This window comes from Convolutriloba macropyga, chromosome 2, assembly GCF_964194025.1.
Source record: "Convolutriloba macropyga chromosome 2, txConMacr16.3, whole genome shotgun sequence".
NCBI lineage: Eukaryota > Metazoa > Xenacoelomorpha > Acoela > Convolutidae > Convolutriloba > Convolutriloba macropyga.
In genome coordinates, this window is record NC_134469.1 from 60981301 (window position 1) to 61103683 (window position 122383).

The following is a 122383-nucleotide window of genomic DNA, read 5'->3' on the forward strand; positions in this document are numbered from 1 at the left end:
AACAGTTTAAGACAAATTAAGCGATAGTTAAACAACAGACCAAATTAGAGAGCGAGAGTGCGAGAAAAAATGTACGAAACAAACGCTCAAATCTGCTATTGGTTAGGTTATTTTGTATCTTCAATTAGATTTATGTTTTGACATTTTTATTGATACGTCATTACTGACATTTCTCCTGACTGATAATTTTTGTATGAGAATATATGTTCTGGTCATTGTGACTTAATTGTATTGCTTCGTTAATTTTACCAAACTAATTCCACATTTCAGCCTTCAAAAAGATTTGCGCGAAAAAAACCTGAAACACATTTCAAAGAAATAACAGAGATCAGGCATGAACCCAGAACCCAGCTGAAAAAAAAATGAAAAATGTCAAATGCAAATGAATAAAAAATTGAAAATCTGTAGAAGGATTTTATACCTATGTCTTCAGAGCTAATTCGTTTCAGGCAATTTCAAGCGAGCAACTGACTTTCAGGCTATTATAAACATGGTAGGTCAAAGAAGAAAGAGCCAAACAGAGGCACAAACAACAACAAAATTCAAAATTTTAAAAGGGCAAAAGTTCGAAAAAGTTGCCGAAGTTCTTGAAACTGGCCCCCAAAGAAATTTAATTTCTGCTGCTAAACTCACTAATTCAGGCTGAAGTTGTAGTAAATCAAATAGCACTTTTCACTAAAATTTTTGTTTAAGTTGATTTCACCAAATATGCAAAATGGAAGGCAATTACATAAGGCCGCTTCTTAAGTCAATTAATTATGCATTTAATAAAAAAAAGTCGCAAAAATGAAAATTTGCTTACTTCAGGACAAAGAAAAACATCATAAGGTGACATTTCGCAAAAAATTTATGTCCAACACATTCAACAACACCTTCAATTTTTCCCCACCTTCAACACATAAAACACCGAAAAAGAATAATTTAGCGACTAAGTAAACTTAATGCCCACTAGGCTATACAAGTTTATCTCGTTTTGGAAACGCAAAGTCTGGGAAAATTACTGGAACACATCATACATAGCAGCCCCGAAAAAACACATGCAATTGAAAAGAAGCATTGAATATTGTTTAACGCACCAACAAACCAACTGCACATATGTAACCCAAAAGATTTCAAAAAAATTAATTTAACAAAAATTAGAGAAAAAAAATCAGAAACTAAAGCATTACAGCTGTTGATACTTTCGTGTTAAGGTATCGTGAACACCAGTTTTTTATATTATAGAACACACTCAGAGTCCTCAATCACAATCGCAAGAAATTGATTTATCAAAATACCTGATAATTGTTATTCGGATCTTTTCCATTTGTGACCCATCTTAGTGGGTGCATAACATTTGCACCCCCAGACGCACGGGCCAAATATTTACAAAATTCATTATTAAGTAAACGCACGTGTTCTTTAACGGCGAGTTGCATAACGTACCGGCGGGTACACAAGGAAAAGATCCTATTATTTTTTACAGATACTTCAAACAAAGACAGTCAACAAAGCCCATAACATATGCGCAAAAATGAACAAAGATCTCTAAAAATTAGAAAATGTCTTTATGCAAGATCTAAAAATCACTAGAAAGTGTTTCAGAAATCACTAGAAATAACAACTTTCATAATACAATTCTGTGAGAATTAGAAATAAGAAGCAATAAGAGGCAGAAATTAATGATGTATGGTAACAATCACAATATCTTTGAGTTAGTGGCGTCAGGTTGAAAACAACATCAGAACTACATACCAAAATCTTAGCCCTTATAGCAAAAAGACATTAAATACTTTTCAGCAGTTCTAATGGCTGAAAAAGGGACAATAAAACAACAATGAAGAAAAGATTCACAAATTCAATTGATTATTTCGAAAACAAACGTCATCTACGCCACAAAAGGCCAGTAAAAATTGTGCCTTTGAGACTAAGCGATGAGACCACAAAAAGAACAGCGAAACATGCAATAAAAAACCCACATTCAAAATTTGAAAAATTACTTCAATACCATAATCATAGCTGGCAGATTGCACGAAAGTAGCCGCAATAGCTTTGTAGATCTGCAGTCTCAAAAAAAAGAAATCTGTTCTTTTCGTACAGGGCTGAGATTTAATCTTTTGATTTAAAATCTGTATAAATTATTGCTGCCTCTATTGGCTGATCCCAAATAACGTTCAATTAGAGCGACACACATTCGCTTGACCTTATTTCTTTGAATTAAAGTAAACAAAAGTCAGTTTCAAAGGCAATTTCGAGCGTGAGGTAAGGCAACTGTGACTAAAAACTTAATCACGCAAACGAACACAAAACTCGCTCCGAAAAATGACGTCACGCACGCAATTCAGTTGAAATTGCACGAATGAATGAACAAAAAGCTTATTTGAAGTGATTGTTACGTTATATGATCGTAACAAAAATCTTCACGACAAAATAGAAAACATAGCCCTGAAAACAATTTAAAAAAATGTATTAATTTATGACCTGACAACCTTTTAATCCGCTTCGAAAGGCAAATGAGAGCTGTTACTAATAAGATTAAGCAATAAAACAACACAAGAACAACAAAAACAAGCAAGACTAAAAATTAACGTTTATTTTTTGAGAAGACAGGATCAGCATCAAAAACAACTGCTGTGAACTCAAACTACCAAGTATATTCCTCTATTTTTCATTAGCAACCTGTAATTAAATTTCGATTAGTCCTCTCACTCAAAATATTAATTGGTAAGACAAAAATAAACAAAACTCGCTGAAACCTTTCGAAAACACTTAGTATTAAAGTCACAGAACGCAACAGCTACTGAAGGATACAATTACATCAATTAATTGAGTCCGAAACGATCACCGTTGATACCTGTCATCAATGAGATTAAGTGACAAGACGGGATTAAGTACAAATTCTAGCAAAACTTGAGTCCTTTAAAAAACAAATAAGCGTATATGTCACAAAAAAACAATAGCCATGAACTGAAATAATTTGCTTTAATTGAAGCCTTTTTAGCAAGCAATGAGACCTGTTAGTATTAAGACTAAGAGTTAGGACGACAAAGTTGAAAAGAAAAACTCGCAACCCTAAAAAATTGATAATTTTTCTTGAAGACAATTAGTGTCAAAGTCATAGAAAGCACTATCTTTGAACAAAAACTATTAAATCGATAAACATAACTCCTACTAGCAGCATCAATGACCTGTCCCCAATGGGATTAAATAATAAGACATCAAAAATTACAATAAATACTTGCAGAACTCAACAATTCACTCAAAATTTTTGAGAAAAAAGTTGTTTCAAAGTTATGGAAACAACTAGCTATTAACTCGAATCATTAATTAGGTTCATTCATGCCTCATTGACAACCAATCAGACCTGCCATTGATGATACTAAGTGATAAGAAAACAGATAATTTTGAAGAAGGCTCATCTAAAATTCACTAATATTTTAGGACAACAAAGAGGCAAAGTCACAAAAAGCTTCAGCTGCCCCTTAACGAATTCAAGCAAAGGCAAATAGGCAGAATTAGAACACATATGTACAGTCTTAAAAGCACCGAAAGAGAGGAAACTCTAAAAAGAGAAGTCAAATTGACGCACTTGAAAAAAAATCCATCTCAAAAACCGCCAAATTGTTCAAGCGCCAATTTCTCACTCCACTTTAAAGGTATTTTGATAAGTCACGACTCAAACCTACTTGATTTTTCGCTCACTTTACTTTTTCAGTGCGACCAAATTACACCACTCTAATTTGACTTCTCACTGGCGTGAAAAAGCCGTAAAAATTTTAAATAGATCTTAAAAAAAAGACAGCGCACCAACACAATTCAATTATTTGAATTGTAAGAAAACCTTGAGAAGGCCAATAGTAGCTTCAGCTATCGCTTCGCGGCTATTAAAAAAAAAGACTGATATTAACTCCATCGTCCAGTCGAACTCCCATAATCTTCATTTTTCACTGATGAAATTTGTTTTTAATGAGACTAATTTGTTTTTAATGAGAAATTTGTTTTTAATGAGACTAAGAAATACGGCAGCAATAAGCTTAACAGCTGCTAGGAAAATCACTAATTTTTTTTTGAACCAATCATCGGATAAATCATAGGAAACACTAGCTATGAACTGAACCAATTAATTCGATCCACTTAGGCAAGTTTAGCACAACCAGAGATGAGACCTGTCTTTAAGGAGACTAAGAGATAAGGCAGCAAATTTACTATGAATACACAAAGATCAAGAAAATGATAGTATTTTTTAAAACATTGGTGTCAAATTTATAGGAAGCAAAACCTTGAAATGAAACAATCAAGTTGATAAAATTAGTCTCTATTGGCAATTTATGAGACTTGGCCTCATTGAGATTAACTGAAAGAAATTGTGTCACCAAATAGTGTCAAAGAAAACCACCAGCCCATAACTCAAACTGTTGATTATGTACATTTACGCCTCTCTAGCAACCAATGAGATCTGTCATTGAAGATACTAAGTGATGGGACAATAGAAATAAATGGCGTCAAAAATTGCAACTCAATTACTTGACTATATCAACAAAAAGTCGAAGTCAAAAAAGCGTTAGCAGCACTTTAGTGATCTCAAGCAATGGTAAATAGGCGCAGTTAGAACACAAATGTATCACAAAAACCAAAATTTGTTCAAATACTAATTTCTGTCTCTACTTTAAAAGTATCTTCTCAAAAATCATTTTTCAAATCCGCTCACAACTTCGCTCTCTGCACCACTCCAGAGTGACTGAAAATCACCACTGAAATTCAATTTAATTTTTGGTGTTAAAGAGGCAGCAATAACAGATATGCAACACATAATAATATTACGTCTCAGAGACCGTTTGAACCAATAATCTATTATTGAATACAAAACTTAATAGAAATTCAACCTTGAATTCTGTTCTTGCTATCAACTTCAATTAAACCCACATCGTAATTAAAACCTACTAAAGCCAGCTTAGGTGATCTACAGAAAAATAATGCCCAGCGACCGAGTTTCAACTGTTTTTCGCTATTCCCAAGCGAAAACTCATCCCAAAAGAAAAGATCACGTTCTATAAATATATCGCAGCTCCAGTTCAATCCCATAGACAAAAAATTAACTAAACAAAAGACCGGATTCCAAAGATTCTATAAAAGAATTTTATTCTAGTTTCCTTTTGAAAAAGTGTACTTAAAGTTATCGGGACCAAGCACGCGATCCTCAAACAACCAAATCCAACTTCGGGCAACCTTCAACTTTTGGGGAAAACAAAAATTCTTTTAATGGGTTAGTTTTCGGCTGATCTTTTCAAATAAAATTTAAGTATATAGAGCTGCAGGCTACATTCTTTCAATACAGAGCTGCTAATGTATCATTTAATTTATTCGTATCTCTTTCATGTATCCGCTCGCTGGAGAGTTTTTGAGAGAACTTTTTGCATTGGTTTCAAAATCTTACAATTATTCGTAGATTTGCTGTGTCTGTTTTGACGTAAAAATAAAATAAGCTTTGCCAGTACTCAGATTGGTTAATTGAGACACTATTGAGATTGGTCGTTAATTGCAAACAACGCTTGCAGGATGAGAGGTTTCCAAGCCTTTTTGTTGTTTTAGTTTTTTAAAATTTGAATAAAAATGTGCTCAATGAAAAGGTCTGATTTTACAAGAACCATTTCTCATTTTTGGATCGTTTCGTTTTGTACCCCCCCCCCCCCCCAGATAAAGAGCACGTTCCATTACATAGTAAATCATTGTAAAAAAACGGCCCGTGCGTCAGGGGGGTGCATATAATATGCACCCACTAAGCCGCGGGGAGGGGGGGTTGGCACAAACGGAAAAGATCCTATTATTAACTAATAAATATGGCTCTGAGGACACTTTGTTTTACGGACAAAGATAAAGCCACCCTTATTTCTGAAGGTCTCTCATATGTGTTGTTTCAATTGTCTGTTTTTGTATTTTCAGCAGACTTCGTTGAATCTCGTATCAGAAACTACTCTTCCTATTCATTATCTCGCATTACATCTTGTTATCTCATATCGCTATCTTTATCATCATTTTTATTCGCCAGACGGATCTAATTAAACAAATTATTTCAAGTCACTCTAATTCCACGCCTTCAACACTAACCGTCCGGTATCTGTTTAAAATATGATGAAGCAGCTGCCAACTTCAGAGGCATAATTGCATCAATGATTTGAAAATTTGGGGAATGACTTTGGAAATCTCTCCCCCCAGCATAGTGCGTGCTATATAACAATAAAAATTTGTAAACACGGAGGGAGGAGCGCGAACAAGATAGATCTCCTAAATTAATCTTTTTGAATATGAAAGTCAACAAGGCGGCTCGTTAATGTGCGTGCGCACATGATGTTCCGACCCGAGCTCATCTACATACTGACTTAATTTTCAACCAAATGCAGAAATAACAAAAATAGAAGTTTGAGTTCAAAACAACCGTTACACAACCTATCTACTAATTGAATTACATAATGCCATGCCTTACTACAGCGCCAATGAGATCTGACCTTAGAGAGACTACGAGACACAAAACAACCAAAAATTTCACGGCAAAAACTGAATATCTAAATTTAAAAGCACATAGTAACAACGTCCAAATGCAGTCCGATAAAACCTTAACTACTCAAATTTAATTTCTCCTAACTATACAGCGGATGGAAAATTTTCTTAAGGAGACTATGTTAAAAGTCAACAAAGAGAACTATCAATGAGGCGAAATTCAAAAATTAATAAACATTTTTTAAACCAAGAAATTTCAAAAATCTCAAAAATCATTAGCTTTTAACTAAAATCTTTGATAAATAACTAAAAAGTTGTTGCAAAACAAAAAAAAAACCCTTGTCTTTGGGTAGACTAAGCCTTAGAAACGAACTAAAGAAAAACTTAGAAACGATTTGCGAAAATAAACTATTGCTGCCATTAAAATCATTAGCTATTATCTGTATATTATGCATTTTTAATTTAATTCTTATTTCTACTAATTCAGCTGCGGGAATTATACTGAAAGATTAAATAAGTTTATTTGGGCCAGATTTGTAAACTATTTGGAGCTGTTACTACGCGATTGTTCTGAAAGAAGTTTGGAAACGCAAAAAATGACTACTCAAAAAACGTTTATAAAAACGCATATTGTCCAACAAACAAAGCATCGGTGACAATTATTATCAGTAGATATTTTATTGTATGAAATTCGAGAAACTGGATGTGACCTCTTATTGATGAAAATAAGTTACAATTTGACGAAAAGAACAACGAAAATTGAAAAGTTTGAAAATGTATATCATAAACTTTAAGACTAAGGGCTATAAACTGACCAACTGATTCGGGTAACGTCAATAATTCAATCCTCAACTTCATGCTTAAGACTAAGACACTTGTCAGCAATTTACAGCTACCTAAAGAACAAAAACAGGCAAAAACAGCAATTCAACGAAAAAAATTGAGCGAGAAAGGTGTCGAAGGCATTAAAAAATGAACTTTTCACTAAAAACTTTTCTATGTTCAATTAATTTTTAACAGCAATGGGATTTCTCTTTTTTATCAAAATAATTTCAAGAAATCAAACATGAACAATTACATTAGAAACACGAAATTTTTCAGAAAACTCGTAGTATAAACGCCATTAATTTCATTAGCTTCCAACGGAACCACTTAACACGCTAAGCGAAGCCTCCATTGGACAACAAATTTGTTTGATATTCATATTTTGTCAATAAAGCCATACAACAAGTTATTGACGACTAAGAGTGACTAACAGTCCACGATAAAAAGCTTAGGATCGGTTAATGTTCAAAAAAAATTTTCGAAAAAAACTTTTAAAGTCTTAAGAGCCATTAAACTTAAAAGCTTTTAATGGAGGTCAAAAACTACGCTAAAAAAACACGCTGGCAGGAAAAAGATGTTTGTCATGCATAGATAATCAATAAGAGATCACAATAAGTCTTAAGACTATCAAAACAACAACAAAGACATGCAACAACCAAAAATTCAGTAGAAAAGTGCCAGAAGAAAGTGTCGAAGCAATTTAAATCATGACTTCTTCTCTGGAAACTTTATATATGATCCGATGAACGTCTTCCTTAACCAACAAGAACTATCAGTATTAGGACCATGTGATAAGATTTCAAAAGGATCCAAAAATAAGAAAAATACCCAAAAATTTTATAAACAATATGAAAGTTAGCGGCATTGAAGTTTTAAAACTAATAGGAAGAAGATAAAACCGCTAAGCAGATTATTCTTGGCTCCACTAGAAACAAAAGGGGATCCTGTAAGTACTAAGAATCACCAACAGTCCACGAAAAAAAGTTTAGGATCGGTTACTGTTCAAAAAAATTTTTCGAAAAACTTTTTTTTTGAAGTCTAACATCCATTAACCTCAAAGCTTTTAACGGAGGTCAAAAACTACGCTTAAAAATAACACGATGGCCGAAAATATGATTTTCAAGCATAGATAATCAATAAGAGATCACAATAAGGCAATGAAAACAACAATAAAAACACGCGAAAACCAAAATTCAGTAGAAAAGTGCGAGAACAAAATTTCGAAGCCATTTAAAACATTAGCTTTTCTCTGAAAACTTTATCTGTTGTCGACTGAATGTCTTTTCCAAGCAAATGGGATTAGATTAAAGTTTGGATAATGTGTATAATAATTGGATGATGTGATAAGAGTTCAAAAGTAACCAATAACAAGCAAATATACAATTTTTTTTTTAATTTTGAATTCTTGTGTCATTGAAGTCATATAATCATTAGTTAGAAGATAAAACCGCCAACGAAGTTTATGTTAGTTTCAGTAGAAAGCAAAAGGGTTCTGTCCATACTGAGACTGACTGACAGTCCACGAAAACTTTACGATTGATTAATGTTCAAATAAATTTCGAAAAATTATTTTTGAATTCTTAACAGCCATTAAAATCAAGAAATTTCAACGGAAGTTAATAAGTACGCTCAAATATACTTCAATAGGAGATTGGGGATGTTTGTCACGCATAGGTGATCAATAAGATATCACAACACGTCTTATGACTATGAAAACAACAACAAAAACAGGCGAAAACCAAAAATCAGTAGAAAAGTGCAAAACAGTCATTACTAATAGTTAGAAGATAAAACCGCCAGCTGGATCAAATTTGGTTACAGTAGGACGGAAGAGGGTGTTGTCATCACAGAGACCGACTTACAGTTCACGATAATAAGTTTATGATTGGTTAATGTTCAAAAAAATTTCGAAAAATTATTTTTAAAATTTCAACAGCCATTAGCTGTCCACTCAAAGCACTAGATATGCTCACTTAAATCTCTTTAGGGAAGTATATCACTGTTAGTCAATGATTCCATGCCATAACACTCCAAAAAATTAGTAAAACCTCAAAAAGAAATTCAAAATTTCATTTAAAATGACGAAAACTCGAGTCTGACGAGTCGAATTTAAAAAACTTGAGGAATTCCCTGCAAACGATTTTTTTTGTTCATTGGGCTTCATTTGACTGTAAAGCAGGTTTGTAATTAACGGAACACCCATATGAAAAGTGACTTGTATCTAGTTGATTGAAAAAAGCAAAAAAAAAGTAGAAAAGTTTTTATAAAAAAAGAGCTCTCAAATAGATTTTGATTTTTTTTAAATGGAAGCTCCCTATGAGACCAGAACTAGTCTTTTTTATCGCCTTTAGTCTATTAGGAACACAAAATTGGTTCATTTTTTGGGCAAGAAATTCAAGTTTAAAATACTATTTACATAGAAAACGTCTTAATTTGAAGAAAAATCAGACTAAAAGTGAAGAAATATCCCGTGTTCACACAAAACTTCAATCCCCGATAACTCCTTGAAAAAAGTGAAAGTCAAAAAAATCTTTTTAATTATGAATTCTACGCTGGACCAGCTTTTTAATGATACCACTCACATTTCTCTGCGATGAATATATTGATCGGCCAAAATTGACTGAACAAAAAAAACCCATTTGAGTATATAGTTCCTCCCCCCCCCCACAAGTGGGGTCGGAACAAAAACGAAGATGCAGTATGATTTTTAATTCTCCAATAGCAGCCATTCATTACCTAAATACAGCCAATTGCTGCAAAAACATTTAAATTAGTGACAACCTTGCTAAAATTGACCAACATTTGATTTAAAAAACATAGCTAATTAGATGAAAACTAAGCTGAGAGCATTCATTTTTCAGGAGATATAGCGTAAGCAAGCGAAGATCAATTGATAACAAGATCCCTTAAAGAAGGCAGTTTGTTGTAGCGCCTCCGGACAATAAAACTGAAGAGAATCAATTAGCGAAGAGATGTCCGAACAGTTTCCTTTTCCAGTTGCATATTAGCATCTATAATTGCTGTTATATGGGTACATGCTAATTGTAATTGCCAGTTTTACTGACATTAGGTGGCGGCAGAAAAGATCTCATTCGGCCACAGGACTACAGGAACCATCCTAATTGTCGAGACACATGTCCAGATAGGCTTATATAAGCCATTTTCTTCAAAGAAAAGGGAACAATTCAGACGTCACTGTTGGTTTCATTGGGATGGATTATGTAAAAGTTTGCGTGGATGCAGCTGGTATGGAAGGTTTCTTTGTCATGATTCTGTGTTCGAGGTCTTCGAACGCCTTCTTGTTGATTTCGTCAACCTCGTCCAGAACCTCCTCAACTCCAATCACTTCTGGGATATAGAACTGCAACATGTTCTGTACTCCCGCCTAAATATCACAACTTCCCTTTCCAATTTCACTTTTCTAGATAAAGTCAGAATACAAGCATGAACAATCACTATAGCAAGAAAACACATGTGAGAAATGATTGCGAACAATGGCAGATGTAGTGCACAAATTCTTCACACAACCCACCAGAGCCCTTTTAGAAGCCACTGCATCCTCTTGTTGTTAAGCAGACAGTAAGGAGACTAACAAAACGTTTATTGTGGTATGTAAATTGATTACAGGTATGTAAATTGATTGATGACATTGTTGTCATCACAGAGACCGACTTACAGTTCACGATAATAAGTTTATGATTGGTTAATGTTCAAAAAAATTTCGAAAAATTATTTTTAAAATTTCAACAGCCATTAGCTGTCCACTCAAAGCACTAGATATGCTCACTTAAATCTCTTTAGGGAAGTATATCACTGTTAGTCAATGATTCCATGCCATAACACTCCAAAAAATTAGTAAAACCTCAAAAAGAAATTCAAAATTTCATTTAAAATGACGAAAACTCGAGTCTGACGAGTCGAATTTAAAAAACTTGAGGAATTCCCTGCAAACGATTTTTTTTGTTCATTGGGCTTCATTTGACTGTAAAGCAGGTTTGTAATTAACGGAACACCCATATGAAAAGTGACTTGTATCTAGTTGATTGAAAAAAGCAAAAAAAAAGTAGAAAAGTTTTTATAAAAAAAGAGCTCTCAAATAGATTTTGATTTTTTTTAAATGGAAGCTCCCTATGAGACCAGAACTAGTCTTTTTTATCGCCTTTAGTCTATTAGGAACACAAAATTGGTTCATTTTTTGGGCAAGAAATTCAAGTTTAAAATACTATTTACATAGAAAACGTCTTAATTTGAAGAAAAATCAGACTAAAAGTGAAGAAATATCCCGTGTTCACACAAAACTTCAATCCCCGATAACTCCTTGAAAAAAGTGAAAGTCAAAAAAATCTTTTTAATTATGAATTCTACGCTGGACCAGCTTTTTAATGATACCACTCACATTTCTCTGCGATGAATATATTGATCGGCCAAAATTGACTGAACAAAAAAAACCCATTTGAGTATATAGTTCCTCCCCCCCCCCCCACAAGTGGGGTCGGAACAAAAACGAAGATGCAGTATGATTTTTAATTCTCCAATAGCAGCCATTCATTACCTAAATACAGCCAATTGCTGCAAAAACATTTAAATTAGTGACAACCTTGCTAAAATTGACCAACATTTGATTTAAAAAACATAGCTAATTAGATGAAAACTAAGCTGAGAGCATTCATTTTTCAGGAGATATAGCGTAAGCAAGCGAAGATCAATTGATAACAAGATCCCTTAAAGAAGGCAGTTTGTTGTAGCGCCTCCGGACAATAAAACTGAAGAGAATCAATTAGCGAAGAGATGTCCGAACAGTTTCCTTTTCCAGTTGCATATTAGCATCTATAATTGCTGTTATATGGGTACATGCTAATTGTAATTGCCAGTTTTACTGACATTAGGTGGCGGCAGAAAAGATCTCATTCGGCCACAGGACTACAGGAACCATCCTAATTGTCGAGACACATGTCCAGATAGGCTTATATAAGCCATTTTCTTCAAAGAAAAGGGAACAATTCAGACGTCACTGTTGGTTTCATTGGGATGGATTATGTAAAAGTTTGCGTGGATGCAGCTGGTATGGAAGGTTTCTTTGTCATGATTCTGTGTTCGAGGTCTTCGAACGCCTTCTTGTTGATTTCGTCAACCTCGTCCAGAACCTCCTCAACTCCAATCACTTCTGGGATATAGAACTGCAACATGTTCTGTACTCCCGCCTAAATATCACAACTTCCCTTTCCAATTTCACTTTTCTAGATAAAGTCAGAATACAAGCATGAACAATCACTATAGCAAGAAAACACATGTGAGAAATGATTGCGAACAATGGCAGATGTAGTGCACAAATTCTTCACACAACCCACCAGAGCCCTTTTAGAAGCCACTGCATCCTCTTGTTGTTAAGCAGACAGTAAGGAGACTAACAAAACGTTTATTGTGGTATGTAAATTGATTACAGTAAGTAGGTAACAAAAAATTTAACCCCTTTGAAAACTTTTCAAATCTGAAAAAATAGATTAATGCTTTTTGATTGTCCAATGTAGGCGAAATAACTACCACTTATTACAGTTATTTTGCAACAATTGGAGGCACAATCGCTACTATAAATTCGACTTTTTCAAGCAAAATTGCTCCATTGTGTTGGCAAACCTTTTAGATATAAAATCATACGCCTGCCTAATTTCCTGTATGTACTCTGCTTTGTTTGATTAATTTCTTGCAGTAGGAATTTTAGAAGGGATCAAAATAAGTGAGCCAACAGACGCAAAACACGGATCTTAATTAAGTAATATAGCGAGCGAAATCACCACGATCGCTTACAAAATCAGAACAGCAATGAAATTTCATTGATAGTTATCTCAAAAACTGAAGTTTGATTCACATTTCTTTTGTCATGATATGCCCGCAATTTATAAAAATAAGATGTTCAAATAAAATTTTACAAACTTTATAGAAAATAAAGCTCATTCATTAAAATAAATCGGCATTTTTCTTTCCTAAAGGGCTTTAAATAACCTCATAACTGTCAGTCGTATATCGGTCGTATTTTCCTCCATAATACATCAGAGGAATATTCTGATTTGCCTTCTAATGCTCAAAAGCTGCAAATATTAGAGCAAGATATATCCGATTTGAAATGTTCTCTCTCCACTACATTTTAAGATTCTAAAACGGATTTCAATTACTAATCCAAGTAAAAAAATACTCGCCCCATTAATTATATATGCGAATTGATACCTGTCAGCAAGTGTTTCCGTTCTGGACGCTGTTCAACTATTTCTATGGAAGTTCACTTTAAAATGCCCCATAAACAAACCCAGTACCAACTAAAAGACACCAAAAAAAGTTGTGCGGAAGAGATCAACAATTGCTTAAAGCTGAAAAGTGATCAAGAAAAATGCATAGGGCTTAATTCAGCCTTTCAACAGTAGTCCATAAACCCTTGCCACATGAGAAGACAAAGAACAACCAAAGTAAAAAGTGGCGACCCTCAATACACGATTGGCGCCCATTTTCAAAAAAGGCCTGCCCAAAAAACTTTATGAAAGATCTCAACAATGATTAATCGCGAGCACTTTATTATCCACTATTGCACTTTGTGTTCCACTACTGTTATTAAAAAAAGCAGTAGCTGAGCGGCCTTCTCTACCATTTTAGAAACCAAAAAAAAATATTGTATGATGCTTTGTCTCTTTTTTGTTACAATTTTATTCACACTTTTAGTTCACACTTTTATTCGATAACTTCAAAACACGCTTTTAAAACATAGCAAAAAATATAACAAAACATAACTTTCAGGGTGGTTATAGCCAATGCCCAAAACTGTCTTTACTATTATTTCAATGTCATAGTGTACTGAAATTGTCGGGAAGGCCTAACTGCAAGGTCAATATTACATTTTGTAAAGTTTTTTATCCCGCATTTAAGCAATTTCCATATATTCCCGCCATTTTCAAGAGAATTTAAATATATTAGTCTTAACACAAAGCTGGCCAAATTTCATAGTCTTTTGTGTAAACAAGGACTTTCTTCTTGTCTGTTTTTTGAGGATATATATTGCTGATGCCAAGTTAAAAAAATATTAGTGAATTTAAAAATGTTCAATTTTTGAACACTTTTTTGACTATTTCAAAGTGGGGTAACCCTTTGAAGTCAGGGGCCTCGTTAAATAGTTAGATTCAAGAAAAACAAAATTAGTTTCAATGACATTATAAAAGTTTGTGTCCAACTTTTAAATTCTCCAATCTTTTTTCACGTTTTTGCAACTGGAAATCTCCGATAGCTCTAAACAGGTTTATGCTAGCCTGTAAGGTAGTTGTCCTGTAAATTTTGGTGAGAAACACATGGATTTGATCATTTAGATGTCACATCAATTGAACTATTAGCAATGACTTCACTAAGTGCCTATCTACTTCTCATTAATATGTCACTCTGATGCTAAATTGCAAGTTCTTCCTTTCGTGCAATTTTGATGCTTAACCTTCGAATTCAGTACCCCAATAGCAAAAAAGCAACAGATTACACGCGATTAATATATTTTTTTATTTTTGTGAAAAAATATTTGTTTTGTCTGTTTTGCTAGCCAATTCGTCCGCTGGTCAGGTCAAGGAGTTTTTTTTTTAGTTTTTTAAAAGTTTTTATCCACTTCTTAGGATTGAATTTCAGGACTTGTCCAGTTAGTTTCTCTATTTCGTCGTCAAGATTTTTATTTTGACCATATGACGTCAGGCTCGTTTCAATTCCGTTTTTTTTTCATAATTTTTTTGTCTGAATTGCCAGGAAGGCTTGATTTTCCCACTTATTGGATCATCTTTAATATGTTTTCTGTGAATGATAGTTTTAGGTCAAAGGTAACTGAAGTCATTTTCGAAATGACCGTTTATCTCCCTCAAATTGTTTTTGCTAACTTTAATTGGAATTTAGGTCATTTCAGTATGCCTCAATCTTATTAAATGTTATTTGAGGGCAACTTTACAGAATTAAGTTTGAATCAGCTATAGACATCACAACAGTTTATAAAATTTTAATGAACAATATAAAAAAATCGAATTTACTCAGGTTTCTTTTTTTCATTTGTATTTTGAGACTATAGGTATTTGGAGCTATCATAGCATTTTATTGCAACCTCCCAGCAACATTTATTTATTTGTTTTATTTTATGTTATTTACTTCATTTAGTGAAAAGAGAAGGTTTAGCAAATCAATCGGCAGCAGACGAAAGCGTCCTGTTGTTTTGAAATTAGACCACCGCTATCATTCTGTAAACCAGCAAACCATCAAATAGGTATAGAGCAAGTCGTCAAAAATCCTATGAACTGAATTCGATTTTTTGAACTTAGCGGAGATTAATATGGAACTCACATTACCCATTCTCCTTGTTTCCTTTGAGCGCAACTAAAATCTTCGAAGGAATACATGCTGTTACAAAAACAGTTAATATAAAAAATTCTAAATTCTGAAAACTGGCGCAAATTACATAGCAATCGAAACTACTAAGAAGTCAATGCCCAGTGAAGGTCTCTTTCTCTGCGATAAATTAGGTATATTTATAATATCAGTTGAGTTAGCTAGTTGAGTTAATTTGTTCAATGGTACCGCCTTCTGTCAATTCAAGTTACATGCCAATAAGAAAGCATCATTACATTCAATTTTCGCATTCACAGCATCACATTCTATATTTAGTGCTTGTTCAACAAAAACATTTCAGCTCCCAGGAGGTCACATTCTACGAAGCAATTATGCCTACAGTAGTGTATCAAAAGAGTCACTCAAGTGAAATAATTTCTGCTGGAAGTTGGGTCATTGTTTCAGAATTATATGCTTCCCTGTAGGAAATGCAGCAAATTACTCTTGGTTGCAATAAGGAGTATGAATGACATTTCTTTAAACTCCCTTAACCTGGCAACGCATTGGCCAGTGCAAAGTTAGTAAATGATTTTATAGTCAAACAGAGCTTTCGTAGGGTTCCGCTGCATTTAAAATAGTGAGCAATAATGAAAATTTAATATGAGCTCCACGCAAATAACTTCTTTTTTAATCGCGTTCTCAAAACCAAAATTGAGCAACAAAACTGCCAAAAAACAGCTGCCTTGGACCCCACTGCCCGACGTTGAGATTGAAACAATGAGAAAAATGCGAAAAATTGGCGACAGCCTTTTTTCTAAGTATTAAAAAGTGCTCTAACTTGGTCCGCAGTTTCATTAAAGTCAATAAAATGGCGAAATCAGCCTCTAAATTGTAGGACCGTAGTAACCATAACAGTAAAACTAATTAGCGTGACCTAAAGAACTTCGACAACTTAATGCACTCTCTTCAAGCATTAGAATTTATCGCCGGGTGTTATTGCTTTACCCCAATTCTATTGATTTTGACTTTTTTTTACCTTAAATGTATTCGCGTAAAGTTGCTGAATCAATTCCAAAATACAGTCAGTTGAAACAGAGAGTGAGGTAAGTTAGACGAGAAAGTGGTGACGTAAAACCAAAAATGAAATAAGAAAAACATAGCAGGACATAGCTGAAATACAATCCAAAGAATTGACTGAACCAAAAAAAAACTAAAAATTGCAGTACCTGACCAAAAAATCGACTGAACACTGACAGCAAAACAGACAGTCTCATAAATATAGAGAAAAATATAGCATTGCTAAAATTCTTGAGAACTGTATCCTGAAGGTCAAATTTTGGACAAAACCCCTCCAGATGGACAAAAACCCCTCAAAAACTAATGGACATCTTTAAAAGTGACACATTTATTGAAAAGATGGTAAAATTTGTGACACTAAAATCTTTATAATCATTTCTTTGTCTCTGGAAGTTGTCCAGAAAATTATGAAGATTGCAACATTTTTTTAAAAGGCGCAAAATTTCAATGTCTCTAGAAATTATCCAGTAACCAATTTTTGAGCCCCAGGTTTCATTGGCCCCTAAGGGACCTGTAATGCAAAAAAACCCAAAATCTTCAAAAAAATCGGAAAACCAGCAAATTTAAATGAAAAGGGCTAAATTTCAAGTTATAATCTCATTCGAAGTCATTTCTTTCTCCAGAGACTATCCAACAACCCATCGTCAAATTAAATTTGCATAACCAAAACATAGTAAAAAAACTACATCAGAAAAATTAAATAACCTTTATGAGATTTGGTCAACCTCAACTTAATCCCCAACTGACAAAAACTAACAAAATAGAACAACTGAACACTTTTGGGATCAAACAGAACTGACCTTAAGAACTGACCTCCTTTTACTTAGGCCTTTTTAGCAAGTTCAGCACCCTAAGCATTTAAAAGACCACCAAAGCCAGCATAGCTCCCCAAATTTTTCTTCATGGAACAATGTTGAGGAACATCTTATAAAAAAACAGCCAGTATAATACCAGAAACGACTTGAGGAGTCGTACAATATAATCTCTTAATTTATCTAATCAATGTCATAAAAATGAAAGAAATGAATGAAAAATAATAAAATGACCACCGATTAAAACCAAAAAAAAAATGTTTTTAAAAAACAGCTCCCTCAATTTCCAGTTCAGGGTTTCATGTCAGGCCGGGGGTAGGTAGGTTCTGCAAAAGGTAGGTTTGGGGGTAGGTAGGGGGTAGCTAGCTTTGGAGGTACGTAGCTTGGGGGGAGGGGATAGTAGGTGGGGATGAATATCGCACCAGAAACTTATCCTTACTAATTATTAAACTTATCTGGCAGATGGCAAAAAAACGACTGCAATAGCTTCGCAGATCTGCAGTCCCGAAAATTCGGGAGGAAAACGAAGAAAAGAACAGCGAAAACAGAAGTCAAAATGCCGCGCGTGAAAAAAAATAATGCTATCAAAAATCAATCGTTTAAACACCAGTTTCTGAATTCACTTGAAAGCAGTTTGGAAAATTCCACGCCCTACAACTACTCGCTGTTTGCTCCTCTAACTACCCCAGCCTGATTGGAACCAAAACTTGAGGTTTAATTGTTTTATCCTGTTTATCTTGATTTCGCTTTATTGATATTGACCGAACTCACGACACTGCTTAATCCATTGACTGAAAGAAATTGACATCCATTCAGTTACAACAGTGAGTGAGGTAAGTCATGAGTGGAACGTGAAAATCGTGATTTATGTAAAAGGAAAAGTGATCAAAAGGTAAAGAAAATTGAAAAAACGAGACCTCGAGGAAACAAAAAAGGACACCCAGAATGAATAGATTTGGAAAACTATTTAGAAAAAAACATTGAGAAAAAACAAAAAAGTAAAAACCAATGTCAAAATGCCGCATGTGAACAACAACACAATTTTCTCGCTCTACTTCAAAATTCGAGCCGAAAAATTCACGACGCAAAACTCCTTGTTTTTTTCGTTCCACTTCCCGTTTCGGCGTAACCAAAAACAACACTTCAATTTGAATTCAAAATTATGAAAATATGTACAAAGATCTTAAAAAAGACAGCGCCCCAATACAATTCAGATTCTTTGAAATTTAAAAAGGAGAGCACTATATAATAGCCGTTGAGAGGCTGACGGCGGATAAAAAATATGGAAATTGACCAACACCACACTTATAAAACAACAAGGATTTTCGATAATTCGATTTTACACATAACGCTCCCACCTTATTCATTCACATTTAACTGTCTACCAAAGAAGTGATAGGAAACAAAAATTCTGAACAGTTCGAAAAAAATATAGTTTGAGTTTTAAAAAATCACTTAAAAAGGAACTAATAAACGAACTAAAAATGCTTTGCCACAGTAGATGGCTAATTAGACCTATCCCTAATAAAAAACGACAAACAAAAAAACATAACCGACAAACGTCAGGTGAAATGCTCCAAAATGACCGGCGATAGGTTGGCAGAGCAAAGTGGGCCAGCGTTTGCGGGGGGGGGGGGTACGATTAGGGTTGAGAGTCCTGGACGACAGGGCGTCCAAAGAGCCAGTTGTTGGAGGAGGCTGGGCGGAGAGGGGGAGGTACTGAGGTGCTCAGGCTTTTGGGAAAAAATTTGTTGAACCACATACATAGAGACTAATAAAGTGCAAGGCGCCAAGAGAGCTGCTCAGCCTACTTAATGCCCTTCTGCTTTACCTATTCATCCCGTTTTAGAGGAGGAAAAGTAAAAGCGTCAGAGCAAATATCAGTAAACTGAAAAATCGCATAGAACAGACAACCGGATTAAAACTATTTCTAAAAACTTCCTTTGAGTGCAATTAACAAAAACAAACAACACTAGTTACGGCAAAAACTCAAATCTATTTGCAAAAATACTTAGGAGCAAAGCAAATACCATCAGGTAAAATCTACTACAGAAATTCACTCGTTATTCATTAGAAAGCAAATGGGATTTTCTCTAATGGGGTCGTGTAACATGTCGGCAAAAAGAAGAAAAAAGGGCGCAACATGCAAAAAGCATCTGAACATTTTGAAAGCAAATAATATTTAAAAGGTCTTAGCAAAGCGTAAGCGTAACAGAGTCATATATCGGAGTCAAATATCGGTGCAGTTGTAGGATCGCAAAAAAAACAAACACAAGCAAATACAGCGAAAATTATACAATTTACGAAATCACGAAGAATTGAAGCCATTAAAATTATTAGCTATGAAAGGATTATATAAAATCAAGCGGGTCTCAAGTGAACATCAGTAGGAACCGTCATTAACGGGGAATATATTCAAAAGACAATAGGACCTCAAATATTGAATATCAACTAACTAACGTCGGATGAAGTTCTCTCGGAAGACAGGCGGGGGCAATTTAATTAGAGAGGCTGTGGCTTAGGTTTTTAGTTGCAAAGATTCAACCCCCCCCTCTCTCCACGATACCAGTCCACAATCTTAGCCGCTAAGCTAATGGCTTTGCTTCTCATTCGCTCACAATTGATTTTATGTTAGCAAAATTATATTTCAGAATGAAGGCGACTTAAATCAATCAAAAATCAAGAACCGAAGCGTGAAAAATTCCCTTGAGAAGTCAGAGAATGTTTTTAAACAAAAACGCTAAAACAGTCAAGGAAAATTTTTGCATAAAAACGACAAATACATTTGCAATAATTGGTTCATACTTCGTTCGAGAGCAATTATTGAACCAAACATTTTGTGAAAACACAGAACACAAGATCCAAGTGAAATAAATATCTAAATATCAGTTGAAACGTAAAACCGATACTGATTTTAACGTTTGTTTTACATGATATCGCATTGAAACTGTTATCGAAGAGACTCAGTTACATGAGCGATAAATTTTTGAAGCCACAAAAAAAATATTCACTCAAGATTTTCCATAAGTTGGATTCTAAATCTCTTCAGCAACAATTGGGCCTGTCATTATTGAGATAATAAGACAAGTTTTCAAAAAGAATCGCCAATGTATGCAAAAACTCAATAATCAAAAATTTATGAAAACTAGTGTTATCGAAATAATTAAACGCCCTAACCAATCAACTCAAGGCCATAAATAATTTCTTTCACATCTCAATGGGAAGGGAATGGTACCTGTTGAAAATCAGGAAAACCAAGAGAAACAAATACAGGCAAAAAGTAAACATTCAATAAAAAGTGCGAGTGTCGAAGCTATTAAAACCATTTGCTATACACTAAAATTGGTAGATATTCTGAATTGGGAATATTTGCAACGCCAATGAGAACTGTCATTATTGTGATAAGTTCCCAAGACTTCAAAAGAGCCACATATAGAAAAAAATATGCAAAAATCAACTTTCTTTAAAAAAATCCTGCTGCCAAAGTAACAAAACCATTAGTTAAAACAAACAGTTTCGACTTTTTTCACCTTAAATGTATTCGCGTAAAGTTGCTGAATCAATTCCAAAATACAGTCAGTTGAAACAGAGAGTGAGGTAAGTTAGACGAGAAAGTGGTGACGTTAAACCAAGAATGAATTAAGAAAAACATAGCAGGACATAGCTGAAATACAATCCAAAGAATTGACTGAACCAAAAAAACTAAAAATTGCTGTACCTGACCAGAAAATCGACTGAACACTGACAGCAAAACAGACAGTCTCATAAATATAGAGAAAAATATAGCATTGCTAAAATTCTTGAGAACTGTATCCTGAAGGTCAAATTTTGGACAAAACCCCTCCAGATGGACAAAAACCCCTCAAAAACTAACGGACGCTTTAAAAGTGACACATTTATTGAAAAGATGGTAAAATTTGTGACACTAATATCTTTATAATAATTTCTTTGTCTCTGGAAGTTGTCCAGAAAATTATGAAGATTGCAACATTTTTTTAAAGGGCGCAAAATTTCAATGTCTCTAGAAATTATCCAGTAACCAATTTTTGAGCCCCAGGTTTCATTGGCCCCTAAGGGACCTGTAATGCAAAAAAAACAAAATCTTCAAAAAATCGGAAAACCAGCAAATTTAAATGAAAAGGGCTAAATTTCGTGGTTATAATCTCATTCGAAGTCATTTCTTTCTCCAGAGACTATCCAACAACCCATCGTCAAATTAAATTTGCATAACCAAAACATATAGTAAAAAAACTACATCAGAAAAATTAAATAACCTTTATGAGATTTGGTCAACCTCAACTTAATCCCCAACTGACAAAAACTAACAAAATAGAACAACTGAACACTTTTGGGATCAAACAGAACTGACCTTAAGAACTGACCTCCTTTTACTTAGGCCTTTTTAGCAAGTTCAGCACCCTAAGCATTTAAAAGACCACCAAAGCCAGCATAGCTCCCCAAATTTTTCTTCATGGAACAATGTTGAGGAACATCTTATAAAAAACAGCCAGTATAATACCAGAAACGACTTGAGGAGTCGTGCAATATAATCTCTTAATTTATCTAATCAATGTCATAAAAATGAAAGAAATGAATGAAAAATAATAAAATGACCACCGATTAAAACCAAAAAAATGTTTTTAAAAAACAGCTCCCTCAATTTCCAGTTCAGGGTTTCATGTCAGGCCGGGGGTAGGTAGGTTCTGCAAAAGGTAGGTTTGGGGGTAGGTAGGGGGTAGCTAGCTTTGGAGGTACGTAGCTTGGGGGGAGGGGATAGTAGGTGGGGATGAATATCGCACCAGAAACTTATCCTTACTAATTATTAAACTTATCTGGCAGATGGCAAAAAAACGACTGCAATAGCTTCGCAGATCTGCAGTCCCAAAAATTCGGGAGGAAAACGAAGAAAAGAACAGCGAAAACAGAAGTCAAAATGCCGCGCGTGAAAAAAAATAATGCTATCAAAAATCAATCGTTTAAACACCAGTTTCTGAATTCACTTGAAAGCAGTTTGGAAAATTCCACGCCCTACAACTACTCGCTGTTTGCTCCTCTAACTACCCCAGCCTGATTGGAACCAAAACTTGAGGTTTAATTGTTTTATCCTGTTTATCTTGCTTTCGCTTTATTGATATTGACCGAACTCACGACACTGCTTAATCAACTGACTGAAAGAAATTGACATCCATTCAGTTACAACAGTGAGTGAGGTAAGTCATGAGTGGAACGTGAAAATCGTGACTTATGTAAAAGGAAAAGTGATCAAAAGGTAAAGAAAATTGAAAAAACAAGACCTCAAGGAAACAAAAAAGGAGACCCAGAATGAATAGATTTGGAAAACTATTTAGAAAAAAACATTGAGAAAAAACAAAAAAGTAAAAACCAATGTCAAAATGCCGCATGTGAACAACAACACAATTTTCTCGCTCTACTTCAAAATTCGAGCCAAAAAATTCACGACGCAAAACTCATTGTTTTTTTCGTTCCACTTCCCGTTTCGGCGTAACCAAAAACAACACTTCAATTTGAATTCAAAATTATGAAAATATGTACAAAGATCTTAAAAAAGACAGCGCCCCAATACAATTCAGATTCTTTGAAATTTAAAAAGGAGAGCACTATATAATAGCCGTTGAGAGGCTGACGGCGGATAAAAAATATGGAAATTGACCAACACCACACTTATAAAACAAGAAGGATTTTCGATAATTCGATTTTACACATAACGCTCCCACCTTATTCATTCACATTTAACTGTCTACCAAAGAAGTGATAGGAAACAAAAATTCTGAACAGTTCGAAAAAAATATAGTTTGAGTTTTAAAAAATCACTTAAAAAGGAACTAATAAACGAACTAAAAATGCTTTGCCACAGTAGATGGCTAATTAGACCTATCCCTAAAAAAACGACAAACAAAAAAACATAACCGACAAACGTCAGGTGAAATGCTCAAAAATGACCGGCGATAGGTTGGCAGAGCAAAGTGGGCCAGCGTTTGCGGGGGGGGGGGGGTACGATTAGGGTTGAGAGTCCTGGACGAGAGGGGGTCCAAAGAGCGAGTTGTTGGAGGAGGCTGGGCGGAGAGGGGGAGGTACTGAGGTGCTCAGGCTTTTGGGAAAAGTTTTGTTGAAACACATACATAGAGACTAAAAAAGTACAAGGCGCCAAGAGAGCTGCTCAGCCTACTTAATGCCCTTCTGCTTTACCTATTCATCCCGTTTTAGAGGAGGAAAAGTAAAAGCGTCAGAGCAAATATCAGTAAACTGAAAAATCGCATAGAACAGACAACCGGATTAAAACTATTTCTAAAAACTTCCTTTGAGTGCAATTAACAAACAAAAACAAACAACACTAGTTACGGCAAAAACTCAAATCTATTTGCAAAAATACTTAGGAGCAAAGCGAATACCATCAGGTAAAATCTACTACAGAAATTCACTCGTTATTCATTAGAAAGCAAATGGGATTTTCTCTAATGGGGTCATGTAACATGTCGGCAAAAAGAAAAGGGCGCAACGTGCAAAAAGCTTCTGAACATTTTGAAAGCAAATAATATTTAAAAGGTCTTAGCAAAGCGTAAGCGTAACAGAGTCACATATCGGAGTCAAATATCGGTGCAGTTGTAGGATCGCAAAAAAAAACAAACACAAGCAAATACAGCGAAAATTATACAATTTACGAAATCACGAAGAATTGAAGCCATTAAAAATTATTAGCTATGAAAGGATTATATAAACTCAAGCGGGTCTCAAGTGAACATCAGTAGGAACTGTAATTTACGGGGAATATATTCAAAAGACAATAGGACCTCAAACATTGAATATCAACTAACTAACGTCGGATGAAGTTCTCTCGGAAGACAGGCGGGGGCAATTTAATTAGAGAGGCTGTGGCTTAGGTTTTTAGTTGCAAAGATTCAACCCCCTCTCTCCACGATACCAGTCCACAATCTTAGCCGCTAAGCTAATGGCTTTGCTTCTCATTCGCTCACAATTGCTTTTATGTTAGCAAAATTATATTTCAGAATGAAGGCGACTTGAATCAATCAAAAATCAAGAACAGAAGCGTGAAAAATTCCCTTAAGAAGTCAGAGAATGTTTTTAAACAAAAACGCTAAAACAGTGAAGGAAAATTTTTGCATAAAAACGACAAATACATTTGCAATAATTGGTTCATACTTCGTTCGAGAGCAATTATTGAACCAAACATTTTGTGAAAACACAGAATACAAGATCCAAGTGAAATAAATATCTAAATATCAGTTGAAACGTAAAACCGATACTGATTTTAACGTTTGTTTTACATGATATCGCATTGAAACTGTTATCGAAGAGACTCAGTTACATGAGCGATAAATTTTTGAAGCCACAAAAAATAAATATTCACTCAAGATTTTCCATAAGTTGGATTCTAACTCTTTTCAGCAACAATTGGGCCTGTCATTATTGAGATAATAAGACAAGTTTTCAAAAAGAATCGCCAATGTAAGCAAAAATTCAATAATCACAAAAATTTATGAAAACTAGTGTTATCAAAATAATTAAACGCCCTTACCAATCAACTCAAGGCCATAAATAATTTCTTTCACATCTCAATGGGAAGGGAATGGTACCTGTTGAAAATCAGGAAAACCAAGAGAAACAAATACAGGCAAAAAGTAAACATTCAATAAAAAGTGCGAGTGTCGAAGCTATTAAAACCATTTGCTATACACTACAATTGGTAGATATTCTGAATTGGGAATATTTGCAACGCCAATGAGAACTGTCATTATTGTGATAAGTTGCCAAGACTTAAAAAGAGCCACATATAGAAAAAAAATATGCAAAAATAAACTTTCTTTAAAAAAAATCCTGCTGCCAAAGTAACAAAACCATTAGTTAAAACAAACAGCCGATCAACAGATCAGTTTTTGTTTCACTAGAGAGAAGCGGGTTCCTGTAATTAGAGAGTCCGAGCCACAACTTAAGTACCAAATAGGCACCAACTCAAAGCATCAGATAAGTTCACTTATTCCTCTTCAAGAAACCAATGTGATTTTTGTTCATTGTACTTTGTCTCAAAACTAAAATAAGTGCAACAAAAGCAGGCAACACTCGAAAATCAGTAAAGGTTTGCGAAAACACAATGTCAAAGCCATAAAAAAGCATGAGCTATTCTCTGAAAAAAATATGTTCATTGCGCCTCGTTCTAATGTGAATCAGACATGTTATCAATAGAGACTCGATATGAAAAATGACTTGTCTGTATTTGACATGAAAAAAGTATGAATAACTTTTCAAATAGACCGCGACCGGACACAATCCGAAACTTATTGTTTGTTAAAATCCAAGATGAGACCAAAACCAGTCTTTCTATTGCTACGCATCAACCAAAATCAAGTAACTGGTTTAAATATTAGCGTAATACGTAATCATATACAACAACTTTGAACACAGAAAAACTTGAATTGGACAAAATGACGCTAAAAGTGAACAAAATCACTTTGTCAAACCACATCAATACTCACAAAAACCATCAAACCACATCAATGTTTAGAAAAATTGAAGCCTCAACAACTCGAAAAAAAAATTGTTTTATTTCAAAATTCTGTGCTTTGGCTTTCTAATGATACTCTCTATAATTAATAAATCGACCGACAAAAATTGACAGAACAGAAAAAAGTTCAGCATTTAGTGCATGAAAGCAAGGTGAACAGCAATCAAGAGAATCCGGAATTGTCAATGATATTGACAGCTGCACGAAACGACAATTCTATGAGATCCCCATTTTCAGATCTCCATACTCAATTCTCCAATTTTGAGTACAAAAAGGGGCGGATCAAATAATACTTTGAAGGGAAATGTAAATATGCCAGGCCGGCATTCTCCTCATCGAATTTTTCACTTTTCGATTACGCAGCACAGTGAAAAAAAGAGCAGCTTAGAGAAACATCATTTTGTAGCTCGTAGAAGCTACTTTTGATTTTTAATATACTCCAAATTTTACTCCAGGTTGAAAAAGGAGAAGAGTTTGAAAATCTGAAGGAAAGAAAGAAAAGACCGGTTTGGTGAGGGCGTGTGTTGGGGCGGTCTTTGCTATTAAATTTCTTCACAAATTGGGATTTCGGCACAAAAATTAGCGAAAAAATTCTTTAAAATTTCATTTAAAACGAATCAAAAAATGAAACGGACGCAAAACTCCGATAAAAGAAAACTATAGAAAACCGTTTAAGTTTTTCGATTTTTTCTTTCAACTTCCAAGTTAATTTAAAACTTATTTCATAACTTCCATTTGAATATTCTGTTTTGATTCTCCAGAAAAGGTGAACAAACGAACGAAAGTAAAAAACACGATTTTAATAAATAGTTGTAATTTGGCTACAGCCACTGGTCTCTTGAACAACGCCAAAAAATCGAAACAAATAGCCTCTACATAATAGAACGTCTTTCAACGAAAACTCTATAAAAGAAAAAGAAAAACAATTAGCAAAAATGACGAAAATCAAAAGGTGAAAACAATTTTTTTCATATTTCTTTGAGCACTTACATAAAGCCTGAGACCCAAGTCTCATAATTACATCAAGACGTGATTTTTTGAACACGTATAAAAATGATCTTTAACAATTAAAACTGACAAAAAAATTAATAAAAAGTCCTGAAAGTTTTTCACCTCTCTCATCTGTCAATCTTCTGTTCTACTGATAAAACCAACTGTTACGCACTGATTTTAGTAGTGTTCCTCGTGGTGTTATTGAGGTTTATATGAGGAGTAATTAACTTGAATAGTTGTCATTTTACAAGGACTTATTTTGATGTTTCACAGTACGATTTTTAGCAGATATATTTTGAATAGAATTAGCCAGTAATAGCCTTTTATTGAGCGGTTCGGATGCGTGATATATCCACTAGTTTGCCTTGCATTTTAGTGTTAAGTTAGTCGCTATTTCTTCTGTAACTAAGTTTACCAAGCTTGGAGGTTTTCAAGAGAATTTCCAGTTCAATCTTTAATTAATTTTAGCAAGAATTATTTAATAATTTAACAAGAAGTTTCTCAAGTTTATCAAGTTTTATAAGATGATAGGCTACTGATTTTTAGGCTGGTTCTCCGGTGTTCTGCTGATAGTGGGTTCCGCAGGACTGTGCCTTGAGTTGTATTGGTCCTTCGCAAATATTTACTGGCTTTTAAGTAGGGCGATTTCCGGCTTTTGTACGTCTCTTGGTGTTTGTTCAGTACATATACAATTCCGTATTAGCACCTACTTTATCAGAATAATTACTTCACCAAGTACATAATCTCTCATGAAGTTATTTACTGATTATGTGAATTTATCATCAAGAAACTCAAAAAAGTAAATATTGAGGCTTTTAGGCACTTGAAGTGTTTGCTAGTAAAACTGTCAATCTGCGGTTGTTTCTCGTAAACATAAACAAATTAGGGGTTACAGGCCTAGATGGAAATACTGGCTATATATGGCCTTGAAACTAACTGAATATGAACTAATTTATAGCACTTATTTATGGATATTTAAGGAATATCATCACGAAAATATAAGGAACGAAATAGGGGCGTGACACCAACGAATTTGCATTTTATGTTCTCTATTCTCAAACGATTGATTAGAAGCTTAGGCTAACGAAAGCAGTAAAGGGTAAAGTCAATTTCAAATAAGAAAAGCGATTAATGTCAGAGAAATTACTAACGAAAGGCGGGGTAATTCAATTCAGAGGGGCCGGACCGTAGCATAAACTTTTCTTCATGGGTGCAAAAATCTGACTATGGAGGGATTCAAACCGAACACCTCCAGAGCTTCAGACTAAAGCACTCACCACTCAGCCATCATGCCCTTATGACTTCATAGAACAAACCATTTATTTTTGCAAAGCAGACTTGATTTCTCAATAAAAACAAATTAGGCCAAGAGAAAAATCAAGAACACAAACGTGAAAAGCAAGTGAAATTGAAAGAATGTTCTGAAAGAGAGCAGATAAGCAGAAATTTGGCATAGAAAAGACACAAATGTTTTCAAGAATTGCTTAAAACTCAGTTCCTGAATAATTAATATGAAAAATTTATTACAAACGTAAACATTTTCTTGAAGATTTTAATTCAAAATTAAACAATATATAAATTTTGTATGAATGCCTTTTAACAAATAGCAATTTTTTAACAGAAAAAGAATTTTAAAAAGTTCAGAGTTATTGTTATCGGTTTCAGTAGATTAAAAATTTGCAAGGGCCTGGGCATGCTTCTTTAAACCGACAAATATTTGCAAATGATTGCAGTTCTTGAACATCAAGTCTTTGTAAAAAGCTGCTTTATCTCTCAAAATAAATGAGAGTTCAAATGGTTTTACATTTGGTAACAACATATCAGTTTGGCAAATCAAAAATTGTGCCGAGTCTGGAAACAAAGATTAGGTGAAAAAGAATTTATTCAAGGTTGCTCCGGAAAAGTTGGCAAAATTGATAATGAAAAAAGCTTTTCCTCTCAGAACAAAAAGTTTTGATAATTTTGAGAGTATGTTGGAACATTATGTTATAAGCACAGTTTGGCACAAGCCGTCTTGTTAAGATGCATAGACGGTAGCTACGACAACAACAATTGTTATTTTTGTTAATGATAAAATGAAAAAATCACAAATTTTCTGCACCAACTAAAACGACAGCGCTTAAAAAAATTCCGTCTTTTAATTTTACGGAAAACTTATTTGACTTGCATAGTAATTGGCAAGTGTTACAGTTTGCATTTCAATGAAAGTGAAGTCTTCCAATCCATATTTACTTTCGTTTCCTGTTAACAGCCCTCTTAAACTTGTTGTGACTTGTTGTTCGTTTGTTTGTCAAGTCGGCGGTAAAACTTCCAGCTGAACTTCCGTTCTCTTATTTATTTGTTCCGCAAACAAAGCGCAATCTCAAACATAAACCGACTAACGTCGGAAAAATTGCTTTTGAACGGCAGACAGGGGCGATTTAATTTGCGGGGTTAAACTAAATTTTTTATGGGTGCAAAAATTCGGACGTCATAGGGATTCTAACCAGGACAGCAGTCACACATATTAACCACTAATCTAAAACGGCTTTGATAATTGATCGTTTTTATATTAGCAACAAACTTTATTTCGGACTGAGAACAATTGAGATCACTCAACAATGAAGTAAAGCGTGAAAAAGGCAGTTGAGAAGTCACCGAATGTTCTAGAACAAACGCGGAAAAATAGTCAAGCAAACAATTTGCGTAAAAAAGACACACACATTTACAATAATTGCTCCACACTTCGGTCGTATGTGACTACTTCACATCAATAGTGTACATTTGATGTAATTGCTCAATTGGGCGCACTTTGATCAACTTTTAGTAGTAATATATGAAAACCACTTGCGTTCAGCTGCTCAAATTTGCCAATAAGAGAGCAAATAAGATCATGCAAAACTCATAAAATCAAGGACGCACTTGAATATTCAAATACGCTCAGGGGAAACTTTTGTAAAAAAAAAGACATACAACTTCGTTTGAAAGCAATTAACGAAAGCCGAAGAAAGAACCTTAGCAGCTATTAAAAACGTGCTTCACCTTCAAAGTCACTGTGGAAGAGGGACATGAAGAGCATGCACCCTGCATACGTAGCTTCACAATGCCATCTCTGAACGCCTTCAGTTCGAGATCTCCTCCGTCTTCTTGCACTGTTGGTCTAATGCGACTGTCCAACAACTCCACAATCTGTTCCACAATAGCCTCATCTGCTGGGCTACAAACAGATATCACTGCTATAAAAATACTGATCTATTTAGACCCCGCCTTAGTGGGCATGTATCTTTAAAGCCCGATGGGGCGCATGGCGCATGTGCTATTTTTTTCAACTTAATGTATTATTTAACATAATTTTTAACGTCTTAGAAACGCAGGGGAGGGGGAGGGGTGAGGAGAGACAATAGATCCAGCAATGCTGTTCCTATTAAGTACGCAAAAGGTCATCTCAAAATAGCAAGAGCGCAGTCTTAATATATAAAACTTCGACGGAAAACAATGCATCCATGACTCATGGTTATAGTGGAATTGGTTGGGGTTGGCGCCATTTAATCACCAGGACAAACAATTATCAAAAGCTTTTTCGATAAAAATAGTTTAAGTGGATGTATGATGAACAGAGACTAAACTAAATCGAGGCATCTTTACAGCCATTAATAGTAAGCCCTGTAAATCCTCCTAGCATCCCATTTCCATAATTATTTCACTATAAGCCAGTCACTGTCCGAATATTTACGGGAAAGCTTAAGTAGAGAGCTTCATCAGAATGAACAAACTTAGGCAGTTATGTTTATGAGAGACACGTGTCAGCTTGTGGGCCTAAACCATTTATATCGCTTGGCTTACTATTGTCAGGTCCCATCCAATGCCTTCAACCGTGTTGCGAAGAAAATCAGATAGCTCATATCAAAATTTGATGTAAGAGATGAAAATGCAGAGTAACAACTGCACCCAAAGACAAGCATAGCTGGCAGATCACCAGAAAGCAGCCGCAAAAGCTTCGTAGATCTGCAGTCTCAAAAAGGTAATAAACGAAAACTGTTTTTTATTAAAAGCTGATTCTTAATATTTTGATAAATGATCTGTTTAGCTTATTTCTACTTCTATTAAACGCTCTCAAATAACATTCAACAAGAGTGACAATCACTAACTTGACCTTTTCGTTGAATTAAAGAAAAGTCATTCTCAGGGTGAGGAATAATTTTTGAGAGTGAGGTAAGTCACGTGTGACCAAAAACTTAATCACGCAAAGGAAAAAAACCAGCTTCACTAAGAGTTAAAATGACGTCACGCACACTAAACGAATGAACAAAAAGCAAATATGAAGTGATTGTGACGTCATATGGTCGTAACAAAAATCTTGACGACAAAATTAAAATAAAAACAAGAGAAGGCCAATAGTAGCCCCAGCTATCAGTGTGCGGCCATTAACAAGACCTATAATGGACTATGAATGGATTGCAAAGTGTTTAGAAAAAAATCAGATAATAATAACTTGAAAAAAGCAGTAAAAATCAATGTCAAAATGCCGCATGTGAACAAAAAACCATTTGCGAGAAAGCGAACTTTTGTTCAAACACCATTTTCTCACTCCACTTTAAAAATAGTGCCAAAACCATTTGACGCCGCAAAACCAACAGCTTTTTAGGCCCATTTCCTGCTTCAGCATGACCGAAATCATCACTTCAATTTGACGAGTAGTTGGATATTAGGCAAAAACTCGATTAGGCTAAAGTAATTTTTGTAGCCGTTAGGCGAAACTTCTGAACTAAAATTTTGTGGGAATTATGCGAATATCAATTAATACACTTGAAAAATGTATTGCAATATGCGCTTCATAGTATACTATAACTACGTGACTAACGATTTCTTTCGTAGAAAAAAGCTTTGAACAAAAATTGACCATAATTTTCAAATTTTCAACGATGTAGTTTAACCCGAACTCGTTTTTCAAACGGGTAGTTCTAAATTACCTACATTTAAGCTATTAGCAATTTAAAAATTCACCACTTTTTCCACGTTACTTTTTTAAAAATCAAAAACATTGGTCGTGACGACACAGAAAATAAAAGAGATGCAAAACCTTGAAATACTTTTTTACAGTGATACAATTCAATTTCTTTCAATTGTAAAAAGTCCAAGAGAAGGCCAATAATAGCCCAAGCTATTGCTTTGCGGCTTTTAATAAATGAACTTTAATAATTTGTTGTGCATATGACTGAATCACGAAATTGAAAACCCAAAAGTAAACATCGAGATTAAAAGCAACAACGCTTTAAAATAAAACAAAATTTGCAACAAAATTGAAGTCAATTAGAGGTTACGCAAAATGAGAAATAACGAAACAAGGAGTTTCAGGTCTGTGCGTTCGCATCTAATATTCCCACCCTCTCAGTCACAAACATTTAAAACCAATAAGCTTTAACGTCTGAATATTAAAGATTGATAGACTTTTCAAGGTGACACAAATTTCAGAAGCACAGAATTAGTTTCAAAATAATCGTCTTGAAAAAGTTCATACTCAACTCTTTAAGCAAAAATTTCAAAATTTGTCGAAACTAATAGATTGGGAAGTGAAAATTTTACATTGATTTAAAATATCAACAGTTAGAGAGTTTTTAAATTTGTGAGAAACTCATTCAATAGCTACTATCTAAAGCCTACAGATGAAACAGCCGAAACTTAAAAATTCGCTGGCTTCGGTGCCTAAGGTGAATTGAAAACAAATCCGACCATACATCAAACAAACCCGTTCAAACAATCTTTTGCTCTTTTTTCAAATAATTCGTTGTTAGTTTATCCAATGGTCACAACCACCGTTTTGAAATTCAATGGGACACCAAGCAAACGAAGCCCACAAAACTAATAACATAACCGACTAACGTCGGGCGAATTGCTCTCAAACGACCGGCGAGCGGTTGGCTTGGTCAGTAGCTAGCCACGGGGGGGGGGGGTGAGCCAATAGTGGGTGGGGGGGGTCAACAAAGGGGGGGGGGTGTCAACCTCTAAGAACCGCCCCTCACACCATAAGTATAAGTATAAGTCTCCAAGACAGTTTGAGCTGAAACAGACCTGAAAGGCTCTAAGAGCACATAATGCCCGCTGGGCGCTACCTGTTTATCCCGTTTTTGAGGACGAAAAGTCAAAAGCGTCAGACGAAAAATTGGTCAAGCGAAAAATCGCATAAAAAAAGACCGACAGGACTAATATAATTGCTACAAACTTCGTTTGAGAGCAATTAAAAATGGTTATTTCATCCAGAAGAAAAATAAAAATTTGAGCAAAACACGAGGTTTTTATCGCGAAATATTACGGAATCGCACAGAAGTACTTTCTAATAGCTAAAGATTTTATTTGAAACTCGCATAAAGTCAAAATGCATTTTTGGCTCTCAGAGCATCTGGGACTGTCACGACAAACTGCTACAATACAACTTGTTTGTTTCCAGTTTTAGTTATAATACTTTCCAAATAATATGCAGCTACATTACAATTTGTCGAATCAAACGCCTGCCTTTTAGTAGGAATCCTGTTTTGATCTTAAATAGAAAATAATGGCTGAGAACCAAAAACTGTTGAATTTTGAATCATTTTTGAGTGAATACGTGTGAGTGAAATGCGAATTAAAAAAACAGTCACCTTTTCTACATTGATTTTTCAAAATCAATAGCTATTTTCTTAAACCTAATCAAAAAATAATCTGCAGGCAAGATAAAGCCAATTTTTATCGATGAGACGTGTGGAGAGAAATACAAAATTTCTGTAAAGAAAATTAGCACCAAATGGCAAAAAAACGTTGCTTATCTCGGTTGAAACGATACACTTTCCACGAAATTGCAATTCAATGAAAACGTATGAAATGGCAACACTTCCCAAAAAGAGAACACAAATTGATAACAATTTTGAAAAACGCACATTAATGCATTTAAAATCACTTAAGAAAGTTCTGCATTAAAGCAAAAAGCAATTATTTGACTGAAAAAAAGCTGGCTTTCCATGTATATTCCCAATTTTGAAAAGATGATGGGTTTATAAACAGTAGCCGTTGAAACGGGTTTATAAACAGTAGCCGTTGAAACAAACAGCGATGCTGGTTCGGTTCGTTAGATATAATTCGATGAAAATGAAGGGCAGAAATTTCCACCTTGTTTTAAGGTGTTTAATATGACAGTAAGATGAAAAAAATTGGTCTTTAAGGGACACATTCATAACCATTACAAAAAGGACTACCACTTGAGGAAAGAACTTAAAAAAATTGAGAAAATTTAAGCCCAACAGACTTCGGACTTAAACTGACATCGATGCTTGTGCTGTTTAAACAGTCTAATGTAGAAAGCAGCCTCATGTCACGAAATTTCTATAGGAGTCATTAATGTTATTACCCGCACAAAAACAACAGTTAATAGTTTTTGTGAGGCAGAAGTTTTTTTTTGCTGCAAAATACCAACCAAAACCGCTTTTTACGGGTTCTGTTTGAGTAAAATTGACTGAATTGGACACATGAGTGCAGGTTTTCATTTTAAAGAAAAAAAATTTGTAAGTAAAAACACAATTGAAGTGCGAACTTTCTTCATTTTGTAGCTAGACAAACTCCTGTTACTTAGTGAGAAGACACAGAGGCGTGTTCCAATATTAAAAAGCATTAGAGATTGTACACAAAACATTTTTAAATTAAAAACACCACAGGAACACTCCTGAATTGAACTGGAAAAAATTGAGCAAATCTAAGACGACACTAACGGTATGCTTAAAAAAGAGTCTCAGATAATAGACAAGATTTGCCAAGAAAACCAAGATTTCCACGAATTAAAACAGAACACACAAAAAAATCTTAAAACAAATTTATTTCACTTCCCTTATCGAAAGAGAGTTTACTAAATGACCAAGAACGCCACTATGAAACGAACTTTACACATCGGTAGTTAAAGCAGCAGACACTAACTTTGTAGGTAACCACTGAGAGGGAAAGTATACAGACAACTAACAACATTTTGCAGAACGTGTCTTTACGATGTCATTAAGTCAAATAAGTTGCATCAAAGTCATTGAAACACACACCAAAAAAATATCTCCTCATAGATATCCTATTACCATAGATAGGAACCATCATAAAGAAAATACCTTGGGAAGCACGTAACAAAAGCAACAGATACGGACAACAAAGGTTTATATTTCGAAAACCACTGAAGTTAAAGTCAATAAAAATTTGTGTCATTAAACTGAAAACCTCAAGTGCAGTCAATTATGGGTAGGTCGAGAACAAATGAGAACTATAATTATTGACTAACCGACAAAACAAAAACCCATTACAAAAACGGCCAAAATCCAAAAATTCTCCCCAACATATTCTGAAAGCATGTCGTCTCAAAGTCGTGAAAACTGTTTGTTATGCAAATAATTAGATAGATTCAACATCACTCATTAATTAACTTGGAGACAATTAGTTAATCTCAAAACGTTCTTAGAAAAGGACCAATGAGATGTATGATCAATAAGACTAAGTGACAAAACACCAAAATAACGACAAAAAACGTTAAAAAAAGCAAGTCGTGTCAAAAATTTGAAAACCGTTCGATATCAATCAAACTATTGAATTGGTCAAAGTGTTAATCATAACAAAGCAACAATGAACTGGCTATCCACAATGACACAAAAATTAAGAAAAAAAACAACGAGAAAAGATGAAAATATTAAAAGGATTAAATATTTATTGAAAAGGGGTGTCAAATTCAATAATACGCATAGAATTCAAATGAAGTCAGTATATTCCCTTTAAGACTTCTCAATAGAGAGCCTTTCAGACCTATCATTTATTATACTAAATAACAAAACCAAAAAAAACGACAAGAACAGGCAAAATTCAAAACTTGCCTGGATTTCATTAATACAGATAGCGTCCACGTCTTGAAAAACCATCAAAACCATCCAAAAAACGCAGCTAGGTATCATGCTATGTGAACACACATATCACATTTTAAATAAATTATTAAAAAAATCAGGAGGAAAACAGCGAAGACAGCGATTAAAAAAATTGTTCTCGAAAACCAAAAATCTGTTTAAACAACTTGACTTTAAAGCAGTTTGAGAAAATGTCGAAACTTACAATACTCGCTCTTCGCTCCTCTTACAACTCCAATGGGATTAAAATCACTACTACAATTTGACGCTTTATTGACAAGAAAAGAAGGGAGAGCGCACCAATACAGAAGCTCTATAATATAATAGCCGGCTGAGATGAAACAGCTTTTAAAAAGTTGTACTCAACGTTGCTCCAGAAAAATTGCTTCATTTGAGCTTCGCAAATCTGGTTAGACAAAAGAGCTTCTCTCATAATAAAGAAAAGTCTCGCAAAAACAATCTTGTTGGTATAAACAATGTGATCTATAAAATTCAGATGCTAGAAAGGGTTGATTCGATAAGTATTTTTTAAAGTTATATTTAGTTGGTTTGACTATAAAAGCAATCAAAACACTGTTGATTAGAAGTTGCGTGATTGATTTAATGGTTGATCTTTTTTTAGCTGATGTAAAAGATTTTCCAGGATCTTCGGCCCCTAATGAGATTTCTAAAGCACGGCGAAAACTACTTACACGCAAATTGTGATTTCGCAGCCCTCAATCATCATAAACTGGACTTTTGGTTGCCAGGAGTTGCGCTCTGATAATTTTCAAAAAAATCTTCCAATTATACAATGGGCAGAAATAAACAAGTATACACTAAAATTTTACTCAATTTGAACTGCAAAATTCAATATTTTGTTTATAGATAAGTAATCCAGATTCCTTTTGAATTATGTTTCCTTTTCAATCAAGTTGATGAAAAAAGATTATTTTATTTAAGTTAAAAAACCCAACAGATCTGATATCGAGCAAACAATGGCTATATTTGACCGTTAGTGAATTTTAATTCAAGTTAATTTCTGAAAATTTCAGAAGTTTGAGTTCCACAATTAGCAGTGGGGTGAAACATTGTTCGCATAAATGGATGTACTTATTTGCAATAAGTTATAATTTTTGAGGTATTATAAAAAATTCGCCAAGAAGTGCCTATCCTACATCTATAGAAACGAAAACATAAATACATAAACAATAAGCGACCCATACTTCTTTCTTTCCTTATAGCGACGCTTGCTATTCAAATAAAAATTACTTCAAAATCTGCAAAAATCCTTACTCAAAATCAATTTCTCCTGTTGAGTCTTTCGTTGAAGTCCCAGCGTCCGTTTGATCCATGTTTTCCTTCACAACTGGTAAATTGCTGGCAAAGAAGTCGGTAATGACAGCAAAAAGATCCGGTTTGATCAAAGCCCAGTCCATGTCTGGTAATTTTGTGATTGTGATGAAGTCTGAGCCCAACAAAACACCTTTCACACCTTCAACTCTGAACAGATGTCGAGCAAGGGGTGATTTGGCAGATTCATTTATTGATGGAATGTCAAGAGTCGGTTGGGGATAAGAAGATCCTTCTAGAACGTTTGTACCGGGGGTGAATTTGAGACTGTTAGGGTTTGGAGTGTGGTGGACTTGAATGAACATATTGCGGATAAATGTAAAAGCAGCTGGACTTGTCTTTAAATTTGAGGTCGGACATCGTGTAGCACTGTTGATTAATTTTTTCAAGAAGACTGCCATAGCATTTATCTGAAACCTAAATTAATCTAAAAAATGACTCTAGAAACAATAAAAGAGAAATCAAACTCTCATGCTTGTCGTTACTTTCCAGTATTAGCGAGAATCGTAATATTCTTCCATTACAATTTTAACAGAACAGTGTTACAATTCTCCGTAATATAGGAAAGTAACAACAAATATTACACCTTGGTCAATTAAGTAAATAATAATAACCTGCTAAAGCCGGGCAAATTGCTCTCAAACGACTGCCGAGCGGTTGGCTTCGGCAGTAGCTAGCTACGATTTTGGGGGGTTAGCTTAGCTTATTTGAAATAGCCTAGGGTGGGCGCAGCGAAGTGGGGAGGGGGGGGGGGGCAGGGCTACGGGTGGAACAATGTGCAGGGGTGGGGGTAATGTCGAGTTGGGGAAGAAGTGACAATTCATACCAATCATATATAAAACCTAGTATAACTAATAAGAGTTATGTAAGACGAACAAACCGGGATTTCGTAACACACTGCTTTCAGTCCGCAAGCATGACTGATTGGTTATCATGACCACAGAGCCTACATTAATACGCCTGCAAAAACACAATTTTTAAGAAAATAGCTAAACGATAAGATGATTATAATCTTTAACCTCAGAAACACAGAGCTCAAGGATGTAATCGTCACATAAGCATGCCCACTCACCCGAATCGCACCCCCCCCCCCCCCCCCAATGAAAATGGTCATAATCTATACTCACAATCAGAGAAAGGAGAACAATCTTAAAATAGCTAGAAGACGGGAAGTAGGAACAAGACGCGAGAGGGTTTGTAAACCTCAACACCCGGATTTAATAATACTTGTGGCTAAAAAAATAGATAACCAATCTTCTCCACACACCTTTTTCATATTCCAAAAACTTCTGTAACGTCCTTTTAAGTTTAAGAGGCATTGGATTCCCGCCAGACTGCATTTCGGGAATCAATGGAGCGTTCAATTGACTATCAATCTATCCCGAAAAAGAATCCGAGTACAATCTTACACCTCCTAAAAAAGAAGAGACGCATTCAGTTGGAAAATTACACTCGAAGTTAGATCTCCTTTTATTATTGTGCTGGGCTGTTGAGGGCGAATGATTGTACGTAAAAGGCAGAAGGGGTTGTATTATTACCAACATCTCTTTTGTTTTGTCTAAGGTATATCGTTGATAATACCCAAGTAGTGTAATAATCTCATGCTGTCATTGGATAAGAATTACCTTCTTTTTATGCAGAAGGAAAACATCAATGCCGTGTAAATGGAAAGATATTACCAGTTTTTGGGATAATCATTTTTGCTCGAGCCCATTGAAGAGAAGTTCTCCAACCGCATAATTTGTTCAGACTTCTTCAATCAATACACAATCGATTTTTCTTTGAAAAATTAAATTGAAAAAAAAAACCTTTACATCTGCTACACATCCTTGCCCAATTCTTAAAACGGATTTTTAACTATTTGCTTTTAAATTTTGTGACGTGGCATTTAAGATGCTTGACTAATAGAAAAGTCTACAACTAGCGAGTAAAAAATTTAACCTTTATAAAATCAATATATTTGAGAGCTGAAAATTTTCATTGAGTTTATAATCCATTTCATTGTAAGATTATTGCAAAAGTGTTCTTTCGATTCAACTAACTACCTTCTACTTTCAACCATTATATTTGTCCAACATGACCGAATTCATTTCATTATTTCCGTGCAGTTATACACGCAATTAAATTACTTCTAATTGTAGTAGGATGGCGGTGAACTTACAAACAGCCCTGCGAGCAATGGCGTTAGTGGCCATCTGCTCTGCTATAGTGAGCTGTGTGACGTTCCTAGTGCACAGTCGGCTACTAACCCACACCAACTTTGTTCGCTATTGCATCGTGCTTGCACTCTCAGACCTCTCTATCTCCCTATGCTTTGTCAGCAACTACTCGGGACTCGGAGCCACTTTTGACAGTGACCTATATCAACAAGCGTAAGCAACCACCTGCAAACCACACACGCGCGCACAGGCACACGCATACTCGCAGGCACACGCATGTTGCCTTAAAATTAACGTGAAGTTGGGGTACAGAGAGTTGGAAAATGTCCAAAAATAAAAAAAAGTTATGAAAACACTTATTTAAATATTAAAATGGCATTTTAGACTATATTGTAACCCAGTTGAAAGAAAACGCCACCTCTCTCTTTCCTGAGACTAAGCTAGAATGGTACAGAAATAAGATAAAAATTGGCACATCTCAAAAAGCGATTAACTATTTTTTGAAAACATTTTTGTTTTAAAAACATCAGTCATAACAACTATAGGCTTTCAACAGAAAAATAAAAAGTAGATTAATTGTTTACTTGCTACTGTCTAGGAAGTCAATTGGACATGTCATTACTCAGACTAAAGCAAAAAATTGAAATAACAACGAAGATAGGCATAACTTTTCACTGAAAATTTAAGGTATGCCCGTGGCCTTCATTTGCACGTAAAATTGGTTTGTCAATAACTGAGTTTCGATTTGCAATCTTTCTGGTCTGTAATTAAAATAAGAACAAAAAACATTCTAAACAAATAAACAAATAATAAACAAAAAACAAATCAATTTATATTATCGAACAACCATTAGATACCGACTGAAAGCATTAGATAGTTTCTTTAATAGCGCCTAAGATAGCGAACACAGCCTATAAAAAAAGACTCAGTCATAAGACTAAAAAGACCAAAATATAGGCGAAACTCAAGAACTCATTAAAAATTCACAAAATATTTTGTCGGAGCCATGAGAGCTATGAATTTTTTCAGAAAGCACGAAGTTCATTGATTAGGCCTCGTTTGAATAAGCCCAAATTAAATCAGAATTACTTGTTATTGGGACCAAAAAATTCGAAAAAAATATTAAAAGACGACACCGAAAACAAAAACCCAATCCTTATTGCTTGCAAAAACTCAACGATGAGACCCAAACTCGCCTTTAAATAGCTGCGCGGCTATTACAAAACTTCATTAATCCAAGCAATTAAGTAGTATATAGATATTTTGACAAACAACAATTTTAATACTTGAAATTATGCAATCTTGATTTTAAATAAATCTTATTAAATTAGCGCAAGGTCGCCAAATTGTTAGTACCGGAGCAATTTCTTAGGAACCGGAAGTAAACATAGCCCTAGTCAGAGAAAACGAAGATCGTTTTAGCAGTTAGTACGTCTGCACTACCAGTCAATTTGAACAAAAAAGGCTAAAAAAGCTTATTTGGTGCATTTTTTAAATGAAAAACAGAATGCAGAGGTTTCAAAAACTGAGCCAAAAGAGTTGGTTTCGAAATTCAGCAACTTTGTTTTATCTTTAAACGTAAAAGCAATGAAACTTTCGCTAACAATTTTCTCATTTTCCAAAATGATCAAAATTTCAGCATCTTTTCTCCAAAACAACAAATCATAATCAAAAACAATTAAAGATTAATTAACAGTTCCAAGAGAACCTTGTCCGCCAGGTAAAAGGGATTTTTAACTTAACTCAATTTATTTTTCTAACCAATTTTAAGTTTTCTTTTAGGAGCTGCAAAACAATATGATTCTCAATTCACCAGTTGAATAGTTAAATCAGAGAATATTTGCGCTGTAGTTTGATAATGTTTAAGTCCGGAGATAACTGATTTTCTGATTCATAAAATTTGCGCCTGATGCGAAATACTTGATATGATACATTGACTCATAATTTATTTATCAAAAACCAATGATCAAGCTGATTTAAACCATTCACTTCTGCAAAACAATGGACGTTTGGCTTACAAAAGAAATGTTATCTGCACCTAAATGGAAGTCTGCTAATAAAGCAGTCTACTTAACAGTAATCGGCAAATTAAATACATGTTTAAGAAAACAGTGGATAACTTTGACAAGTATTTGCGGTACTCCTGTTTTTATAAATTACTATCAATGGTATACTGAGAGCACGCAGCATAAAAACCAGGATACAGACAGGATAAAACCCGATAACCCCGCCAAGTTTTACCAATTTTCAGGAGTAAAAACTCTAATTTTTTGGCATTTGAGGCACGCTTCAGTTAATCAGAATATGTTGTGATCAAGCTTTTGCGAGTGCTTTTCATAAGTCAAACCACTCCAAAGAACTACAATTTTTTAAATATTGTTCCTCTTCGGGGTATTCAACAATATCACTAATTACGTGGATAAAATTTTCATCTCTGAATCCAAAAATAAGGACTTACAAAGCGGATTAAAGTTGATAGCATATGGTTAAATAATTAACAAAACCAAAAACATTTCTCCGATAAAAACAGGCCTAATTCTCTGTTAATGCTCTCTGGGATTTCTCAATCTGAAATAACAGTAAGAAATGGAGACCTTTTAATGAAAGGCTTGGAGAAAGTTTAAGAGTCCCGTCAGAAGAATATTGTTCCTTTCTCAAAAAAATAGCAGGTGTTTGTAAATATAACTCCTCGTTCCTATATGAGGATAAAAACCCGACTACCCCGAAAATTTTTACCAACTTTCACGAGTAAAAATTTTCTAATTTTTTGGCATTTGAGGCACGCTTCAATTATTCAGGAATATGTTGTGATCGAGTTTTTTCGAGTACTTTTCATTAGTTTCATTAGTCAAAACACACTAGAGAAATTATTTTTTAAAAAAATAATGCTCCTCTTCAGAATATTCAATATTATGACTAAATACGTGGATAAAATACGTGGAAAAGTTCCAACAATTTTCAGGAGTAAAAACTTTCTCCTAATTTTTTGGTATTTGAGGCACGCTTCAATCGAGTGCTTTTCATTAGTTACAGTAGTAAAAAGCCCGATTATCCTACTAATATTCGATAGTAAAAACTCTCTCCTAATTATTTTGGCATTTGAGGCAAACGTTGCTTGCTTAGCAAAGATCATCCTGAATCGTATAAATATTCTGGAAAAAATGCACGAGGTGTCCTTTCTCGAATTAGCCAAAATGTTTGTCGTATATATTCCAAACGTTTTTTCAGGAATCATTTTCAGTTACACACGAAATTTGTTGCCTAACTTTTTCGTTCGCAAAGTATATATCCAAAGTTAAGATTTGAACATAGTTTCGCGTTTTCTAAATTCATTGTAAATCGACTACGGCAGCCATTTTTAGACACTGTAGTAAGCACCGATGAAAACATGAAACTTCTGCTTAAAAATCTATCACACAGTACAGAAGTCGTTGCTGTCAACCTCGTTTCCAGATCTGCCAATCACCCAATCTCATAAAAATTCAAAGATAACAAAAAAAATTGAAACTTGAAATTAACGTAGCTAAAGTAAACCTAAAATTGTCAGGTTCCAATCTGCGACGAGGTAGCTGCATGGGATTTACAAAATCTTTGAGGGTTGCGCTTAGCTTTTTAATGGAAATTAATTTTTTCAATATTAAGAATTGGGGCCAAGTTTGCGTACAATAAATTACAAAGAATATAGGCCTAATTTGCCAAAATTAAACTTATCGTAATTAATTGGGTAGCATCAACAATTTTCATTAAATTTTAACACTAGGGCGTCAAGAATAATTGAGCCAATTTCACTTCCATGAAGACCAGCGAGATAAACGGTAAACGAGGCGAGCAACTTTCTGACAATCTTCTGAGGCCCAGTCTTCAGAACTTTTATTCTCAGTATGAGCATCAAAAACAAAATTACATTTTCTTAGAAAAAGTTGATAGGAGATGTCAGTATGTGGCAGATCTCGAACTCAAGATCTATTGACCTTGTCTCTGACATTTCATTCATTTGGAAAGAAAAAACAGCATCACTAGTTTGAAAGCGTTATTACAGGGAACCAATATCACTTTTAACATTGCACGCTTATAATCACGCACCTTTAAATTTGCAAAACACCTGTTTCGAAAGTACAATTAAGAAAAAGTTTAAAAAACTTGTTCCTTTGCGCGATTGCATAATATGCTAAGGTTTAAACCAAAATTGTTGAGCACCGATTGGTTTCAAAGTAGCTGAGTTTCAAAATAAATTGCTGGATAGATATTAGGGCTCAGCTCTAAGATCGATCCAGCAATTCTTTTCTGTATCAGCATAAACAATCAAGTATCAGAACATAACAAATCTACGTCCGAAAAACTGCTCTCAAACAAGGCTCAATTCTATTGTTGCCTGGTTCAATCGGGGACTAGGGCAATAAGTTCAAAAAGAGGATTCAAATGATGTTAAACGAAGTTATAGATCATTATACATTCGAGATTTAAATACAAACAAGGAGGATCCTTAATGTGCGTTTGCAAATGAAGTTCCGACCCGAGCTGATCTATATTTTTGACTTAAATGTCAACCAAATGAAGAGATAATCAAAAATAGATGTTTGAGATTTAAAAAATCCACACCAAAACTACCAATTGAATTACATAATGTCATGCCTCATTACAGCGCTCACTAGATCTGTCAATAAGAAGACTACGACAAAAAAACAAACAAAAACAAGAAAAACAAAAAATTAACGGCAAAAACACAATATCTAAATGTAGAAGAACCTAGTAAACAACGTCAAATGCAATCAGATAAAAATTTAACTGCGCAAATTTTCATCTGACTTAAGTATACTGCAAACTGGACTTTTCCTTAAAAAACAAGTGAACAGAAAAAATAATGAGGCGAAATTCAAAAATCTATCAACATTTTTTAAACCAAATAATATCAAACGTCTTAAAAATCCTTAGCTTTTAACAAAATAATTCCCGATAAACTTACTATAAGGTCATTGGGAAACTGAAATGACCTGTCTTTCGTTAGAAGAAACCACAGAAACGGACTAAAGATACAGAAAAGCTCCAGAAATTACAAATAATCTGCGAAAACATAAATAATTGAGGCCATTAAAATCATTAGCTATCATCTATATATTATTTTTTTAATTCAATTGTTGTCTATACCAATTGGGCGAAAATTATACAGAACGATTAAATAAAATCACTTGGGCCTCATTTGAAAATAATTGGGCTCTGTTTTTAAGCGAATTTGGTAAAAGAAGAGATAAAGAAACAGAAATATTGACCACTCAAAAAACATTTATGAAAACGCATATTTTCCCAGAAACAAAACATCAGTTACGACATAATATCAGCACAAATTTTAATTTTTGAATTACAATGAGTCGGATGGGTTCTCTCAATGATGAGCATTAGTTACAAGTTGACGAAAAGAACAACAAAAACAAAAAAGAAAAAATTGAAAACGAATAAAGCATAATTATTCAGACTATTCGCTATGCACTAACTGCATAGAGTAATATCATTCATTCAATCCTCAATTAGAAACTTGTGAGATCTCTCAGAACTTTAAGAATACATACAAAAGAAAACAGCAAAAACAGCGAATTAAAAAAAACCAGACAAGTGTCGAAGCCAATAAAAAAATAAATTTTTCTGTAGAAACAATTCTATCTTCAATTATTTTTTAAACAACAATTGGACCTCTCTTCCTTTAGCTATAAGGCTTCAAAAAATCAACAAATATGAACAAATATTTTAAAATCACCAAATCTTTGAGAAAACCCGTAGCATCAACGACATTAAATTCAATAGCTTTCAACGGAAGTCAAAAACACGCTACGTCATGCCTCGATGAGAAAAATATGATGTTTGTTGTTGACGAGTCAGCAAAAAGACATCAGAAGAAGTCTTATGACTATGGAAACAATAACAAATACAGACAAAAACCAAAAAATTCATTCGAGAAGTACGAGAAGAAAAATCTCAATGTCGAAGCCATTTAATCCAAAAGCATTTCTCTGAAAACTTCATCCATGATTCTTTGGATGTCTTCTATGAGCCCATGAGAACTATCAATATTAGGATAATGCGTTAAGATTCCAAAAGGAAACAAAATTACGAAAAAAGATCGTCCAAAAGTTTTTAAAAAATAAGGAAACTCGTCGCACTGAAGTCATAAAGCCAATAATTGAAGATAAAACAACCAGCCAGATTAATTTTGGTTGCAGTACCAAATACGGGGGTCCTGTCATTACTGAGACAGACTTACAGTTCGCGAAAATAAGTTTAACATCGGCTAACGTACAAAAAAACTTAAAAACCATTAGCTGTTCACTCAAATCACTAGATAGGTTCACTTAGAGCTCATAAGGAAGAAAAATGCACTTTTAGTAAAAGTGTTTATGGCATTAGGACTTCAAAAATTCATTAGGACAGCTATTTTTCTGTTCATTGGCCATCATTGGAATGTAAATGAGTTTTGTCTTTAACAGAACCTCGATATGAAGGGTGGCTATTCTCTTAGTGACTTGAGAGCTGTTCTATTTGAGAGCTGTTCTTTCTAAAAAAACAGCTCTCAAAGAGAATTCGAATTTTTTTTATAGTATTTCACTATGAGACCAGAACTAGTCTTTTTAATAGCCTATCGTCTATTAGGAACATCAAATTGATGCATTTTGTAGCGTGAAAGGTAATTTTGAATTAAGTTTTTTTACGGAAAAAATGTTAATTCGAACAAAAATTGAACCAAATATCCCGTGTTCACATGAAACTATAAACTTCGATAACTCCTCGAAAAAAGCGAAATCCAAAAACATCTTTTTAATTTCGAATTCTACGCTGGACGAGCTTTTATATGATACCACTCACCTTCCTCTACCATGAATATAAAGATCGGCCAAAATTATCTGAACAAAAAAAACCCATTTGAGTATATAATCCCCCCCAAGAAGTGGGTTCGGAACAAAAATTAAACCACTTCGCGCACATATTTGATTTGACTTTTAGTCGTAAACTGCTCCCAAATGTGGCTCAGCTACGTAAAAATGAAAATTCAAGAACCAAAATATTGCGTAAATAAGACACACGCGTCCCCCATAGTTGCTTGGAAATTCGTTCGACCGCAATTAAAAACAAACATACTTGTTTATAAGTTAAAAGTGAATAAATTCATTTCGAGAACTATATTTCAAAATATAATTGATTGATTGACTACTTAGAAGGTTCCAAAAATTGTTGAAAGGCAGCAATAGCGAGTGATAAGAATTTTCGAAACAGAAAATTCTTAGAACATCACAAGGACAGTAATTCTTTGTTACTGAAAAATGTAATCAAGAAGCAGTGCACAAAAATTATTTAAAGTCATTTATCTGATGTGATAGTGTAATGGCTGTTTTAGGGTTGCTACCTACATAATGGTGTTCGGTCTCTTCTCTCTCAATATACAGGCTCTCATAGCCGTCGAGAGATTCTTCTCGGCCAGGATTCGAGCCGTTGCACGTACGTCCACAATATCACAACACTTTAATGTAATAAAAGCCTTCCAACGTAAGACCAATGATTTCAGGCCGTCCGTACAAACTCAAGAAGTTCATAGCAACTATTGTCTGCGGCGCTCTGTTGCCCGCTGCCTTCAATACGGGCATGATGATAGCCGTAATGTATCCTGAGAAAACGTTCGAATTGGACTCCACCACTCTCCACTTCGGCATCAACTGGGACCCGACCTCTGTCAGAGGCATATCAATGATTGTGATGCTGCTGCTATTACAGTATCTTCTCCCATTCATAGTGATTGCGGGCTGCTACGGAACAATCATTTTTCTGCACAATAGACGTGCTGTCATGTATGGATCACCAGTCATGGCAAAGAAGTAGGTTCTACTACAACTTTTTCCCTTTTTTCATTCAAGCCTGCATGAAGTCAGGGATAGAACTATAAGCAAGGCCGTCTGTTTGTCCACACAATTGATCAATATCACCACTCCAATTTCACTTCAAAAACCATCAAAACGTGCGAACAGATAACCGGTAGAAAACTGGAAACGAACGGAAGAATATCCAACATGAAACTCTAAACCAACCTAACACAAATCAAACTGCATATAACACCAAACAACCAAAAGCTAATTGCCTAAAAATACTATAGACGGTGTTTTCTATAAAATACTGTAAAGACAAAAGTTTTAGGTGTAGGGAGTTGGCAGGTAAGGGTCGGTGGGGGTAGGTGTAGAGTATGAGTGGGAGGAGAGTAGTCGTTTGGATGTAGAGGAAGAACTGTTGTCGGATCACCCTGAATATTACCAGAGGTTACTATCGACTGAATATTAGAAACATATTGAATACTATAAATCTTAAAGCCCGACTTTCAAAAACAGTTCAAGTCATTAAAAACCTCAACTTACATAGCACAACGGGTTCTGAAAAATGATCAAAGAAATGAAAAAAGTAATGACCGACCAAAAAATATTTTCCCGCAACAACAAACGTTGGTTGTGAACAATGCATATCACCATAAATAGAAAAACAACAAAAATCAGAAAAACTGTTTTTTGAAAGATAGTCAAATCAAATCATCAATGAATACGCAACATTTGCGGAGAAAAATGAGAAAGAGTAACAAAACGGACAAAAACTATAAATTTGTAAACAAACTTTTCGAAAAAACTGAATCTGTTTTAAAAATTAGAGGCAGCAATGCAATAAAACACTTGAGCATATATATCAAAAATGCAAAGACATGGTAGCATTCAAAGCTGAAAAGCATAAAATATCTTTTCTTATCTGTCAGGTGAAAACGTGCCATACAATAAGAAAAATGATGGCAAGAACTAAACATTCACCAAAATCGTTCAAAAACAAAGGGAGTCAAAACAATCATTAGCTAAAAACTAAAGCCTCTGAATGCATTAAAATATGCCGCAATAAAAGACCCATGAGAACTGTTATTGAGACCAAGAGACCAAACAAAAAACAAAAACAGGTAAAAAAACTCCAAAATCTACATTTTTTAAATCAAGTTTGTGAGCGTCACAGAACCCCTTAGCTACAAATTGAAAACGTCAAACTGATTTACCTATGTCTCTTCCCACAAGCGCATGAGATCTGTCGTTAATGAGCCCAAGTGAGAAGGCAGCCAACAGACCAAGAAAAATGAGACAAAATCGAAAATCCACCAACATTTTTTGAAGACAAATAGTTTTAAAGTCACAACGATACATTTTTTTGTCAAAGATGCATTTTTATCGGATCATCAAAGTCAGTCAGGTCAAACTGAAATGAGATGAATTCTTTGTTTTGAGGTACTTTTCGCAGATATTTGCTTTGGAAACAGCCTGAACAATGTCTACGTCAATCTACCTCACAGATATCTCAATGTTCGTTGATTGAGCATAGTTCAAACAAGTTTGTGATTTTGGTTATTTCCGCGAGACACGTTCTTGTTTTCTGCAGAGTTCGAAGAATCAACATCATGTGTCTGGTTTCTTCTCTTGCATTTGTGTTGGCATGGACACCTTATGCCGCCTGTGGATTTATCGACCTTCTGCAAGTGACAGAAATTGGCAAGTATTGAGCATTTCAAATTGAGTTCAATGCATTTCACATTCAAAATTTTACATTTTTCTAAACATTGATTGAGGATATTTTTGAAAGGCAAAAAAACAGCACAAAAAATTATTTCAAATGGTCGATCAAACGTTTCCATTTTACTACGAGCAAAAGGTTTTTCAAAGGCGCTATCATTCCGCCTACTTCAGTTAAGAGAGTTCGTTAAAGACAAAATGCGTACGATGTATATAGTATTTAAGGTATATATATCAACACGACATCAATAGTTCATCAATAGTTTTTCATTGTCTTAAACCAATGGATTGCGTGTGTTTGGTTTTCAAATTTGGAGATAGTTGAAATTAGACAGTTAAAAGTGGAGGTCTGCCTTCTAGTTTTGATAGCGAGAGTTTAAAACTCTGAATTGAGTTTCTATTCAGTTTCTATTCAGAGTTTAAAACTCTGAATAGAAAACGGCCAAGATTTCAAAAACTGCTGATAACAAAGCCCGAGCTTTGAGACACGAGTTAAGAACGGTGGCTTTGCGTAGGAACTGACTCATGAATTTCAAGTCTTGGTCAACTTTTGAGACTTAAATAAAGACGTGGCGAGTCCTAAATTAACATGGCTGGCTCGGAAAATGTAGAATTTCAAGGCTGCCAATTTTTCTGATTGGTTGTTTGAACTTGTCTGGTTGGTTTTGTGTTCCAGCTCTATCAATTAACCTTATTGTTCCGACCCTCTTGAGGGGGGAGGAACTATAAACTCAAATGGGTTTTTCGTTCAGACAATTTTGACCGATCGATATATTCATCGTACAGAGTTGTGAGTGGTATCATTAAAAAGCCCCTCCAGCCTAGAATATGGAATTAAAAAGATTTTTTTGAATTTCGCATTTTACAGGAAGTTATCGATAGTTGAAGTTTTGTGAATAATTGACGGATTTCCGATGTTTTTTCACATTTTCCGGAATTTCGCCTAAAATTTCATCAATTTTTCTAAAAATTGTAAAAAATGTTGACAATAGTACTGTAATTTTATTTTAAGAGACAGAAAAAGCAGTGTTGACAATTTTCATTTAATTTTTCTCGCTAAAACTTTGGTTAAATATTTCAAAATTCAGCCTTTTTCATCAAAAATTGGCCCAAATAAGCTTCTTTAGTCCACTTTGATTAAATTTGCCCAAAGTTCACACCCCAAGAACAACAAACACAATCCTTGTAAACTACAAAGGCAGCTAGTTCTATTTGCACTTCCACTGAGGGTAGTCTATAATCAAATTTTTGCCGTTTTTTACTAATTTTACTCTATGATAATAAAAAACACAGCATTTATTTTTTGATCTTTTAACTAAAAATTTATCTAGATATAAAGCATTCGAAATAATTAGGTGCTCTAGATGGACAAACAGCAGTAGCGGGGTTGGTTTTGGTGCAACCGTGGACTGTTACAATCGATAAATAATGCGGATTGTAATCAGTCGGTCATTTTTTAAAAAAAATTTAAGAGCTTTTTATGTTAATTTAAAGAACAGAACAATTCACATCAAAGCTCACTGTTGATAGGTCCAAATTATTGTATTTATTATCTTTACTCAAAAGATTTTGGTCCTTTTGACTTTTTAAAATGTTTGTTTTAAGAACAATTGCTTATTGAACTTTGCCACAATTTTTCTCTTAATTTGGTGAACTTATAGCTTAGTGTCAGCAAAATAAATAATGGTTATTCATCCCCTTCTTTCCACTGAATTAAATTTTAATTTTTTTTGCGGTTTTACGCATTAAGTTATGGTTTTCCGGCTCTGAGACTACTCGATATCACAACTTTTTATTTTTAGGTATTGACCAATTTTTCACGTTTTTTTTCTCGTTTTTTCACATTACCACATTATTGACAGATCACACATTGCAATATTGGCGTTCAAAATAGGGCACAATTGAACATATAAAAGTCTTGAAAGGCATATCATATGGTCTTAATGGCTTCGACACCCTTTCTCGAAGAATTTAAAACAATTTTTCACAATTGTCGTTTTTACTTTGTCTTCTTAGTCGTATGAAACGGCCTGAATAATGACATATCTCTTTGGCATTTCATGAAGGCAAAATGGGCCTTTCTGATTTGAGTAGATAGCTGATGGACTTCGTCACTTTGAAAACAATTGTTTTCAAAAATAAAAAACTCTTTAACGTTCTTTAACTTCTCATTTTTGTTGTTTTCTGTCTATTTGTTACCTAGTCTCGTTAAATACATGTCGAATATTATTGTTGTCGAGGTAAAGTGCAAGTGTACAAAATTTAAATTTTTGATAAAGAATAAAGAAGTCGCTATGATTTTACTGGAATCGGCACCGGTTTTTCGCACAAAAAGTAAACTAATTTTTGATTTTTGTCTATTTTTAGCGCTCTTTTTGTAGATGTAAGACATCTTGTCACTCAAGACAGTTCTCAAGCACTTCCTTTGGACGAATAGGCGGCCCTACATAATTGTTTCATTTTGTAGCTAATGGCTTTCATGACTTTGAAATAATTGTTTTCGAAAAAAAACAAGTGCTAATTAATTTTGCCCTTTGAAATATTTCATATTTTGAGGAGCTAAATATGACTCTACGTCTTCGACAGAGTTTTCTCGCAATTTTTTATTGAATTTCTTTGTTGTCTCTTTTTGTTGTTCTTTTTGTAAGCGCTTAAAAAATTGATTATTGACAGGTCTTGATGCCCTCCTATGAAGGCGTGTTTGATCATAAAAATATTGGATGTTTTCAATTGACATCTAATGGTTTTCTTACTTCGAAATTAATAGTTTTCAAAAAAATATATATAAGCCTATTTGTTTTTTATCTTTTTTGTATAATTGTTACCGAGCCCTTTTATTGAGTGGTCCCATATCTTTTCCAGTGAAATACAAGTTATTTTGTTTAGTTTCATCTTTATCCGACGCTATTTTGAGCTTGTTAGTAAGTTTTTTTGAACTGGACATAAAGTTTGGAATGTAATTAATGTTTGTTGTTATTGTTGTTCGATTTTGTTGTTCGTCTTGACTTGCTTTCTTAATAATGACTGATGTCATGAATCTAATGCAGCATTTTTTTTACTCCACTGAGTCATTTGCGTTGGAGGCTATCTTTGTTCATACACATTTGTTTGAGAAATTCTTGAATTTTTGGGGTTTTCTATCTGTTCCTCCTTTGGTAGAGATTTATGCCAAAAATGTGGATGAGCGGGGTCGGAACTTCAAGTGCGAACGCAAATAACCGAGCATCCTTGTAAATAGTTTACTTTCACAGATACCTATATCAGGCTCCTCAAAGGTTCTTAATAAAGCTCTGATAGAGCTGCAGTGAGACTCAGTACGTTAGAACTTTACCAGTTTAATCCTTTTCTGAAGACGGAAAGTCAACTTATATCGCTAAGCGAGCAAAAGAATGTTCTAGCTAAAATGTCAAAACAATCAAGCATAAATTTTTACATAATTAAAAAGGACACAAACGTTTGCAATAACTACTTCAAATTTTGTTTGAGAGCAACAAAACGTCGTAAGATTGGAAGCTTTAACTTAAGCATAACACAAAAAATATTGATTTGGTGTCAGGACAATTTACCTAATTCCATTTTATCCAACCTGCCATTTTACCTAATAACAACTTACCCAATTTACCCTATTGCTAAATTTACCAGAATGACTATTTAGCCGACTATATAATAAAATGGCCCATGGGAATTGATATGAAACTATCAAAACCGAACATGGGATTATATTGTCCCAATAAATATTTTAAATCATCCTTGTAATAGCGACTGCTGATTTGTAATCTGATAATTGGACGAAAAGATCGAAGAGCATTGGGTAAGTTGGCATTGGGTAAAATGGCAGGTTGGGTAAACGTTGGAATTCGATGTAAGAGAAATTTCAATAACCACTACAAACGGGCCCTCAGATCTTAGAATATAATATGATCTTACATCGTTTCAAAATCTTGACCTGCACAGTTGGACTCTATAAAGTGACATGAGGAGAACCCCGCTAAAATTATGTTCCAATTAAAGCAAACTACCAGAACAGCAAAACGCTAGACTCCTATTTCCAATTTTAAAGAAACCATATTTACGTCTCTAAAAGAACAAAATGAAAATCAAAACAAAAAATGTAAGCATCAATTGACGAAGTAGCCACAATACAATTTTTTCATTGCTCGTCAAATATTATTGCAGACATTGCAGCCACATAAAAGTTCCACAGGGCACTTGATTATGATAGAACTGCCAATATCAATCCCTTTCGAAAATTGGTAAGCTGTGAGCATATGCACTTATGTCTTAGATTCAGTTTCAGAGAACTCACTGATCACAGAATGAAAACCACTGATCACTTCCTTTAACATTGACAGATCTTAATTAACTTCAGGCAAAATCTGGTGGTTGGTTGCAAACACATGTGGGAAGACGTGCACAGTGTACAATGCAGTGCTATTTTGGGTATCGACTCGGCAACTTGAAGCAAATGCAACGCCCACTATCACAACCAACCATCCAGGACCAACCTCAGTCGCCCCATCCAATTTTGTAAGAATCTTCTTAACTAACTCTCTGCAGCCTTCTTTATTAAGGAGAGTAAACCGGAACCATACCTACTAAGTCAGCGCCAAATCACAGTATTCCATTGTCTGCGTTCTTAGCAATTCTCATATTTGGCAAGTATCAAATTTGTCCATTCTCTTTTGTCCATTATTTTTCTACTATACTCCGACCAAAAATTTTAAAAGGAAGTATCTGAAAACACACTGAAGGAATCATTCACTAAAAATAGTCACTAAAAAAATGCAGACTTAGTACATCCTGTTTAATCAAATGTTAATGGAACGATAGTTGCAAGTCTCTGCCTGGCATAGAAAGTTCCAATACACTCCACGACAGGAAAAATAAAATTAGTAGACGGCAAACTTTATCGATTTGCCTAATAATTGAAGAGAAAACTTTATTCTGGGTTTCTTTGATGGTTTGCCTGGCAGACTTACAAAAATTAAAGTTTGAGTACTGCACTCAACTACAACGAGACGCCTCCTCACGCTAACTACTTAACAATTTCAGAAACATATAAATTCAGCTTATTCAGGGATGTCTGTCGCGTGAATATTTTTACATTTTTTATTACCACTTCATTTAACGAGGGAATGAACTCTGTTAGCCCCGACTTTTCTTGTTCTCTTATTTTTGAACCCCAAAAAATTGACCGGAGAAAGATATGAGTGATGTCATTTAAAAACTTGCAATGCAGAATATTTTAGCAAAGTCTTTAAGTTTTTGTTGTTGAAATATATGAGGTTTTGAAAAGAAAATTAGGGAACAGTTTGTCAAATTGCTTATACTCATATTTCTCTGCTCGAATGGAAAGAAGTAATTACCACAGATGTTCTCGCAGCTTTCTTTCACTGCAATAAAATTCATTCCGAATTCCAATCTTTATTGCTGAGACCCCACCTAATGCTCAACTAAGTATTTTGGCCGCTCAACATGCTTATAGTACAGAGTAGTGATTGGTATTATCAAGAAGCCTGAAGAAAGTAAAACCATAATTTAACTAGGCCATCTACGGATTTTTATGACTTTGACACTTTTCAAAATGTGAATAATTGTATTTTGCTAGTATTTTTCCGTTTCTGTTGTTTTATCGAAAGATCTCCTAATCGACAGGTTGCCTTGGCGTTTTAAAGAAGATAAGTTTGCCTTAGGAAGTCTATTTAATCTTTTCAGATAAAGGCTTATAATTTTATGGCTATAAACCTGATTATCCATAAAATTTAGAGTTATGGTGGTTGTTCTTTGTCTTGTTTTCTCTTTTAATCTCATCACTGACAGGTCTCATTGGCTTTCTAAAGATGCATGCATTAATATATTCAATGTCATCAGTTGATATTTAATTGTTTAGATGACTTAATTTGAATTTAAAAATGAATTTTCGAGTTCTGCCCCTATTTGTCATTCTTTTAGGCGACTTGTTACTTATTTTTTTTGAAGAGGGGTCGCATCTGCCTCATAGTCAAGCAAAAGAATCTCATGAGTGACAAAAAACAGTTTTTGACTTTGAGACTTTGTTTTTTTAATATTTGTTGGTTTCTTGTTGACTAGAAGTTTGAATTTGAAAAGTAACAGACCTCAGCCGCTCTCTAACGGGGCAACTGTTGATCCAATATTTTTTTTCCGCGAACAGACCCCAATGGCTCTCTAATTAAGCAACTGTTGGTTACATTTAAGCGAACAAGTGTTTTTAGCGATTTACAACGAATAATACTTTGTACAGAACCAATTTTGAACCTCCCGTTTTTTATTTTTATATGGCTTGATTTTTGCCTAGTTAATGCCTTTTGGATTTAATAAACTACGTTAGCTCCATTTCAGCAATGAATAAAGTTCACAAGCTAAGCATTTTTATATATGGTTACGTATTCTATTAAATTTTACGCCACTAAATTGCTAAAACATTTAAGCTTTATATTTGTTAATTTTTATCGTCTTCGTTTTTATTTTGAAAGTTGTGATTGGACAACATGTAATTGGTTAAATTCACCAACATGTGATTGGTTTTCGATCACTTTAACACCATTAGTTTTTGAGGGAACAAGAAATTTTTTTAGATTTCCTGTTTTCCTTGTATTTTTTGTGTAAGAAGGGGGCACTTGCTCTGTTGACAATAAAATGCTGCTATGATAAGAAAAAACTTTAGTAAGCTGACAACCAATTGATTTTTTTGAGTTCAATTGGATTGAGATTGAATTAGAAAAGCTCCTCTTTTGTTCTATGCCAAAATTAGGTCTCTACTGGATACAATTGCTTTTTTCTGGTGGAGAAAGTGTATTAGCTTGCTCCGTTTTGCCCCTTTCGATGTTCTGCGCATGCCAGTGAAATGAAAAACCTCACAGGTATAAACTTCTGTCCATATTTGAGATCTATCGCGTATCCTTGAGAATCATTTTATCCGTTTTACATTGACAACATTTTCTATCTTCAAGTCTTTTGGAGATAATTAGGCCGAGAATGCGGATGGGCGGGATCGGAACATTATGTGCAACCGCACAATACCTAGAACTCCAGGTGTTTCCGAGCTTGGCGGGCGGTCAAAGCGAGTCAGGTGTTGGCCGCTTACAGTAGTTCGCGCTTGAAAATCAAGGCGCTCCTGATAAAAAAATTTTCGTGCAAATTGCGCAATAATCTAGATTAAAATCAAAGCTTTTGTTAAAAAGTTAATGTCTAGCTGAGCAGTTCCGTCTCGTTGAGCAGAAGCAATGCGAAATATTCGACAATGGTTATATCTGATAGCGGGACCGTATTACCAGGGAAAGCCCCCTAGCAGTCCCAATTTCGCCCTATATCAACAGCTTAACATAGAAAACATCACAAGTTACAAAATTAAATTTAAAAAAAAACTTTCAAAAAAACAGGAGAAAACCTAACCCAATAGTTTGTCTGGCCCCGACTTTACAATTCTGGCATCAAAATCAAATTTTAAGTCAATGTATTTTGGTCTTAAGTACAATCTGTGCTTTAATATTCATTTAAATAGAGACAAAAAATTATTTCCGGGAACATTTTATGAATGAAGCATTTCATAGACGAAATTCTTCGCTCAAAAAGTGCTCCTCTTAGGCTTTTCTTTTTCAAATTAGCTTTTTTGATTATTCCGAACCTACTGATGGGGGTGGAACTATATACTCAACGGATTTTTTTCGTTCAGTCAATTTTGGCCGACCGATAAAGTTTTATTTATCGAGGAGTTATCAAGGTTTAAAGTTTGCGTGAATATTTAAATTTTCACACTGAACTTGTTAACTTATTTGAGCATTTTTCGCATTACGCCATATGTAGGCTTTTAAGTAGATTTTGATTTGAATCTAGATTTTTTATTTTTATAGCCTTTTTTGCCGCGATCCGCTTCCTTTTCCGTTTCTTCTGGAAAAATTATAGCGAGGTAGATTAATTGCTAAGCATTTGAGTCAAGGATGAATATATGCTGTTAATTGACTTGGTTTGTGAGCAATTACAGATTTTGTTGTCAATTAAATCTGTCCATTTTTGTGTTATTCATTTTGTTTTGTTACTGATTACAAAAACTGAGGTCTCATTGAATTTAAAAAGAGTTCTAAATCAACCTAAAATTTTTCGTTTTTGTTTATGTATTGATTATTTCGAGAATATTTTTTTCATTAAAAAATTTAGTATATCATTGAAAGTCAAAAACAGACGTTCTTTTCTGTATTCTTATCCCCGTCGGAGTAATGAAAGATCACTCTGATTTTATTGATTGGAAAGAAGGAAGCTCATCAATGGATTGAGTTCATAGCTAATGATTTGATGACTGGACACAAAATTTATTTAAAAAACATAATTGACATCTGAGTTCTGACCATTTTTGTTGATTTTTATCTTGCACGTCAATCTCATTTGCTAAAGACTTCATATGTCAATTTGAGTTTGTACTTATGTACTTTTGAGTTTTGTGTGTATTTGGTTCTTCACTCATTTAGAATTTTGCTTAAATTGTCCACTTTACAATTGAACTTCTCAATTATTTCGATCGCTGACAAGTACAGTTGGTTTTCTGAAGAGACGCAATTGAAACTCCAATTGACAACGAATAGTTTTTAAGATTTGTTTCGAAAAAGTTTTATAAGTTTGTGCAGAGGTCATTTTTTTTTCTTCTGCACTCAATTTTAGGTCTAAATGAAGAATTTAAAATCGAAATTAAATAAAGATCACTTTCTATTTAGACGCTTTATTTAGAAGACATTAGTTTTTTTTTCTTTTTTCTGCTTAAGAAATTGTAATAGAGTACATTTATGTTCACGTCTGTTCAGAGTTCAAATTACATCAGAGTTCATGTCTGCCGTTTCACTTTTACATTCCAATGAAATAAAAACAGTTGATCTCACCGGTATGAACCTTTTTTTTGTAAAAGCGTCTGTCCTTTTTAAAGAACCGATCAAAGTTTAAATGACAAAATTTGAACTGCTTCTTTAAAGGCACAGTCTTTCTCTCTTTCTGCTCAATTGGAAGACAATTGAGACAAGATTGTGGATCAGCGAGGTCGGGACATTATGTGCCATCGCACATTAGCCAGCTTTCTTGTTTCATATAAATATGGTAAAAGTACTTTGAAAAAAATTCAGAGCAGAATGTTTCTCCTAAAGAAACTGGGATAAATGAAATTTCGCGCGGCACAGTTGACAAAACACCTCGTGAACTAATCTTTAAAATTTTAAGCTTTAGAGCCAACAGCAACTACAGTTCAAAATTTCTTGGGAGTCATTTGTTTGCAATTACCAGCGCCACCATTCATTCGTTGAATCTACCATGAGAACATTTTTTTTCTAAACTAAGTGACCGCATTGAGTGCAGGAGATTGATACCATTTTTCTTTACAAGGTGTTTGAGCTGAAATCATAGCCAAAATGCTGTAACTTTAAGAAAAGTTTTATGGGTCAAAAATGAAATCATTAAAATTAATAAAGATAAAACTTTTCTAAAAGTTACAGAATTTTGGCTATGATTTCAGCTCAAACACCTTGTAAAGAAAAATGGTATCAATTTCATGCACTCAATGCGGTCACTTAGTTTAGAAAAAAAATGTTCTCATGGTAAGCTTCCCGGAAGCAGCTAAAATAAGTCTAAAAATGAAATGGGAAAAACTGATTAACATTTTTTTCAATAAGCTTTTCTTCTTTCGTTGAATCTACTTAAAATTTATTCGAGAAGAAACAATAGAAAAATAGCTTTATCTAAAATTTTTAATAATGAGTTAAGTAGATGCACACAGATGGTTGAAGGTAATAGCAACCTATTGTTTGTTTTTGAAAGAGCGAATTGAAAAACGAGTTTAATTGAAGAGCGAGTTTAAATTTTAGTTTCCTGTTGCTCTTCGCCGCGTAAGTTGTCACAACAATTAGATCCTGCAGTCTTGCCAGCTTGAGGCAGGAGTTAACTGTCCAAAAGTAGACGCGCGAGCTTCTGCCATATGATTTTGCCACTTTTTTCAATAAGGCATTAACAGGCCATAATTACACGCTAATAACGTACCAATTCTATTCACGAAAAAACTAAATTTTGAGAGTTAAATTTCAATCCCCATAATAATCATAATCACCAAAAACATTAACCACTTATGTACTACTTTCTCTAAATAGAGGCAAAATGCGTTCTGAAAACACAAGCATCCACCGTAATATGATTTCAACACTTGTTTGAAAATAGAAGATGAACCAATACTGCATTTTAGAACATACTACCATGACATACGGGCAACATTAAGCCTAATTGACAGGTTTCATTTTAAATTCGGGCTGCGTGCTTTTATTTTAGGCCGTAAATCTTAGATTAAAATGAAGACACGAATCCTGGAGACATATTGTTCTGTCTGCATTTGATTTTCACCCGATTTGGCATGTAACGGTAGTAGACAAAATTCAGACGGGTTAAATTAGGGTAACAATTCATCTTTTTGTTTACTTTTCCATTTACTACGATACCGGTATTTGTAAAAATTTCAAAGTTCAGCAATTGATAAGAACTTTACGTCTACGCCTCTCACCCCATGCAACCATAATGGGGAAGAGAATGAGTTTTCACTGAGATAGAGACAGACAAGCTACTATCCCTACTGCTTAAATCACAGGGCCACGTAAATTAGACAAATCCTTCCGTATTCACATGAAGGTAAATTAAATTCATTTGCCTCACGCACTGCGGTAACTTCAACCGCCCTTGCCTTAACCTCAATCAACCTTGAATCAATTTGATTAGCCTTTTGATCATAGCTTGTTAGAGCTAAGGTCTGATAGTGAGAACAGAGCATGTTTGAGATCTATAAAAACCATCAACTCAAGGAACTTAGATCAGAAACATCGCAAAACGAGCTCATCGATTACTTTACATAAACAATAGACTAAGTGTTATTTTAAAAATAGTGTGGTCAATTATCGAACACTAGAGCCGCATCTTTGAAAGATATTTAAAAAGACATACAAAATAACTGCTCATGACGTATTCAAATTCAAGATAGAGCATTCAACATAATGAGGACATCATTAACAACGGCACAGCACAACCAAGCCCTATTCTTCAATTATGGCTTGGAGTCTCAAGTTGCCCCGCCGTATGTTCAAATGAGGAACTGCTCTGCTGCAGTACAGACATTTATGTCTTTCCCCAAATTAGCAATGATCATTTTACCCAGATATAAGTTCACAACAACCCAATTTAAAACAAGATTATCTAACAAACACACCAACTATGCTAATTGCTCTCGTGTCCATAGACAGTGAAAAAAATCAAAAATAGTTTTTGTTCCCATCATTCAATTTAATTTGGGGGTTCTGGCATACCAACATTTTTTGTAGGGTTAAAAATAGTTTTAGCAACAGCTATCATCTGCAAGAGCTATCATCTTGAAAAACAGATCTTCGAAGTAAGATCGTGGAAAAATTTAATCGATGCTTGGACAGACTTTTTCAAAACTTTCATTTCACGAAAGAAGAATTGAGACTAAAAGTAACCGAACTGTTTTCGCTTTTAGATTTCCACGTTTCGTTTAGAATAGATACAATTTGTATGCGTAAAATAATCTTCAACACGCCTTCAAATATTTAAATTACAAACTTGAATGAAAATCATACAATGATTTCCCCTCGAACTGGAAGCGGGCTCAATTGCTCTTCAAAGGCCGGCCAGATCATAACAAAGTTTGGGTTCAAAAAGAGCCAAATCTATGTCTTATTTTTTGTTCAAAACGCATATTCATCACTGCATTGCAAGTGCATCTGACTGCTATAAAGAACAAACGCTCATACTATCTGAAAAAACACATTCAACTACGTGCATTAATGTAGCAATAAGTTAAATTCAATTGAGCTTTCTTCGAAGAAACACAATAGTAATATCTTTGAAAAATTGCTTATGTTTTTCACAAAAAATTTCAGACGTTTTCACGCATTGGTTTGAAGAAATATGCTGTATGCGCTTAGAAGATATATGGCCATAACGAAACAAGGAGGCTCGGTTATGTGCGATTGCACATAAAGTTCCGACCCCGCCCATCCACATTTTTGGCATAAATGTCTACTAAATGAGGAACAGATAGAAAACTCAAAATTAGTGTATGAACAAAAAAATAGCCTCGAAAGCAAATAATTCACTGCAGTAAAAAATGATGCAGTAGATTGATGAGATATGCCAATATTAAGAAAGCGAGTTAAGACGAACAGCAAAATCAAACAAGAACAACAAACATTAATAATTACATCAAAAACTTTATGTCCGTTTTAAAAAAATAAAACTTAAAGAAAGTCAACATAGCGTCAGATAAATCTGAAACTTAACAAAATAACTTTTAACTCACCAGACAAGATATGCGACCAGTCCAAAAAAAGACTTGGTGACAATTAGACAAAAAAGAACAAAAACAGCAAAGTTAAAAAATTCGTTTATTGTTATTTAAAAACAATTAATTTAAAAGTAATGAGAACCATTAGAAATCAACTAAAATACCCCATAGGTTTACGATTACCAATGCTTCTATAAAAGGGCATTAAGAACTGTCCTTATTCAACTTTTTATGCGGTTAAAAAAGAACAGCAATTAATACTTGTCAGAAAACGTGGTCGAAGCGGTAACGCCATATTTCTCGCACTCAAATTATGTTCTATTGCGCCTTCTTCGAAAACAAATAATGTATTATGAAGCTAATGTAGTAATAATGATATAAGATAACAAGTAGACAAAAAGAAAAAAAAAACAAACTTAATTAATACTTTTTTTTCGAAACAAAATTAATTCCAAAGTTATGAAAGCCATTAATTACAAAATGAAATAATTATATGGTTTCATTTACTCTTCCAGAGGAAGGCCTTCAAAAGAATTGTAATTATCCAGAATATGTCTAAAGTCTACAAAAAGAACGTCAAATTTTACAAAAAAATAATTCATTTTTTTTGTGAAAAACCAGTGTCGAAGCCAGTAAATTCAAATCAAAATCCTTAAAAACATCAGTTTTTGCACAATTACACCTTCATTCGACAACAAAAATATCACATGTGATTTGTAATAAATGAGAATAGGTAAAAAATGGACAAAAAAAGAACTCAAAAATGTATTTTTTAATTTTTGAAAACAGTTGTTTTCAAAGTCATGAAACCAATCAGCTACCGAAAACACCTAGAGCGGTTCGTTTATTCGTGAAAACAAAGGACTTAAAAAGACCCTCAATTACCCAGAATATGTGTGACGTCTACAAAGAAACGTGGAATAGGAAAAAAAAACAATTAAATTACTCTTGTGAAAAACCTGTGTCGAAGCCAGTAAAGTCATAACGAATTCTTTCAAAAACGTAAGATTTTGTGACACCAATCCTTTTTCACATCCTCCCTTGGCACCAATAATGTCTTATTTGACCTGTAATTAAAAAAATTAGATAAAAAGTACATAATTAAAGGAACAAAATTGCGAAGTTCAAAAGACCTTTTTTTTATTTTGGAAAACAATTGTTTTCAAGGTCATGAAAGCAATCAGCTATCTACTAATATCAGAATATCGCCTCATTTTTTCTTTCATGAAAAGCCATTGAAACCTGTCGTTATACAGGAAATTTCATACGACAAAAACGACAAAAAAAAACTACAGTTAAAGACAAAATAAAAAATTCAATTAATTTCTTGAAGCATGTAATGTCGAAGCCGTAAAATCCATAATCTATGTCTTTCAGGATTTTAATATTTCAAATTGTGCCTGAATTTGAACACCAATAAGGTGATATGTGAACTGTCAATAATGTGATAATGTGACAAAGCTAGAAAACGTGAAAAATTGGCAAATATCTAAAATTAAAAAAAAAATGTGAAACCTAGTAGTATCAAAGCCAGAAAACCATAACCTAAGGCGTAAAACCGCAACAGAGATTACATTTGAAATCAGTAGAAAGGTGAAGCATTCTTTCTTTGCTGACATTAAAGAACAAGTTGACCAAATTAAAAAAAGAGAGGCAAAGTTCAATAAGCCATTATTTATTTTAAAATCAAAAATTTGAAATCAAAAATTAAAAGTTAAAACGACCATAAGCTTTGAAGTAAAAAATTAAATTTATTGAGCTATGATTTCAATTGTTCTGCTCTTAAATTAATATAAAAGGTCAAAAATATTAAAAAAAAAAAAGACCGACTGATTGCAATCCGAATTCTTTTTGGATTGTAACAGTCCAAGGTTGTTCCTAAACCAGCCCTGCTAATGCTGTTTGTCCATTAGGGAGACTTTTTTTTGAATGTTATAGATATAGATAATTTGTTAAAAAATCAAAAATAAATGCTGCGTTTTTGATAAACAATGAGTAAAGTAAGCAAAAAAGGCCAAGTTTTAATTACAGAGCACTCTCAACGGAAGTTGAAGAAAGAATAGCCCCCTTTGGAGTCTACAAAGAGTGTATTATTGGTGTTTGGTGGTGTTTTTCCGGCAAATTTAATCAAAGTAGACCAAAGAAGCTTATTTCGTGCTGTTTTTGATGAAAAAGTCGGAATTTTGAAATAATTAGCCAATTTTTGACAAAATTTAAAAAAAATAGCCATAGCAAACAATATCTTTATAATTAAAATAACAACACTATTCTTCAAAATTTTAACAAAATTTAGCAAAACTGACGAAATTTTAGGCCAAAATTCCGGAAAAAGTGAATCAAAAACATCTAAATTCATTCTAAATTCTCTGAAGTTTAAACATCGATAACTCCCTGTAAAAAACGAAAAAAAATCTTTTAAATTCCATATTCTACGCTGGGCGAGCTTTCTAATGATACTAGTATCAGCTCTCAACGCTGAAAACATCGATCGACGAAAATTGTCTGAACAAAAAAAAACTTGATTGTCTCAACAAAAACCATTTGAGTATATAGTTCCTCCCCCTCAAGAGGGGGTCGGAACAATTAAAGTTTAAAATTCAATTTGCACGTTCCCTGAAAAGCCGGCTAAGTAGTTTCTCAATTTCAGATTAAAATATGCGGAATTTTGAGTTCAAAAGAAGTATTTGTAAAACTTTTCATTCATTGCAAAAGTTAAAACATTAGATCTATCGACACCTTTAGCCGAGTAATTTACACTATATAAAAACTGTTTCAATTATTTTTCAAACAAAAGGTTTCTATTTGAAAATGAAAGGTGAACTGCCTTCTCAATTCCATAATTTAAAATGAAGCAGCATTGATAAAAGAAGAAACATTATTACACATAAAAGGAAAAATTCTCAAATTTTGATTTGCAAAATGAGGATAAATTCGTCACAGAAAACTATTCAAAATCAACCAGGTTAATTGGCTCTATTTTGTAACATTTAATTAGGATACCACAAGTTGTTGGTTCACACTTTAGTGGGGGAAGAACTATATACTCAAATCGGTTTTTTTGTTCAGTCAATTTTGACCGATCGAAATAATCATCGTAGAGAGTTGTGAGTAGTATCAATAGGAAGCTTATCCAGTACAGAATATGGAAATAAAAAGATGTTTGTGATTTTCGCTTTTTACAGGGAGTTATTGAGGTTTAAAGTTTTGAATAGTAGACGATATTCGGTTTGAGATTAGTTACGAATGTTAAAATTAGACGAAATATGTTGAAATTGTTAACGGTTTTGAGATTCATTTTACCTTTAAAGAGAGAGGAGGGATTGCTGAACTGTTGGATTCGAGTTTTTTTGTCTAGAACTTTTTTGTCTAGAAGTTGCTAAATTTCAAAAATTGACTTTTTTCGTCAAAAATGGGATCAAATATGTTCCTTAGCCCACTTTCTTTAAACTTGCCGGAAGTAGACACCTTAATTCTGTGGTAAAGTTCTTCGAAAACTGGAAAAGAGAGCTAATTGTACTCTCACTGGCTTTAAAAGTCTTCTGGAATTATAATTCTGCCATTTTTTCGCACATTTAAACTCGATAATTATACAAAATGCATTATTTAATTTTGATATACTGAAAAAATTTGTTCAAATTATTTGGCCACAATTTGAACAATTGAGTGATTTCTCAAATGACGGTCAGCAGTATAGTGGCTGATCTTGATCTCACCATGGATAGGTACATTAAAAAAATTTTAGTTTTAAATGGGACGCGGCCTTTTCTTCAAAATATTTCTGTATTTAAAGATTTTACGTAAACTACTGACACAATATTCATATCAGGACTAAAATATTAACAAACAATATTTGAAAAAAAAGAGGCACAGCAAACAGATATTATGGTATCAGAGTTAGGCTCATGGTTTTTATGGCTTTGACCAATTGTTTTCTTGGACTTCTTTGGACTTCTTATGTTTTGCTTTAATAATTTGTAATGCTTTTTGTAGTTTAATGACTTAGTCTCCCCATTCAACGATCCAGTTGGCTCTTTATTAGGTATAAATGATCATAGACATTGCTTTCAGTTCTTTTCTAATGTCTCTTAGTATGTCTCTATTTCAAAATTTTAAATATATTTGTTTTTGTCACCATGTAACTCAATCTCACTAATAAGAAGTCTCAAAAAATTTTGTTGATTCAAGCGTTTTTTCCTGTGTTAATTATATGTGTTGACTGATGGCTTCGATTATTTAATTTTATGAAAATTTTCGATATTTCTATACTATTCAAATTTTGGGTTTCTTTTTTGTCATTTCTCGATTTTTATAAAAAAGAACCCTTGATGTTCAGATGAGAAGCAAGCGACGATTTACAGTTCTTTCAGATAACATCTCGTATTTATAGTGCCTTGAACACTGTAGTGTTGTAAAATTGTTTTGAAGTCTTGGATTCTGCCTGTGTTTTTTTTTATTTTGTAGTCTCGTATCTTAGTCTCATTAATAACAGGATCAATTGGCTTCCTGAAGTTAGGTAACTTAATGCATACCTCTTTGTTTTTTGTTGAAATTTCTTGTCTGTTATGAATTTTGAAAAATTTGTTTTTCTGCAGAAACATATTTGGGTTTCTGAGCCTCGCCATTTTTTTACTTTTTATTCAGTCGATTTGTAGCTTAGTCTCAGTAAAGAAAGGTCAAAAAGCGTTTCCAGTGACCTATTGTTAAGTCTTTATTTCGGTTTTAATTTCAACCATTTGTATCTCGGCTTTGTTACTACTTGCCATTTTTTAAAACGTTCGAGTTTTTTATATATTGGTACATTTCAAAGGATTTTCAAATTATTCAGATAAAGGTAGATCCCACTGGCTTTCAAATTTTGCGCATTTCAACATTCTTAAGGCTCTTAGAGAAAAGTTTATGGCTTCAACGCCTTCACTGCCATTTTCGCGCAAAGTTGAATTGAACTCATTAACTTGGGCGGCATTTGTCCTGCTATTTGTAGCCCTATGCCGTACACTGGATAATGACGGGTCTCGATTGCTTCCTATGGAGATACAAATGAACATTTTAGTGATTTGAATTACTATCTAATTATAATAATCACATTATTATTATTATTTAAATTAACTGTTTTCAAAAATAGAAACATTTCTGAACTTCGCACCTTTTGCTCTTTTGTCGACCTGTTACTCAGTCGATTGAGGACAGGTCCCATTTCTTTTCTAATGAAGTATAAATTAATTTGGTTCGTTTAGGTTTTATCTGATGCGAGTTTGATTTAATGATTTTTCAAAATATAGACATCAAGTTTTGGTCGTAATGAAAGTTTAATAGCCGCACGGCGATATCTGGGGCTATTTCTGGCCTTGTCTTGTTTTTTTTTCCATTTCGCCGTAATGATTGTTGTTACGACTATATGATGTCACAACCACAAATCTGCCTTTTGCTCATTTGTTCATGCAATTTCAACTGAAGTTGAAGTGCTTGCGTGTTGTCAATTCTCACTCTTAGCGGAGTTTTTTGTTCATTCGCGTGATTCGGTTTTCAATGTCAATTGAATTTGTGTCAATCTAAAGGAAGGTTATTTGAGAGCAGCTAGTAGAGGAAGCAAAAACTTATACATATTCTTAATCAAAATATAACATCTCATCCTTTAATGAAAAGAGTAAATTTTCTACTATTTTTTAGACTGCAGATCCAAGAAGCTATTGCAGCTATTTTCTGACAATCTCCCATCTATGTTTACTATTTGATTATTATTATTGTCGTTTCTAGTAGTCCTATTAACAACAAGCCCTCTAATGTGGCATTTTTCTTATTCCATTAGTGGTTTATTGAACGATATGCATGTTTTAGAAAGTTCTATCAAGACCTATATTTACTGAACAAACCGGCTATAAAGTCTCAACTTACTTCTCATTATTCCTTCCCTTATTTGCTTTGTTTCCTAAGAAATTTCAAATTTTCCTACGATAGCTGAAGTTACAAATTTCATTTATACATGTGCCATTTTTTTTACCTAAGGCAACAGAAGAACAAGATATTTTTCAGCGTTCGCTCAGAGCTGACGAAAATTTTTCTATATTCATGTCCATCAAATGTTGCACCATTAACCTTTGCATCGCTTTGGGCAATTTCAACTTCGAAATCGTCAATTCTAACGAATTGGGGCAGGCGAAAGATAAATACAGAAAAACCTTGTTTTCTCCGTATAAAAGAAAGGTAAAATCTGATCTGTCTGCTCCAGAATTTTTTCGCAAATTATTGCACGACTTCAGCTGTTTTTAAGGAAAAAGTAAACAAGTTTTCAGCATGGAACTTGAATTAACTGGATTTCAAACCTTATTCATGTTGACTGATTAAGATTGAATGGCCATAATCGACTAACGTGTGGGCAAATAGCTCTCAAACGACTGGCAAGCGGGCTGGGCTACAGATGCAACGATGTGCAGGAGTAATAAATAGGGGAGGGGGTCCCACACAGCCCTTCACACCAAAAATATATGTCTCCAAAAATGTTTCGGTTAATCGGTTACTTAGAGTCCAGTAAGTCAAAAGACTGTAAAAGAACTGAATACCCTCCGGGCTACACCTATTTATCCCATTTTTGAGGACGAGAAGTCATGAGGGTCAGACGAAAAATCGGTCAAGCAAAAACTTGCATTAACAACAGACCGCAGGAATAATTATTACAAACGCAGGACTAATTATTACAAACCGCAGGACTAATTAATTACTACAAACTTTGTTTAAGAGCAATGAGGAAAATTTTATTTGCGACCATTTCAAAACTCCCAATACTACAACTGAATTTTTTTAACCTAAACCCTTTCAGAAAAATGTTCATAGATACCCGACACAAGAGCTATAATTCTGGAGATTTCTGATGAGTGTCTCAACCAATCTCGAAATTTTTCTGAACCAAAACCTCGAAGCAATCCTCAGGCAGGAATTTAATGAACATAGCCGGCAGATTGCCCAAAAATAGCCGCGATAGACGCTTGTGACCTTCCATGAATTGAAAAAACTAAAGAAATTAGATAGACAGTTTGACCACCAGTCCTTTAATAGACCACTAGAGTTTTTGGTTAGATTCGGACTGTCATTTTTATGAGACATATGCGCTCTATAAGGAAAAGGCCCCAATGGAGCTTTTTCAAAAATATTCCAAATGAAAAACTCAAGACTCCAATACTCATGAATAGGGCATATACCTTTGTCACTACATAGATGCACACTATTGACCTTTAACGTAAATGTTCATAATATTTAAAGTTCATTAAGCGAGTTCATTAAAGTTCATTAAGCGAAGTCATTTTTTAAGTGAGATAAGTCACGCAATTGACCTACAAGAAAAACAAAAGACGTCCTGCACGCACATTTTAACTGCAAAGCAGTAGAAATTACTGAAATTGAAAAAGTCAATTTCAAAAAGTTAGGTCGCAAAAATCATCGATGGAGATGACGAACTAAAAAAAAACATAACATGACAAGTCCTGATATACAATCCAAAGGATTGAAAAACAAACTTAAAAGTACTCTACCAGACCACCAGATCAATTGGACAATGCCAGCCAAAACACAATTAATATAATCTCAGAAACTTGAGAAACTAAAACAATCAATTAAACTAAACAAAAATATGGTCATTGCTAAACTAAAACTCTTGAAGCTTTTACCCCGGAAGCAAAATTTGATCCCCTTAAATATAACTATTTCAAAACTAGGTTCAAAACCAATTTTTGCCTCTGAAATCGGTTCACTATTATATCTGCAAGTCCTAAAAAAATTCATTGGCACTTGAAGATTGATTAACTCAAAAATAACAGAAAAATTCAAAAATTGAAATCAATTGCAAAATTAAATGTTGCCACAAATCGTGATATTGATATCTTCAGAACCTTTACTGTGTCTCCAGAGGCTATGCAGTAACCCAATTGCAAGCCTTAAAAATTCATTGGCTCAAAGATCGATAGAAGGTTTGTAAAAGACAAAAATTTTTAGAAAGATTTCAAAATTTATCAAAAAGAATTTTGTTCTATTGAAATTATTATAACTTTTCCATTGCCCCTTCCAACTATGACCTACAAGCAAAATCCTGGAGGACGTTACCTGGCTAGTGAGGCAAGAAAAACTGAATAAAAGACTCAATAAATGTTTTCAAAAAGCTTGCAAATTTTATCAAAAAATTTCTAAAACTCGAAGTGTTAAATTGTTGGAAACAATTCCATTGACACTAACAACAAAGCAGTAATTTTTTTATCAGACCGTGGAATAGTTTTTCTGGCCTTTGGGGTAGGATAAAAATCAAAATATGACAGAAAATTTAGGAAAACTTGAAAAAAATTCCAGATTTTTTCGACAAAAAAGCTAAAATTCGAGACATCAAAATGTTGAAAACCATTACATTGTCAGCAGAAACTATGCAGTCCCTATTATCAAACGTTTACTTGAAAAACTTGAGATTTCCTAGCAAAAATTGAAAAAAAATTCAAAAATTAGTATCATTTTGTTTGTTTTTATTTGTAGTACCAGAACATTTAGCTTATAAAATTGTCATAACAAGTAATTTTGTCTCGCAAAAGACCTTCACCAATTCTTAAAAACTTGAACCTAAGACTAATCAAACAAAAAACTAAAAAAATCACAAAAAACATGAAATATTGCACCATTTTGAGCTCAAAAACTCTTAAAATTGACATTTTCATCTCAAATTAAGGCCATCCCAGCAGCTGCACCACTCTAAGGACTACTAAAGCCCTTTTTTGACCTCTGATAAAACTTAATGCCCGCTGGGCTTTACCTATTTATCCCGTTTTGAAATATCAAAATCATTGAAAAATGTGTGAAAACATCTTTAAAAAACCAGCGCACCAATACAATCCAAATTTTTTGGATTGTAGAAAACCACAACGCCCCAAATAATAGCCGCTATCGCTTCGCGGCTATTAGTAAAAGCTTAACATTGCGCTAAAACTTAAATAATTTCTATTTCTATGGGCTGCTCGTTAAAAAAAATTAATGAAAAGAATTAGCAAACCCGTAAAATTACTGTCAAAAAGACAATTGGCAAACCCGTAATCATTATAGAAACACTACGCATCCAGGAAAAGAACTGAACATCATTGAATTTTTTGTACCTTTCAAATATTTCAGAAGACTGCGGGAAACAATGGAGCAGGACAAAATGGACACACAAACGTGGGATTAACTGTCTCAAATGCGTCCAACAGGCCATCCGCAGATACTGAACCAAATGGGACAAACCAACACAACAATTTCCGGCTTAAATCCCCTGCAAGCAGAAGGTGAGTGGCAATAGATGATATGATCATTGCAATGCATCATCTATCCAGTTCTTCACATTCATCAATAAAATTTTTGCATTATTGCTCCGCACACTCAAATTGAACCTATCAAGTCTCCAATTCAAAATTTCTTAGCGAATACAGAAAACATGGTAAATGCTGACAAAAACTCGAATTTTTGAATCACTTTGCTTTTTTGGCGTATTTTTACTGGAGTCAAAATTCTCTTCGGACCATTTTTCTCTGGAATTGTAGAAAAAACGTAGAGCACCATTTTAACGTTTTCCAAAATGTAACTTGGATGAAAAATGCAATTGAAGAATTAATTCCCACGTCAGAACCTCAAATTTGAAGCCTATGACCAAATAGCGATTATGACCAAATTTTCTCAAGTTCTCTAGCCACCATCTAACATATTCTACATATTTGAAGTTTGCCCAAAACTTCAAAACAGAATAAACGTTAAAAGCTCTCACGGAAAGGTAAGAGCGGCAGTTACCGCAAACGCTGGGACCGAATTAACAAATATAAAGAGCGGAAAAGGAAAGAAACAAGTGCTTATAAGGATACACCGCAAAACGGCCCACAAAATGACTAATGACAATAAACAACTAAATGCAGCTAGGAATTAGCCAAACGGTCTCAGAGTCAAATAGCAAAACATGAGAATCAGACCGAATGCCTAAATTTAATTGGCCAAACAAAATGATTACTGACAAGATTTAGTTTTTTCTTGGGAAAAGTTTTTTACAATTGAGAACACCGTTGGATCAATAAATTAAAATTATGAATTCGTTTTCAGTATCATTAAAACAGCAGCAAATATTTTGCATTTAGAATTCGTTTAACGCCGTACCGAATGGATGTTGGGAGGAATTTCGTGTGTTTGAGCCCCATCAAATCTGTTCAAAGTCAAAAGTGCAATTAGTTCCTCGAATTTTTTTGATGGAATTTAATGAATTGCTAATTTGCGAAATTGTACAGAAATAAACTTAAAAATGAAATTTTTTTGAATGTAGAAAATTATAAACCAGAGAAACCTAAGAATTCGTAAAGTAAGAGCATGCAATTTGATAAGAATTATTAAGCATCAGGACATTACTGCTTATAGTTATCTAAATTGAACGATCATTTTCAAGCACTATTGATGTGATCAACATAGCCAGATTGAAATAAAACATCATTACGCCGCAAAATGTACATTTGGCTTTCTTCGGCCAATTCAACTAAATCGTGGAGAAATGTGACAATATACTGTCATATTTGTCCAAGATTTATGTTACTACTTTCCATGGTCTTTTTGTGTTCAATAAGCCTACAGCTAGGTTTCTCGACTTCGTTAACAATGATCTAAGACAGAGTTCTGAAAAAAAAAGTTTTATCAATTACCATATTATGAGTACGTTCAAAGCAGCGGTTTGTCTTTTTAATCCACATTTAGTAAAATTATGATTTTTTCCACTAAAGGTTAGTGGGGGATGACGGAGTGGGTTAAACTTTTAAGATTGCAAACCGCCTTTCACGCCATGAAATTATCCTTAAAAACAGTTGCGCTCAATCGGACACTCAGCAATCAGTAAGGCTTAAGCCTCTCAGAGAGCTGCTCGGCCAATTAACGCCCTCCGAGTGCAACCTATTGATCTCGTTTTTGAGAAAGAAGAGTCAAATGGGTTAGACGAAAAATCGGCCAAGCAAGCAATCGCATAAAAAGACCACAAGACTAATATAATTGCCACTAAATTTGTTTTTGAGCAATTAATTACAATCACAACTTATAAATAGTACATAAATTCTTCAAAATAAACTCCAGAGAAAATACATAATACATTGTAGAACAGGGACCCCTGAAAACACAAAATCCAAACAATTGATGAATAAAACTAATATCAACTATGTTCAGAAAAATTGATCGCAAACCTCGAACGAGGGGTTAATTGTTGACAACTACGGCTGAATTAGGCTAGCATAATTGGGGGAGGGTATGTGTGTGAGTGTTTGTGTGTGCGATGTTCGCGTGTGCGTGTTCGCTCGCATGCGTGTGCGTGCAGAAGAGATAAAAATGAAAATTTGGGCAAAACTGCTGAATTAAAAATGTCCTCTATTTCCATTTCTCAAGCAATTTTGACCACTGCTTATCTTAGAGATCAGTTTCGCCTTAGCTGTACCCTAATTTAATGCACCCGTGCTTGACCAGTTTACCTCGTTCTTTAAGACGGAAAGTTAAAGGGTCAGTAAAAAAATCGGCCAGACAAGCTTTTTTTTTCTTGTGATTCTTCTTGATAAAGGGAAGCTTTGCTTGACAAGAGGGCAGTATTTGCTAATCGATAAAATTGATTAGTTAGCAGAACGGCAAGAGTGATGTCAATCAAATCAGATTCAATTCTGTTTCTCAACTTTACTTCCCCGCTGATCCGGAAGTAGAATATCAAAAGCAAGAGGCGCTATGAATTCTTCCAACGCCATAAAAGCAAGTTTTTAACAGTTCAAGAACACAAAAGTTAAGTTTCACATTGGTTACAGCTCTGCTTCAAATTATTTTGCTATCAAAATAAATAAATTTCAACTATATATAGCTTTTTGACATTTCTCTAGCTCATTGCTTATACGATACCCGTAAGAGGCTAAGTGTTTATAAATATAAACTAAAAAGTATTTCCCAATTAGCCTTGAAAAAAGATACCAGGTTACTCGGCACTTTTTCAGTGCCGAGTCAGCATTGAAAAAATATAACAAGAAAAATAAATTATTTATTTCGAATCCAGGTGGCAAAAACCAGGTACCCATTTTTTGCTGCTTTTATTTGTCGAAACGTTGCACGTAGTTCAGCTACTGTTAAATATAGAACTCAATCGACTGATACTTAGTCTCAACTGTTTTCTTTTATTATAACGCTGGGTCACTTTTTTACTGTAATGCTAAGTTTTTAACAATGAAACTATCTTGTTCAAACCTATTTATAACTACTGTGAGCATTCCATTGATCTCTATAACATCTGTTGTTAACCTGAAAATGAAGACTTCATTAACTGGAGATTTTGCAGCCATTATCCACTGCTATAAAAGTACGGAGAAAAAAACAGAAAAAAATCTCAGTCTATTGGTAAGACTCGAGGAGCTGCCTCAATAGAATACGTCCCGGAGGAAATGAACCTAAAATTATCATAATCATCAATGTTTTCTGATTGCAAAACGTTGAAACCAGATTAATCATCACCAAATTCAAACAAAACCGACTTAATTGAAACCAAACTGATTCATTGAGCCAAACTGATTTTCACCATTTGTAACATTTATACTCTTGTAAATTTAAATGTTATAAATAGTGAAATTTTAAGAAATTTAAGGAAATTGGAGCTGTTTTCTGGTAAACAATGATTGAACAACGCAGAGGTCATTGACCATTTTCACTTAACTAATACAGTGTCATAGCTTACTCGCGTCCATATTTTCTCAATGCTTTACACTAAGCCTTGAAGCACAGATATTCAAATTCCTTTGAGCGAGGATAAACTAACAAATGGTTCCTAATTGCAATAGCATAAATTATGAACAGGGAAACAGCTTATGGGAATGTCATTGGTGTCGGCGGTGACAGGGCAAATGAATAATTGCACGCTGATCATTATAAACTATGATGAACTTGAATGAAGAAGTGGGTATATCACTAGACGGAGTGGCAGAGCTAGACTGCTCAGTGTTAGTTCAAAGGCAGTAGTCAGTCTGCAATTGGCTACCCAGCCAACACAATGCTCTTTTCTGTCTAATATTAGCATGTGAGGTAGTAATCCTCTCAAGGGGTAGCTAGTTTCCGTCTCCAGAGACAAAGGAACGGTCACTTTCAAATAGCTCTTATTGCCACTCCGCGTGAAGCCTCGCAGACACCAAGCCCATCAAAATTTATTCCCACCACACTAGTGAGTAGAATGTAGAGATACCTATTAATGGGCTGCAGTTTTAATGCCTTAATACCTCAAGTATCACCACCCACTTTTCAATTAGATTAAATATATGACATTCGAGTTATAGATAATGTCTGCATCAATTCTTTCCATTCCACATTCTAATAATTCATTCAACATTCCGATCTCTGTAATTTTCACGTGCAAGAGTATGTTTGAAAAGGTTTTTTTCCCCAAAAATAGGCACAAAATTGGGTCAACAAAAAAGTAGTTGGCCTCAGTAATTGAACGTAATATAAAACAGCTTAGTTTTAGTGACAATAAGTGACACCTTAAATTGACAACTTGCGGAAAGCATAAATTTGATTATTATGAAACATTCAAGCATCCCACTTGCCGAGAGAAAATAAGGGAAATACTGTGGCTGCATCAGTTTCTATAGAAATTTAAATGATTATTAAGAAAGCAGAGTCGAAATTTAGATCAAAAATCATATTGGACACGAAGACTGAACAAAGACCAAAATGAACAAAGACGATGCTCTAGTTAGGCTTTTTCCTGGTTTCCGGAAGTTTCAGTTAACAACAGGACACTATTTGCACTTCAATCAAATTGATCAAGTAACAGAACGGCGGATCTAATGGCAATTAAATCAGATTTAATTCTCGTTCTCAATTTCACTTCCGCGCTGAACCGGCCGTAGAATAACTTCGCGAGAAAGAAGCGTTACGAACTCTTACAACCCCAGAAAATATAGCTTCCAAAATAGTTCAAAAAAACGAAAATTAGGTTTTTCATTTTGCCTACGCCTGTTCCCCGTAATTATCTTTAAAAAATGAAAAATCTCGACTATAGCTCATTTTCATTTCCTTAGCTCATTGCGAGGAAAAATAATCCTTGTAAGAGCTGTTTCTTAACAACTAATTTCCCTGTTACCCTTTCGCTGCCAAGTCTGCATTTAAAAGATACAACAAATAAGCCATCTTTCCGGCAGTTCAATTATCTCCACTATAAGCCAAATTCAACTTTAACACTAAAATCAAATCAAGAAAGTTTGTGGGTGCCTGTGCGTAGTGCAGAAAGTGCAAAAGTTTTGCTGAAAACAAGCTATCAATTCCCCACTCCACAAATTTATACTTGATTCAGTTCCAACTCTCAGCAGCGAAAAATTTGAGTAGCAGATTTTTTCAAAATCAAAATTATCATTAAAAAATGCTCAAAGTTTGTTTTTCCTTGCGTGTCTGGAAGTCCTTAAAGCAATCAGAAGGAAATTTTATGCAACTCCCACTATTTTTATGAGAATGTTCGGCTTCTTAGAATGTCACAGACTAACATACGTGGTATCAATTTTAAGTTCCCTGAGTTTAGAATCCATATCCATAAAAAATTCTCCTTGCTAAAAACCATATACAAAAAATTCTCCTTGCTAAAAACAAACTAAGGTCGAATGAATTGCTCTCGAACGACTAACGATGGCGGTCTCAATGATTTTACTGTAACCGGCTTCACTCTGAGTGAGGAGTTGCAACGGCGTAACAGCTTTAGCAAAGGCTTCGAATGAGGTTATTAGAGCTCATTTAAGCCCCTAGCAAAATTTGAATGGAAAAAATTGAAAACTTGTCGACTGATTCTAAGTAGTTAATTGCCGTTATTTGAGCCAAAGTGCTTAAACATCAAAATGGGAGAGGAATTCAGACAAAGCTGAAATTTAAGATGTCAAGAGTGATAAAAGTCGTCAAGCCGTCAAAAAAAGTCAACCAAAAATTTTGCATGAATATACACAGACACGACTAAATCAATTGTTTCAAACTCCCTTCGAGAGAAGTTATACAAAGTTAGCATCACATATTGTAGGCTACTTTTTCCGATTGATCACAGTTTTGGGACTCAAAGATGATCGAAGTTCAACCGTTAAAGAGTCCCTATTACTTTATGTTTTCGAAAAAGTGGCATACAATTGTCAACAAGCTTTTAAGTTCAATTTCAAAAGTTACAAAGACTGGTTTAGAAATTTTTCAAGTCCACAGGTAAAAATCTGCCAGCAACAAAATAAATCATTCTTTTAGAATTAGGGTCGAACTTCGAACACACCAACTTATCCTTAATTATTTTGAATTAAAAACGAAATTAAATAGAAAATTTCATAGCAATTTGAATACTTTCTAAACGTTTCTAATTTGTTCTGCTTTTTGGGAAATTGTTCTGTTGTGTTTTCATCGATTCAAAGATATAACTGCCAGATTATAGCCTCAATATTTTCGTAAACCTTCAGACTCAAATTTAAAAAAAAAACAGACCAAAGAAATTTATCTTCTTTTTATTAATTGCTGAGATCTTATAATTTGCTTAAAAATCTGCATATACATTTCTGCCTTCTATCAGCTGCTCTCATATAAATTTCACTTAGAGTGATATACTCTGAATTGTGTTTATCTCCTTGAAGTAAAGAAAAGTCAGTTTCAAAGTGAGGAAAGTTATTGTGAGATAGGACAGGTGCGCCCAAACGGTTAACAATGCCAATGAACAAAAATTTTGAAAATGAAATAAAAGAGCAGGACAAGTCAAGTCCTGAAACACAATGCCCAGAATTTTCACCTACTGAACGAAAAAAAAGACAAAGAAAGGAAGACTAGAATTGAATATGAAAAAAACGTTTAGGCAAAAGACCGGAAAACTCAAAAAACAGTAAAAATCAAAGTCAAATATCCCCTCATGTTAACAAACGACCACTATCGAGAAAACAATTTTTGTTTAAACCCAACTATCTCACTTTAACTTAAAACTGGAGAAAAAATTTCACGCCCCAAAACCACTCGATGTTTCGCTCTAATTCCTGCTTCGACGCAACTAAAATCACTGCTCAAACGTGACATCAAAAATCCAAGATTTGATTCAAAATAAAACTTATCCTACGGCTCATTCACCAATGAATTTGAATCAACATAATTGAGGAAAAAATAAGGGAAAAGCAAAAGTAAGGTGATACCATTTTCTGGGGAACATTTGCAACTCCAAAAACATTGTTCCGAACAGACTGTCTGATATAGTTATTATATGTTCAACAGATGACTACAATTATGAAAAGAAAACCAGCAACCGAAACATCTCGGGAACAGAAAAAACCGCGAAAAAAGAAAAAATAAGGCTACAAATCTATCAAATTATTTTTAAAATTCTCTAAAAGCTGTGGTGTCTCCGAAATTGTTCACAACACATCTGAATAAAGATTTTCTCTTTATTCATTGAGCACCACAAGATGCACAAACACACTCGATAACACTTAAAACACAAAAAAAAAGTCCCTAATTGGTTCACTTAGTTCATAAAAAACTTGCATATCAAAACTTAAATTCTTTCACTTGGTATCACTTAGCTAAAGAAAACTCTGATTAAACAACTGAACGTGAATATCTGTTCTGAGGCAGAAAAACAGTATAACAGAAAATATCAAAAATCAAAAAAGTAAAAAATTACGGAACTTGGCCAAAGTTCTAGGATCAGAAGAAACTGAAAATTATATTGATCAACTATTAAGGTCATCAAAATTTATACTAAAACTAAAGTCAACAGGAAAAAGTAAAAGAATACACCGCAAACAAACCTCGGAAAGCAAAACCACAATAATAGCTCAAGATTGTATCTAAAGTCAAATATACGATTGAGATGGCTAAAAATGCTCCCAAAAGTATGTCTCGTTGATATTATGATTGAAAGCACCACTAAAAAAAATTAATTTAACGCAAAAAAGGGTTGAAAAATCGGAGCCTTATCAAAAAAATTTGATCGCTTAGAGAAAAATTTTTTGCCTACCTTTTTCTCGCTCTCGCTCTCGCTCTCTCTCTCTCTCTCTCTCTCTCTCTCTCTCTCTCTGAAACGTGCAAATTGATATAAAAAGCTCCTTCTCTCTCTCTCAGCTGTTCAATTCGTTTAGCCGCATGACCAAAGTCTTAAGTTTCACGTTCAGCATTGAATTTTAAATCCTGTTTTGAATACACACAAAATTATCGATGAAAAACCAGCTAGAAGAAATCCGAAAGGACTCGATGTCTTCACTTAAAAAACAATTAAAATAACAACTATATGCTAGTTGAATGACATCAAGACTATTCAATTAATTACACAATATGAGGCAAGCCATAACCAGTTCAAAAAATTTCTATATTAAAAAAATAGAAAAACGCAAAAATTGAGTAAAATATCTTAAAATTTCCGAATAATTTGGCAAGTTTTATGGACCGAAACTGCTTTAAATCAGAAAAAACCTATTCAATTCAAACAACACCTTTCTAAAAACAGCGCATGGGAAATATAATGTACTCGCCTGGCAAAAATTTTTTACACACACATTTTTGCTCTATTTCGAAAACAAGAACAATATAACTACTCTCTTTTCTCTGCTCGTCGAATTGGTTCATAAAAACAAATTTCCAGTTTTTGCTCGCTCACTTATAAAAAACAGAAAATCATAATGCCTCTTGGAGTCGCAAAAAGACAGCTCTTCATTTGAATACAGCGACCAGTTCTCTTGGATTTGTAAACAAAACATGTTCCACCCATACATACAGCGCCGCGATACAATTCCGATGCATAGAATTGTAAGAGAACAGCGAGAAGGCAAATAACAGCTCGCTATCGCAGCATCTATTAAAAAAGTCTTTTGTTAAATAAGAGTTTCAATTCTTAGCGAGGTTAAAAAGTGGGCATACTCCATACGAAGATTTTCCTTGAGGAAAACGCTATGATCGGTGAAAAAAATCTACAAAAATTTATACTAAGACTAAAGTCAACAAAAAAAGTAGCTCAGGCAGTATAGACTTAAAAGAAAACACCACAAACAAACCTCTGAAAGCTCAAGATTGTATCTAAAGTCAAATATACGATTGAGATGGCTAAAACTCCTCCCCAAAGTATGTTTCGTTGATATTATGATTGAGAGCATCACTTTAAGAAAAAAAGTAATTTAACGCTAAAAACGTTGAAAAATCGGAGCCTCGTCAAAAAAATTCGATCGCTTTGCATATAATTTTTTGCCGACTTTTTTCTCGCTCTCTCTGAAACGTGCAAATCGATATAAAAAGCTCGTTTTCTCTCCAAGCTGTTCAATTCGTTTAGCCGCATGACCCAAGTTTTAATTTTCACGTTCAGCATTGACTTTTAAATCCTGTTTTGAACACACTCACAAAATAATCAATGAAAAACCAGCCAGAAGAATTTCGAAAGAACGATTTCTTCACTGACAAAACAATTAAAATAACAAGTATCTGCTAGTTGAATGATATCAAGACTATACAATTAATTACACAATATGAGGCAAGCCATAACCAGTTCAAAAAAACTTCTATATTAAAAAAATAGAAAAACGCAGAAATTGAGTAAAGTATCTTAAAATTTTCCAATAATTTGGCAAGTTTAATGGACCAAAACTGCTTTAAATCAGAAAAAAAACTTATTCAATTCGAACAAAAACACCCTTCAAAAAGCAGCACATGAGAAATATGATTCACTCGCTTGGCAAAAATTTTTTACACCCATATTTTTGCTGTTTCGAAAAAAAAGAACAATATAACTACTCTCTTTTTTCTGCTCGTCGAATTGGTTCATCAAAACAAATTGCCAGTTTTTTTTTGCTCGCTCACTTATAAAAAACAGAAAATCATAATGCCTCTTGGAGTCGTAAAAAGACAGCTCTTCATTTGAATACAGCGCACCAGTTCTCTTGGATTTGTAAACAAAACACGTTCCACCCATACATACAGCGCCGCGATACAATTCCGATGCATAGAATTGTAAGAGAACCACGAGAAGGCAAATAACAGCTCGCTATCGCAGCATCTATTAAAAAAGTATTTTGTTAAATAAGAGTTTCAATTCTTAGCGAGGTTAAAAAGTGGGCATACTCCAAATGAAGATTTTCCTTGAGGAAAACGCTATGATCGGTGAAAAAAAATCTACAAAAATTTATACTAAGACTAAAGTCAACAAAAAAAGTAGCTCAGGCAGTATAGACTTAAAAGAAAACACCGCAAACAAACCTCTGAAAGCTCAAGATTGTATCTAAAGTCAAATATAAGATTGAGATGGCTAAAACTCCTCCCCAAAGTATGTCTCGTTGATATTATGATTGAGAGCATCACTTTAAGAAAAAAGTAATTTAACGCTAAAAACGTTGAAAAATCGGAGCCTCATCAAAAAAATTCGATCGCTTTGCAAATAATTTTTTGCCGACTTCTTTCTCGCTCTCTCTGAAACGTGCAAATCGATATAAAAAGCTCGTTTTCTCTCCCAGCTGTTCAATTCGTTTAGCTGCATGACCCAAGTTTTAATTTTGATGTTCAGCATTGACTTTTAAATCCTGTTTTGAACACAATCACAAAATTATCAATGAAAAACCAGCCAGAAGAATTTCGAAAGAACGCGATATCTTCACTGAAAAAACAATTAAAATAACAAGTATCTGCTAGTTGAATGATATCAAGACTATACAATTAATTACACAATATGAGGCAAGCCATAACCAGTTCAAAAAAAACTTCTATATTAAAAAAATAGAAAAATGCAGAAATTGAGTAAAATATCTTAAAATTTTCCAATAATTTGGCAAGTTTAATGGACCAAAACTGCTTTAAATAAGAAAAAACCTTATTCAATTCGAACAAAAACACCCTTCAAAAAGCAGCACGTGAGAAATATGATTCACTCGCTTGGCAAAAATTTTTTACACCCACATTTTTGCTGTTTCGAAAAAAAAGAACAAAATAACTACTCTCCTTTCTCTGCTCGTCTATTGGTTCATCAAAACAAATTGCCAGTTTTTTTTGCTCGCTCACTTATAAAAAACAGAAAATCATAATGCCTCTTGGAGTCGTAAAAAGACAGCTCTTCATTTGAATACAGCGCACCAGTTCTCTTGGATTTGTAAAAAAAAACACGTTCCACCCATACATACAGCGCCGCGATACAATTCCGATGCATAGAATTGTAAGAGAACCACGAGAAGGCAAATAACAGCTCGCTATCGCAGCATCTATTAAAAAAGTATTTTGTTAAATAAGAGTTTCAATTCTTAGCGAGGTTAAAAAGTGGGCATACTCCAAACGAAGATTTTCCTTGAGGAAAACGCTATGATAGGTGAATAAAAATCTACAAAAATTTATACTAAGACTAAAGTCAACAAAAAAAAGTAGCTCAGGCAGTATAGACTTGAAAAAGAAAACACCGCAAACGAACCTCTGAAAGCTCAAGATTGTATCTAAAGTCAAATATACGATTGAGATGGCTAAAACTCCTCCCCAAAGTATGTTTCGTTGATATTATGATTGAGAGCACCACTTTAAGAAAAAAGTAATTTAACGCTAAAAACGTTGAAAAATCGGAGCCTCGTCAAAAAAATTCGATCGCTTTGCATATAATTTTTTGCCGACTTTTTTTCTCGCTCTCTCTGAAACGTGCAAATCGATATAAAAAGCTCGTTTTCTCTCCCAGCTGTTCAATTCGTTTAGCCGCATGACCCAAGTTTTAATTTTCACGTTCGGCATTGACTTTTAAATCCTGTTTTGAACACACTCACAAAATTATCAATGAAAAACCAGCCAGAAGAATTTCGAAAGAACGATTTCTTCACTGAAAAAACAATTAAAATAACAAGTATCTGCTAGTTGAATGATATCAAGACTATACAATTAATTACACAATATGAGGCAAGCCATAACCAGTTCAAAAAAACTTCTATATTAAAAAAATAGAAAAACGCAGAAATTGAGTAAAGTATCTTAAAATTTTCCAATAATTTGGCAAGTTTAATGGACCAAAACTGCTTTAAATCAGAAAAAACCTTATTCAATTCGAACAAAAACACCCTTCAAAAAGCAGCACGTGAGAAATATGATTCACTCGCTTGGCAAAAATTTTTTACACCCACATTTTTGCTGTTTCGAAAAAAAAGAACAAAATAACTACTCTCCTTTCTCTGCTCGTCTATTGGTTCATCAAAACAAATTGCCAGTTTTTTTTGCTCGCTCACTTATAAAAAACAGAAAATCATAATGCCTCTTGGAGTCGTAAAAAGACAGCTCTTCATTTGAATACAGCGCACCAGTTCTCTTGGATTTGTAAAAAAAACACGTTCCACCCATACATACAGCGCCGCGATACAATTCCGATGCATAGAATTGTAAGAGAACCACGAGAAGGCAAATAACAGCTCACTATCGCAGCATCTATTAAAAAAGTATTTTGTTAAATAAGAGTTTCAATTCTTAGCGAGGTTAAAAAGTGGGCATACTCCAAACGAAGATTTTCCTTGAGGAAAACGCTATGATCGGTGAATAAAAATCTACAAAAATTTATACTAAGACTAAAGTCAACAAAAAAAGTAGCTCAGGCAGTATAGACTTGAAAAAGAAAACACCGCAAACGAACCTCTGAAAGCTCAAGATTGTATCTAAAGTCAAATATACGATTGAGATGGCTAAAACTCCTCCCCAAAGTATGTTTCGTTGATATTATGATTGAGAGCACCACTTTAAGAAAAAAGTAATTTAACGCTAAAAACGTTGAAAAATCGGAGCCTCGTCAAAAAAATTCGATCGCTTTGCATATAATTTTTTGCCGACTTTTTTTCTCGCTCTCTCTGAAACGTGCAAATCGATATAAAAAGCTCGTTTTCTCTCCCAGCTGTTCAATTCGTTTAGCCGCATGACCCAAGTTTTAATTTTCACGTTCGGCATTGACTTTTAAATCCTGTTTTGAACACACTCACAAAATTATCAATGAAAAACCAGCCAGAAGAATTTCGAAAGAACGATTTCTTCACTGAAAAAACAATTAAAATAACAAGTATCTGCTAGTTGAATGATATCAAGACTATACAATTAATTACACAATATGAGGCAAGCCATAACCAGTTCAAAAAAACTTCTATATTAAAAAAATAGAAAAACGCAGAAATTGAGTAAAGTATCTTAAAATTTTCCAATAATTTGGCAAGTTTAATGGACCAAAACTGCTTTAAATCAGAAAAAAACCTTATTCAATTCGAACAAAAACACCCTTCAAAAAGCAGCACGTGAGAAATATGATTCACTCGCTTGGCAAAAATTTTTTACACCCACATTTTTGCTGTTTCAAAAAAAAAGAACAAAATAACTACTCTCTTTTCTCTGCTCGTCGAATTGGTTCATCAAAACAAATTGCCAGTTTTTTTGCTCGCTCACTTATAAAAAACAGAAAATCATAATGCCTCTTGGAGTCGTAAAAAGACAGCTCTTCATTTGGATACAGCGCACCAGTTCTCTTGGATTTGTAAACAAAACACGTTCCACCCATACATACAGCGCCGCGATACAATTCCGATGCATAGAATTGTAAGAGAACCACGAGAAGGCAAATAACAGCTCGCTATCGCAGCATCTATTAAAAAAGTATTTTGTTAAACAAGAGTTTCAATTCTTAGCGAGGTTAAAAAGTGGGCATGCTCCAAACGAAGATTTTCCTTGAGGAAAACGCTAGGATCGGTGAAAACAAATCTAAAAAAATTTATACTAAGACTAAAGTCAACAAAAAAAGTAGCTCAGGCAGTATAGACTTGAAAAAGAAAACACCGCAAACGAACCTCTGAAAGCTCAAGATTGTATCTAAAGTCAAATATACGATTGAGATGGCTAAAACTCCTCCCCAAAGTATGTTTCGTTGATATTATGATTGAGAGCACCACTTTAAGAAAAAAGTAATTTAACGCTAAAAACGTTGAAAAATCGGAGCCTCGTCAAAAAAATTCGATCGCTTTGCATATAATTTTTTGCCGACTTTTTTTCTCGCTCTCTCTGAAACGTGCAAATCGATATAAAAAGCTCGTTTTCTCTCCCAGCTGTTCAATTCGTTTAGCCGCATGACCCAAGTTTTAATTTTCACGTTCGGCATTGACTTTTAAATCCTGTTTTGAACACACTCACAAAATTATCAATGAAAAACCAGCCAGAAGAATTTCGAAAGAACGATTTCTTCACTGAAAAAACAATTAAAATAACAAGTATCTGCTAGTTGAATGATATCAAGACTATACAATTAATTACACAATATGAGGCAAGCCATAACCAGTTCAAAAAAACTTCTATATTAAAAAAATAGAAAAACGCAGAAATTGAGTAAAATATCTTAAAATTTTCCAATAATTTGGCAAGTTTAATGGACCAAAACTGCTTTAAATCAGAAAAAAACCTTATTCAATTCGAAAAAAAACACCCTTCAAAAAGCAGCACGTGAGAAATAAGATTCACTCGCTTGGCAAAAATTTTACACCCACATTTTTTCTGTTTCGAAAAAAAGAACAATATAACTACTTTCTTTTCTCTGCTCGTCGAATTGGTTCATCAAAACAAATTGCCAGTTTTTTTTGCTCGCTCACTTATAAAAAACAGAAAATCATAATGCCTCTTGGAGTCGTAAAAAGACAGCTCTTCATTTGGATACAGCGCACCAGTTCTCTTGGATTTGTAAACAAAACACGTTCCACCCATACATACAGCGCCGCGATACAATTCCGATGCATAGAATTGTAAGAGAACCACGAGAAGGCAAATAACAGCTCGCTATCGCAGCATCTATTAAAAAAGTATTTTGTTAAACAAGAGTTTCAATTCTTAGCGAGGTTAAAAAGTGGGAATACTCCAAACGAAGATTTTCCTTGAGGAAAACGCTAGGATCGGTGAAAACAAATCTAAAAAAATTTATACTAAGACTAAAGTCAACAAAAAAAGTAGCTCAGGCAGTATAGACTTGAAAAAGAAAACACCGCATACAAACCTCTGAAAGCTCAAGATTGTATCTAAAGTCAAATATACGATTGAGATGGCTAAAACTCCTCCCCAAAGTATGTCTCGTTGATATTATGATTGAGAGCACCACTTTAAGAAAAAAGTAATTTAACGCTAAAAACGTTGAAAAATCGGAGCCTCATCACAAAAATTCGATCGCTTTGCAAATAAATTTTTGCCGACTTCTTTCTCGCTCTCTCTGAAACGTGCAAATCGATATAAAAAGCTCGTTTTCTCTCCCAGCTGTTCAATTCGTTTAGCCGCATGACCCAAGTTTTAATTTTCACGTTCGGCATTGACTTTTAAATCCTGTTTTGAACACACTCACAAAATTATCAATGAAAAACCAGCCAGAAGAATTTCGAAAGAACGATTTCTTCACTGAAAAAACAATTAAAATAACAAGTATCTGCTAGTTGAATGATATCAAGACTATACAATTAATTACACAATATGAGGCAAGCCATAACCAGTTCAAAAAAACTTCTATATTAAAAAAATAGAAAAACGCAGAAATTGAGTAAAGTATCTTAAAATTTTCCAATAATTTGGCAAGTTTAATGGACCAAAACTGCTTTAAATTAGAAAAAAACCTTATTCAATTCGAACAAAAACACCCTTCAAAAAGCAGCACGTGAGAAATATGATTCACTCGCTTGGCAAAAATTTTTTACACCCACATTTTTGCTGTTTCAAAAAAAGAACAAAATAACTACTCTCTTTTCTCTGCTCGTCGAATTGGTTCATCAAAACAAATTGCCAGTTTTTTTTGCTCGCTCACTTATAAAAAACAGAAAATCATAATGCCTCTTGGAGTCGTAAAAAGACAGCTCTTCATTTGGATACAGCGCACCAGTTCTCTTGGATTTGTAAACAAAACACGTTCCACCCATACATACAGCGCCGCGATACAATTCCGATGCATAGAATTGTAAGAGAACCACGAGAAGGCAAATAACAGCTCGCTATCGCAGCATCTATTAAAAAAGTATTTTGTTAAACAAGAGTTTCAATTCTTAGCGAGGTTAAAAAGTGGGCATACTCCAAACGAAGATTTTCCTTGAGGAAAACGCTAGGATCGGTGAAAACAAATCTAAAAAAATTTATACTAAGACTAAAGTCAACAAAAAAAGTAGCTCAGGCAGTATAGACTTGAAAAAGAAAACACCGCAAACAAACCTCTGAAAGCTCAAGATTGTATCTATAGTCAAATATACGATTGAGATGGCTAAAACTCCTCCCCAAAGTATGTCTCGTTGATATTATGATTGAGAGCACCACTTTAAGAAAAAAGTAATTTAACGCTAAAAACGTTGAAAAATCGGAGCCTCATCAAAAAAATTCGATCGCTTTGCAAATAAATTTTTGCCGACTTCTTTCTCGCTCTCTCTGAAACGTGCAAATCGATATAAAAAGCTCGTTTTCTCTTCCAGCTGTTCAATTCGTTTAGCCGCATGACCCAAGTTTTAATTTTCACGTTCAGCATTGACTTTTAAATCCTGTTTTGAACACACTCACAAAATTATCAATGAAAAACCAGCCAGAAGAATTTCGAAAGAACGCGATGTCTTCACGGAAAAAACAATTAAAATAACAAGTATCTGCTAGTTGAATGATATCAAGACTATACAATTAATTACACAATGAGGCAAGCCATAACCAGTTCAAAAAAACTTCTATATTAAAAAAATAGAAAAATGCAGAAATTGAGTAAAATATCTTAAAATTTTCCAATAATTTGGCAAGTTTAATGGACCAAAACTGCTTTAAATCAGAAAAAAACCTTATTCAATTCGAAAAAAAACACCCTTCAAAAAGCAGCACGTGAGAAATAAGATTCACTCGCTTGGCAAAAATTTTACACCCACATTTTTTCTGTTTCGAAAAAAAAGAACAATATAACTACTTTCTTTTCTCTGCTCGTCGAATTGGTTCATCAAAACAAATTGCCAGTTTTTTTTTGCTCGCTCACTTATAAAAAACAGAAAATCATCATGCCTCTTGGAGTCGTAAAAAGACAGCTCTTCATTTGGATACAGCGCACCAGTTCTCTTGGATTTGTAAACAAAACACGTTCCACCCATACATACAGCGCCGCGATACAATTCCGATGCATAGAATTGTAAGAGAACCACGAGAAGGCAAATAACAGCTCGCTATCGCAGCATCTATTAAAAAAGTATTTTGTTAAACAAGAGTTTCAATTCTTAGCGAGGTTAAAAAGTGGGCATACTCCAAACGAAGATTTTCCTTGAGGAAAACGCTAGGATCGGTGAAAACAAATCTAAAAAAATTTATACTAAGACTAAAGTCAACAAAAAAAGTAGCTCAGGCAGTATAGACTTGAAAAAGAAAACACCGCAAACAAACCTCTGAAAGCTCAAGATTGTATCTAAAGTCAAATATACGATTGAGATGGCTAAAACTCCTCCCCAAAGTATGTCTCGTTGATATTATGATTGAGAGCACCACTTTGAGAAAAAAGTAATTTAACGCTAAAAACGTTGAAAAATCGGAGCCTCATCAAAAAAATTTGATCGCTTTGCAAATAAATTTTTGCCGACTTCTTTCTCGCTCTCTCTGAAACGTGCAAATCGATATAAAAAGCCCGTTTTCTCTCCCAGCTGTTCAATTCGTTTAGCCGCATGACCCAAGTTTTAATTTTCACGTTCAGCATTGACTTTTAAATCCTGTTTTGAACACACTCACAAAATTATCAATGAAAAACCAGCCAGAAGAATTTCGAAAGAACGCGATGTCTTCACTGAAAAAACAATTAAAATAACAAGTATCTGCTAGTTGAATGATATCAAGACTATACAATTAATTACACAATGAGGCAAGCCATAACCAGTTCAAAAAAACTTCTATATTAAAAAAATAGAAAAATGCAGAAATTGAGTAAAATATCTTAAAATTTTCCAATAATTTGGCAAGTTTAATGGACCAAAACTGCTTTAAATCAGAAAAAAACCTTATTCAATTCGAAAAAAAACACCCTTCAAAAAGCAGCACGTGAGAAATAAGATTCACTCGCTTGGCAAAAATTTTACACCCACATTTTTTCTGTTTCGAAAAAAAAGAACAATATAACTACTTTCTTTTCTCTGCTCGTCGAATTGGTTCATCAAAACAAATTGCCAGTTTTTTTTTGCTCGCTCACTTATAAAAAACAGAAAATCATCATGCCTCTTGGAGTCGTAAAAAGACAGCTCTTTATTTGAATACAGCGCACCAGTTCTGTTGGATTTGTAAACAAAACACGTTCCACCCATACACACAGCGCCGCGATACAATTCCGATGCATAGAATTGTAAGAGAACCACGAGAAGGCAAATAACAGCTCGCTATCGCAGCATCTATTAAAAAAGTATTTTGTTAAATAAGAGTTTCAATTCTTAGCGAGGTTAAAAAGTGGTCACACTCCAAACGAAGATTTTCCTTGAGGAAAACGCTATGATCGGTGAAAATAAATCTACAAAAATTTATACTAAGACTAAAGTCAACAAAAAAAGTAGCTCAGGCAGTATAGACTTGAAAAAGAAAACACCGCAAACAAACCTCTGAAAGCTCAAGATTGTATCTAAAGTCAAATATACGATTGAGATGGCTAAAACTCCTCCCCAAAGTATGTCTCGTTGATATTATGATTGAGAGCACCACTTTGAGAAAAAAGTAATTTAACGCTAAAAACGTTGAAAAATCGGAGCCTCATCAAAAACATTTGATCGCTTTGCAAATAAATTTTTGCCGACTTCTTTCTCGCTCTCTCTGAAACGTGCAAATCGATATAAAAAGCTCGTTTTCTCTCCCAGCTGTTCAATTCGTTCAGCCGCATGACCCAAGTTTTAATTTTCACGTTCAGCATTGACTTTTAAATCCTGTTTTGAACACACTCACAAAATTATCAATGAAAAACCAGCCAGAAGAATTTCGAAAGAACGCGATGTCTTCACTGAAAAAACAATTAAAATAACAAGTATCTGCTAGTTGAATGATATCAAGACTATACAATTAATTACACAATATGAGGCAAGCCATAACCAGTTCAAAAAAACTTCTATATTAAAAAAATAGAAAAACGCAGAAATTGAGTAAAAAATCTTAAAATTTTCCAATAATTTGGCAAATTTAATGGACCAAAACTGCTTTAAATCAGAAAAAACCTTATTCAATTCGAACAAAAACACCCTTCAAAAAGCAGCACGTGAGAAATATGATTCACTCGCTTGGCAAAAATTTTTTACACCCACATTTTTGCTGTTTCGAAAAAAAAGAACAATATAACTACTCTCTTTTCTCTGCTCGTCGAATTGGTTCATCAAAACAAATTGCCAGTTTTTTTTTGCTCGCTCACTTATAAAAAAACAGAAAATCATCATGCCTCTTGGAGTCGTAAAAAGACAGCTCTTTATTTGAATACAGCGCACCAGTTCTCTTGGATTTGTAAACAAAACACGTTCCACCCATACACACAGCGCCGCGATACAATTCCGATGCATAGAATTGTAAGAGAACCACGAGAAGGCAAATAACAGCTCGCTATCGCAGCATCTATTAAAAAAGTATTTTGTTAAATAAGAGTTTCAATTCTTAGCGAGGTTAAAAAGTGGTCACACTCCAAACGAAGATTTTCCTTGAGGAAAACGCTATGATCGGTGAAAATAAATCTACAAAAATTTATACTAAGACTAAAGTCAACAAAAAAAGTAGCTCAGGCAGTATAGACTTGAAAAAGAAAACACCGCAAACAAACCTCTGAAAGCTCAAGATTGTATCTAAAGTCAAATATACGATTGAGATGGCTAAAACTCCTCCCCAAAGTATGTCTCGTTGATATTATGATTGAGAGCACCACTTTGAGAAAAAAGTAATTTAACGCTAAAAACGTTGAAAAATCGGAGCCTCATCAAAAACATTTGATCGCTTTGCAAATAAATTTTTGCCGACTTCTTTCTCGCTCTCTCTGAAACGTGCAAATCGATATAAAAAGCTCGTTTTCTCTCCCAGCTGTTCAATTCGTTCAGCCGCATGACCCAAGTTTTAATTTTCACGTTCAGCATTGACTTTTAAATCCTGTTTTGAACACACTCACAAAATTATCAATGAAAAACCAGCCAGAAGAATTTCGAAAGAACGCGATGTCTTCACTGAAAAAACAATTAAAATAACAAGTATCTGCTAGTTGAATGATATCAAGACTATACAATTAATTACACAATATGAGGCAAGCCATAACCAGTTCAAAAAAACTTCTATATTAAAAAAATAGAAAAACGCAGAAATTGAGTAAAAAATCTTAAAATTTTCCAATAATTTGGCAAATTTAATGGACCAAAACTGCTTTAAATCAGAAAAAACCTTATTCAATTCGAACAAAAACACCCTTCAAAAAGCAGCACGTGAGAAATATGATTCACTCGCTTGGCAAAAATTTTTTACACCCACATTTTTGCTGTTTCGAAAAAAAAGAACAATATAACTACTCTCTTTTCTCTGCTCGTCGAATTGGTTCATCAAAACAAATTGCCAGTTTTTTTTTGCTCGCTCACTTATAAAAAAACAGAAAATCATCATGCCTCTTGGAGTCGTAAAAAGACAGCTCTTTATTTGAATACAGCGCACCAGTTCTGTTGGATTTGTAAACAAAACACGTTCCACCCATACACACAGCGCCGCGATACAATTCCGATGCATAGAATTGTAAGAGAACCACGAGAAGGCAAATAACAGCTCGCTATCGCAGCATCTATTAAAAAAGTATTTTGTTAAATAAGAGTTTCAATTCTTAGCGAGGTTAAAAAGTGGTCACACTCCAAACGAAGATTTTCCTTGAGGAAAACGCTATGATCGGTGAAAATAAATCTACAAAAATTTATACTAAGACTAAAGTCAACAAAAAAAGTAGCTCAGGCAGTATAGACTTGAAAAAGAAAACACCGCAAACAAACCTCTGAAAGCTCAAGATTGTATCTATAGTCAAATATACGATTGAGATGGCTAAAACTCCTCCCCAAAGTATGTCTCGTTGATATTATGATTGAGAGCACCACTTTAAGAAAAAAGTAATTTAACGCTAAAAACGTTGAAAAATCGGAGCCTCATCAAAAAAATTCGATCGCTTTGCAAATAAATTTTTGCCGACTTCTTTCTCGCTCTCTCTGAAACGTGCAAATCGATATAAAAAGCTCGTTTTCTCTCCCAGCTGTTCAATTCGTTTAGCCGCATGACCCAAGTTTTAATTTTCACGTTCAGCATTGACTTTTAAATCCTGTTTTGAACACACTCACAAAATTATCAATGAAAAACCAGCCAGAAGAATTTCGAAAGAACGCGATGTCTTCACGGAAAAAACAATTAAAATAACAAGTATCTGCTAGTTGAATGATATCAAGACTATACAATTAATTACACAATGAGGCAAGCCATAACCAGTTCAAAAAAACTTCTATATTAAAAAAATAGAAAAATGCAGAAATTGAGTAAAATATCTTAAAATTTTCCGATAATTTGGCAAGTTTAATGGACCAAAACTGCTTTAAATCAGAAAAAAACCTTATTCAATTCGAAAAAAAAACACCCTTCAAAAAGCAGCACGTGAGAAATAAGATTCACTCGCTTGGCAAAAATATTACACCCACATTTTTTCTGTTTCGAAAAAAAAGAACAAAATAACTACTCTCTTTTCTCTGCTCGTCGAATTGGTTCATCAAAACAAATTGCCAGTTTTTTTTGCTCGCTCACTTATAAAAAACAGAAAATCATAATGCCTCTTGGAGTCGTAAAAAGACAGCTCTTCATTTGGATACAGCGCACCAGTTCTCTTGGATTTGTAAACAAAACACGTTCCACCCATACATACAGCGCCGCGATACAATTCCGATGCATAGAATTGTAAGAGAACCACGAGAAGGCAAATAACAGCTCGCTATCGCAGCATCTATTAAAAAAGTATTTTGTTAAACAAGAGTTTCAATTCTTAGCGAGGTTAAAAAGTGGGCATACTCCAAACGAAGATTTTCCTTGAGGAAAACGCTAGGATCGGTGAAAACAAATCTAAAAAAATTTATACTAAGACTAAAGTCAACAAAAAAAGTAGCTCAGGCAGTATAGACTTGAAAAAGAAAACACCGCAAACAAACCTCTGAAAGCTCAAGATTGTATCTAAAGTCAAATATACGATTGAGATGGCTAAAACTCCTCCCCAAAGTATGTCTCGTTGATATTATGATTGAGAGCACCACTTTGAGAAAAAAGTAATTTAACGCTAAAAACGTTGAAAAATCGGAGCCTGATCAAAAAAATTTGATCGCTTTGCAAATAAATTTTTGCCGACTTCTTTCTCGCTCTCTCTGAAACGTGCAAATCGATATAAAAAGCCCGTTTTCTCTCCCAGCTGTTCAATTCGTTTAGCCGCATGACCCAAGTTTTAATTTTCACGTTCAGCATTGACTTTTAAATCCTGTTTTGAACACACTCACAAAATTATCAATGAAAAACCAGCCAGAAGAATTTCGAAAGAACGCGATGTCTTCACTGAAAAAACAATTAAAATAACAAGTATCTGCTAGTTGAATGATATCAAGACTATACAATTAATTACACAATGAGGCAAGCCATAACCAGTTCAAAAAAACTTCTATATTAAAAAAATAGAAAAATGCAGAAATTGAGTAAAATATCTTAAAATTTTCCAATAATTTGGCAAGTTTAATGGACCAAAACTGCTTTAAATCAGAAAAAAACCTTATTCAATTCGAAAAAAAACACCCTTCAAAAAGCAGCACGTGAGAAATAAGATTCACTCGCTTGGCAAAAATTTTACACCCACATTTTTTCTGTTTCGAAAAAAAAGAACAATATAACTACTTTCTTTTCTCTGCTCGTCGAATTGGTTCATCAAAACAAATTGCCAGTTTTTTTTTGCTCGCTCACTTATAAAAAACAGAAAATCATCATGCCTCTTGGAGTCGTAAAAAGACAGCTCTTTATTTGAATACAGCGCACCAGTTCTGTTGGATTTGTAAACAAAACACGTTCCACCCATACACACAGCGCCGCGATACAATTCCGATGCATAGAATTGTAAGAGAACCACGAGAAGGCAAATAACAGCTCGCTATCGCAGCATCTATTAAAAAAGTATTTTTTTAAATAAGAGTTTCAATTCTTAGCGAGGTTAAAAAGTGGTCACACTCCAAACGAAGATTTTCCTTGAGGAAAACGCTAGGATCGGTGAAAACAAATCTAAAAAAATTTATACTAAGACTAAAGTCAACAAAAAAAGTAGCTCAGGCAGTATAGACTTGAAAAAGAAAACACCGCAAACAAACCTCTGAAAGCTCAAGATTGTATCTAAAGTCAAATATACGATTGAGATGGCTAAAACTCCTCCCCAAAGTATGTCTCGTTGATATTATGATTGAGAGCACCACTTTGAGAAAAAAGTAATTTAACGCTAAAAACGTTGAAAAATCGGAGCCTGATCAAAAAAATTTGATCGCTTTGCAAATAAATTTTTGCCGACTTCTTTCTCGCTCTCTCTGAAACGTGCAAATCGATATAAAAAGCCCGTTTTCTCTCCCAGCTGTTCAATTCGTTTAGCCGCATGACCCAAGTTTTAATTTTCACGTTCAGCATTGACTTTTAAATCCTGTTTTGAACACACTCACAAAATTATCAATGAAAAACCAGCCAGAAGAATTTCGAAAGAACGCGATGTCTTCACTGAAAAAACAATTAAAATAACAAGTATCTGCTAGTTGAATGATATCAAGACTATACAATTAATTACACAATGAGGCAAGCCATAACCAGTTCAAAAAAACTTCTATATTAAAAAAATAGAAAAATGCAGAAATTGAGTAAAATATCTTAAAATTTTCCAATAATTTGGCAAGTTTAATGGACCAAAACTGCTTTAAATCAGAAAAAAACCTTATTCAATTCGAAAAAAAACACCCTTCAAAAAGCAGCACGTGAGAAATAAGATTCACTCGCTTGGCAAAAATTTTACACCCACATTTTTTCTGTTTCGAAAAAAAAGAACAATATAACTACTTTCTTTTCTCTGCTCGTCGAATTGGTTCATCAAAACAAATTGCCAGTTTTTTTTGCTCGCTCACTTATAAAAAACAGAAAATCATCATGCCTCTTGGAGTCGTAAAAAGACAGCTCTTTATTTGAATACAGCGCACCAGTTCTGTTGGATTTGTAAACAAAACACGTTCCACCCATACACACAGCGCCGCGATACAATTCCGATGCATAGAATTGTAAGAGAACCACGAAAAGGCAAATAACAGCTCGCTATCGCAGCATCTATTAAAAAAGTATTTTGTTAAATAAGAGTTTCAATTCTTAGCGAGGTTAAAAAGTGGTCACACTCCAAACGAAGATTTTCCTTGAGGAAAACGCTATGATCGGTGAAAATAAATCTACAAAAATTTATACTAAGACTAAAGTCAACAAAAAAAGTAGCTCAGGCAGTATAGACTTGAAAAAGAAAACACCGCAAACAAACCTCTGAAAGCTCAAGATTGTATCTAAAGTCAAATATACGATTGAGATGGCTAAAACTCCTCCCCAAAGTATGTCTCGTTGATATTATGATTGAGAGCACCACTTTGAGAAAAAAGTAATTTAACGCTAAAAACGTTGAAAAATCGGAGCCTCATCAAAAACATTTGATCGCTTTGCAAATAAATTTTTGCCGACTTCTTTCTCGCTCTCTCTGAAACGTGCAAATCGATATAAAAAGCTCGTTTTCTCTCCCAGCTGTTCAATTCGTTCAGCCGCATGACCCAAGTTTTAATTTTCACGTTCAGCATTGACTTTTAAATCCTGTTTTGAACACACTCACAAAATTATCAATGAAAAACCAGCCAGAAGAATTTCGAAAGAACGCGATGTCTTCACTGAAAAAACAATTAAAATAACAAGTATCTGCTAGTTGAATGATATCAAGACTATACAATTAATTACACAATATGAGGCAAGCCATAACCAGTTCAAAAAAACTTCTATATTAAAAAAATAGAAAAACGCAGAAATTGAGTAAAAAATCTTAAAATTTTCCAATAATTTGGCAAATTTAATGGACCAAAACTGCTTTAAATCAGAAAAAACCTTATTCAATTCGAACAAAAACACCCTTCAAAAAGCAGCACGTGAGAAATATGATTCACTCGCTTGGCAAAAATTTTTTACACCCACATTTTTGCTGTTTCGAAAAAAAAGAACAATATAACTACTCTCTTTTCTCTGCTCGTCGAATTGGTTCATCAAAACAAATTGCCAGTTTTTTTTTGCTCGCTCACTTATAAAAAAACAGAAAATCATCATGCCTCTTGGAGTCGTAAAAAGACAGCTCTTTATTTGAATACAGCGCACCAGTTCTGTTGGATTTGTAAACAAAACACGTTCCACCCATACACACAGCGCCGCGATACAATTCCGATGCATAGAATTGTAAGAGAACCACGAGAAGGCAAATAACAGCTCGCTATCGCAGCATCTATTAAAAAAGTATTTTGTTAAATAAGAGTTTCAATTCTTAGCGAGGTTAAAAAGTGGTCACACTCCAAACGAAGATTTTCCTTGAGGAAAACGCTATGATCGGTGAAAATAAATCTACAAAAATTTATACTAAGACTAAAGTCAACAAAAAAAGTAGCTCAGGCAGTATAGACTTGAAAAAGAAAACACCGCAAACAAACCTCTGAAAGCTCAAGATTGTATCTAAAGTCAAATATACGATTGAGATGGCTAAAACTCCTCCCCAAAGTATGTCTCGTTGATATTATGATTGAGAGCACCACTTTGAGAAAAAAGTAATTTAACGCTAAAAACGTTGAAAAATCGGAGCCTCATCAAAAACATTTGATCGCTTTGCAAATAAATTTTTGCCGACTTCTTTCTCGCTCTCTCTGAAACGTGCAAATCGATATAAAAAGCTCGTTTTCTCTCCCAGCTGTTCAATTCGTTTAGCCGCATGACCCAAGTTTTAATTTTCACGTTCAGCATTGACTTTTAAATCATGTTTTGAACACACTCACAAAATTATCAATGAAAAACTAGCCAGAAGAATTTCGAAAGAACGCGATGTCTTCACTGAAAAAACAATTAAAATAACAAGTATCTGCTAGTTGAATGATATCAAGACTATATAATTAATTACACAATATGAGGCACGCCATAACCAGTTCAAAAAAACTTCTATATTAAAAAAAATAGAAAAATGCAGAAATTGAGTAAAATATCTTAAAATTTTCCAATAATTTGGCAAGTTTAATGGACCAAAACTGCTTTAAATCAGAAAAAAACCTTATTCAATTCGAACGAAAACACCCTTCAAAAAGCAGCACGTGAGAAATATGATTCCCTCGCTTGGCAAAAATTTTTTACATCCACATTTTTGCTGTTTCGAAAAAAAAGAGCAAAATAACTACTCTCTTTTCTCTTCTCGTCGAATTGGTTCATCAAAACAAATTGCCAGTTTTTTTGCTCGCTCACTTATAAAAAACAGAAAATCATAATGCCTCTTGGAGTCGTAAAAAGACAGCTCTTCATTTGGATACAGCGCACCAGTTCTCTTGGATTTGTAAACAAAACACGTTCCACCCATACATACAGCGCCGCGATACAATTCCGATGCATAGAATTGTAAGAGAACCACGAGAAGGCAAATAACAGCTCGCTATCGCAGCATCTATTAAAAAAGTATTTTGTTAAACAAGAGTTTCAATTCTTAGCGAAAATTTTACACCCACATAAATTTTTTACACCCACATTTTTGCTGTTTCAAAAAAAAGAACAAAATAACTACTCTCTTTTCTCTGCTCGTCGAATTGGTTCATCAAAACAAATTGCCAGTTTTTTTTGCTCGCTCACTTATAAAAAACAGAAAATCATAATGCCTCTTGGAGTCGTATAAAGACAGCTCTTCATTTGAATACAGCGCACCAGTTCTCTTGGATTTGTAAACAAAACACGTTCCACCCATACATACAGCGCCGCGATACAATTCCGATGAATAGAATTGTAAGAGAACCACGAGAAGGCAACTAACAGCTCGCTATCGCAGCATCTACTAAAAAAGTATTTTGTTAAATAAGAGTTTCAATTCTTAGCGAGGTTAAAAAGTGGGCATACTCCAAACGAAGATTTTCCTTGAGGAAAACGCTATGATCGGTGAAAAGAAATCTACAAAAATTTATACTAAGACTAAAGTCAACACAAAAAAGTAGCTCAGGCAGTATAGACTTGAAAAAGAAAATACCGCAAACAAACCTCTGAAAGCTCAAGATTGTATCTAAAGTCAAATATACGATTGAGATGGCTAAAACTCCTCCCCAAAGTATGTTTCGTTGATATTATGATTGAGAGCACCACTTTAAGAAAAAAGTAATTTAACGCTAAAAACGTTGAAAAATCGGAGCCTCATAAAAAAAATTCGATCGCTTCGCAAATAATTTTTTGCCGACTTTTTTTCTCGCTCTCTCTGAAACGTGCAAATCGATATAAAAAGCTCGTTTTCTCTCCCAGCTGTTCAATTCGTTTAGCCGCATGACCCAAGTTTTAATTTTCACGTTCAGCATTGACTTTTAAATCCTGTTTTGAACACACTCACAAAATTATCAATGAAAAACCAGCCAGAAGAATTTCGAAAGAACGATGTCTTCACTGAAAAAACAATTAAAATAACAAGTATCTGCTAGTTGAATGATATCAACACTATACAATTAATTACACAATATGAGGCAAGCCATAACCAGTTCAAAAAAACTTCTAAATTAAAAAAATAGAAAAATGCAGAAATTGAGTAAAATATCTTAAAATTTTCCAATAATTTGGCAAGTTTAATGGACCAAAACTGCTTTACATCAGAAAAAACCTTATTCAATTCGAACAAAAACACCCTTCAAAAAGCAGCACGTGAGAAATATGATTCACTCGCTTGGCAAAAATTTTTTACACCCAAATTTTTGCTGTTTCGAAAAAAAAGAACAATATAACTACTCTCTTTTCTCTGCTCGTCGAATTGGTTCATCGAAACAAATTTCCAGTTTATTTTTCTCGCTCACTTATAAAAAACAGAAAACCATAATGCCTCTTGGAGTCGTAAAAATACAGCTCTTCATTTGAATACAGCGCACCAGTTCTCTTGGATTTGTAAACAAAACACGTTCTACCCATACATACAGCGCCGCGATACAATTCCGATGCATAGAATTGTAAGAGAACCACGAGAAGGCAAATAACAGCTCGCTATCGCAGCATCTATTAAAAAAGTATTTTGTTAAATAAGAGTTTCAATTCTTAGCGAGGTTAAAAAGTGGGCATACTCCAAACAAAGATTTTCCTTGAGGAAAACGCTATGATCGGTGAAAATAAATCTACAAAAATTTATGCTAAGACTAAAGTCAACAAAAAAAAGTAGCTCAGGCAGTATAGACTTGAAAAAGAAAACACCGCAAACAAACCTCTGAAAGCTCAAGATTGTATCTAAAGTCAAATATACGATTGAGATGGCTAAAACTCCTCCCCAAAGTATGTTTCGTTGATATTATGATTGAGAGCACCACTTTAAGAAAAAAGTAATTTAACGCTAAAAACGTTGAAAAATCGGAGCCTCATCAAAAAAAATTCGATCGCTTTGCAAATAATTTTTTGCCGACTTCTTTCTCGCTCTCTCTGAAACGTGCAAATCGATATAAAAAGCTCGTTTTCTCTCCCAGCTGTTCAATTCGTTTAGCTGCATGACCCAAGTTTTCATTTTGACGTTCAGCATTGACTTTTAAATCCTGTTTTGAACACACTCACAAAATTATCAATGAAAAACCAGCCAGAAGAATTTCGAAAGAACGCGATGTCTTCACTGAAAAAACAATTAAAATAACAAGTATCTGCTAGTTGAATGATATCAAGACTATACAATTAATTACACAATATGAGGCAAGCCATAACTAGTTCAAAAAACTTCTATATTAAAAAAATAGAAAAATGCAGAAACTGAGTAAAATATCTTAAAATTTTCCAATAATTTGGCAAGTTTAATGGACCAAAACTGCTTTAAATCAGAAAAAACCTTATTCAATTCTAACAGAAGCACCCTTCAAAAAGCAGCACGTGAGAAATATGATTCACTCGCTTGGCAAAAATTTTTTACACCCACATTTTTGCTGTTTCGAAAAAAAGAACAATATAACTACTCTCTTTTCTCTGCTCGTCGAATTGGTTCATCGAAACAAATTTCCAGTTTATTTTTCTCGCTCACTTATAAAAAACAGAAAACCATATTGCCTCTTGGAGTCGTAAAAAGACAGCTCTTCATTTGAATACAGCGCACCAGGTCTCTTGGATTTGTAAACAAAACACGTTCCACCCATACATACAGCGCCGCGATACAATTCCGATGCATAGAATTGTAAGAGAACCACGAGAAGGCAAATAACAGCTCGCTATCGCAGCATCTATTAAAAAAGTATTTTGTTAAATAAGAGTTTCAATTCTTAGCGAGGTTAAAAAGTGGGCATACTCCAAACGAAGATTTTCCTTGAGGAAAACGCTATGATCGGTGAAAACAAATCTAAAAAAATTTATACTAAGACTAAAGTCAACAAAAAAGTAGCTCAGGCAGTATAGACTTGAAAAAGAAAACACCGCAAACAAACCTCTGAAAGCTCAAGATTGTATCTAAAGTCAAATATACGATTGAGATGGCTAAAACTCCTCCCCAAAGTATGTTTCGTTGATATTATGATTGAGAGCACCACTTTAAGAAAAAAGTAATTTAACGCTAAAAACGTTGAAAAATCGGAGCCTCATCAAAAGAATTCGATCGCTTTGCAAATAATTTTTTGCCGACTTCTTTCTCGCTCTCTCTGAAACGTGCAAATCGATATAAAAAGCTCGTTTTCTCTCCCAGCTGTTCAATTCGTTTAGCTGCATGACCCAAGTTTTAATTTTGACGTTCAGCATTGACTTTTAAATCCTGTTTTGAACACACTCACAAAATTATCAATGAAAAACCAGCCAGAAGAATTTCGAAAGAACGCGATGTCTTCACTGAAAAAACAATTAAAATAACAAGTATCTGCTAGTTGAATGATATCAAGACTATACAATTAATTACACAATATGAGGCAAGCCATAACCAGTTCAAAAAACTTCTATATTAAAAAATAGAAAAATGCAGAAATTGAGTAAAATATCTTAAAATTTTCCAATAATTTGGCAAGTTTGATGGACCAAAACTGCTTTAAATCAGAAAAAAACCTTATTCAATTCTAACGAAAGCACCCTTCAAAAAGCAGCACGTGAGAAATATGATTCACTCGCTTGGCAAAAATTTTTTACACCCACATTTTTGCTGTTTCGAAAAAAAGAACAATATAACTACTCTCTTTTCTCTGCTCGTCGAAATGGTTCATCGAAACAAATTTCCAGTTTATTTTTCTCGCTCACTTATAAAAAACAGAAAACCATATTGCCTCTTGGAGTCGTAAAAAGACAGCTCTTCATTTGAATACAGCGCACCAGCTCTCATGGATTTGTAAAGAAAACACGTTCCACCCATACATACAGCGCCGCGATACAATTCTGATGCATAGAATTGTAAGAGAACCACGAGAAGGCAAATAACAGCTCGCTATCGCAGCATCTATTAAAAAAGTATTTTGTTAAATAAGAGTTTCAATTCTTAGCGAGGTTAAAAAGTGGGCATACTCCAAACGAAGATTTTCCTTGAGGGAAATGCTAATATTGGTGAAAATAAATCTAAAAAAATTTATACTAAGACTAAAGTCAACAAAAAAAAGTAGCTCAGGCAGTATAGACTTGAAAAAGAAAACACCGCAAACAAACCTCTGAAAGCTCAAGATTGTATCTAAAGTCAAATATACGATTGAAATGGCTAAAACTCCTCCCCAAAGTATGTCTCGTTGATATTATGATTGAGAGCATCACTTTAAGAAAAAAGTAATTTAACGCTAAAAACGTTGAAAAATCGTAGCCTCATCAAAAAAATTCGATCGCTTTGCAACTAATTTTTTACCGACTTTTTTCTCGCTCTCTCTGAAACGTGCAAATCGATATAAAAAGCTCGTTTTCTCTCCCAGCTGTTCAATTCGTTTAGCCGCATGACCCAAGTTTTAATTTGCACGTTCAGCATTGACTTTTAAATCCTGTTTTGAACACACTCACAAAATTATCAATGAAAAACCAGCCAGAAGAATTTCGAAAGAACGCGATGTCTTCACTGAAAAAACAATTAAAATAACAAGTATCTGCTAGTTGAATGATATCAAGACTATACAATTAATTACACAATATGAGGCAAGCCATAACCAGTTCAAAAAAACTTCTATATTAAAAAAATAGAAAAATGCAGAAATTGAGTAAAAAATCTTAAAATTTTCCAATAATTTGGCAAGTTTAATGGACCAAAACTGCTTTAAATCAGAAAAAACCTTATTCAATTCGAACAAAAACACCCTTCAAAAAGCAGCACGTGAGAAATATGATTCACTCGCTTGGCAAAAATTTTTTACACCCACATTTTTGCTGTTTCGAAAAAAAAGAACAATATAACTACTCTCTTTTCTCTGCTCGTCGAATTGGTTCATCAAAACAAATTGCCAGTTTTTTTTGCTCGCTCACTTATAAAAAACAGAAAATCAATGCCTCTTGGAGTCGTAAAAAGACAGCTCTTCATTTGAATACAGCGCACCAGTTCTCTTGGATTTGTAAACAAAACACGTTCCACCCATACATACAGCGCCGCGATACAATTCGGATGCATAGAATTGTAAGAGAACCACGAGAAGGCAAATAACAGCTCGCTATCGCAGCATCTATTAAAAAAGTATTTTGTTAAATTATTTCAAGAGTTTCAATTCTTAGCGAGGTTAAAAAGTGGGCATACTCCAAACGAAGATTTTCCTTGAGGAAAACGCTATGATCGGTGAAAACAAATCTAAAAAAATTCATACTAAGACTAAAGTCAACAAAAAAGTAGCTCAGGCAGTATAGACTTGAAAAAAAAACACCGCAAACAAACCTCTGAAAGCTCAAGATTGTATTTAAAGTCAAATATACGATTGAGATGGCTAAAACTCCTCCCCAAAGTATGTTTCGTTGATATTATGATTGAGAGCCCCACTTTAAGAAAAAAGTAATTTAACGCTAAAAACGTTGAAAAATCGGAGCCTCATCAAAAAAATTCGATCGCTTTGCAAATAATTTTTTGCCGACTTCTTTCTCGCTCTCTCTGAAACGTGCAAATCGATATAAAAAGCTCGTTTTCTCTCCCAGCTGTTCAATTCGTTCAGCCGCATGACCCAAGTTTTAATTTTCACGTTCAGCATTGACTTTTAAATCCTGTTTTGAACACACTCACAAAATTATCAATGAAAAACCAGCCAGAAGAATTTCGAAAGAACGCGATGTCTTCACTGAAAAAACAATTAAAATAACAAGTATCTGCTAGTTGAATGATATCAAGACTATACAATTAATTACACAATATGAGGCAAGCCATAACCAGTTCAAAAAAACTTCTATATTAAAAAAATAGAAAAACGCAGAAATTGAGTAAAAAATCTTAAAATTTTCCAATAATTTGGCAAATTTAATGGACCAAAACTGCTTTAAATCAGAAAAAACCTTATTCAATTCGAACAAAAACACCCTTCAAAAAGCAGCACGTGAGAAATATGATTCACTCGCTTGGCAAAAATTTTTTACACCCACATTTTTGCTGTTTCGAAAAAAAAGAACAATATAACTACTCTCTTTTCTCTGCTCGTCGAATTGGTTCATCAAAACAAATTGCCAGTTTTTTTTTGCTCGCTCACTTATAAAAAACAGAAAATCAATGCCTCTTGGAGTCGTAAAAAGACAGCTCTTCATTTGAATACAGCGCACCAGTTCTCTTGGATTTGTAAACAAAACACGTTCCACCCATACATACAGCGCCGCGATACAATTCCGATGCATAGAATTGTAAGAGAACCACGAGAAGGCAAATAACAGCTCGCTATCGCAGCATCTATTAAAAAAGTATTTTGTTAAATAAGAGTTTCAATTCTTAGCGAGGTTAAAAAGTGGGCATACTCCAAACGAAGATTTTCCTTGAGGAAAACGCTATGATCGGTGAAAATAAAACTACAAAAATTTTTTAAAAAAAAACAGAACACCGCAACAGATTTCTCCTATTAATTTTTTCGTACATCGAGTCTGGATCGGTTCATTCCACGGCCGCTCGCCGCAAATATAAAAAATGCAGCAAATATATATGGTATCCATCAATAATAGAACCGGCTGAATGCAGCACCAAATTTGTTGCAAATTTGAAGACCTAACTTAGGACAAAAGCTGACAAAATTGAATATTTATCTGATTAATGAAAAATTATTTTTAGGGCCTCAAATCCTGATGACAACAGCGCGCGCAATGAAAATTCCCCACGGCCCGCCGGAAATGATGAAGTTGACAGAAACGGACACGTGTATGCAGGACCATACTCCACAGCCGTAATGTGAAAATGGACACTTGACACTAAGAGAAGTTGAAGTAGCAGTAACAATACAGACTTCGGGGTTAAAGTTGATAGAATCCGAGTTATATTCGTTTTAAATGACACTGCATGTGTCCTTCTGCAAAAATATACTTATGTGATCAAATAAACCGTTGGATAAACGGTTGGTCAAATAAACCAAAGACAATTGAATTCTCGAAAACGCGTAGGCAACAAACAAGCGCAAATCAAATGATGACCACTTTAAAAGTAGACAAATCTTCCACCCATATTGGAATTTGCTATTATAATCCATCTATTTGCGCAATTTCTACTCAAAGAAAATGCTGCCACATTTAGTGTACCGAATCAATTGCTCCAACTCATATTAATTCAAGAACACATTACTTGCTTGCGGTAGTTTTTCGGATTTTTCACATTTCTTTCCAAACTGTGAACCGTCATCTGAATTAAATGTTATTACAGATTGTTTTAAAATTCTTCTAAGCTTGTTTTTAGCAACCTATTGCGCAGTGCGATAAGGAATACCGTTTTTGTTGCAATCAGTAGCGGAAACTAAACAAAAATAATTGCTTGAGATGTTTCATTGACAGTAATAATTTGGTTTGAATTAAAAGCCAACAAATATCAGTTAATTTCTTGCTTTCTAAAACAATGCTTTCGCTTTGGTCGATGTACTTGACCTAACACAATTTAATGCGGCATGGCAATGTGAAACAAAAATCCGATCATATATATGCATCAAATAAAAATTTTTTGATCAATAATTTCTCATTTTGCCGTTTTGAAGAAAATTAGTCGGAAAATGTCAGGGAAAAACTGTCGCATCAAGAAGTTATTCCCATTTTTCAAAGCGTCGTTCGAAATAGAGACAAAATGCTTGACTGTGGCTAAAAGTACAAATGGTGGCAAAAAGATCTTTTATTGAAAAAACAATAAGTGCATTTATGAATTTTTTTCACCGTTCACTTCACTGCTAACGTATTTGATCTTCTTTTCGATTAAAACCTTAAAATTGACTCCAGGCATATTAGTTTTTTGTCATTGGATTACTAAATAAGATCGTCTGTCAGTTGTAGTCAGCTTAAGCCAATTTTCGAATTTTCGCTTTTGTAAGAGTTGCTCCTGACTGTCTTGCTAACTATTGCGGTCTTTATCATCATAAACCCCACCCTTTTTAGTGGTTATATAATGTACCCCCCCCCCCCCCCACCCACCCAATCATGGTTAACTGTGCAGGATAGAATGAGAAAGACCTAATTTCTCCATTAATTTTCCAGCATTAAGTGTTCCCACGTATACTCCGAAAGTTATTTATGTTTTTGTTTCTGGTGAAAATACTAATTCTGTGGATTTTCTCCTTTCTCATTTTTCAAACCGCTAAGCGCAAAACAAATTTTCTGTCAAAAAACGAATACAACAGCCTGACTTCAATTAACTGCTTCTTTTCCAATGACCGCTCAATCACGATAGTTTTTTCTAATACTGTGTTTATTCTAGCTGACATTTTAAAATTAATTTTTTGCAGTACAACCTTGAAAATTAAGTATTTTGATAGTTCAGCATCTTTCACTAGTTCTCAACATTTGTCTTAAATTAGAGAACCGACAGTGCAACTCTTTTCAGTTTAGTTACAGCAACTCACCAAAATTTGTACTTTATATCTCAACAACTTACGGGAAAAAGTTGATGTACAAAAGAACATTACAGAGTCTTCATTGCAAGTTAACCATAAGAAAGTTTTTGGTGAGTGAAAATTTACTACCAGTCAGAGAAAAAAATGCACTTTTCCACGTGTTTACTGATGAAACTAGACTGCGCATGTTTTGGTGAAATTTTCGAACACATGGGGAAAATATTTGGAAAAGCTCAGAAAAGCCATTTCTGATGTTTTGAGGTGCAATAAAATCTCATGAAGAGAAACTGCTTGTTATATGTCTGAACAAGCAAAACAGTTGTGTTTCATGTTTTCGTCGTTAAAAGAAAATTGCAAGTATTCGTAGCTTTTTTGATACTATATTATAAGCGACATACCGCCTGCTGGTACCAAATAATAAAGATGATTGAAAACAGTCCTACAATCTATGACAGTCCCCATTGATTATGTTTCAACTATAAATTATTAATTCGATCAAGAACCTTCCATCAGTTTTGATCGCCATCTCATCATTAAATTTCGAGACAGAATTATAGTTTTTATCATTATGTGTGTTTCTTTGTAAATAGTTAAATTGGTCAAGTGAAGCAGTGTTATCATTGTTACATGTCCCTCCTGTTAATCATATAACCTGAATTCAATTTTTTTACATGAGCACATTAGGATCCTTTCAACGATCTCTCGCTTCTCCTTTCGCTAGACGGGAACGGATGAAGTAGAATAGATTTACAGCCTACAATTTTATCGGTCAATCAGATAACAGAGTTAAATCTATAGAATAAAATAGATCATCAAATGACAATTACCCGAAACCAATTTAAACTGTTTCAAACTGTCGGAATGTTTCACGTAAGATAATAGCTAATGTCAGCTGCACGCTAACGATAAGTTAAGATAAGACATAAATGGAGATTTTTTTTGCCGGGGGTCAAAGTCGTTTAAAATATCTGACTTTGAAACAATTTTCCTGAATAAAATTGGGAAGAATACCGGGAAACTTTTTACCAATTAGTTGCAATTCGGATGTACAGGAAACAGCCAAAACAAAAACATAGCTTGCAGATTGTCAGAAAATAGCCGCAATATCTTCGTAGATCTGCAGTCTAAAAAACAGTAAAAAAGACAGACCAAACAATTCGTCTCTTTATTGAAGGCTGATATGCTAATATTTTGATTTAAAATCTAGAATATCTCTTTGAATTAAAGTAAACAAAAAGTGGTTTACAGAGTGAGGAAGCCATTTTTGATAGCAAGGTAAGTCATGTTTGACCAAATATTTAGTCAGGCAAATGAACAAAAAAACTAGCTCCACTAAGAGTGATAATGACGTCACACGCGCAATTCAGTCGAAAATGCATGAACGAATGAACAAAAAGCAGACTTGAAGTGGTTGTGACGTCATATGGTCGTTAAAAAATCTTGCCGAAATAAAAAACATAGCAGGACAAGTCATAGCAGGACAAAAACATAGCATTTTTATTGACTAACCAAAAAACTAGACCCAGAACGGACTATGAGTGAATTGGGAAAACCATTTCTAAAAAATCAGTTAAAAAAACAGAAAATCAATGTTAAAATGCCGCTAGGGAGACAAAAAACCACGAGCGAGAAAATTAAATATGATTCTAACAAAAAACTAGGCTTAGAATGAACAATGCATGGATTGGGAAAAATATTTAGAAAAAAATCTGATCCCAAAAACTGAAAACAGAGAAAACAAAAGTGAAATTGCCGCATGTGAACACTAAACAACTAGCAAGAAAGCAACTTTATGTGCAAACATCGCTTTCGCACTCTACTTTAAAATTAGACCAAAAAAATATCACGCCGCAAAATCACTCTTTCGCCCTAACTCCGGTTTCGGCTTCACAAAAATCACTATTCCAATTTGACTTCAAAAAACATGAAAATGTATGAACAGATCTTAAAAAAGCATAACAGGACAAGTCCTGACGTACAATTTAACGAATTTCTATTGACTAGACAAAAAACTAGACCTAAAACGGACTATGAGTAAATTTGGAAAACCATTTTTGAAAAATCAGATGAAAAAATTGAAAAAAACCGGAAAATCCACGTCAAAATGCCACATGTGAACAAAAAACCACAAACGAGAAATGGAACTCTGGTGGAAACAAAAAACTAGGCGTAGGATCAACTACGAAAGGATTGGGAAAACCATTTAGAAAAAAATCTATACAAAGATCCAAAAATCCAGTAAAAAAATTTAACGTCGCAAAGCGACTCTCTTTTTTGTTCCATTTCCTGTTGCGGCGTGACCACAATCACTACTCCAATTTGACTTCAAAAAACATGAAAATGTATGAACAGATCTTAAAAAAGCATAACAGGACAAGTCCTGACGTACAATTTAACGAATTTCTATTGACTAAACAAAAAACTAGACCTAAAACGGACTATGAGTAAATTTGGAAAACCATTTTTGAAAAATCAGATGAAAAAATTGAAAAAAACCGGAAAATCCACGTCAAAATGCCACATGTGAACAAAAAACCACAAACGAGAAATGGAACTCTGGTGGAAACAAAAAACTAGGCGTAGGATCAACTACGAAAGGATTGGGAAAACCATTTAGAAAAAAATCGATACAAAAATCCAAAAAACCAGAAAAAAGCTTTTCACGCCGCAAAACGACCCTCTTTTTCGCTCCATTTCCTGTTGCAGCGTGACCACAATCACTACTCCAAATTGACTTCAAAAAACATGAAAATGTGTGAACAGATCTTAAAAAAGCATAACAGGACAAGTCCTGACGTACAATTTAACGAATTTCTATTGACTAAACAAAAAATTAGACCTAAAACGGACTATGAGTAAATTTGGAAAACCATTTTTGAAAATCAGATAAAAAAATTGAAAAAAAAACGGAAAATCCATGTCAAAATGCCACATGTGAACAAAAAAACCACAAACGAGAAATGGAACTCTGGTGGAAACAAAAAACTAGGCGTAGGATCAACTACGAAAGGATTGGGAAAACCATTTAGAAAAAAATCTATACAAAAATCCAAAAATCCAGTAAAAAAATTTAACGTCGCTAAACGACTCTCTTTTTTGTTCCATTTCCTGTTGCGGCGTGACCACAATCACTACTCCAATTTGACTTCAAAAAACATGAAAATGTGTGAACAGATCTTAAAAAAGCATAACAGGACAAGTCCTGACGTACAATTTAACGAATTTCTATTGACTAAACAAAAAACTAGACCTAAAACGGACTATGAGTAAATTTGGAAAACCATTTTTGAAAATCAGATAAAAAAATTGAAAAAAAACGGAAAATCCATGTCAAAATGCCACATGTGAACAAAAAAACCACAAACGAGAAATGGAACTCTGGTGGAAACAAAAAACTAGGCGTAGGATCAACTACGAAAGGATTGGGAAAACCATTTAGAAAAAAATCTATACAAAGATCCAAAAATCCAGTAAAAAAATTTAACGTCGCTAAACGACTCTCTTTTTTGTTCCATTTCCTGTTGCGGCGTGACCACAATCACTACTCCAATTTGACTTCAAAAAACATGAAAATGTGTGAACAGATCTTAAAAAAGCATAACAGGACAAGTCCTGACGTACAATTTAACGAATTTCTATTGACTAAACAAAAAACTAGACCTAAAACGGACTATGAGTAAATTTGGAAAACCATTTTTGAAAAATCAGATGAAAAAATTGAAAAAAACCGGAAAATCCACGTCAAAATGCCACATGTGAACAAAAAACCACAAACGAGAAATGGAACTCTGGTGGAAACAAAAAACTAGGCGTAGGATCAACTACGAAAGGATTGGGAAAACCATTTAGAAAAAAATCGATACAAAAATCCAAAAAACCAGAAAAAAGCTTTTCACGCCGCAAAACGACCCTCTTTTTCGCTCCATTTCCTGTTGCAGCGTGACCACAATCACTACTCCAAATTGACTTCAAAAAACATGAAAATGTGTGAACAGATCTTAAAAAAGCATAACAGGACAAGTCCTGACGTACAATTTAACGAATTTCTATTGACTAAACAAAAAATTAGACCTAAAACGGACTATGAGTAAATTTGGAAAACCATTTTTGAAAATCAGATAAAAAAATTGAAAAAAAAACGGAAAATCCATGTCAAAATGCCACATGTGAACAAAAAAACCACAAACGAGAAATGGAACTCTGGTGGAAACAAAAAACTAGGCGTAGGATCAACTACGAAAGGATTGGGAAAACCATTTAGAAAAAAATCTATACAAAAATCCAAAAATCCAGTAAAAAAATTTAACGTCGCTAAACGACTCTCTTTTTTGTTCCATTTCCTGTTGCGGCGTGACCACAATCACTACTCCAATTTGACTTCAAAAAACATGAAAATGTGTGAACAGATCTTAAAAAAGCATAACAGGACAAGTCCTGACGTACAATTTAACGAATTTCTATTGACTAAACAAAAAACTAGACCTAAAACGGACTATGAGTAAATTTGGAAAACCATTTTTGAAAATCAGATAAAAAAATTGAAAAAAAAACGGAAAATCCATGTCAAAATGCCACATGTGAACAAAAAAACCACAAACGAGAAATGGAACTCTGGTGGAAACAAAAAACTAGGCGTAGGATCAACTACGAAAGGATTGGGAAAACCATTTAGAAAAAAATCTATACAAAAATCCAAAAATCCAGTAAAAAAATTTAACGTCGCAAAACGACTCTCTTTTTTTGTTCCATTTCCTGTTGCGGCGTGACCACAATCACTACTCCAATTTGACTTCAAAAAAACATGAAAATGTGTGAACAGATCTTAAAAAAGCATAACAGGACAAGTCCTGACGTACAATTTAACGAATTTCTATTGACTAAACAAAAAACTAGACCTAAAACGGACTATGAGTAAATTTGGAAAACCATTTTTGAAAATCAGATAAAAAAAATGAAAAAAAAACGGAAAATCCATGTCAAAATGCCACATGTGAACAAAAAACCACAAACGAGAAATGGAACTCTGGTGGAAACAAAAAACCAGGCGTAGGATCAACTACGAAAGGATTGGGAAAACCATTTAGAAAAAAATCGATACAAAAATCCAAAAAACCAGTAAAAAAATTTAACGTCGCAAAACGACTCTCTTTTTCGTTCCATTTCCTGTTGCGGCGTGACCACAGTCACTACTCCAATTTGACTTCAAAAAACATGAAAATGTGTGAACAGATCTTAAAAAAGCATAACAGGACAAGTCCTGACGTACAATTTAACGAATTTCTTTTGACTAAACAAAAAACTAGACCTAAAACGGACTTTGAGTAAATTTGGAAAACCATTTTTGAAAAAATCAGATAAAAAAATTTAAAAAAAAAAACAGAAAATCCATGTCAAAATGCCACATGTGAACAAAAAACCACTAGCGATAAATGGAAATCTGGTTCAAACAAAAAACTAGGCGTAGGATGAACTATGAATGGATCGGGAAAAGCATTTAGAAAAAAAATCATCCAAAAAATCAGTAAATTTCAAAGTAAAATTGCCGCATGTGAACAAAAAACCAATACCGAGAAAGCCAATTTTTGTTCAAACACCGTATTCTCACTCTGCTTTAAAATTAGAGCGAAAAATTTCACGCCGCAAAACCACTCGCGTTTTCGCTCACTTCCTGTTTCGGCGTGACCAAAATCACTACTACAATTCGACTTCAAAAATCATGATAATGTGTGACACATCTTTAAAAAACATAGCCGGAAGAAATCCGGAAACAACTCGAAGTGCAAATCCATTTAAACGCCGTCCAATTACTCATCAGACAAAACGTGCATACACTAATTTATAAATATCTTGAAACAAAGCCAAAAATTAAAAAGTAAAAACAATAAAATCAAATCTGTTAAAATATGATAAGAAAAATCCGATCAAATTTTGTCATAGATTGAGATTCCGAAATAACTACTTCTGCCAAAATTACTTCATCAAAACACCTAGTACTTACTAAAACAACTTATTTGATTTTTTTAAGGGATACATGAGGTCAAATTATGAAAAAAAAATTAAAAATAACTTGCACTAAAAAACTGGAAAAAGTTAATAAATTTTTTAATATAACAAAAGCAAATATGTCCAAAGAAAAATTCATTCCATTCAAATGGGTATCCAGATGCTCGCAAAAAATATGCAAGTCAGAATAGGCTAAGAAACCTGTCTAAAAACAGAAAAAAAAACGAAAAATTGCAAAATAATAAGAAAAATATTTCCGATTTTCGCCCGTTTTTGTCATATTTCTCAACAAAAAAATGATCCATATCCATAAAACTGTAACCAATTGTTATTTAAAATTTGCTCAGGCAAAAGGGGTTCTTTAATACTCATTTGAACCAGTAAAACAAAACAATCGTAAAAAACGCAAAAATTAGCCCAAAATCAGCAAAAGACATGAAAAACCTCCGAATTAGCATAAAATTCACATGAATTTCCAGAAACCTTAGAACCATTACCAAAACCAGCTGAGAGTTAAAACAAAATCATAACCAAACTTCTTAACCAAAAAAAATGGAAAAAAACTGCTTCAAAATGCAGCACGTGAACAAAAAATTTCGCTCGCTTACAGCATTTTATTCCACACCTCAAATTCTCGCTCTCTTGAAAGCAGCGAAATGAACAAAAAAACCACTCTCTTTTCGCTCCACTCTTCATTTTTTTCAGCAACAAAATCACTCAAATCAAATTTTTTCAGGTGTTCCATTTCCCGCTTCAAAATTCACTCCAAAAAATTGAGTAAAAAAGGGACTTCTCCAATACTCCTCTTCGAGTCGTAAAAAAGACAGCGCCCCAATACAATTCAAATTCTTTGAACTGTAATAATAATAATAATAATAATAATAATAATAATAATAATAATAATAATAATAATAATAATAATAATAATAATAATAATAATAATAATAATAATAATAATAATAATAATAATAATAATAATAATAATAATAATAATAATAATAATAATAATAATAATAATAATAATAATAATAATAATAATAATAATAATAATAATAATAATAATAATAATAATAATAATAATAATAATAATAATAATAATAATAATAATAATAATAATAATAATAATAATAATAATAATAATAATAATAATAATAATAATAATAATAATAATAATAGTAATAATCATAAAAAACTGTTCTCGAGTAGGATGTACACTTGTTTGCAACACATATGCTATAAATTATGCACCAAAATAACAAATCTACTCGACAGGTCGTCATTAGGTCCAAGAGGTCCTAGTCTAGCGGTGACCAGTACCATTACTATGATCAAGGTGTGAATGTGTGGCGTATCATGTTAAGAGAAAATAGGGGGAAACCTCAAAACCTTATTCTGAATTTTATGAGATCTATCGAGTTTTTGTTAATAAAACAATAAAAAAAGAGACAGCGCCCAATATAATTCAAATTCTTTTAATTGTAAAAACCAAGAGAGGGCCAATAATAGTCCCAATTATCGCTGTGCGGCTACTAAACAAAAGAATTTCGAGTTACAAAAAGCTAGCGATTGAAATACTCTGTGTTTATATATGTATAATAACTTTAGAACCTTAGTATTTACGGTTATAGTCAAAGTGTATCGAAACCTCCAATTTGTCATGATGAAACCGGGTAGTTAACCCTTAAACATAACTTTCTCGACACATTCAATCGCTCGATTTACTGAGTAAATTTTCAAAAACACACCCAAGAATTGAATTCCAAAAAAGTTAATTCTGATCACAAAACATCTTGTTCCAACCTTCCGCATTGAGAATTCCCTAGTAACATTATCTGGAAAGTAGATGGAAACTGGTATCTGGAAACTCATATGTGGTTTTGTGAACGGATAAATGTGTTCTCCCGTTGTTCCCAAAGGTCTTCCGTTGTCAAAGTTTCGACATTTTCATGAGGGTACATTCGTGCGTTTATTCGTGTACAATCCGTACCGATAGTTGGCAGATCTCATCTTGCGTACCCATACGCAAGATGAGAGCTCTTACTTTCCGATCTGCTTGATCTCGTGGCTTGCCTCCGCATATTATGCCTTGCTGTTCCAGTAGTTTGCATTATTACTCCCAATTGCCCTAGCAACAGTGTTTCAGGTCAAACGGTCTGCCCAACAACGCTGTTCCGCTTTTGACTGCGACTTTTGCTCATGGCTCCGTTGGGTATGCTATTGTAAACGGGTTGGAAGCTAATAGGTCTTCAGTTATGCTAGTTCAATTGGGTAGGCCACTTCTCAGTTGAGATAGACGCCTTGAAACTTTGTTTTTACCAGAAGGATCCTATGCCTAAAGCGGTTCTGCTTCTTTTCGATTCTGACGGCACCAATTGGTATTTCAGCGTATGGATGTGATATAAGTAGCCTGATAACATCAATGTCGAACGAGAACAAAAGGTAAGACTGTATTGAAAAACGTATTAGACAAACCGCGAGTCTATACTATCTCTCAGTGACAATATAGTGGTACTTACCTAAGTATGGACAAACACTAAGGGTACAAAGCGTAAACATACAAACAGAAGCAGGAGAATTAGTAAGCTCTAATAGAAGTACTTGAGTAGATATAATGTAAGGTTAGAAGAATATTGCATAAAGGTTGGCATCCAAGTACACTTTTCCTCGCACAAAACAAAACCTTTCTGGAGATTATTATTATAAAGCTAAATAGAAGGCTTAAAACTTTATACAAACTTGTGATATCTTTCGGGTAGTAAGTTCAGTCTGTTGTGATGAACTGCTAAATTACAGAATTTTCGGGCTGTTGTTTTACGGAGGTATCCATTGCGTCGCTAAATTTTCCGTCCGTGTGATCGTTAAACGAATGTGAACCAGAGAAGCCAGCCGCTTGACTACTCTGGTCATGTTGAATGATTTTTGTGGCTGAGCTCAAACAGCTGCACACATTATAGCGGTTTATACCTGTTTGCTTTCGACAATGTGCCAGCGACCTTTTGAATTTATTCTGAAAGCCCGTGCCCTTTACCGGCTTGCTCCTGCGTGTGCCTTTTCTCATAGACATCGTGTTCAGAGTCACATTTGTTGGTGCCGAATTAGTCGAAAAATCTGATGAAGTTGAGCTTTCATCTCCGAGGAGCATAATTCTTTGTTGGCTCTCCGTAGGTACCTCGCGCTTGAAGGCTTTGGCTAGCTGAATTCAAAAATTGAACGAAAGTGGAGTTCATGCGTTCGGAAAGGCCACTGCGTCAGCCATATAGATTTTAACCTTTAGGGGTCCCAGTCAACAGCGGACTGAACTTCTAATTATAGCGGACTGAAATATAAGTTATTGTTTGCAAATTTTGTTCACTGTATCACCTATGAGACAACTCGCTTGAGCAAGCCTTATTTGCCTATTGACTCTGTGGGTCAAGAAAAAAATTATTGGGAAACGTTTGAATCTTGCTGAATTTGGGTTTTAACGATCCTTACTGCCGGATACTGGGTAATCTTTCTATAAAAGCCGATATGATCTTTTTCTTGACCGTCAATGTTCAAAACAAAATGGTAGCAGCAAAAAAAATTGTCGCAAGAATTATGGGTTTAAGATTCTTGGTGAAAGCTTTATATATTCTCTTCTCGTTGAGTAAGTCACTGTTGCGGAGTGTGGACCACTTCTCAGTTGCGCTGGACGCCTCGAAACATGGTTTTCACAGCAGGATCCTATGCTTAACGCAGTTCTGCTCCTTTCTGATTCTGACGGCGCCATTTGGTATTTTAGCGTATGGTTGTGATATTAGAAGCTTGATGACGAAAACGTCGTGCGATAACAAAAAAAAACTGTATTCCACAACGTATAAGGCAAACTGCGAGTCAACTCTATCCCTCAGTGACATCATAGTCCTACTTACGTGCCTTAAGACGAACAGTAAAGTTGCAAAGCGTAAACATATACAATAAGTAAAAGAAGGAGAATAAATAGGCTTTAATAGAAGTAATTTAGTCGATATAATGTAAGGTTAGATGAATATTGCATAATGGTTGTCATCTAGTTACATTTATTTTTGGACGAAACGAAACCGTTCTGGCAATTATTATTATAAAGCCAAATAGAAGGCTAAGAAGTTTATATACAAACTAGTGAGATCTTTCGGGTAGTGAGTTCAGTCTGTTGTGGTGAACTGGTATTATCAAGAATTTTCGGGATGTTGTCTTATCACATCCGTCAAATAGAGTTCTTGCTGGCTTGAACTGTGAAGCATCTAAACAATGAATAGCAGTGTTTGAAATTTAAAAAAGCGATCGACTTAAGTGTGCGTAGCCGTTGATTTGTTTTGGGGTAGCGTCCAATTGTCCGGCGTCATTAATGGCTTTAAGTCGCTGTGCGTAGCTGCGGCTGTTTGATAATTGGGGTGCATTCGCATTCTACGGTCCAAGTCAAAAACTTTATCTTTTGACTGCTGTGTTATATTTCTGTGAGCTGTATTTAGTTGCAGGAGTGAGAACGATTGAGTTGAGGTGTACAATCATAGTACGATTGTGGTGCGTTACTTTAAACAGGGCAATCGTACTGGGGTTCCCTTGAGGTGCGTGCCAACATGTGACGTTTGCCTTTATATATTTATAGGTGATTTCGTGCTTTGAAATGACTATTTCGTGAGTGGGTGCAATTGATCGATGGTTGTTGCTGAAAGTTAATTTTCATTATTCATGGGCGGCCTCGCGGGTGTTTCATACTTTTGTTTTGTAGGTTAACTAACGCACGGTTCTTCGTACTGCAATCTCTAGGAAGTTTCCGATGATTGTTTTTGGTTTTCACTGTGATTTTTCCAGGGCGGCATCAGTTACGCTAACTGTTTCTTTGCTTTTCGCTAATAGATTCATTCAGTTTTGGAATGAGTCGACCTGGTCTGCACGGATTGCGATAGTAGGAAATGGCTATAGCGGTCTCGTCCGGATTAAGAGAAATGAGGTCAACAAAGCCCATTTTGGTACCTAAGGGGAATTCGTTCGTGAGATGAAATGGAAGGAGGCAAATTGTGACGTTTACAACAGTTTTCATTGCTGAGCTAGATGCATTATCTTATTTCCCATAGATCTGTTTCGCGGTTTCACAGGAATGACGAGCATATTAAATTGAATACTTGTTCGATGTCGAAAATGGACTGTGTTCATTGGGGTCGGCTTGAGTGGTGATTCAGTGTTTGAATTTGAATTTGAAAAATGGATCGATTTAAGTTTGCGTAGCCGTTGATTTGTTTTGGGGTAGCTTTCAGTTGTCCGACTTCATTCATGGCTTTAAGTCGCAGCGCGGTTGGGGATGTTTGATAATTGATACGCATTCGCATTTCTTTGCGATTGGGTGATCCCCACGTAAGGAGTTGGAGATGTTCGGTGATTTGTGGGATGTCTAAGTCGGAGCTGTTTTGCTTGATAACGTGAAATAGCGTTCCTGCTGACTTGAATAGTTAAATGTCTATATTCTGTTAATTTAAAAAGTACGTCTCAACGAAGTGTGAATTGATAGGGGTGTTTGTATTTGGCAAATAAGATCGCTTTACGGGTAAGTAGCCACTAATTTGTTTTCTTGGGGCTTCCAATCGTCTATGACGTCATTATTGGCTTTAACTCGCAGTGAGTAGTTGTGACTGTTTGATAATTGAGGTTGATTCGCATTACATTGTTAGATTTACGATTTATCTCCTTTGACTGATGTGATATTTCTCTCAGTTGTATTTGATAGTTGCAGTCGTCGGTCGATTGCATGAATGTTTATAATTATAGTACGGTTGCGGTGCGTAAGTCGTTACACGGCAGAAACAGTGCTGTTGCTTTGAGGTTGGTGCCAACTGTGATATTTCGTGGTGGGTAGTCCATACTGTTCCGTTTTGAGGTGGACTAACGCACTGTTCGTATTTTCAGGGACAATCTAGAGGAAAATTATGCTAATTTTTTCCAATCTCTATTTTGCAGAAAATGTTCATCGAATTTTTTCTCTAACGTACTTAACCTGTTGGAGTGCGTCAATCTGGTCTGTCACAGATTAAAATATCAGTATATTGCGACAGCGAGTTTACCCAGATTGATATAAATGAAGTCCTTCAAATCAATTTTGCTATCTGCAGGTCGCTCTTAAAATGAAATTGATGAAGGCGTTCTCTGAATCTCGTTAATCTCATAGGTGCAGTTTTGAAGCTTTCTCTTTTAAGACCGATAAGGCATGGTGATTTGACAATACTATCAAGCGATTGTCGTAAAGATAATGTTTGAAATGTTCAATGCTCCAAACGACACCCAGAACTTCTAGTTCCTTCATGCTATAGTGCTGTTTAGCTTCATCGATAACGGGGGATACGCATGCAAACGTTTCCATCAGTTTGGGGTATATTAATCTAAGGTGGCATATAACTTCTTTCGTGAGGCGTCACAATCGACTGAGTCCCAAGGGTTAACACATAGTTCCACTGGTGTTGTTCTGACGAAATAAGGTTGACATTTTTAGGATATCTCTAAAAGAGCGGTATATAGTTTGAAGGGACAAACTTCATGATGTGGTGTACAATTTCGAGAAAAAATTTTTATTACTTCCTGGTTGTTGGGCGTCTGAGTTTTGCAACTGCCAAATTTTTCGTGATAGCTGAACGTGTGCCGTGTGGCAAAATTTGTTGGCAATTCCGGATATTGATAGCGAAGTTTTCGTTATCTACCTTACGTAGGCACTTGTATAGTAGATCTAAACTTGCTGTTTGTTATTCCTTGTATGCAATTAATATATGGCCATGGAAACAATGAGTAATCAATAGACGTGGCGTCTAGGGGTTTGTGAAATATCTGTTAAGCCATACAATCATGAGAGAAATCTACATAAGTCCATTTGCATCGCAGCATACAATGGTGAAATCACAAGGATTCGCTGTGCTTGGGTTCAGTGGAATTCGACTGTGGAAGCACATTTTGGACCGATTACGGAGAGCTATGCTGGGCCGTTAGATTCGTTGCTAGTAGTTTGTCTCTTTGTTTGGGTCTCGCATATTCGCGATAAACAGATCTCTAATAATCTAATCTTCCAAAGTGCCCAAACCACAGAAATCGGCCAATTCTTTTAGTGTGAGTGAAATTAATCAACGGTTTCATCTTTAGACATTTTCGTAATGAGAAACGATGTTTCGTGGACGGATGAATGTGTTTTCCAGTTCTTACCCAAAATACATCGTTGTCAAATTTCCAACGTTTTCATAACGGTACATCCGTACATTCGTACTCCCACTTGGCCTTATCAATTGTATTTCAAGTCAAACGATGTGTCCAACGCCACTGTTCGAATGCGGGTTCTTCGGGCGGCTTCTATGGGTATGCAAATTGATACTGTTTTGGGAAGCTAATAAGTTATTCCAGTACAACGCTGTGTCTGGCAGAAAATGCATGTTTAACCTGGGTACGCAATTGTTCCTATAAGGTAGGTCAAATCGAACTTGGTTTTCCCAGTAACAATCTAAGCCTAAAGCAGTTTCGGAGCATTTTGGTGGCGACTGCGCCAATTGGTGTCTCAGCGCATGGCTGTGATTTGAGCATCTTGCTGACATGAACGTACTATCAAAAGAAAAAAGGGAAGACTATTGCGCAACGAATGAGGCAAACTGCGAGTCTAATCTTATAGATATCATAGTGGTAATTATCTTCCTAAGCACAGACAGTAAGGTAAAATAGCGTGAATATACATTAGAACTATATGCAGGAGAATAACTAAGCTCCAATAGAAGTAGATTAGTAGATATACTAAAAGCCTAGATGAATAATCCACAATGGTTGGTATGTACCACGGCTATTATCATGAAACACATATGGATCAAAAATTGGCATTGATTCGAATAAAATATTCAGAAACCAGTTTTATTGCAGGCCTCATAGGATCTGATAGATAAGCGAGTTGATAGCAGAAATACAATTTTTCTTGATCGAAGAAAAAAAATATTTAGAGACAGGAAGCATCTTATCCAACAAATTGCTTCTCAAAGCATTAATGCAAAATAATTATATGATATTAAAATTTTACAGATCAGATCAAAAACTTTTAAAAGGATAACTAATGGATTTGTTCTGATCCTAAAAATCAACCAAAAAACAGCAGAGCTAATTCGATGAGGAATTATTAGATGAAATTTTTCCTTTCTGCGTTCATTTTTCATTTACACGTTAACGATTTCTTGCAAAAACTCAATGGTTACTGTGAGCTTGTACAGATGATACCAGTATATTATGGCGATGAACTCCATAACAAAAAAACTGCAGACAAAATGGAACTATTTTATTGGACAAAAACGGTTACTCGAAGGAAGTTCAAACAATTTTGAATGCTTAAAACAGCTCTTGACTACCACGGATGAATCAGAACCAAAAATTTTTTCTAAGGGGAGTGTTATAAAAGCTGCCAAGAGCTGTCGTTGTATAGGAATACACATTGACCCAAAATTGTCATTAAAGTACATCTGAATATAGTTTTACGAAAAAAGGACAGCTGTTTTGTTCACTATATCTGGCTACAAACTATATAACTTTGGATATAAGACTGCATGTTTTCAAATCTGTAGTCCTTTCATCTGCCATTCTGTGGTGTTTTCACAAATATGTGGTTAAAGAATGTACAACTTACAAACTGACAGATTAAATGGGGCATAAAAGTGTGTTATATGCGTCGTAAGTATGATCATTGAAGCGATATTCCTCTTAAATTACAAACCTATGAGGTGAAAAAATTATTTCGAAGTCGTCTGATTAAATTTGGCAGAGTTGAGTCAGTGGGACACATCAGAAACGTTTTAAAAAATGTGCAAATTGCCTACAATTAGAGAACAAACGGACAAAACAGCTGATAAGAACGCAAAAGCATACTAAGTAGTGACAAATTTTTGATTTGTCACTACTTAGTATGAGCTTCCAAAAGCAAATAAAAGTATCTTTGTAGTAAGAGCGAAGGGGAGGAATTCCCATCAAAAAAACTTCAACAGAGTTCTTGCAATGTCAGAATGAAAATATACTAAGAGATAGACCATTGGGATCATTCAATTATTTTTATATATAGAAACTGACATCTCAATGGGTAATATCACTCAACAACCAGAAGAATATTAACAGATTAATGTATAATTTCGATTATTTTGAAGGACAAGCAAACTGTAAACTCTCGGTTATAATATCAATTTACAGGTCTCCACAGAGTATCCTTCACTCTTTTGATATCTTAAATTGCTGCAGATCTTGGTTTTGTCACATTAACTTACGGTTATTTATGGATAGTTAAAAGACATATAGACAAGAGATACCAGATGTGACAAAAGCTTTTCATCATCAAAGCTGAGGTTTTCCATTCTGTTAAACATTACCGACTAGCGTCGGGAGAATTGCTCTCAAACGATCGGCGAGCAGTTGGCTTCGTTAGAAGCCAGCTGGGAATTAGGGATGCAAGCATTTTCTTTGGTGAGAGCTAATTTGGGGGTATGGGGTTAAGCGATGAGATAGTCCAGCGATGGTCTGGGGGGAGGGTTGTTGCAGAGCTGGACGAGATGGGCTTCAAATCGCGAGGTTGGAGGAGGGTGGAAGGGGGTGTCTGGGGTGACTGAGGGGATCAAACTTTTCGGACTAAGAATCGCCACCTAACACCCTGAAATTGACTCAGACAAAAAATCGGCCAAGCAAAAATCGCATTAAACAGACTACAGGACTAACATAATTGCTATAAACTTTGTTTGAGAACAACTAAAAATTCGTGTGATTGCAGATAAATCATTTCAGGTTAACATAGATTATGCGCTTAGAGGTTGAAGATTATGTGCATCCAGATTATCTATCCCATCTCTTTTGATTTTAATCTTTTCTGTTTAATCTTTTTCTGTGACAGTATTCACCACATTGCGTATTTGAATGCCTGAAAGAGTTTAAAAACAATTCACATGAAACAGTGAGTGAAGTAAGTCAGAAGTCAAACGTAAAAATCGTGACTTATGTATAACGAAATACATGATCAAAATGTAAAACGGATTAAAAAAAACAACAGAAATCCTCACATACAATTTAAAGAATTTCTGTTGACTGAACAAAAACTAGATCTAGATCGGACTATGAGTGAATTGGAAAAACCATTTCCAAAAATCAGATAAAAATTGAAATTATAGCTGACAGATTGCCAGAAAATAGCCGCAATAGCTTCGTACATCTGCAGTTTTAAAAAAACCTTAAAATGAGACAGACCAAAATAATTACTCTTCTCTTAAAGGCTGAGATGTTATATTTTGATTGAGAATCTGCATAAGTTATTGCTGCTTCTATTAGGTGCTCTAATAACCTTAATTTAGAGTGACACAAATTCATTTGACCTTATCTCTTTGAATTAAGAAAAAAAAGAATTTGAGAGCGAGGTAAGTCATGTGTGACCAAAAACTTAGTCAGGCGAATGGACAAAAAAACCCGCTCCACTAGGAGTGAAAAATGACGTCACACACCCAATTCAGTTGAAATTGCATGAACGAATGAACAAAAAGCAGACTTGAAGTGGTTGTGACGTCATATGGTCGTAAAAAATCTCTACGACCAACTAAAAAAACAAGAGAAGGCCAATAGTAGCCCCAGCTATCGCTTTGCGGCTATTAAAAGATGAAAATCAATCTTAAAATGCCGCATGTGAGCAAAAAATCACTAGCGAGAAAGAGAAAATTGGTTCAAACAAAAAGTTAGGCCTACAATGAGCTACGAATGGTCTGGGAAAACCATTTAGAAAAGAATGCGATCCAAAAAATTGGAAAAAAACCCAGTAAAAACCAAAGTGAAATTGGCGCATGTGAACAAAAAAACCACTAGCGAGAAAGCGAATTTTTGTTCAAACACCGTTTTCTCACTCTACTTTAAAATTAGAGTG

General features: G+C 34.3%; 2 protein-coding genes across 2 annotated transcripts; one reads left to right on the top strand and one right to left on the bottom strand.

The window, feature by feature from the left end:
- Nucleotides 1-11809: 11809 nt before the first annotated feature.
- LOC142335388 (NFU1 iron-sulfur cluster scaffold homolog, mitochondrial-like) lies at nt 11810-37705 on the bottom strand. The gene is made up of 3 exons (XM_075383852.1): nt 37200-37705; nt 30073-30247; nt 11810-12500 (listed from the first exon to the last, which is right to left on the bottom strand). Exons 1-3 carry the CDS (start codon nt 37655-37657, stop codon nt 12333-12335), a joined length of 801 nt encoding a protein of 266 aa, XP_075239967.1. The 5' UTR covers nt 37658-37705; the 3' UTR covers nt 11810-12332.
- Nucleotides 37706-39426: 1721 nt separating this feature from the next.
- LOC142335389 (uncharacterized) lies at nt 39427-104625 on the top strand. The gene is made up of 7 exons (XM_075383853.1): nt 39427-39628; nt 46797-46897; nt 46965-47271; nt 48851-48960; nt 53351-53508; nt 70451-70602; nt 103737-104625. Exons 1-7 carry the CDS (start codon nt 39435-39437, stop codon nt 103855-103857), a joined length of 1143 nt encoding a protein of 380 aa, XP_075239968.1. The 5' UTR covers nt 39427-39434; the 3' UTR covers nt 103858-104625.
- Nucleotides 104626-122383: the final 17758 nt, after the last annotated feature.

Excerpts from the sequence above, each read along its gene's own strand:
- LOC142335388 (XM_075383852.1), bottom strand. The coding sequence starts at position 37,657 with ATGGCAGTCTTCTTGAAAAAATTAATCAACAGTGCTACACGATGTCCG. Across the intron at positions 30,248-37,199 it reads ACAGGAGAAATTGATTTTGA|CCCAGCAGATGAGGCTATTG; the intron begins GTAAGGATTTTT and ends ATCTGTTTGTAG. Across the intron at positions 12,501-30,072 it reads CTTCCACAGTGACTTTGAAG|GCGGGAGTACAGAACATGTT; the intron begins GTGAAGCACGTT and ends TGTGATATTTAG.
- LOC142335389 (XM_075383853.1), top strand. The coding sequence starts at position 39,435 with ATGGCGTTAGTGGCCATCTGCTCTGCTATAGTGAGCTGTGTGACGTTC. Across the intron at positions 48,961-53,350 it reads TCTGCAAGTGACAGAAATTG|GCAAAATCTGGTGGTTGGTT; the intron begins GCAAGTATTGAG and ends AATTAACTTCAG. Across the intron at positions 70,603-103,736 it reads AAATCCCCTGCAAGCAGAAG|GGCCTCAAATCCTGATGACA; the intron begins GTGAGTGGCAAT and ends AATTATTTTTAG.